Genomic DNA, 121,896 nt, shown 5'->3' with positions numbered 1-121,896 from the left:
GATAAAAGGGTCACATTTCCAGACATTTTTTGAAAAACCTTAGTGTGAAATATAACTTATTGTGTCAGATTCTCTGCTATGATAAAGTTTAATAAACTAATTATTGAAGAAGAATTTATTGAACATTCTGTAGTTGAATGTACACAATATTACAGTAAGTTAAAAAGTGTATAAAAGTCATACATCTGGAAGAGGGGACATTTAATCAGCACCAGCTATAACAATGTTCAATAAAAAATTATATATAAACAAAAATAATGTTCAAACTGAAGAATATAAATTACAAATGAGCGAGAGAGTGAGTATATTGGTAGAAGGGTGCTGAGGATGGAGCTGCCAGGCAAAAAAGCGAGAGGAAGACCAAAGAAAAGGTTGATGGATGTTGTGAGGGAGGACATGAGAACAGTGGGTGTTAGAGAGGAGGATGCATGAGATGGCCTCAGAGGGAAATAGATGATACGCCGTGGCTACCCCTAACGGGACAAGCTGAAAGACAAATAAAAGATTAAATAAAATCATCATCACCAGACACAAAGGAATGCAGAAATATGCTACGTTCTTTTGTCTTTCGCTCGGCTTGTAAAAAAAAAAAAGGAGACCAAAGCAGAAGCTAATGTTTGTCCATCAAATAATACATGACCTATGTAAAACCTTCACAGACAAAGTACTACAGGGTAAAAACTGTAATTCTGTATGTTGCACAGCAACATTGGAACGACATCTGAATAGGAACACAAGCACGATTAGATATGCTTATTTAAAAAGTGAGATGGGAAGCACAAACGTGAGTCACACTTGATCAAGTGAGAAAGTCTTGTTAAACATTCAGTCACTGTCACTGCAAATTTGCTCCTTTCACTTCGTGAGAAAGTGTTGTTAAACATTGAGTCACTATCACTGCAAATTTGCTCGTTTCACTTCATGCTGCTCATTGAAATGCAAACACAATATTTCACACGGAAGGCCATCTATGTGTTGGACAATTCAATCACCAGCTCATCAGTCTGTTGGACATCATGACCCAGTAATTCTGTTTCCGGCACTGGCAAGTTCTCATTTTGTTCTAGCTCGATTTGGGATGCCGTGTCAACCAAGTCCTCATGGTTGGTCTTGGAGTCTTCACTGAGTAAGGCTCCTTGCTCTGCCATAGAATTGTTGGAAGGAACGGTGGTGACATAGCCTGTTGATGTGGACCCACTGCCACTGTGGTGAGAATTAGCTTTTGCAGTCATCTGTGTTGTGTGGTGGACTTGCTGGTGGGGCATTGGCATTGGTATTTGCATGGGGTAAAAATTCTGCATGTACTGGTAGGCTGGCATAGGGTGATAGCCATTTACAGGAATGTAGAGCTGTGGGGGGACTATTGGCCGATGGATTTGACTCTTCATTGGCATCAACTGGGGTGGATGAAAGGGTGAGGGCTTTTTGGGGCTAGTGTAGCGTGATACATTCACTGTGTTCATGCTAATATTACTAACAGGGCTGGTACTGAGAGAACTTGTCTGGGTAGTGTTGCTGGTGCCAGACGTTTGACCAGAGTTATTATAATTTGAAAGAGTTTCCCAAGAGCGCAGACGTGTGTGGATGTCCTTGAAGCGTGGCCGTCTTGCTTGGAATTCATTCCAACACTCCAGCATAAGGGTGTATATCCAAACAGGGCAGTCATCAGGACACTGCAATACCTGGCGGCTGCGCACCATCTCGATCACGTCATGGTTGGAGTAGCCACAATAAGGCTGTAAACCATAACTAAAGGTCTCCCAAAGCAAAACTCCGTATGACCAGATGTCAGAATCTGTGGAGAACTTCCCATACATTAGAGCCTCGGGGGACATCCATCTAATAGGGAAAGGGCTTGTTCCCATCAAATTGTAGTAATCAGATGAGTAGACATCTCTGAAGAGGCCAAGATCCATGATCTTGATGCTTAGCTTGTCGAAAACCAGAATGTTCCGGGCTGCAAGATCTTTATGGACAACCTGGTGACTAGAAAGGTACTCCATTCCGGCAGCAATTTGGGTAATGAGATGCAGGAATTCAACCTGTTCCAATGTGGATTTTACTGTCCTGTCATCATCTGAGCTGCCAACATCTGAGTTGGGAGAGTGCATCACAAGGTATTCATGCAGATCGCCAATGCTTGAATAAATGAATATAAGGCTTTGTGGCTGCTCTTTGGTTATGGCGCCCAGAAGACAGACAACATTTTGATGCTGAAGGTTAGAGCGGAGCATGGCTTCATGGCGAAATTCCTCAGTGAGTTTGGGATCAACCTTGTCCTTCAGTGTCTTGATGGCCACCACATAGGTCTGATCACCAGATGCAGTGCCATAAAGATGCCCTTTGTAAACCTTGCCGAACCGATCCTCACCAAGCTCCTCCATAAACCTCACAGCTGATAGATTAATCTCCCTCAATTTTGCCTGTAACCACAAAAAAAAAACAAAAAAAAAAATCAAATGGAAGTCTTCATAAATTATGCTCAACAATAAAATAATCAGTCCGTACCTATGCAATTGTGAAAACCCATTTTTCTGTGTTATTGCAATTTAAAGTAACTCAATTATTGCTTATACTTTATAATATCAATAATGTGTTTTTGTTTTTGTACTCGGACGAGCAATGACTGTGCTGATGTCACAGTGGCTATAATGCATGCATTTTGCCTTTATACTCGAGTGCAACGAATGCTCAGTGTTTCCAAAAATGTGCTGCAGTTCTCCTCCAAGTCAGGGCTGCTATTGCACAACATGAGGACTAGGACGCCACATGATCTAGTTTCCTCTGTATTTATGGCCATTTTCATGTTAACTTTCCAAAGCAACAAGAATAGCGACCGTGGAACTGTGTGTGCTAGAACAAATGGACCTTGGTGATGAGACGATATGTTTGAAAATCAATCAAGAAGATGCCTGTGACTGTGGTATGTGGAGCCAAGGGGAAAGCAGAGTACGTCATCGCAGCATGTGACTACCTGAGAGATGATCTTCACAGAATTCTGTGCGTAGCAACAATTTGTGCTGTGTGAATGTCAAGTGGTGCGTAGGGGGTGCACGGCCGAGTGGATCGCTGCTGTGAGCCAATGTGGGCACATGAAGAAGCCTTTATAGTTAAGTTGTTTTAAGGTTTTGCAAATTTGAATTTGCTGCAAATTCTGAAGAAAGAATATCCTTGAGTTTGAACTACAACTTTATTCTTTTCAACATTTCCAGTACACTAATCTCAAAAAGTGGTGTGAACAGAAGAAGAAGAAAAGAACCATTTTGTGACATATCCCTGACTTTTCTAAACAAAAACTTATTTTTTACATATTCATAACTAATGCAGAAAGGAGTTTGAGCCACCATATGTGAAGGAATGCATGACAAAAAACTCCCAACCTCACACATGCTTATTGCAGTGATCATCCAGGGCCCCTGGCATGGCCTACAAAATCAGGCATGGCATAAAAAAATTCCCTCCAAATGGTAAACCTTTGGAAGAAACGCTTCATCACCAATGCAGGGAGTTCCATTTGTCAATTAGTGCAGCAAATCCGGCCATGTGGCACATGCACAACCCAAACACAACCACAACCCGACCCATGTCAACTTGACCAATATTCTTGTCTATGGTGTGTATCAGAAGCGAACACTAATATCGCTGTTAAGTAATGCTAATCTGTGCTAACACTGCAACTCAGACCATCTTTTGGTGTTTGGTCTCTATGCATGAAAGCTTGTGCCATGGGATTTTGGCAAGTCTTGGTATGTTTTTTAGATTCCATTTTGGGCCATCGTCCAGCGTCTCGGGGGTGGGGGGAGGGGGGGAGCAGTGCAGCATCAACATTATGTATAGTGGAGATGGGGCACTGGTTATGTTGTGTTGGTGGAGAGAATACTGAGAAAACATCTTCAATTCCACCTACATCACTTCCCATTGGGAAGCATTCTGGGGTCTTTGAGGTGGGCTTTCCTCCTGGGGTTAAGGTCACTGAGATAGTTAAAAAGGAAACCAGTGGCTCGGTCTCTGTGGTGGATGAGATGCACCCGCAGTTTCTTCTGGTTCTCGATGCTGTAGGGCTGTTCTGGTTGACATGACTCTGCAAGATCGCGTGGACATTGGGGACAGTGCCGCTGTATTGGCAGACTGGGGTGATGGACCCCCATGTTTAGAAGAGGGACCGGACGGTGTGTTTCAATTACAGGGGAATTACACTCCTCAATATCCCTGGTAATGTCTATTCAGGAGTGCTGGAGTGGAGGGTCTGCCAAGAAGTTGAATCTCATATTCAAGAAGCGCAGTGTGGTTTTTGTCCTGACTGTGAAACAGTGGACCAGCTCTACACCCTCTGCAGGGTCCTCTAGGGTAGTGGTTCCCAACCACCGGTCCACGGACCTGTACCGGGCCGTGAGACATTTGTTACTGGGCTACAGAGAAAGAATGACCAATTTATATCCATTTTCTCAGGCGCTTATCCTCACAAGGGTCACGGGAGTGCTGGACCCTATCCCAGCTGTCAATGGCCAGGAGGCAGGGTACACCCTGAATTGGTTGCCAGCCAATCGCAGGGCACACATAGAGACAAACAACTCACAATCACACCTAGCGGCAATTTAGAGTGTCCAATTAATGTTGCATGTTTTTGGGATGTGAGAGGAAACCAAAGTGCCTGGAGAAAACCCACAAAGGCACGGGGAGAACATGCAAATTTCACACAGGAAGGGCTCAGATTGAACCCGGGTTGTTAGAACTGTGAGGCCTACGCTTTCCAGCTGCGCCAGTGTACCGCCCCAATTTATATAATTTGTGTTGTATTGATATTTGTGCGTCAAAATCTTTTCTTTTGAAAATTGACTGGATTTTCTCCATCACAACAGCTGCGTGTCGCACCTCAAGACTGCACTGAATGCCTCCAATCCCAGCGGGCTGGCTAATGGCGGCAAAGCTAAAAGAATCAATCATATCGAAAATGAATTCACTTCATTTAATTTACTGAAAAGATTTGTTCTTTTGAACAAAATGTTCACGAATGAAACAACACAGTATTAGCAGTCCTTCTTAAATTTTTGGTTTATTGCAACAGTTAACTCTCATGCACCAAGTCTGCTCTGATACTGATACAATTGTAAGTTTCTCGACAAAGGTAGAAATACATTTACGGAGTTAAAAGTTTACTTTCATTGAGGACTGCAGTCTAGGCTGGCTGCCTACAACAAGTTCGATAGATATATATATATATATATATATATATATATATATATATATATATATACACACACACACACACACACACAAACACACACACGCGCACACGAATCAGGTTCGTAAAAAAATGTGTACTCTTTTGTCTACATGTGTTTTGTGGGCTTGGGGAAGGTGTTTGACTGAGTCCTTCGCGGAGTACTGTGGTGGGTGATTTTGAAGTATAGGATACTGAACCCACTGAAACAGAATGTTTGGTCCCTGTGTGACCATTGTCAGAGTTTGGTCTCCTTTGCTGCGTTGCAGTAAGTCAGACTTGTTTCCAGTGAGGGTTGAACTCTGCCAAGGCTCCCTTTTATCATCAATTCCGTTATAACTTTCACGGAGAGAATTAGTTGAATTTATAGAATCTAGAATTTTGCAGCTGAGGTAGAGTGGGTGGACTCAGTTTTGCATCTCTGCTTTTTGCTGAGGATGTGGTTCTGTTGGCTTCATCAACTCATGATCTCCAATTAACACTAAAGTGGTTCACAGCAGAGTGTGAAGTGGCTGGGATAAAAAGCAGCACCTCTGACAGTTTAGCATAGACTCTTTCCTTTGATTGGTTGGCACTTTATAGTTGACCCATTTGTAAGAGTGGCTGTGTATTTTTTGCTGACATCACCAGCTCAGGAGAGATTCGGTAGTGATGAACTGTAGATAGCTTGAAATATTGAAATGACTTGATTTCAGACATTTTCGAAGGAAAAAATGTCTGGAACTTAGGGAAATGTGCATTACTTTAATATTTCACATTTACTGAGGCATGATAAGTCAAATGTTTACTTTCCAAATACTGGAGAAAGTTGGTTTAGTAAAATATGGCTCCTTTAAACATGGCCTGCCTTTTCAAGTTATCGACAATGACAATCAAAAAGGCAAAAAGACTAAGACACCGGACCATGATTTGCAAGTGAACTGAATATTATTTCAGCATCAGAAATTGTGCTCTCATCTATTTCTATTTTGAGCAATATTTCCAGAACCAAAACAATGATCACAATAAAGCCAATCTCACATGTTATGTGGCCAGAAAGGATTAATTGCATTTCCATTCATTTTAATGGGAAACATTAGCTCGGTTAGCAAAAGTTTCATCTTGAGAATGGTGTCATGGAACAAAGTAAATCTGTAACCCAAGATTCCACTGTACTGTACTTTGTGGCAATTTTTGTTTTGACAGTTTAGACTATTGTTACAGTATTTTCCTGGTTGTCAAGCAGCAGTTGGACAGGATTGGCAAACATGATTACCATGGATGTTTGGAGTGATTTTTAAACCGTCAACTGAAATAGAGGCTGTCATGACTGCTGGGAACCGAGTGTAAATATAGTCTGACAAAATGTTCACAAATCAGAGATTGAACAGTAATCTTAAAAAGACGTGGGATTTTGAAATTTTTACTGGATTAAAACCTATTCCTCTGTACAATGGATGTCCCACCTGGTATTTGTGCTGGTTTAGAAGAGACATCTCCATATCTTGGTTGGATGAGGTGCTGAGCTGGCAGTGAGAAGATGGGTCGGTTTGTGTTTTATACTTATTTCGACACATGCAAACCAAAAAGAAGAGGCAAGCAATGACCAAAGGGATGGCAATTGCAATGATGAGAATGAACAGAATCTCCTTTCTGATGTTCTCTGGAGGCTCTGTGAATAGAAAGTTTTGTGGTCATTTCACATCAAAACCTCTTAAACACCATTTACATATATTACATTAACATGAACATTCCAAAATACACGAGGGTATTTTGTAAGTTTCATAAGAACTAAGTAATCCACATTTGCATAAATTATAGAAATGAGTCCATTCAGTCTGCAGTCTTGGAAGGTTTTGAAAAATTGTGTGTCACTAATTTTACACTTTGTTTATAGTTTTAAAGAATAGTTTTCCTTATTACTGTTTTTCAGTAATAAAAATCCACAAAAAATGCACAGGTTTGTGCATAAATTCTGTGTGAGGAATGCACACTTGATGCACAAATCTGTGATTCATCAATATGTTCTGACTTGAATGTGTGTGTACTCTGCAAACAAATCCAGAACTTGCTGGTACCATTTGTACACACAAATAGTGAAGGATCATCTTTCGAAAAAACAGTGAAGAAAATAAGTATTTGAACATCCTGCTATATTGCAAGTTCTCCCACTTAGAAATCATGGAGGGGTCTGAAATTTTCCTCGTAGGTGCATGTCCACTGTGAGAGAGTCTAATCTAAAAAGAAAAATCCAGAAATCACAATGCCCAATTTTTTTTAACGATTTATTTGTGTGATACAGCTGCAAATAAGTATTTGAACACCTGTATATCAGCTAGAATTCTGACCCTCGAAGACCTGTTAATCCGCCTTTAAAAGTCCAGCTCCACTCCATGTATTATCCTGAATCAGATGCACCTGTGGGAGGTCATTAGCTGCATAAAGAAACGTGTCCACCCCATACAATCAGCAAGACTCAAACTTGTAACATGGCCAAGACCAAAGAGCTGTCCAAAGACACCAAATTGTACAACTCCACACGGCTGGAAAGGGCTACGGAAAAATTGCCAAGCAGCTTGGTGAAAAAAGGTCCACTGTTGGAGCAATCATTAGAAAATGGAAGAAGCTAAACATGACGGTCAATCTCAATCGGAGTGGAGCCCCATGCAAGATATCATCTCGTGGGGTCTCAATGATCCTTATAAAGGTGAGGAATCAGCCCAGGACTACACGACAGGAGTTGGTCAATGACCTGAAAAGAGGTGGACCCACCGTCTCCAAGGTCACTTTTGGTAATACACGAAGACATCACGGTTTGAAATCATGCATGGCACGGAAGGTTCCCCTGCTTAAACAAACACGTCAAAGTCCGTCTTAAGTTTGCCAATGACCATATGGATGATACAGAAGAGTCATGGGAGAAGGTTTTGTGGACAGATGACACCAAAATTGAACTTTTTGGTCATAATTCCACTACCCGTGTTTGGAAGAAGATGAATGATGAGTTCCATCCCAAGAACATATTTTGGGGGTGTTTTTCTGCACATGAGACAGGATGACTGCACTGTATTAAGGAGAGGATGACCGCGATCATGTATTGTGAGATTTTGGGGAACAACCTCTTTCCCTCAGTCAGAGCATTGGAGATGGGTCATGGCTGGGCCTTTCAACATGACAATGACCAGAAGGCCACAAACAGGAAAACCAAGGAGTGGTTCCGTAAGAAGCATATTAAGGTTCTGGCGTGGCCTATCCAGTCTCCAGCCCTAAAACCAATCGAAAATCTTTGGAGGGAGCTGAAACTCCATGTTTCTCAGCGACAGCCCAGAAACCTGTCTGATTTAGAGAAGATCTGTGTGGAGGAATAGGCCAAAATCCGACCTGCAGTGTGTGCAAACTGGGTGAAAAACTACAGGAAACGTTCAACCTCTGTAATTGCTAACAAAGGCGACTTTACCAAATATTAACATTGGTTTTCTCAGGTGTTCAAATGCTGATTTGCAACTGTATCACACAAATAAATCATTAAAAAAAATCATACATTGTGATTTCTGGATTTTTGTTTTTAGATTATATCTCTCACAGTGGACATGCACCTCCGATGAAAATTTCAGACCCCTCCATGATTTCTAAGTGTGAGAACTTCCAATATAGCAGGGTGTTCAAATATTTATTTTCTTCACTGTTTTTTCGAAAGATGATCCTTCACTATTTGTGTGTACAAATGGTACCAGCAAGTTCTGGATTTGTTTGCAGAGTACACACACATTCAAGTCAGAACATATTGATGAATCACAGATTTGTGCATCAAGTGTGCATTCCTCACACAGAATTTATGCACAAACCATACATAAACTGTATTTTAATGAAGATGCAAAACATATGGAAACACTTATAACAATTGTTATGATAATAACTGAAATCAAAAATGTTCTCAAAATGAATACTGAAGTCACTGATGGTGTAGTGCAGGGGTTGGGAACATTTTCGAGAGAAAGAGAACCATAAATGCCAAATATTTTAACATGTAATTTCAAAATTCAGTATTTGAAAAATTAAATATAGTGTCTTTGCGCATTTACGTAAGACCAAAACAAAAGTACAATAAGTGTCTGATTTCTTTTAAATAACATTGTTACGTTGTTACTAACCAACGATGACAAAAGTATTTCTTAACATTAATGCGACTTCTGGTGCTGCACGGATTTGCTGATGGCTTTATAGTCTGTATCGCAAGTCATTACATTGCGCTTCCTGCAGGTGTTGAGACTTTCATCTGTTAATCATGAACGTAATTCAATTTGATATGCCATCACGATGGTACAATGGTGAACAACTCTTTCTGACAAATGCATGTCTTCATGAGAAGTTGTCAAAATGTTTATTGGCAGCATCAAGTACAAATGCTTTGGCATACTCCCCATCAGTGAAATTAGACACACGCAACAGAACCCTTCGTCTCCACAAAGGCTGTCCATTCTTGTTGAAAACTTCGTTCAGCTGGGATAGGCTCCATCGCCCAATGACCCTAACCAGAATAAATGGTCTGAGAGTGGATGGATGTACTTCACCAAATCTTATAAATTAACAGATTGACACTTATCACCACTTTCACCCTCATTCCATTATGGGCTCTATGTGTGCAGTGGTCACTCAGTGAATAGGTTGCGTGAGTACAGCCTTGATTGTGCAACCCAAACAGCTATTGAACAGCATGCATCACAGTTTATCCGAGGCTTCAAATATTACGTATTGACCACACTTGACTCAACACTTACAGTTGACAAACAACTGTCAGAAACATCAACAAATTACTTGGGTGATTTTGTTTTAAATCCCTGGGATAATGTGAATTATGTAGTTTTGTCTGTGATTCTCGAAAATGTTGATGGATTCACATTAATTTTGGACTTCTGCTGGCATGAGTGATTGTGACATAACTGTTGGCATACAGCTTCACTCCAAATGCTAAATAATTAATTCTTTCAACTAAAACTTGCCATGGTCTGTATTGATTTGTTTGGTTTGATTTCAGGTTTTCCTGTGTTCCATATTTATCTCGTCTTTACTTCTCATTATATTCTGTCTACGTGTTCGCATTTAACCACTTTACCTTGTGTTGACCAATCAAGTCCCTCAAGTCACTTGTGTATTGTCCAGGCGTTCCTCGTTGTCTTGTCAATTTGTGTGTATTTAACTCCCTGGGTTCTTTCAGTTCTTGCCAGTCCATTGTTGATGTCATTGTTTCTTCCTATCATTTTCTTTGTCAGCGCCCATATCATTGTTCCTGCCTCATTGAAGTTGTCAGTTATCTTTCGTTTTAAGTGTTAGGTCTAATTGAAGTTTTCTTTGTTACTTTTGTTTTTGGTTTTTGGACTTTGTGTAATTTGGCTTATTTTGGACATAAACATCATTTTCTTGAGACCCCCTCCTTGAGCAGTCACCTAATCATGGTGGAGGGCTTTGTGTGTTCCGATGATCCTAGGAGCTAAGGTTTCTAGGGGCTTCATGCCCCTGTTTGGGTCACTTATGGCAAAAAGGTCCTATAAGGGGCCAAACAATGTACAACTCCAAAAATACAAATACAGGATCTCTGTTTCCCTTGGCCGGATGCGCAGGCCTGGAGGTGGGGCTCGAACCCAAGCACCTGGTGGATGGCCCTGCACCCATGGAGCTCGGCCGGGCACAGCCAGAAAGGGTAACATGGGTCCCCCTTCCCATGGGCTCACCATCTGTGAGAGGGGCCGTATGGATCGGGTGCAATGTGAGCTGGGCGGTGGCTAAAGGCGTGGACCTCTGATCCACGGCTATATAAACTAGCTCTAAGGACATGGAATGTTACCTCTTTAGCAGGGAAGGAGCCCGAGTTAGTGCTTGAGGTTGAGAAGTTCCGATTAGATATAGTTGGACTCGCCTCTACGCACCACTTGGGCTCTGGTACCAGTCTGATGGAGAGGTCTTGGACTCTGTTTCACTCTGGAGTTGTCCACCGTGAGAGGCACCGAGCAGGTGTGGGTATATTTATTGCCCTCCGGCCTGTACGTTGGGGTTAACCCCGGTGGATGACAGGGTAGACTCCCTCTGCCTTCAGGTAGGGGGACAGGTCCTGACTGTGCCTATGCACCAAACAACAGTTCAGCGTACCCACCCTTATTGTAGTCTTTGGAGGCAGTGCTGGAGAGCGCTCCCTCTAGGGACTCCATCATTCTGCTGGGGGACTTCAATGCTCATGTGAGCAATGACAATGAAACCTGGAAGAGGGTGAGTGGGAAGAACGGACATTACTGACAAGAACTATCTATTACTGGACTTCTGTGCTCATCATGAATTGTCCATAACAAACACCATGTTCAGGCACAAGGGTGTCCACATGTGCACTTGGCACCAGGACACCCTAGGTCGCAGTTCGATGATCGACTTTGTGGTCATGTCATCTGACTTGAGGGAACAATGGAGCGCGAGATCGACAGGCGGATTGGTCCAGTGTCTGCAGTGATGCGGACTTTGTACTGATCCGTTGTGGTAAAGAGGGACCTAAGTCGGAAGGGAAAGACCTCAATTTACCAGTCGATCTATGTTCCTACCCTCACCAATGGCCACAAGATTTGGGTCATGACCGAAAGAACAAGATCCGGGATACAAGCGGCCGAAATGAGTATCCTCCGGAGGGTGTCCAGGCTCTCCCTTACAGATTGGGTGAGAAGCTCAGTCATCCAGCAGAGGCTCAGTGTCAAGCCGCTGCTCCTCCACATTCAGAGGAGCCAGATGAGGTGGCTGGGGCATCTGATCCAGATGCCTCCCGGACGCCTCCCTGGTGAGGTGTTCCGGGGATGTCCCACCTGAAAAAGACAAGCCAGGATAAACTGGAGTGATTATGTCTCTCGCCTGGCCTGGGAACGCCTCGGGATCCCTCCAGAAGAACTGAAGGAAATGGCTGGGCAAAGGGAGCTCTGGGTATCCCCTGAAGCTACTTCCCCCACGAACCGACACGGAGAAGTGGTAGAAAATGGATGGAAGGATGGATGGATAGATGGATTTTGTTGAGACACCTGCCCTGCATCCACTTCTCTTGGATCCTCCAAATCTTTGCCTTGCCTTCCTCATCTCTAAAACCCTAACCGTGACAGATATGCCTTTTGCTCATATATACTTTTTTTCTCACTTTGTATTTGAACAACTTATACAGTGCTTGTTCATTCTCGGCTGTTATTTTTTTGTATGCATGCTTTTAATGTCACATTCTGTAATTTAACTTCGCAATTAATAAAAAAATTGCCAATATTATTATTACGCTATATGTGTAATATAGAGGTTATATATAGGTTAACGGGATCACGAACAGCTGGCATCCAGACAACGCGTGAACCGGTAAGTTAAGGCTACTACGCCAGAAGGAGGTTGAAGGCTACTCTGCCAGAAGGAGGTATAAGGCTACTCCGCCAGAAGGAGGTTGAAGGCTACTCCGCCAGAAGGAGGTTGAAGGCTACTCCGCCAGAAGGAGGTTGAAGGCTACTCTGCCAGAAGGAGGTTGAAGGCTACTCCGCCAGAAGGACGTTTTAAGGGTACTCCACCTTTAAAGAGGTTATTTATTAGGATACATAAATGTGTGAGTGAGTGAATGCCATTACTTGTGGAATCATAGGTCACGGATGGAAACCTAACGGTGCTAACAGAAGTCCGTGCTCCGGTGAAGTACACAAGGTAGTGGATTAGGACTTGGGTCCCAAATTGGACAAGTAGTCTGTACGGGACAAATGTAGAAAAACATAATGGTGAGCGGGAATAATAAGTCTCCCCTAGTGGGGATGTAAACTTTATGAAATAATGTTTACCGGGCAGCATGATGTTTCTTAAAGAAATGGGAAGAAAAAAAAAAGAAAAATAGCATGGCTTAAATGGGAAGTTAACAGTTGAAGGATGCAGCAGGTTGGTAGAAAGATTGATGGCAAGTGTTACAGGGAAGTAAGGCAAAGCCAAGATTAAAACTTACATCTTACGATGGCGAGAGGTTTGTTAGCTTAGGCAAGAAAGAGAAAGGCAGGAGAGTCAGCTGAAGTAATGCAACAAGTGGCTATATTAAAACCAGCTACAACAGTTTAAAACAGGCTAAAGAAAGTGAGGCAGAAAGAGAGCTGTAAGAAAATCCTGGAAAAAAAAGAAAAATAAAAAAAATGCTGTCTCCCTGGGAAATACATTCGCTGATAAAAGCGCCAAGGAGGCAGCAACAGGAAAATATGGCACAAACATAGTGACACAATCACAAGCCCCCATCCCTCCTATTGATTTAACAGTTCTAAAAGATGTGCAAAACATGCTCCTCAAAGTGAAACTCAGTGGTGGCTTACAGAAAAAACTGAATTAGAAGATAACATACATTAGTGGTCTCAAACTGGTGGTCTGCGGGCCATTATGGCCCCCAAGATGATGTTTTGCGGCCCCCACCTTACTTACTATGAAAGTCAAATGATGGTGTGGCCCTGAAGTTTTATATGAATGGCACTTTGCAGTGTTGTGCGCAGAGCAGGTGAACCTACCAATCACGGTGGGGTTGTGGTTTCGGGGTGTGACAGTGACAAGTCCTGATGCAAGCTGAGAAACATTTTTCATTGAGTGAAAGTTAGTGATTTTGCCATGGAGGGTTTTATTATTTTTGCGCACAACCTGTTTACACCAGCTTTCTTGCTTATCTTAATTTGTGTTTAAAAATAAAGAAAACAAAGACTTTTAAATTGTGTGCAACTAGAATCACTGAGGGGGTAGTGGTACACACGTCTGCCTTTGGTGTGGGCAGTGTGGGATCGATTCCCGCTCAGTGATGGCGTCAATAACTGCCCTGTGACTAACTGCCGACAAATTTAGAGTGTAGTCTGCCTTTCGCCTGAAGTTAGCTGGTATAGGCCCCAGCTTTCCTGCAACTCTTGTGAGGATAAGCGGCTTGAATAATGACATGTTATGACAAATTGTGTGCATGTGCGCTGAGGCTGCGTCCCAGCCTCAGCCAGAATGTGCCTTCAGCGGCCCTGATGTGAATGGACTTTTGAGACCACTGATATACATAATCGGGGGAAAACCTGTATTATCCAAAAAAAAAAAAAATCTGTTTAAAACACTGACAATTTTGAGTCATGGGCCTTGCCATGTCTCAACAGGAGGGATGGTAATGATAGGTATTAAACAGACATTTTCGCACCTTTGGATTCAAGTCTTACTCAAAAAAATGTTGTTGATCATGTCTTAATGGCTACAAACACAATACTCAAGGGAACTGCAGACCTAATAGAGGGCAGTTTCCCCAAGGTAGTCAGCCTTTCCAGTTTTTACACATTAATTTTACTTGAGTTAAACAGCATTACAAATGTAGTTTAGTATTGATCTGCCCCTTATCTAAATGGGTGGAGATTTTTCCATGTACAAGTGCTGATGCTATTACTGTGGCAAAGTTCTTGTGTAAATACATTATTCCTTCTCATGGCATCCCAGAAAAATTGTATGGCAACAATGTGCCACATTTTGTTAATGAAAAAAAAAAATAGTCAAGTATCTGCAAATGTAGAAATAACTTTAAAAAAAAAATCATTGTGCAGAATTAGTGGAACGAAGCAATAGGACAGTGAAGTCTTGATTAAGGAAAACTACATTTAGTAAAACTGTATATGAAAATAACCCCAACAGATAAAGGATTGTTCCCATTTGAAATAGTATCTAGTAGATTAGATTAGATTAGATTAGACTGCCCATGGTAGATCGGCCAGTGCAGCAGTCAGAAGAAAATACTTGAAGTGATTGGGTGAAAGAGATGCTGCTAAAAAAAAAACTCTAAAAGAAGCAAATGATCTGCTGCCTACTGTGCCTTCTTCACAGGTGCTGTTGGTGTCCATTGGTGATTGGGTCCTAAGAAAAATCATCAAGAGGAAGTGTTGGTCCTCACCTCGCTGGGATGGTCCACTCCCATGATGATAAAGATAGCAGAACGTCCCACATGGATACACTTGTCCCACTGCAAGCCTGTGGCTCCCTTTTCATTCAATGACGAGTAGCGGTGGAAGTCCGGCTCAAACGTCCTGGTCTCAAACCGGTGAAGAATTCAGATGATCCGCGCTTGAGCATGTTAGGTAAAGGAGAGCCACTATTGGGACTGCTGGCCTTCATGCTGTTTGGACCATGGCTCCTCTGCACTGGTCAGTCTGGGACTGTACGTGTTTATCACTGGATCTATGGACATGAATCACCATGGAGCAAGGACAATCCCACTTCTCCAATGGACGCCAACGCCTGGTACTCTTATGTGAATATGGCGTCCCTCCGTGGACAACCAATGACAGATCAACAAGTGTGGTGAAGCTGGAACTACTCAGATGCCCCGCCATGAAAAGAAGTCTGCAGCAGCGACGAGTCCGACAATGCCAGCAATTCCACCTACTGGTCCCAGACTTCATGCCAGGCCAGGAGAGGATGCAGAGAGAAACCATCTGAGGTCTTCAGGACGGACCTGATCACCACCATGAAGGTGCATGACTCGTACCAGCTCAATACAGAGGATTACTACTTCCTGGCCGATTCATAGAAGCAGAAGCGAGAAAAAAGGTATCCACGTGCCCATTAGCCCGCAGTCCATCCCGGAGCCCGAGGTGCTAACTGACAAAAGCAAGGATGTCATGTTCATCCGGGCCAAGAAGCTGATCCGCACATCTGCCACCCTGGTCCTCAGTTATGTGGACATCAGGACTTTGGCGGAGGGCGTGTGTCACTACGACCTCAACGAGGAAGATTTTACCTGGCTGCAGGTCATCGACGAGGAGTTTGCAAGGTTTCCCTTCTTCCACGGGATGAATTCGCCATAGAGTGCAGAGCACCGTTGTCACAACAACATGACACACACTACCGAGACACAGTAGGGCCTTGGTATCGAGTACAACGAGAACGTGGTGTGCGACGTGCCAGTTCCCCATCGGAGAGGACAACAACAAGATGGTGTTCTGCAACAAGTGCAATATCTGCGTCCACCAGGTATCCTGCCAAAGTGCCAGTTGTGCCCGAAAACGGGCGATGCTATGAAGCCCACCTGCAATGGAACCAAGTGGGTCCATGTCAGCTGTGCCTTGTGGATCCCAAAGATGAGCAATGGGAACCTAGAGAAGATGGAGCATGTCACCAACGTGTCGCACACTCCGAGTAACAGCCTCCACTCCGGCCTGGAGAGATAATCATCACTCAGAACGACAAAGTCAAGGTCAAGTACTACTGGCCCAAGCACTCGGGCCTTAAAGGCAGTGACTCTGTGGAGTGGGACTCCACCACTGAAGTTGAAAATGAGGAAAGCGTCGGGACCAAGACGGGCAAATTGAGAGGAAAGGTTGGAAGGGACAATAAAGAGGACATGGCCACCCTCTGCCTCATCCCTTTCGCCTCGTCGTCCTAGTGTATTGTTTGTAAATGTGACCCGCAGGAAAAGTGTGTCAATGTCAGCAAGATGAAATTGCAAGAGATGGAGGAGGTCTTCAGTTTGTGGACACTGAGGAAGTGGGCTGTCACCTCAAGATGACACCCAAGACAGTTGACTTCCTGTACTAGTACTAGAAGCTGAAGCACGAAGCTAACTTCAACCAGCTGCTGCTCATGCCTAAGAAGGACGAGGAGGACACCCTGGCCAGACGTGAACACGAGGTGTTGCTGAGATGACTGCAACTATTCAAGCAACTCAGCCAAGACCTGGAGAGGGTGTGCAACCTGACTTGTATAGTGATGAAGATGTAAAGACTGTTGTTTGGAAAAATACAAGCGATGGAGTGCAGGACAAGGGCCTGACTTTAAATGGAAAAGGACTCTGCAGTGTCACCAGCAGAGCTGAAGAATCTCTTCTGTGTTTGCCCTTATATGCCATGGGGTGCAAAAGGCTGCATGAATCACCAGCGAGGGTTACATCTCTAATCACGGCTTCCACTGTCAGTGGAGGCTGTGTGTTTATCTCGACATCAACCATTGCGTTTCTCCTTACATGTTTCGCGACTCCAGTACCATATCTACAGTAGACTTGGTTGGGCTGGTGTGTACCCACACATGATGGGTTCAGAAATGAGCAACGATGTTCACCAACTATTTATTTATGATGATGATGATGATTATTATTTATTACTATTGGTCCTGGTTCACCTCCGGACCTTGGTATTTTGTTATGATGAATTTCCTTATCTGTAATTACTGTTCTGGGTTTGTTCTGCCTTTTCATGATGTGTATAATCGCACGTTTGAAATCTATGACGGTTCGAGCAAGGTCAAATGTTTTTGTGAACTATGCCCTTCTACAACAAGTAGACCCTGATAATATCCAGCTCCACCCAAAAGGAAACTTTTGATGCTTTATACGCTCGAGTGTAAATGATGAACTTTCTGAAAATGCAACAGCATTCTGATGTCCCCACTCGTATTTCCAAAATGATAAACAGGAGGGAAATGTTAAAATAATCATCCATATGTTCTCATTTTGTTCAAACTGTAGTTGGTTACACATCACCACCAAGCTTGTACCTTTGAACTCATTGTGTTGATGTAATCAATCTAACTTGATGCAATCAATCTAACAGATGTAAAGAATCAAACAGTCAGACACACTCACACACACTCATCATGTGATTCACTGAATAAAAGGAAGCTGCAAGGAGACACAAGTTGGAGTTGGTTGGAAGCAGGGAAGTCCTGTCGCTCCCCTTGCAGCAAGAAAAACTTGAAGTCTTGTCTGTTCGCCTTCTTTTAATAGAGTCAGGCTTTTTAACCTGACAGTATCTGCCACTGGGATATGAATTAAAAATGCCACTTAAAATTGTATGTTTTATTTTTGAATACATATTTTGACTACATTTTAAAATTCACATTATTTCAAAGTGATCACGTTTTCAGTAGCTGTATTTCAGTTTAACTTTTCAATGTTAACAAATTCAGCACTTAAAAAATAAAAAAAAAAAATCAACCTTTCAAAATTCAAACGCAGTATATTCAGTCTCCTGAGATTCAACTGGCTAAAATTCGCCGTCTGAAATTCAGCTGGCTAAAATTTGCTGTCTGAATTTCAATGTCTAAATTCAGTGTAAAACAGGCAGGGTTACTTCCGTTCACAGACATTAGCAAAGGATGTCAGAAGCCGACACCCAGCCAATCCAGTTACGCTTTCCTAGTCACGTGATGTCACATACTAAGAAATCGTAAGTGGATTGGCTGGGCATTTCAGGAGACTGAAAATATTGCGTTAGAATTTTGAAAGGTTAATTTTTGTTTTAATATGCCGAATTTGTTAATATTGAAAAGTTAAACTGAAATACACCTATTGAAAATTTTCTCACTTTGAAATAACAATGTGAATTTTAAAAAGTAGTCAAAATATGGATACAAAAAGTAGAACATGAAATTTTCAGTGTTGTTTTTAATTCAAATCCTAGTGACACATATTTACTTCCATACGCCAAGACTTCAAGGAATGTATGCAGTTTAAAGTGACCACTCTTGTAATAATCTGGGACAATGTTAGTTTGCAAATCTTGAAGATATTTCTCAATTGATTATGCAATTGGTGGAGATCCTACTAAGGTATGAGAGGCAAGTATTGGTCAACAACAGCAGATCGTGCAGCATGGTGAGACTACTACAGCTAGTGCATGAGTAATGTATAAGATATAATAATAATTGGCACGGCAGAATGTGACAACAAACTCAAAACAAACAAAAAAAATAGCAGCATTTTTGTAGTTGAATTTTAAGTTTGCTCTTTTATAAGTTAATTATGAGGGAGGAGAAACTGTTGGAATGGGTGCTAGATTTGTTTTGTCTTTCTTGGTAGCGCCTACCCAAGGGAAGAAGTTGGAAGAGTTGGTGGCCAGGATGTGGAGGGTCTGAGAAGATTTTGTCTGCTCTTGTCCGAGTTTGGGTAGTGTGCAAGTCCCCAAGGAGGGAAGTGGGGTACTGACAATCTTTACAGCAGTTTTGATTGTCCAACTAAAATGATTACTATTATCATTTGTTTTGTTTTAGGAAGAGTACACCAAGATAAAATAATCATTCATTTTCTGAGCCACTCATCCTCAATAGGGTCACACGAGCTACATCCTGAACTGCTTGCCAGCCAATCGCAGGGCACATACAAACAAACAACCATCTGCACTCACAGTCACACCTAAGGACAATTTAAAGTCTCCAATTAACCAATCAATGGATGTTTTTGAGATGTGGGAGGAAACCAGAGCGCCCAAAGAAAACCCACGCAGACACGGGGAGAACATGCAAACTCCACACAGGGGGGGACGGGATTTGAACAACGGTCCTCATCAGAACTGTGAGGCAGATGTGTTAACCAGTTGTTCCACCGTGCCACCATAAAGTAATCATGAATATCATACAGTATTGCTTTTGTGCTCGACATACATTCCACCTCGCTTAATCCTGATGCTGAATAGACATCTTAGCTTCCTCTGATTTAAAAATCTGTTCAAATTGTAATTCTTTAGATGAAATTCTGACAGCATGGTACTTACTGCAGGGTTGAATATCACACAGGTCCATCCTGACCCGAGGATCCAAGGTGAAGCACCAGGGAGCCTGCAACTGGCCTCCTGGGTTCCGACAGTAGTTGTGGCTCCCCCATAGTTCAGGGAAGTCTTGAGACAGATGGTGACTATGAGGGTACTGAGTGCTCCATGGCTGGCAGTGGTGACCAGATTTCGTAATGCTGACAGTCCCCCTGTAGTCAGCCCCACTTCCATTGTAGCACTTCTGGTCTGTTGGGGAATCTAAAACACATAGTTATTCATGATGGTTATGACACCATTTCGTTACCATGTCTATCTCTGGCTTTCCCGGGTTGTCTGCTTACATGGTCCTAGTTTTTCGGGGGGCACTCCTATCCTCATACATGAAGCAGCATCGTGCGTTCCTGGACGCGGTAGCAGGTGACAGCTTGGTAGTTGTAGTTGCATGAGGATCATGGGATTGGATCGGGCAATAGTGTACTCGGCATGGCACAGGTCATTCTCCAGGGCTTCACACTCATCTTGACAGAGTTGACGTTGCCGAGGACCTCGGGCGCTCTCGTCACACAGAGGGAAGACGTAGTAACAGAAGGAAGGGATGGCAAATCTGGAGCACTGATCTGACAGATGAGTGGAAGTGCCAATCATTGTGAAGGCAGCTTAAAAGAAAAACACAAAGGTATGGTTATAGTCTTGTACTGTACAGTTGAAAATTGAGGTGGATGGCTGCTTAGAACTAATAATGAAAAGTCATTTTCCTACCAGTGATGCGATTTTCACTCTCTCCCTGCATCTGAAGAGACTCCACATAAATGCTCTGGTTCCCAATGAAGCGAGCACAGGCAATGCCACGGTATGGTTGGCAAAAACCTTTTTCATGCAACCTTAGAATAAATTAAAAAAAAAAAAAATTTTTAGCACAAAACACAAGTTATTTATTAGACCACTCTTAGAGGAAGGTGACCCCCCCCCAAAAAAAATATTGAAATGGAAATACTTCATTTTTTCCTCTGCTTTCATTTGGTTGTTGACATGAAGGGAACTTTTTAATGTATTGTGTTGTATTGTTTGCTAATATCTAATAATAATAATAATATATCTTTTATATATATATATATATATATATATATATATATATATATACATAAAATAATTGCTAATACTGTAATACTGTGCAACAACGTCAATCAAGTCAAGCGCAACTGTATCCCAGGATGCACTTGTGATTGAAACGTAGAAACCCAGTCCTGGAACATTGAGTCCCTGCAATTTATAATCACAGAATACAGATGCAGTAATCCTCTGCTATGTACATTGTGGTTCTTGCTTCACTGTTCCACTATAGGTACTGCAGATTTGTATTATAGTTCTTACTTTTTCATCTTTTATCCAGTTTGTCCAGTATTTTGTGGAATCTATTGTTCTTACAAATTCTGCCCTGGTAAGCAAACATATGAGCACAATTACATAATGCTCTCCATCCATCCATCCATCCATCCATCCATCCATCCATCCATCCATCCATCCATCCATCCATCCATCCATCCATCCATCCATCATCCATCCATCCATCATCCATCCATCCATCCATCCATCCGTGGTCCAATAGGATCTTGCCAGCTCTCGTCCTAGTTCAGGTTGCGTACAAGTCCTCAAGGGTGAGTAGTGTGGTTCCGGCAATCCTTTCAACAGGTTTGAGTGTGTGTTGCAGTCAGAATTTGTTCTTTTTGACTGACCCTATGACCACTCTTTAGAACTGTCTCAGCAGCTCTTGTGGCAGGCCATGCTTCCTCAGAAGCCATAAGAAGTACATTCTTTGCTGGGGTTTTTGAGGACGGAGTGGATGTTTGTCTTACTTCAGGTCCTGTGAGACTTTAATTCCCAAAAACTTTCAGGTCTCGATGGTTGACACAAGACAGTTGGACAGCATGAGGGGCAGTTGCAGGATATCTCCCGAAGTCCACAATCATTTCTATAATCTTTAGTGTACTCAGCTCCAACCTGTTTTGGCAACACCAAAGTTTCAGCTTTTCCACTTTCTGTCGATATGTAGACTCTGTCTTTGATTAACTCAATGACAGTGGTGTCATCGGTGAACTTCAAGAATTTTGACACAAGGGTGCATTGAGGTGCAGTTGTTTGTGTAGCTCAAGAAGAGCAGCGGAAGAGAGGACACAACCTTGGGGTGCCTCGGTCTTGATAGTTCTTCTGGATGGGGTGGTTTCCCCTTCTCCTATCTGCTGTGTCCTGTCATTAGGAAGATGTAGATCCACTAGCAGAGGGCAGTTGAGATGCTGAGCTGGAGAAAGTTGGAGGAGAGGAGTTTGGGGATGATGTTGTTGAACGCAGAGCTGAAGTCGATGAACAGTATCCCCGCATAGGTTCCCATGCTGTTGAGCTGTTCAAGGATGAAGTGCAGTCCCATGTTGACTGCATCATATGCAGACCTGTTAGTTCGGTAGGCAAACTGCAGTGGGTCCAGCTGGGGACCTGCAATGCTCTTGAGGTGGTCCAGCATTGGGCGTTGAAGGGACTTCATGACCACAAATGTCAAAACAACACGCCTATAGTCATTCAGACACGAAATTACAGGTTTCTTGGGGACTGGGATAGTGGCACATTTGTAACAGGTTGGTACTTCACACAGTTCTAGGGAATTATGAATATCTTTGTGAAGAGGGTTAGGGTTACCCTAACTTTGACGCAGAATGGGAACACAAGGTCTGGGCCTGCTGCTTTGTTAACCTTTTTTTGTTGTTTGAAGATGTGTCTCACGTCCTTTTCGTAGATGGTCAACGGAAGAGATAAGATGTCAAAGTGGTTTGTGGTGGAACTTGGTGGGTATGTGGAGCGAAAGTGTCCTTTTCAAATCTGCAATAAAAGCTATTCAGGTCGTTGGCTCACCCACTATTGTTGTCTATTGGGGCGGGGGTGGGGGTTTGTTGCTTGTAATTAGTTACCGATTGTCAAGTAGTGCTCAAAATAATAGTAGTTGAATGTGACTAACCAGATTAATTCACGTTTTCAGTAGATTTTTTTCATGGCAATATGTCAAATAAGTTACCAGTAGGTGCAGTAGATTCTCAGAAAACTAACAAGCCTTAACATTCATGATATACACACTCTTGAGGCTGTGAAAATGGGCAATTTGTTGAAAAGGGTGTGATAAAAAGCACTGTGGCATTTAATCAGGGAGGTCATCAATTTTGAGAATAACAGGTATGAATGATGTGGCCCCTATTTGAGAATGAACACAGCACCTGTTGAACATGCATTACTCCTTCAAAGCCTGAGCAAAATGGGTCGTTCAACATATTATTCAGAAGAACAGTGTTTGATGGGAAAGGGGAAACCTTAGAAAGATGTAGAGAGAGACACATAGCAGAAAATGGAAGACAACCATCATCACAAAGGATCTGCGTCATAATGACTTAAAAGTATGAAAGGAAACAGCGTCACAAAGACTCGCGTCGTGACCACTTAAAAGCATAAAAGGAAAATAAAGAGAATAAAGAATACAAAAACACACACACAAAACACTATCAGACTTTCTCAAACTCATACACGAGCTCGGGCTCCTTCCCTGCGAGAAAGGTAACATTTAATGTCCCTAGAGCCATCTTCTCGAGCCAGGGATCAGATCTCCAAGGTCCCTGCCTCCGGCCACTACCTAGCTTGCACTGGACCCAACACTTAGAGCCCATCTCACAAGTGGCTATCCCATGTGAAGGGGGACCCATGTTACCCTTTTGGGCTGTGCCCTGCCGACCCCCATGGTTGCAGCCTTGCCTTCGAGCCCCACCTACAGGCCTGGCTCCAGAGGGGGTCCTGATGACCTGCATCCGGGCAAGGGAAACTTAATCCATTACTTTTACACATCATAGGGGTTCACGGAGCCATGCTTGTCTGGTCCCTCACCTAGAACCTTTTTACCATGGGACATGGTATATTGGCGGCACAGTGGCGCAGCTGGTAAATGGTTGGCCTCACAGTTCTGAGGTCCCGGGTTCAATCCCAGACCCGCTTGTGTGGAGTTTGCATGTTCTGCCCGTGCCTGTGTGGGGTTCCTCCCACATTCCATGCAACATTAACTGGACACTCTAAACTACCCCTAGGTGTGATTGTGAGTGCGGCTGTTTGTCTCAACATGCAATTGTCTGGCAACCAGTACCCAGTGTACCCCGCCTCCTGCCCGTTGACAGCTGGGATAGGCTCCAGCACTCCTTGTGACCCTCGTGAGGATAAGCGGTGAAGAAAATGTATGGATCGACATGGTATACTGTTTGAAACTCCAGACAACTTATCTCTTAGGACAGAGGTTGGGAGCCTTTTCAACTGAAAGAGCCATAAATGGCAAATATTTTAAGATATAATTTAAAAAGAGCCATACAGTATTTTAAGAACTAAATCCAGGTGTATTTGTGCATTTATGTAGGACCAACACTTTTAGAGTACAATAAGTTGAGGAATTATTTTAAATAACATTGTTATGCTGTTGCTAACCAATGATGACCAAAGTACTTCTTCTTCTGACCATTAATGCGACTTCTGGTGCTGCATGGTTTTGCTGATGGCTATATTGTCTGTTTCATACGTCGTTAGATTAAGCTTCATGCACGCGCTGAGACTTCCATCCGTTTATCGTGAACGTAATTTAATTTGATTTTGCCATCATGATGGTACGATGGTGAACAGTTCATGCCTACAAAAGCATATCTTTTATTCGTTTGATTTTCTTGTCTTTATGCGAAGTTGTCAAAATGTTCATTGGCAACATCAAGTACAAATGCTTTGACATACTCCCCATCTGTAAATTTAGACACACAGCAGAACCCTCTCTCTCCACAAAGGCTGTCCGTTAAAAACTTTGGGAGTCATCTTTTTTACTTTGAGCGACCTCTGTCACAAGCGTTTCCATACTTATTTGTTCCGACTCGATCTGCGGTCGACCATTCTGCGACTGCACACAGCGACAGCCACAGCAAACTACGGCAATCCCACAAGGACAAACTGTTTCTGCGCTATTTGCATTCCCTGCATGACTGAAATCACATGTACAGTGTGTCGGCATGAGGGCTCTACAAGCCATATGCAACCATCAAAAGAGCCAGGTGGTTTGTGAGCCATAGGTTCCCAACCCCTGTCTTGGGATCATTGGGACACACAAACTGCTCCACCACGATAAGGTAACAACTCAAGGAGGGCTAACATAAATTTGAGGCGTTCAGGATTAGGCAAACAAGAATTTCACATTTCTACCATGCATATCTTTGAAAAGGGCATATTGTGTGTGTGACTTTTCCTACAATAAAAATATAACTGGCGGCACGGTGGAAGACTGGTTAGAGTGTCAACCAGAACTCTGAGGACCGTGGTTAAAACCCCAGCCCCACCTGTGTGGAGTTTGGATGGTCTCTCCATGCCTGCGTGGGTTATCTCTCAGCAATCCGCTTTCCTCCCACATAAAAAAAATCATGCATTAATTGGAGACTCTAAATTGTCCCTTGCTGCGACTGTTATCTGTCTCTATGTGCCCTGTGATTGGCTGGCAACCAGTTCAGGGTGTACCCTGTCTCGTGCCTGTTGACAGCTGGGATAGGCTCTAGCACTCCCACGACCCTTGTGAAGATAAGCGGCTAAGAAAAGGGATATATGGATGGATGGAAGGAAGGGTGGATGGATGGATGGTAACTATTGTAACTTTTATGAAATCTGTACCATATGATCCACCCTTATCGCAACAAAACAGTGGAAGTAATTGTTGACAACCTGATTCAGAAATAAGAAGTGTTTCACTTACGTTTGATCTGGCCCATGCGTAGGCATTTGTCCTGTTGATTAACATGAGAAAACACAAGTTAAAAAATACATACATTATTTTTAAACAATATTTATTATCGTAAGCCACTTAAAAAGTTGTCACCATGATGAATGAATGTACTGATTTAATGTGTAAAACAGACTTTACCTAGTTTGACATAAAGGACCCCTGTGGCATAGATCACTTTATATACGTTGGAGGCAACACACTGATAATAGCCTGTGTCTGTCGTGTCAAGGTCTGTGATCCGAAGCTTTGATCCGGCCTCAGTTTTGCGGACAGTGACCCGTCCCTGCTCCTGGACAACGGGGGCATCATTTTTTAGCCAGCGAATTGTCGGTCGTGGGTTACCTGCCACTTTGCAGTGCAGTGTAGCTGTCTGGCCCTGGAAGTGTGTGATATTGTTGACTGGCTCCAGGAACTCAAGGAAGTAACCTTGGTAAAGTGAAATGCAACAGAACATATGTTAAAGTAATGCCGAAAGTTTTTTTAAATCCTTAAAAGATTTTTCCTGACACAGTTGTAGATAGTTCACAGGAAAATGTTACCTCACCATGAAGTGGAAAAGCAGCAGAGATAGAAAGGTAGATAAAATGGTGAAAAAAAAAGGGAGGGGTTGAACAACTCCCCACCCCAACCACATTGTGGTGAGCGGCTGTTTCTGCAATCAGCAAGAATGAGGGCAAAGATGGGAAACGAACAGCCGTGAAGCTACACACTCAGGATCTACTGTACTGTATGTAGTGGTCCCAGGTAGTAACTCCTGGATCAACGGGATATGAAAATAAAAATGCAACATATAGCAATATAAAAAGCCCAACTAATTACTTTGCGCCCTTGTCCTTTCGCATTTCACGGTTCATGGCCCCGCATATTTGCGGATTTTGCTCTAAAAGTTTTGTAGTTTTCATAATGTACTGTGGCGACCCCTAACGGGACAAGCCAAAAGGAAAAGAAGAACAAGTACCATATTTTCACAACCATAAATTGCAGTTTGAAAATGCAGCCCTATGGGGGCACAAACCAGTGCAATCTGTAGGCCGGTCCCAAGCCCGGATAAATGCAGAGGGTTGCGTCAGGAAGGGCATCCGGCGTAAAAACTGTGCCAAACAAATATGAGCGTTCATCTAAAGAATCCCATACCGGATCGGTCGTGGCCCGGGTTAACAACGCCCGCCCCCGGCACTGCTAACCTGCAGGGCGTCGGTGGAAATTCAGCTACTGTGGGTCGAAGACAAAGAAGAGGAGGAAACCGGATCCAGCGTCAGAAGAAAAAGAGGAATGCACAGAGCCTACAACTGAGTGTAGGGACTTTGAATGTTGGGACTATGACAGGAAAAGCACAGGAGTTGGTTGACATGATGATTAGGAGAAAGGTTGATATTCTGTGCATCCAAGAGAGCAGGTGGAAAGGTAGTAAGGCTAGAAGTTTGGGAGCAGGGTTTAAATTATTCTACCATGGAGTAGATGGGAAGAGAAATGGAGTAGGGGTTATTTTAAAGGAAGAGCTGGCTAAGAATGTCTTGGAGGTGAAAAGAGTATCAGATCGAGTGATGAGACTAAAATTTGAAATTGAGGGTGTTATGTATAATGTGGTTAGCGGCTATGCACCACAGGTAGGATGTGACCTAGAGTTGAAAGAGAAATTCTGGAAGGAACTAGATGAAGTAGTTCTGAGCATCCCAGACAACGAGAGAGTTGTGATTGGTGCAGATTGTAATGGACATATTGGTAAAGGAAACAGGGGCGATGAAGAAGTGATGGGTAAGTACGGCATCCAGGAAAGGAACTTTGAAGGGCAGATGGTGGTGGACTTTGCAAAAAGGATGGAGATGGCTGTAGTGAACACTTATTTCCAGAAGAGGGAGGAACATATAGTGACCTACAAGAGCGGAGGTAGAACCACGCAGGTAGATTATATTTTGTGCAGACGATGTAATCTGAAGGAGGTTACTGACTGTAAAGTAGTGGTAGGGGAGAGTGTAGCTCGACAGCATAGGATGGTAGTATGTAGGATGATTCTGGTGGTGGGTAGGAAGATTAAGAAGACAAAGGTAGAGCAGAGAACCATGTGGTGGAAGCTGAGAAAGGAAGAATGTTGTGCGGCCTTCCGGAAAGAGGTGAGACAGGCTCTCGATGGACAACCGAAGCTCCCGGAAGACTGGACGACGACAGCCAAGGTGATCAGAGAGACAGGCAGGCGAGTACTTGGTGTGTCATCTGGTAGGAAAGGGGAGGAGACTTGGTGGTGGAACCCCAAAATACAGGGAGTCATACAAGGAAAGAGATTAGCGAAGAAGAAGTGGGATACTGAGAGGACTGAGGAGAGGCGAAAGGAGTACATCGAGATGCGACGTAGGGCAAAGGTAGAGGTGGCAAAGGCTAAACAAGAGGCATATGAAGACATGTACACCAGGTTGGACACGAAAGAAGGAGAAAAGGATCTCTACAGGTTGGCCAGACAGAGGGATAGAGATGGGAAGGATGTGCAGCAGGTCAGGGTGATTAAGGATAGAGATGGAAATGTGTTGACTGGTGCCGGTAGTGTACTAAATAGATGGAAAGAATACTTTGAGAAGTTGCTGAATGAAGAAAATGAGAGAGAAGGAAGAGTTGAAGAGGCAAGAGTGAAGGACCAGGAAGTGGAAATGATTACTAAGGGGGAAGTCAGAAAGGCACTACAAAGGAGGAAAAATGGAAAGGCAGTTGGTCCTGATGACATACCGGTAGAGGTATGGAAGCAATTTGGAGAGATGGCTGTGGAGTTTTTGACCAACTTATTCAACAGAATACTAGCGGGCGAAAAGATGCCTGAAGAATGGAGGAAAAGTGTTCTAGTTCCCATTTTTAAGAACAAAGGGGATGTTCAGAGCTGTGGGAACTATAGAGGAATAAAGTTGATGAGCCACACAGTGAAGTTATGGGAAAGAGTAGTGGAGGCTAGACTCAGGACAGAAGTAAGTATCTGCGAGCAACAGTATGGTTTCATGCCTAGAAAGAGTACCACAGATGCATTATTTGCCTTGAGGATGCTCGTGGAAAAGTACAGAGAAGGTCAGAAGGAGCTACATTGTGTCTTTGTGGATCTAGAGAAAGCCTATGACAGAGTACCAAGAGAGGAACTGTGGTACTGCATGCGTAAGTCTGGTGTGGCAGAGAAGTATGTTAAAATAGTACAGGACATGTATGATGGCAGCAGAACAATGGTGAGGTGTGCCTTAGGTGTGACAGAGGAATTTAAGGTGGAGGTGGGACTGCATCAGGGATCAGCTCTGAGCCCCTTCCTGTTTGCAGTGGTAATGGATAGGCTGACAGATGAGGTTAGACTGGAATCCCCTTGGACCATGATGTTTGCAGATGATATTGTCATATGCAGTGAAAGCAGGGAGCATGCAGAGGAACAATTGGAAAGATGGAGACATGCACTGGAAAGGAGAGGAATGAAGATTAGCTGAAGTAAAACAGAATATATGTGCGTGAATGAGAAAAGTAGAGGGGGAAGAGTGAGGCTACAGGGAGAAGAGATAGCGAGGGTGGATGACTTCAAATACTTGGGGTCAACAATACAGAGCAATGGAGAGTGTGGTCAGGAAGTGAAGAAACGGGTCCAAGCACGTTGGAACAGCTGGCGAAAGGTGTCTGGTGTGTTATGTGACAGAAGAGTGTCTGCTACGATGAAGGGCAAAGTTTACAAAACAGTGGTGAGGCCGGCCATGATGTACGGATTAGAGATGGTGGCACTGAAGAAACAACAGGAAGCTGAACTGGAGGTGGCAGAAATGAAGATGTTGAGGTTCTCGCTCGGAGTGACCAGGTTGGATAGGATTAGAAATGAGCTCATTAGAGGGACAGCCAAAGCTGGATGTTTTGGAGACAAGATTCGAGAGAGCAGACTTCGATGGTTTGGACATGTTCAGAGGCGAGAGAGTGAGTATATTGGTAGAAGGATGCTGAGGATGGAGCTCCCAGGCAAAAGAGCGAGAGGAAGACCAAAGAGAAGGTTTATGGATGTGGTGAGGGAAGACATGAGGGCAGTTGGGGTTAGAGAGGAAGATGCAGGAGATAGGCTAAGATGGCAAAAGATGACACGCTGTGGCGACCCCTAACGGGACAAGCCGAAAGCAAAAGAAGAAGAAGAAATTGCAGTTTGAAGTCTTAAGTTCTCTTCTAAATAGACACGGCGCCTTACGTGCAGGCTGAGTTCCAAAATTTTAAATTTTTTTGTGACTAGTCCAATAAAGTACACATTGGTTACATTGCTTATGTTTCAGCAAGTATGCAGGCTGTCATATGATGGGATTCATAGGAACAATTGTAATTTTACATTTATACGCAGAAGAAGCAGACTTTTCCCCACACATTGACAGCGTAATAGGAAAGTCATAACTTAAGATGTTGTTCACACTCACGGTGTCACATCGAAACTAAAATTATCACACTACAGCAAACAGAATAACACAACTAGGAAATAATACAGTAAACAAATACAATGGCGACTAAAGAAATAATTGACACAAAACAAGCACTTTAAAGGTCAAGGATCATCAAACGGATGATTTTTGGTATATTAATGAAAAACCTACAGCCAATATGGTCCCATGTGTTTTTTCACCACAAAACATGATTTTGACGTATACAGCTTTTTGTAACTCCCGCCATGAAAATCCTCTCAGGGATTTGTTTTCGAGAAGAAGCGGGAAGGGACGTAAAAGACAGTGGCGCCCCCTCGTGGACTCGTTTGTTTCCATTATTTTTACCTCCGGGAACGTAGCTTGCTGTTCCTTCGTGTTAACCAAAATGCCGGCTCATTGCATTGCTGGACATTGCTTGAACACTTGGGAGAATGGAATTACCCTTTGAAAGAGACCCTGTTCGTTGTGAAAAATGGATTGCACGCGTGCAGTAGACGAGAGCTTCGTGGGTTCCAAATAACAGGTAGGTGTGTATACAGCTACTAAAAAAAAAATAATAGTTTGGGGCAGACCACGTAATCGGTCTCTCTCATAACGTAGCAAAAGATCTGCGTACGAAATGTGCTCATGGAGCTACTAAAAAAATAAAGAGTTTGGGGCGGACCACGTAATCGATCTCTCTCATAACGTAACAAAAGATCCGCGTATGAAATGTGTCGATGTGCGCATCGCCCAGACAACAAATCTCACTCAGCCTTGTCTCGATAGTGTTCATCGCGTACTGCGGCGACTTTGAACTAAAAGCAGCATAGCTCGGCTCAATCTCCTCCTTATATGCCGCGTTCAGGGGCCACAGCTTCTGCGAAGGCTGCGCGTCGGGCTTTGCGACAGGGGCGGGTCTGAAGAACCCAGCTGAGAATGCGTTACTCAGTCGCGTGCGCGCATAAAGCACCCCAGCTCGAACGGGATGCGGTTTGGCCGTGATCGGATATCATCTGAATATGGCTCGAAACAAGAGTGTAATATTGCCCTGAGGGCTCGAAACAATAGTGTAATATTGCCCCGGTAACTTAACTCGGTGGTGAGTGTGTGGTGGTGTCCTTTTCAAAAAGAGCTTCGGTGTCAGAAGGGGTGTCGGAAAAATCCGAATATCTCTGTTGTTCGGCTTCCATATTAGCAGGCACTGCACGTTTTCAACGGCAGAAGTGACGATGACATCAAGGACAGATGACGCGACTAATATGGCGACCACTTGGATGTCGAGGGACACTCAATTGCGCAACTTTGTGCATGGATGATGCGTTCTCCGCTCACTTTTTTTTTCGTATAGACATTGAAGTGAATACTGTTATATGTATTTTTCATTACAATATCTATTTTAGAATGTTTATAGGGATGACAGTCACACTTTAAACACTATTTACATCTTCCCAGCATGTTTTGTGGCACTAAGGAGATTTGTAGTCCCATGGTAGCTTGCATACATGCTAAAACACATGTGAGCATGTAGGCTAACAATGTAACTGGTGTCTTCTGGTGTATTTACAGAACTCGTATTTACGGAACTCGTGCACTTAAAGCCAAGTGTCATCCCTATAAACATTCTAAAATGGATATTGTAATCAAAAATAACACTACATTACTTCAATGTCTATACGAAAAAATAAATATGAGCGGAGAGCGCATCATCCATGTGCAAAGTTGCGGAGGTCTCATTCAACATCCAAATGGTTGCCATAATGGCTGCATCCTCTGTCCGTGACGTCACACTGGGACATTCATCATTGAAAACACGCTGCCCCCCCTCCTATGGAAGACAAACATGCCACTTCTGACACGGAAGCTCTTTTCGAAGAAGAACATCTCACAACTGAGTAAAGTGACCGGGGCAATATTACCCTATTGTTTCGAGACATACTTAGATGATATAAGGATCACGGCCAAACCGCATGTGGCCAAACCGCCGCCCCGCCCGATCCACCTCTGCACGGTGGTGATAAAAACAACGGCACCTGCGAGCGATGACGATGCCGCGGCCAAACCGCATCCCCATCCGATCCACCTCCGCGAGGCGGTGATAAAAACAATGCCGCCTGCGAGCGTGATGACGCCACGGCCAAACTGCCTCCCCGTCCGATCCACCTGCGTGCGGTGGTGATAAAAACAACGACGCCTGCAAGCGACGACGCCGTGGCCGAACCGCCTCCCTGTCTGATTCACCTCCGTGCAGCGGTAATAAAAACAACGCCGCCTACAAGCGACGACAACGCAGCGGCCAAACCACCTCTGCATCGGGACTGACGCAGAAGCCTTTGCCCGGGAGCCCGACGCGGAAGCCGTCCGATGCGCACATCGACACATTTAGCACCCCTCTCATACGTACCAGGATCTTTTGTTACGTTATGGGAGACGGATTACGTGGTCCCCCCAAACTTTTTTTTTTTTTTTTTTAGTAGCTGTATACACACCTACCTGTTATTTGGAACCCACGAAGCTCTCGTCCACTGCACGCGTGCAATCCATTTTTCACAACGAACCGGGTCTTTTTGAAAAGTATAAAGAATTAATCCACCCTCCCAAGTATTCGGCAATATCCAGCAATACAACGAGCTGGCATTTTGGCTAACACGAAGGAACAACGAGATACCTTCCAGCAGGTAAAACTAGTATAAACAGACGAGACCGCTGGAGTAAGCTACTGCCCTGTACGTCACTTCCTGCTTCTTCTCGAAAACAAATTTTCATGGCGGGAGTTACAAAAAGCCATATACGTAAAAATCATGTTTTGTGCTGAAAAAACAGATGGGTCCATTCTGGCTGCCTTTTTTTCATTAATAAAATCATGCATTTCATGACAGAGGCACTTTAAGGTGTGCTGTCAATTTTGGAGAAAATTTACAACTGTTAAGTGTGCCTTATTGTCTCAAAAATGTATGTCGTAAATAGGTATTTTAATTCTGCATCCATTATTTGTGGATTTTCATTATTCATGGGGGTGGCGGGATATGGAATGTAACCCCCATGAAAATTAGGGATATCATATAGGAACACAAATCTTAAGTAACGTGGCACAAGAAAGGTGACACTATTTTTTAATCTCTGCGCGGGAAGCTTCCATTTCTTATTAAAGGTTGATAAATAGTGATTTTTTTTTCCTTTTCCCTGTTTAAATTGTATCTTATTCAGCTACATACAGGTAGACAAAAAACAGACAACAGTGAGGCCAATGCTTTACAGCTGCGCCACCATGGTGCTATATATAACATCCATCCATCCATTTTCTTCACCGCTTTTCCTCATGAGGGTCACGGGGAGTGCTGGAGCTTATCCCAGCTGTCAACGGGCAGGAGGCGGGGTACACCCTGAACTGTTTGCCAGCCAATCGCAGGTCACATGGAGACAAACAGCCGATCACGATCACACCTCGGGGCAATTTAAAGTGTCCAATTAATGTTGCGTGTTTTGGAATGTGGGATTAAACCAGAGTGCCCGGAGGAAACCCACGCAGGCACGGGGAGAACATGCAAACTCCACACAGGCGGGTCCGGGATTGAACCCGGGACCTCAGAACTGTGAGGCCAACGCTTTACAAGCTGATCCACCGTGCCACCAAGGACATGATGTTCAGAGGGTTTTATTATAAACAAAAGTTGTGCACGACAACACAGTCCAAGAAGGCAGAACACAAGAAACAATGTCCGATAACTATCAGTAGACTAAAGAGCATAACCAAAAGCGCGACTTGACTATAATGGCGCAGTGGTGGAGTAACCCTGGATGCGGGAAAGCATACTCAACGAACTGGCAAAAACCAGTGACAGAACTCCAACTTAAATACATTGTCTAAGTGCGTCATGTGACATAGCTGTGGCCGTCGACAGGTGGAAACCGCTCGGATGGGTGGCCGTGGTCCAGCCTTGCTCGTGAAAGTTACTTCCAAAGATCTCGACAATGATGAAGTCATTTTAACATTGATTTCAAATTATATGAATGAATGGCAACATAATCGCAGACTGCACATTTTACCTTCAACTGTCGGAGGAGCTCCACCCTGAGTTTCAGCCAGAACCTCTGCATCCACTGAGAGCCCAAGGTCACCTGTACAAATAGTCATAGACACAAGTATAGACACAAGTTAGACTTACTGTTTTAAATCAATCAATATCTATCCCAGTGCTTTGATTGATTGTTGGTTATTAACATGTTTTTGGTAACGTGTGTGAATTACATTTCACTGCAGATCTAAACATCGGCCGTACCTACGTAGACACCAATAAATTATATTTTATATTACTAAGTAATTTTTTTATTGTGCTTACAATTATTTTTACATTAGTGAATTCAGGGTGAAGCCCCCAAAAACTGTGGTTTCCAACAAATGTAGGCCTGTTTTTTTTTTTTTAAAAAAAAAAAACAAGTGCTTAAAGCCCCACTGACATCCCTATATAAATTGTAAAAGAGATATTGTAATGAAAAATACACATAACATTATTCACTTCAATGTCTATACGAAAAAATAAATATGAGCAGAGAGCGTGTCATCCATGCAAAGTCATCAGCAGATGTTACACCGGGACGTTTGCCATTGAAAACACGGGGTGGCACCTGCTATGGGACACGGAAGCTCTTTTAGAAGAAGAGAACATCTCAAAATCAAGTGAAGTGACCAGACCAATATTACTCTATCGTTTTGAGCCTTATTTTGATGCTTTTCAGATCCCTTCTAACTAACAACAGACACCCCAACAGTATGTGTGAGCCACCCTGGCCGAAGCCGTCCGCGGCACCAACGGGCACATCGAGACATTAAGCACCCCTAACTTACATACGCGGATCTTTTGTTATGTTCTGAGAAGATTACGCCACCCCCCCAACTATTGTTTTTTTTTCGTAGCTCTATACACACCTGTCATTTAGAACCCACAAAGCTCTCCCTTTGCACCTGTGCAATCCATTTTTCACGACAAACCAGGTCTTTTTGAAAAGTATGAAGAGTAAATCCATCCTCCCGACTGTTCCAATAATATCCGGCAATAGAGCGAGCCGACATTTTTGCTAACACGAAAGAACAAAGAACTACCTTCCAGTTCCTGCTGACGTTACGTCCTGCTTCTTCTCCAAAACAAATCCCTCGAGAGGATTTTCATGGTGGGAGTTACAAAAAGCCATATACGTCAAAATCATGGTGTGGTGAAAAAATGTTCCTTGCACCGATTTCGCCAAGCCAGATGCCTGCCCTTGTCACCACCAGCCACGCAGACCTTGGCTCAACAACCCACCAATGCACGTCAAAGACCATCAACATTTCCCTTTTCTCAATAAACTGTTCATCATAACCTCTCAGCCTCTGCCTGCTCTTGGGTCCAATCTCCATCCAAATGTGAGAATTTCATTAGTATTTTTATCTTTGTCTTTTCCTTTTGTCTTATCCTGTTAAGTATTGCCACAGCACAATATCTTTTTCCATCTAAGCCTATCTCCTGCATCTTCCTCTCTGACACTAATTGCCCTCATGTAATCCCTCACAACATCCACCAACATTCTCTTTGGTCTTCCTCTCGCTCTTTTGCTAGGCAGCTCCATCCTCAGCACACTTCGACCATACTCACTCTCTTGCCTCTGGACAGGTTCAAACATTGAAAACTTCTCTCTTGAACCTCTAACATCTAACTTTGGCTGTCTCTCTAATAAGCGAATTTCTGATCCTGTCCAACCTGCTCACTCCAAGAGAGAACCTCAACATGTTAATTTCTGCTACCCCCAGCTCTGCTTCATGTTGGCTTTTCAGTGCCACCATGTCAAATGCGTACATCATGGCTGGCCTCACCACTGTTTTATAAACTTTGCCCTTCATTGTAGCCAAGACTCTTCTGTCACAGAGCACACCAGACACCTTCCACTAGCTATTTCAACTGGCTTGAACCCATTTCTTCACTTCCTTACCACATTCTGCATTGCTCTGGATTGTTGACCTCAAGTATTTGAAGTCGTCCACCCTCGCTATCTCTTCTCCCTGTAGCCTCACTCTCCCCCCTCCACCCCTCTCATTCACGCACATATATTCTGTTTTACTTCAGCTAATCTTCATTCCTCTTCTTTCCAGTGCATGCCTCCATCTTTCTAATTGTACCTCCAACTGCTCCCTGCTTTCACTGCACACCACAATGTAATCTTTGAACATCATGGTCCAAGGGGATTCCAGTTTAACCTCAACTATTGGCCTATCCATTTCCATAGCAAACAGGATGGGACTCAGAGCTGATCCCTGATGCAGTCCCACCTCAACCTTAAATTCCTCTGTCACACCTATAGCACACCTCACCACTGTTCTCCTGCCCTCATACATGTTCTGTACTATTTTAACATATTTCTCCACCACACCAGACTTACCCAGTCAGTACAACAGTTTCTCTCTTGATACTCTGTCATCAGCTTTTTCTAGATCCACAAAGACACAATGTAGCTCCTTCTGACCTTCTCTGTACTTTTCTACTAACATCCTCAAGGCAAATAATGCATCTATTCCCACAGTTCTGCAAATCGCCTTTGTTCTTAAAAATGGGAACTACCACACTTTTCCTCTCTTCTTCAAGCATCTTCTCGCCTCGCGGTTGAATAACTTGGTGAAAAACTCCACAGCCACCTCTCCAAATTGCTTCCAAACTTCAACAAGTATGTTCTCAGGACTAACTGCCTTTCCATTTTTCATCATCTTGATTGCCTTTCTAACTTCTCCCTTACTAATCATTTCCACTTCCTATTCCTTCACACTTGTCTCTTCTCCTCTTCCTTCTTTCTCATTTTCTTACTTCATCAACTTCTCAAAGTATTCTTCCATCAGGCACACTACTGCCACCAGTCAACATATTCCTTCTCTATCTTTAATCACCCTTACCTGCTGCACATCTTTAACACTTCTTGGTCCTTCACACTTGCCTCTTCTACTCTTCCTTCTTTTTCATTTTCTTCATTAATCAACTTCTCTAGTATTCTTTCCATTTATTTAGAACACGACAGGCACTCGTGAACATATTTCCATCTCTATCCTGAATCACCCTGACCTGTTGTGCATCCTTCCCATCTCTATCTCTCTGTATGGCCAACGTGGAGAAATCCTTTTCTCCTTCTTTCGTGTCCAAACTGGTGTACATGTTGTCATATACCTCTTGCTTAGACTTTGCCACCACTACCTTTGCCCTACATTACATCTCAATGTATTCCTTTTGCCAATCTTGAGTCCTCTCACTGTCACACTCCTTATCTCTTTACTTGAATGACTTCCTGTATTTTGGGGTTCGACCGCCAAGTCTCCTCGCCTTTCCTACTAGAAGCACCCTATGTACTCTCCTGCCTGTCTCTCTGATCATCTTGGCTGTCGTAGTCAAGTCTTCTGGGAGCTCCTCCTCGATCGAGATCTTGTCTCACATCTTTCTGAAAGGCCCCACAACATTCTTCCTTTCTCTGTATCCACCACATGGTTCTCTTCTCGACCTTTGTCTTCATAATCTTCCTACCCATCACCAGAGTTATCCTACACACCACCAACCTATGCTGTCGAGCTACACTCTCCTCTACCACTACCTTACAATATGTAACCACCTTCAGATTACATAGTCTGCACAAAATATAATCCACCTGCGTGCTTTTACATCCGCTCTTGTGGGTCACATTATGTTTCTGCCTCTTCTGGGAAAAAAAGTGTTCACTACTACCATTTCCATCCTTTTTGCAAAGTCCACCACCATCTGTCCCTCAAACTTCCTTTCCTGGATGGTGTACTTACCCATCACTTCTTCATCGTCCCTGCTTCCTTCACAAACATGTCCATTATAATATGCAACAATCACGTGGGATTCTCAGAACTACTTAACCTACTTCCTTCCAGAATTTCTCTTTCAAGTCTAGGTTATATCCTACCTGTGGGGCATAGCTGTTAATCACATTATACATAACACTCTCAATTTCAAATTTCACCCCCATTACTCGATCTAATACTCTATTCATCTCCAAGATATTCTTAGCCAACTCTTCCTTTAAAATAACCACTACTCCATTTGTTTTACCATCTACTCCATGGTAAAATAATTTAAACCCTGCCACTAAACTTCTAGCCTTACTACCCTTTCCACCTGCTCTCTTGGATGCACAACAAATCAACTTTTCTCCAAGTCATCATGTCAACCAACTCCGGAGCTTTTCCTGTCATAGTCCCTCCACTCAGTTGTAGCCTTTGTGCATTCCTCGTCTTCTGTCGACGAATTCACTTTCCTCCTCTTCTTTGTCTTCGACCAACAGTAGCTGAATTTCTACCAACGCCCTACAGGTTAACAGTGCCGGGGGGCATTGTTTCCTTGGGCCACGTCTGATCTGGTATGGTATTCTTTTGATGAACGCCCATGTTTGTTTGGCACACTTTTACACCAGAATGACTTTCCTGACGCAACCCTCCGCATTTATCCAGCCTTGGGCCTCCAGATTGCATTGGCTCGCGCCCCCATAAGGATGCATTTTGTATATGTATATCTCCATTCATCCATTTTCTTACCCGCTTATCCTCACAAAGGTTGCGGGGAGTGCTGGAGCCTATCCAATTACACCTAGGGGCAATTTAGAGAGTCAGGCTTGGGCCCTATACGTTGGGGTTCACCCCGGTGAATGAGAGGGTAGTGAAGTGTGTGTTCTGCTCAGATTTAGTCATGACTATAACTCATGTTTGAAGCATGCCAACTCATCAGTTAACCTGAAGTGAACCTTGCTGAAATGTTTACTAGAGACCAGGACGTAGGAATGTGCCAGTTATTACCAGATAGAATTGGTTTAGTCATTATGATGCAGATATTTTGTGATACTCTTTATTTTATGATGCAATTCTCTTGTGATGTTCTTTATTTTCCTTTCATACTTTTGTGATGTGGACCCTTTTGATAGTATAAGAATGCTGCAAGTCCTCTGTATTTTTGCAGTTGTCATCTGCTGCAGCCATTGTCTGTAACTCATTTGTGCCCAGAATATTCTGTAAGTAAAAGTTTCGAAGAAACTGTTCATCATCTCCAGCCTGTATTTGGATAACCAACATACTCACTACCCGAAATTAAACGAACACGTGGAGGAAATAGCGTCCTCCAACAGTAGCCTCCTTCTGCGTTCAGGTCGGGCATGGGTCCTGACTGTTATTTGGGTCTATGCACCAAACAACAGCCTTTTTGGAGTACTGAGAGAGGGTGATGGAGAGCGCTCCCTCTGGGGACCCCATCATTCTGCTGGCGGGCTTCAATGCCCACGTGGGCAATGACAGTGAGACCTGGAAGGGCGTGATTGGGATCAGAACCTGAGTGGTGTTCTGTTACTGGACTTCTGTCCTCATCACAGATTTTCCATAACGAACACCATGTTCAAGGATAGGAGTATTGCTGAGCCGGCCAACCGGAGCTGTGGCCATAAGGTGGTCACTGCCTGTTGTCGCGGCAACCCCCGAACACGTTGGTGGACACCAACGGTGAGGGATGCTGTCAAGCTGAAGAAAGAGTCCTGTCGGCCATTTTTTGCCTGTAGGACTCCAGAGGAAGCTAATAGTTACCGGCTGGCCAAGCGGAATGCAGCTTCAGTGGTCACTGAGGCAAAAACCCAGGCATGGGAGGAGTTTTATGAGGCCATGGAAAATGCCTTCAAGACAGCTTTAAGAAAATTCTGGTCCAAGCAGTGCACCGTCAATACAGTGTATAGTGGGGATGGGGCACTGCTGACCTCAACTCGGGATGTTGTGAGTCAGTGGGGAGAATATTTCGAAGACCTCCTCATTTCCACCACAATGCCTTGCCATGAGGAAGCTGGTTCTGGGTGCTCTGAGGCGGGCTGTTTTTATCTCTGGGATTGAAGTCACCGAGGTGATTAAAAAGTTCCTTGGTGGCAGGGCCCCGGGGGTGGATGAGATCTGCCCGGAGATCCTTAAGTCTCTGAATGTTGTGGGGATGTTCTGGTTGACACGCCTCTGCAACATCACGTGGACATCGGGGACAGTGCCTCTGAATTGGCAGACTGGGATGGTGGTTACACTCTTTTAAGAAGGGGGACCGGAGGGTGTGTTCCAACTATAGGGGGATCACACTCCTCAGCCTCCCTGGTAAGGTCTATACAGAGGTGCTAGAGAGGAGGGTCTATCGGGGAGTCCAGTCTCAGATTCAGGAGGCGCAATGTGGTTTTTGTCCTGGCCGTGGAACAGTGGACCAGGTCTACACTCTCAGGATCCTCGAGGGTGCGTGGGAGTTCGCCCAACCACTCTACATGTGCTTTATGGACTTGGAGAATTGTTCGACCGTGTCCCTCGGGGAGTCCTGTGGGGAGTTTTTCGGGAGTATGGGGAAACGAACCACCCCATACGGGCTGTTCGCCCCCCGTATGACCGGTGTCAGAGTCTGGTCCACATTGTCGGCAATAAGTCGGACTCATTTCCGGGGAGAGTTGGACTCTGCCAAGGCTGCCCTTTGTCACCGATTTTGTTCAGAACTTTTATGGACAGACAAAGACAAAATCTCTTGGCGCAACTGAGGCATAGAGGGTGTCCGGTTGGGTGGCCTCAGCATGGCATCTCTGCTCTTTCCAAATGATGTGGTTGACGTCATCAAGCAGTGATTTCCAACATTCACTGGAGCGGCTCAAGGCAGTGTGAAGCGACTGGGACGAGAATCAGTATCTCCAAATCTAAGACCATGCTCCATCGTTGGAAAAGGGTGGCAAGCCCTCTCTGGGTCGGGGATGAGATCCTGCCCCAAGTAGAGGAGTTCAAGTGTCTTGGGGTCTTGTTCACGAGTGAAGGAAGAATGGAGCGGGAGATCGACAGGCGGTTCGGTGCAGTGTCTGCAGTGATGCAGACTTTGTATTGATCTGCTGTGGTAAAGAGGGAGATAAGTCGAAAGGCGAAGCTCTCAATTTACTAGTCAATCTACGTGTGTGTGCTGTGTGTGTGGAGCAATGTCGCTCAGCCTGGCACAGCCAAAAAAGTAATGTTCATTCCCCTGCCATGAGCTCACCAGCTGTGTTAGGAGCTACAGGGGTCGGTGCCGTGTGAGTTGGGTGGTGGCCGAAGGCAGGGACCTTGGCGATCCGATCCCCTACTACAGAAGCTGGCTCTAGGGATGGGGGATGTCACCTCTGTGGCAGAGTAGGAGCATGGGCTGGTGTGTGAGGTCGAAAAGTTCTGACTAGAGATAGTCATGCTCTGCTCCACACATGCCTTGGGCTCTAGTAGCAGTCCACTTGAGAGGGGTTGGACTCTCTTCCACTCTGGAGTTGCCCATGGTGAGAGAGTTTGAGCAGTTGGTGAGAAGCGTCAATCAGGTGTAGGTATACTTATCATCCCCTGGCTAGGCGCCTGTACATTGGGGTTCATCCGCTTTTGTCTTCGGGGATGGGTCCTGACTGTTAATTGAGCCTGCGCTCCATAAAACAGTTCAGTGTACCCACACTTTTTGGAGTCCTTGGGGAAGTGCTGGAGAGCGATCCCCCGGGGTACTCCATTGTCCTGGTGGGGAATTCAGTGCTCATATTGCCAATGACAGGGTGTGATTGGGAAGAACGGCCCCCCTGATCAGGAAACAATCTTTTACTGGACTTCTATGCTCATCATGGAATGTCCATAATAAACACCACATTCAAGCTTAAGGATGTCCACATGTAGACTTGGCACCAAGACACCCTAGGTCGCAGTATGATGATCAACTTTGTGGTTGTGTGATCGGAATTGTGACCGTATGTCTTGGATACTCAGATGAACAGAGGTGAGGAACTGTCAACTTATCACCACCTGGTAGTGTGTTGGCTCCGATAGTGGAGGAAGATGCCAGTCCAATATGGTAGCTCCAAGCGTATTGTGAGGGTCTGCTGGTAATATCTCTCAGAATCTCCTCTTAGAAGGGGTTTCAACTCCTACCTCTGAAAGAACTTTGCTCATCTTCTCGTCCGAGTGAACCATGTTCTGCGCCTCTATTCCCGAGGCAGCAGACCGAAGCTGTGCCCATAAGGTGGTCAGTGCCTGTCGTAGTGCCAACCTCCAAACTCATTGGTGGACACCACTAGTGAGGGAGGCCGTCAAGTTGAAGGAGTACTATCGAGCTTTTTTGGCCTGTGTGACCCCTGAGGGAGCTGATGAATACCAGCTAGCCAAATGGAATGCAGATTTGGTGTTCACTGAATCAAAAAATTTGGGCATGTGAGGAATTCAGTGAGGCCATACAGAAAGACTTCCAGATGGCTTAGAGGAAATTCTGGTCCACCATTCGGATTCTCAGGAGGGGGAATAAATGCATAAGCAACAGTATGTATAGTGAGGATGGGGCGCTGGTGACCTTGATTCAGGACCTTGTGAGTTGGTGGGTACAATACTTCCAAGACTTCAGAACGTGTAGAAGGACCGTAGAACATGTAGAATGACCTAAACCGTGAGTAAACCCTGTTGTGGTACTCCCAAATAAATGTGAGAAACACGTTAGAATGTGTGCTCAAATAAAACAATGGGTTCTCAGACTACAACTGTATGACTTTAAAGTGGTACACATGGCTGGAAATCAAAACATTGCTGGTTCATTGTCAAGAATGGTGTCACACAGCGCACCAAAACAGAGACACAAACATGAACCAGAAGAGTATGTGGGATTCACTGCCGTTATTGCAACTCCAAAAACACTTACCACAAGAGAGGTTGAAGAAATTTATGCCACAGATTCAGAGCTAACAGAGGTGCAAAAATCACTTGAAAACAGATATTTTGAAAAATGCAGACCTTACACACCCATTGCAAATGAACTTTAAGAGGTAATCGAGTAGTATAGCCATAAAAACTCAAGAACTAAAGCACTTTCACTAGCGCATGAAGGACATTTAGAAATTGTAGGAACCAAGCAACGTCTCAGAACAAAAGTATGGTTGCCTGGCATGGACAAAGCTTCAGAAAAATACTGCAAAGCGTGTCATGGATGTCAAATAGTGGCCAAACCTAGTCCACCTCAACTACTAAGAGTTCCACCCTTACCAGAGCGACCATGTCAAGATGTCACTGTAGACATACTTGGACCGCTACCATCAAAGTACTTAATACTAGTACTAGTAGATAACTGCAGTTGCTACGATGAGTATGATGTGATGACATCTAAAACAACTGAAATAGTGATTGACTTGACTGACTGTATGTTCAGTTGACATGGGTGTTCAGTTACAATTAAGTCGGAAATGATCCGGTGTTCAAATCTGAATTGTTCAGAGAATATTGTGAAGACAATGGAATCAAACATGAGAAAACAACAACAAAATGGGCTCAAGTCAATGGAGAAGTCAAATGCCAAAACGCATCACAGATGAAAAGGATCAGGATTGCACAAGCTGAGGGATTTAAGTGGAAAAGTGAACTCAGAAAATACAGTCCTGCTTATCATAGCATTGAACATCCAACAACAGGAAAGAGTCCAGGAGAACTCCTATTTAACTGGAAAATGAGAGGAAAACTGTCAAAAACTACTGTTTTGGATGTATGCGACGGAGACGTTGAATAGAAAGGATAAGCAAAGACGTATGCAGATGAGCAAAGAAGAGCTCAGTACTCAAATGTGGACACAGGGGAGACAGTACTGGTTCTACAAGACAAAATGGACAAGTTAACAGCACTATTTAATGGAACACCACACAAGGTTGTGAGCAAAACTGGAAAACAGATTGTCACCAACTGTGGGCCGTTATCACCAGAACACAACACACGTAAAGAAATATGTGATCAATGACCACGTTGCGCCCACAGCTCCAGTCGGCCGCCTCAGCAATGGAGGCGCATAACATCATCCACTTGGACTCAATGTACCCCGCCTCCCACGGAACATAAGTAAAGTTCTTTCGGAGGTGGGAGTTGAAATTCCTTCTGAAAGGGGAATCTGCCAGCTGTTCCAGAAGACCCTCACAATATGTCTAGGCCTGCCACGTCAGACCGGCATCTTCCCCCGCAACCGGAGCCAACTCACCACCAGGTGGTGATCAATGACAACTCTGCCCCTCTCTTCACCTTAGTGTCCAAGACATGTGGTCGCAAGTCCGATGACACTATCATAGTCAATCATCAAACTGCGACCTATGGTGTCCTGGTGCCAAGTGCACGTGGACACCCTTTTTCCTGAACATGGTGCTCGTTATGGACAATCGGTAATGAGCCAAGAAGTCCAATAACAGAACACAACTTGGGTTCTGATTGGGGTGTTCACTCTTCCGAATCACGTCCCTCCAGGTCTCACTGTCATTGACAATGTGGTCATTCAAGCTGAATGATGGAGACCTCAGATGGAGAGGGAGCGCTCTCCAGCACTCCCCCTCTAAGGACTCCAAAATGTTGGGTACTCTGAATTGCTGTTTGGTGCAAAGGCGCAAACAACAGTTAGAACCTCTCCTTCCACCTTCGGTACGTTGGGTGGAGTCCTTGGACCCCAACGTACAGGTGCCAATCCGGGGGGCAATAAGTATATCCACACTTGCTTGGTGCCTCTCACCGTCGGCAACTCATGAGTGGAACAGAGTCCAACCCCTCTCAACAGGACAGGTACCAGAGCCCAAGCGGTGCATAGAGTATATATCTAGTCTATCTATATCTAGTCAAAACGTCTTGACCTAACGCACCAGCTCGGGCTCCTTCCCTGCCAGAGAGGTGACATTCCATGTCCCTAGAAGTAGTTTCTGTCGCCAAGGATTGGATCGCTAAGGTCCCCACCTTCGGTTACCACCCAGTTCGCATTGCAAATGACCCCTATGGTCCCTCTCACACGTGGTGAGTCCATGGGAAGGGGAACCCCTATTACCCTTTTGGGCTGTGCCCGACCGAGCCCCATGGGTGCAGGCCCGGCCACCAGGTGCTTGTCTTCGAGGCCCACCTCCAGGCCTGGCTCCAGAGGGGGCCCCCAGAAACCAAGATCCAATATTTGTTTTTGTCATAGGGATTATGAAGTCGTACTTTTGGAAAATGATGGAAGAAACAAATGTATATACATGTATGTGAAGAAAAAACTTTTAATTGCAAGGAAAAGGGGATGTCATTTACTGATAAACGGGTTACGTGATGATGCAGAGAGTGATGAAAACAGATGTGAAAATGGTGCGTATGGTGTGTTGTTGGCCACATGTGTTCAATAACGTTACCAAAAAGACAGTGCTTCATGTCTTGATGTCTCATCTAATTGAGTACTTGGGCAAATGGTACACACTACAACCAACAAACCTGACTTTTACACGAGTTGTGTTAGGAGGAATGGGCCAGGATTCCAGCAGAGTACTGTCAAACGCTTGTGGAAGGTAACCCAAAACGTTCGACCCAAATCATGCAGTTCAAAGGATATGCTACTCAATACTAAGGAATTGTACGTAAACCTCCATCCACCCATCCATCCATCCATCCATCCATCCATCCATCCATCCATCCATATTCTTAACCGCTTGTTCTCACAAGGGTCACACTCACAATCACACCTAGAGGCAATTTAGAGTGTCCAATTAATTTTTCATGTTTTGGTATGTGGGAGGAAACCGGAGTGCCCAAAGAAAACCCACTCAGACACGGGGAGAACATGCAAACTCCATACAGGCGGGATTGGAATTGAACCAGGGACCTCAGAACTGTGAGACCAATGCTTTCTAGCAGAGCCACCATCATGGCAAATTTTGATCTTGCAAAAAAAAAAAAAATTATATATATATATATATATATATATATAAAATAAATAAATAAAAAAATAGAAATTCTCTCCTCTCTTCAACTGTATCTACTGAATATATATCTCCATCCATCCATTAATTTTCTGAGCCAATCACAGGGCACATGGAGACATAACAGTCGCACTCACAATCACACTTACTGGCAATTTAGATTCTCCAAATAACATATGTTTTTGGGGTGTGGGAGGAAACCAGAGTGCCCGGAGAAAACCCACGCAGGCACAGGGAGAATATGCATATTCCACATAGGCGGGGCTGGGATTTGAACCACGGTCCTCAGAACTGTGAGGCTAACCAATTGCTGTGCCGTGGTACTACTTAAATTGTAAACTAATATTTTTCAAACTTTAATGCTACAATGTCTTTACCAATTCAGTTTCATAATTTGCAATGTATTTTCTGAAGATGCTTAATCGGCTATTGACTGGATGATTGCAATCGACACATTGAGCACCCCTGGTATAGATGCAAGAGTGTAAGTGGTTTAATGAGTACTTGGGATTATTTATGCACTTGGATTTATGCCTTTACCGTTATGCACTTGTGTCTTTACCACTATCAAAAGAAGTGTACAGTGGAATCTCAGAGTTCGAGCGACTTGGGGGTCGTAGAAATCAGACTTCGACCCAAAAAAATCAGTGTAAAAAATGGGTTGTTGCTTGACCCAAATCTCTAAGTCCAAACATCCAAGCAAAGTTGAACTCATGTTCAACGTGTCGCAGAGTCAAGCCAATTAAATAATGAGTGGGCCAGATCTGGCCCAAGGGCCTTGAGTTTGAGAGCAGTGGTCTAAATTATCCAACTTTGAATCAACAGTTACTGCATCAGAAATGTTGAACATCTGAACATAAAGGTCAGCTACAAATTCTGTCCTCACACTTGAGTCTACAAAACTGAGGTCCATTAAGATACAAAGAAGAAGAAAGAAAATGTATTGCATTCCCACATTACTGGTTACCTTTATTGCTCAGCGTCTTTTTTTATGTTTGTCAAGTGACTGTCTGTCATCGTACCAGAGTGGCTCCAACTACCGGAGACAAATTCCGTGTGTGTTTTTGACACACTTGGCCATTGAAGATGATTCTGATTCTCAATACTTATGAAGTCTCTCTTTTAGATAAAATGTGTCCAGATGGGACACTTTTCCTTCACAAGCTAAATTGCATCTTTTTATCCAGACACAAACACTTATGTGAAAAAGGTCTTTCTAGCATACAGTGTGTAATGGCACTCTCTAGCTTATCAGACGGTTTCACTGGCAAGCAGTGGAATTTCCCCTTAACTGCTCTGATGGTATCTTCCCGCTATGTGAGTTTTAATCTACGGGGTTCTTACACAAGGGTAACTCATCCCCATGACTGAGTTAAAACAACAATAGCCATCTCTTAAAAAGCAGCCACTTCCTTTTAAACATTTGGCCATTTGGAAGCCCAAAAACAACACAATAAATGAGGCTGGGAGGAATGTGATGAGTATTTGAATTTTATTGGCTCCCTGACAAGGCTGTACACTAGGTGAGTTGTGAAGAAAGCATTTAGTCTTGTGGCACTTTTATTTATCCCAACTCTGTTTTGGTCCTGCTCTCAGTGTACAGTTTTGCTCAAAGCTACAAAGTGCACTCGCAAAATAATAACCACATTTTATTTAACCTGGTAATCATCATTTTTTTTTCAGAAATGTTAGCATTTTTTAGTTTTTAACTTTTTCGTAGGTTTCCATCAGAAACAGAGAGCTGTAATTACATTTCTGGATTTGTAAGGGTAACCACCATGAAACACTTTCAAAAGGCTGCAAAATGTGCATGGGGAAACTGAAAAAAATTTCAACACTTTCAAAGAGTGTGTGTCTTGGAAGGCAAAAAAACAAAAGCATTATTTGAGTGACCTCTGTGACATGCAAAGGAGCTTGTAGAGTCCTTTGGCTGGATAGCCACCCCCTGTGCTCATTCTATTTGGTACCATCAGATTATTACCTTTATGAACCTTTAAAAGATGGGTTAGTGGGTTAGCACTACTTTGATGAAAAAATAAGGCAATCTTTTCAAAAAAAAAAAAAAAAAAAAAAAACACAGTTTACTGAATTTTACAAGGTGGCCAAACATGCCCTTGTTCATTCCTTGCTCAGTCGATGCTAAGCAAAAGGTAGATTATATTGAAAAGTAGCAGTAAAATACACACCTTTGGGTTTTATTTCTATGTGTGCATTGCCTTTCTATTGCAGTAAATAAAGCTAGCAGAAAGTTGAGCTCATTACGTTTTCACTTCCCCTCGTACTATACAACAACCAGCTCACATAGTAAGATGTGGCTCAGCAAAAAAAAGAAGCCTGTTTTACTCCCAACATTTCTCTTCTCCCTCTCCTCTAATAGAGCTGTGATTTACTCAGAAACTGCCAGTGTACAATCGACAGCATATTAATTTGACAAGCCCGTTGTTAGCATATTTTCTTTTCATAGACTTATGACCTGCACTCAGTAACGGCTTTCTAACCAACATTACTGTGACACAAATCACTTTTTCTATGCTTTCCAGCACCTTTTTTCTCCTTCAGACTTAAGAAAGCAATTTAGTAACTCGAGCTGATAATCAAATGGTTTGGCTGACTTTGTTTGACACTGGTTCACAAGACATTTAGCTCAAACAAATATTACCCTTTGTGGTTTTGTTGACACCATTAATTTGGTTAAATTCCAGACAGTGGTTCAGGGAGGCACGGTGGTGCAACTGTAATCTGCTGGCTTCAGGGTTCTGAGGGCTGGGGTTCAATCCTGGACCTGCCTCTGTGGAGTTTGCATGTTCTCCCCATGCCTGGGTTGGTTTTCTCCAAGCACTCCGGTTTCCTCCCACATCCCAAAAACACGCAACATTAATTGGACACTCTAAATTCCCCCTGGGTGTGATTGTGAGTGCGACTGTTGTCTATCTCCATGTGCCCTGCGATTGGCTGGCAACCAGTTCAGGGTGTACCCTGCCTCCTGCCCATTGATGGCTGGGATTGGCTCCAGCACTACCGCAACTCTTGTAAGGATAAGCGGCTCAGAAAATTGATGGATAGGTGGTTCAGGATCTTGACTTTCATGTTGAACTCCAACAAACCAATGCTACAAGCTTCTGATTTTTTTATGTGCTTTGTTATTCTACATTGGTCTCTTTATGTGGTATTTATTACTTAGTTATTCATGTTACCCTTGGAACAGCTACATAGAGGATACATGTGTGCATGTTTGTATGAAATAAAATAATAAATAAAAAAATAATGATTAAAAAAATAAAATATGGAGTAACTTCTTACCAGTCTTATTCAGGATGTAAATATTGACAATAGAGGTGTGTTGAGCCAGCAAGGCCTTCTTTACTGCCCTGAACACATTCAGAAGCACTGACTTCCATATACAACCTGTATTTAATTTTTGTGTGTGTGTGTATGTGTGTGTGTGCGTGTGTCCTGTTTGACTGCTAGATCTAGGTAAATGGACAACCTGCATCCCGTTTAAGTTGGAATAGTTTTACTGTGTCACAGTGGAGTTTTTATTTGGTTTGCTCTGTGATCTTTTCGTATTTTAATTCAAGTTTTATTGAGGATCAGAGTCAATCTGTCGAACAAAAAAGAATATCAAGGAGGGGTGAGAGTAGACAAAGACAAAGCCCCAAACTGTAAACAGAATGACAAAAAAACATTCCATATCAACAACAAAGAAACAAATATGAAACTTCTGTGCAACTGTCCAAGATTGGACAGGACAAGGACAGGAGAAGAAGCATGCAAGGCAAGGATCATGAACCTGGCTGGCTATACAACTGGAATGTGGTAGGACTGACAAGTGAATTAAAGAGGTCTAGAGAACAAGAATATAAGTGGGGTGATACATATGCTCTTCCTGTATACATTAAATTGTTTATTGCAATAAGTAAGCCTAGTGAAAGAATCCCAGGGGTATGTGCCTACGGAACATCCAAGTGAATTCACACGATTGTGCATGCAAGAAGACTGAGACAAATATCCTATAATTGCTGTGTCCGCAACGTGAAGGCTTTGGACCTCCCCGAATCAATCGAGGGCAGAAGCCAGGACCAGAGGTCCACCCAGGACCAACCCTGTGGACAGGACACCTCCCACAGTGAAGGACTCACGGCGGTCCCCCCCAGAGGTGCCGGTCAACTGGCCACCCGGCAGTGGCTGTAGGGACCCAGTGCCACCCCCCACTACCACTTCATACCCCCCCCCGCCCCCATCCCAGGGGGAACCGGAAGCTCCCCACAACCCGGAGGACCCGAGATGTGGCCAGTACAAGCCCAGCCTGAGGATGGGTGAAGTCCTTTATTTGATGGAAAGTGGGTGGGGGGGGGGGGTACAAGACAATGTTGAGGTCGGGAACCCAGGGAGCAACCACAGGCCATGAGAGGGGAGCCCTCATCCCAAGCCAAAATCAAACCTGGGGGGCCTGGCCTCAGGTACTCCACCATGTAGCTAAGTGTAAAACCCACCTACGCCCTGTAACCATGACTGGCAGGTCCCCAACTAGCAGTCATTGGCCATACCCAACCTAAATTCTCAGAGTAGAGCTTAGAGTAGAACCATTGTTGCTCCACATTGAGAGGAGCCAGATACGGTGCCTGGGGCATCTGATTCGGATGCCTCCCGGACACCTCCCTGGTGAGGTGTTCTGGGCACATCCCACTGGAAAGAAACCCTGGGGATGACCCAGAATGCGCTGGAGGGACTACGGCTCTTGGACGGCCTGGGAATGCTTTGGGATCCCCCCGAACTGCTGGATGAAGTGGCTGGGGAAAGGAAAGTATGCGCATCCCTGCTAAAGCTACTGCCCAAGCGACCGGACCCCGATAAGTGGTACAAAATGAAAAATCTACTTCAATTTGCCGTACAAGAAGAGGGCGCCCTGTAAAGAGGATGCTGCATGACACTCACAAATGCAAAATATACATTTTTATTTTAATCGTTCAGAAAAAAAGAGCCCCATGGGAAGCTCTTATGGTGGATTTTAAACACATGGAGCATGTAGTGTGAAACAATCTACTGTCACTAAGGGATTAAAAGTTTGGACTTCTCCATGAGGTGAACAGCACAACTTCAGCGGTAACTCGACTGAGAGACTGAAATAATACGTGAGATATTCTGAGGCCGTTCAACCCCGATTCTTTAGTGCTCTCAGTGAACAGGAGGAGGATGGATAAAAACAATTACTTCTCCGTTATGTTTGAGCTGTTTTACTGCTGTGTTACAGTTACTATTTGAAGAGTTTGTTTTCAAAACGAGACATAGGCATTTTTTTCAGATTTACGAAACTCGCGCCAAAATTATCCAGCTCCGAATGGATAATTTTGGCGCCAAAATTATCCAGCTCCGAATGGATAATTTTGGCGCCAAAATTATCCAGCTCCGAATGGATAATTTTGGCGCCAAAATTATCCAGCTCCGAATGGATAATTTTGGCGCGAGTTTCGTAAATCTGAAAAAAATGCCTATGTCTCGTTTTGAAAACAAACTCTTCATTTGGAAACAAGGTATGTAAATAAACATTTACAAAGTTTTTCTGTGTCAATATCTAATGTCTACAACGTACTAGTGTATGGAAAGTATGTATTCCATACTCGTGTATGTGTGGGTAGGTGTAGAAAAATGAAAAACAGTACAATGAGTGGGCACGGCCTATTATCAAGTGGACATTGTCTTCCGGAAAATATCTAATATATATTCCCAACAGTTGATTCAGAAGTGTATTTGCAGATTTTGATGGGATAAAATATCCATCGTTTTTCATGGAAACCACTGGTTATTTGAATTTTTTTCTACCCAATGCTCCTCTTATTGGTGTTTTTTTTCCCATTTTTTTCATTTTTATGAGCAAGAATAAATCAGCACCAAGTATATGTATTTGCAGATCCACTTTAAACTGAGTTACAAACGTGGTCAATGGACAAATTCTAATTGTATGTCAATGTACCACTGCATTCACTCCAGTCTTGCTGACTGATTTGTATGAATACTTAAAATTGGCAGCAACGAATATGTAACCATTATACTCCTTCATTCAAACAAATACTTTTTACTGAGAGGCAGGGCAGATTTGTCCAGATTGAGCAGAAGTACAAAGTTTGCGGCTCAACAACTTTCCACTGTGTGGTATTGATATTTCAGCATTAAAAATGTTAGGTCATTATTTTTCCTACTCTTGTACAGAAATGATGGAGCCTGTTGGATGAGTGGTTTGGTCAACAATTTGAAGTATGTGTTTGTCCTTTAGTTAGGAATATGCTTTTAACTATGATCTTAAGTAAACAAAAGTAGAAAAGTGTTTACAGATAGAGTATGCTGGTTTAAAAGGAGATGGGTGTCCATTACTTGAATAGTACAGTAAGAGGTTTCCTTTTATGGTAAATTCCATGCCTTCACACCAATTGTGTACTCAGAAGCCCCAAAAAAGAAAACTACATGTTAAAGAACAATAATTGTTTTCATTTGGGACTCTCACAACCAAGCAATGCAGGATCAAAAGATGAACTGCCCCAAGCTGCACATTTTACAAATTATCCAACCCTCCCCCACTTCCCATCCCTACCCACACCCCAACCCAGTCCGTCCAGGGTCCCCCAAAGCCCATTTTCTATTAATTAAGTTAAAGAGGAATGTGTGAGGGTTCCACGAAATACAAAAAAAATATACAAAAGTACTTCAGAGGTCGATTACAAAGGTAGGTAAGTATGCACCGTAAAACTTGAGCACACATCCTGGAACACTTAAATAGGATTATTATGAACAGACATAATAACACTGCCTGTGGGTCCAAATGTGTTCTGATGCAAATGCCTCACCCAAATGAAAAAGTGTCTCTTCTTCATCTGCGAAACAACATTCAAATGACGTTTATCAATAACTATAGTGACATTTATGCATAAACTGTTGTTATTTTTGCGATACACCGATCTGATTGCCTTAAGGATTGTAGGCCGGTCAGCGAATCGCCTTACGTGCCATTATTTGCAAGTCCAATCAATGACATCATCAGTTGGCTGCACAAGACATTTTACTCCATCTCACTGTCACGTATGAATCCAAAAGCCATTTTATTTCTAGCCTTATTGCGTGTCTTATAGGGTGGTACTGTAACTATCTAAAGGCCAAGCCATGATTCCATTTTCTGAGCCGCTTATTCTCACACGGGTCACAGGAGTGCTGGAGCCTATAACGGCTATCATTGGGCAGGATGCAGGGTACACCCTGAACTGGTTGCCACCGGATCACAGGTCACTGAGGGACAATAATTTTGTCGTTGAAAAAACACGTAGCAGATGTGGGACTATTTTGCTATCTTATACAACAAGTCACTTATTTGCAGTCTGTGCACAATTGAAGTATGTCGTGGGGAAGGTAAATGTGAATCTAAACTCTTTCACACAAAAAAATTTAATTGGGCATCTAAAGAATATACACAAGGAGCAGCGTGCCAGGTTGTTGCAACATAGCGTGGAGAAAAAATATATAAATGAATAAAGGAAAACCCAAACAGGCAGGTCCAGGATTTAACCCGGGACCTCAGAACTGTGAGGCCAACGCTTTCCAGCTGAGTCACACTGCCGCCTCATGAACAGGATATATAGTCCTTCAACTGTGGTAAGTTAGCATCAATTATGTCATGTTGTAATATTGATTTGACATTAAACTCATGTTAGTGGCCAATACTTGAATACCCCCTCAAGGTCATTGATGTTTTATCTTTTGTCTAAAATGAGAATGCTTTATGGGAGTGAATTTAAGATGAACTAGATAAAGTACAAAAAGTATATAAGATGAATAAACATGTCATGTAAGTAAACACATCGCTCCATCTTGTGATTGGTTATTGGTTTTATAAACATGCTGAGCGGGGATTGCCCCCAAAAAATCCTAATTGTGTAGATGATTAATATCAGGTCACTGTGTAATAAATCAATGTTGATGAATGACACAATTATGACCGATGATTTATATTTTTTGTTATTAAATGAAACGTGTTTAACAGAAAGTAGCTGAATTACCATTTTAAATGAGGCAACGCCAGCAAATTTTAATTTTATGTACAAGTGTTGAACAGGGAAAAAAAGGTGGTGGTATTGCTGTTATTTTTAAATCATTATTGCAATTAAAAAAATTATACTGAGTGATTTTAGCTCTTTTGAATATCTGTGTTTTTTAGTTAAGGGTGACCCAAAGGTTATCATTTTAATAATTTATAGCCCTCCGAGATACAATGGAAACTTTATGGAGGATTTTTCAGAACTGCTGTCAGTTATTTGTACTGAGTACAACTATTTTGTCACAACAGGGGACATTAACATTCATGTTACCAATAACATGAAAAATGAATCCAAAGAACATTCTGCAATACTAAACACGTTTGACTTGGTGGAATGCAGCTTCGCTGGTCGCTGAGGCAAAAACCCGAGCATGAGAGGAGTTCAGTGAGGCCATGGAGAATGACTGCAAGCCAGCTTTGAGGAAATTCTGGTCTACCAACCGGCATCTCAGGAGGGGGAAGCAGTGCATTGTTAACACTGTATATATTGAAGAAGGGTCACTGCTGACCATGACTTGGGATGCTGTGAGTCTAGATTCTCTGAGGTGAGCTCTCCGATCTTTGGGGTTGAGGTCACTGAGGTGGTTAAAAAACGTCTTGGTGGTGTATGGGGTATTAAACTCCTTGATATTGGCTGTTCACCTCCCTGGGGAGGTGTTCTAGGCACCTCGCACTGAAAAGAAACCCTGGGGATAACAAAAGACACGGTGTAGAGACTACGTCTTTTGCCTGGGCTGGGAATGCCTTGGGAACCTCCCGGAAGAGCTTGATGAAGTGGGTGGGGAAAGGTAAGTCTGGGAATCCCTGCTTAGCTACTACCCCCATGACCTGACCTGGAAAAGCGATTGAAGATGGATGGATGGTATCGCTTAGTGTATTTGTTTATTTCTTTTTAAGGTCTTTACAAATACTGTAGTTGTATCGGATGTCCAAAGTTTGAGCAATGCCCGCTGAATGATTTCCATCTTCTTTCAGTTAATAGGTCCAAAACCACCAAAATATTTTTTCTGCAGTTTTATGCACAACTTTAAGTGTGAGATCGAGCTGTTTATTGCTGTTGATTGTATGCAACTGCCAATAAATGCAAAACTACCGGATCCAATTCCAGTATCTTTGTGACAGATAGTTGTTGATTATTCTGCCGCCTGCCCAGTTCGTGGTTGGTACCGATCCAATCCACTCAGCTGAATGGCAGCACAGCATTTATGTGTTTTCAGCCAGCCAGTCGCAGCCAACACCAAGCCATACAAATTCAGTCTAAAAAGCATACATATTTTCTGTTTTTCACCATTACTCTGTTGTATTCAAATTTATAATATAACTGTGGATGCAACAGCAAGTCTTGTGGTCACAGTTTCCAAAATGAGCACAAGCGACAAATGTCAGATACCAGTTATGGTCAAGTGAATGGGAGCCACGCGACACTGTGATATCACAGCTGACCAATCAGACCAACACTCTTTTGCATATTAGCATTATAATTAAGTTCCCATCCCATCAAGATTATTTACAAATCAAATATTCATGAGAAATACGCCCATCTCAATTGCCAGCTGTAAAAGACCAAGTAGAAGCTTGAAAAAGTTCACCCTGGGAACTTCTCCCCCAAATTATCTTGACAGTCTGATCAAATCCCAAACATTATTAAAAAAAATCACGTTTAAAAAATGAATCACTTGGGCAAGTTAACAATTGCTTATTTTTCATCTATAGACAAGTCTCCAATGTTCATACCGATTACTTCTACAACTATTATCAATATAGTCATGCAAAACCCAAATCTGAAACTGAGCAATATACTGAACCAGAAGACTGGATAGACATCTAAAATGAAATATATCATGCATGCTTTCCCTTCTTCACTGAGCTCGTGCATACCATTTAGCGACATATGTTAACATAATGCCACCACAATTTATTTTCTATGAAATCAAGAGAATTCCTACCAACAAGTGGTAAAGCCTGATTGTTTCTATACTATTACCGATATACGATGCGATTGGTACCATATCAAAACTTAAAAGGCGACTTTGCATTAAATGCAAAACTCATCCTCAACACAGGTTTTGATGTGTTGGTATGCTCGCACAGGCTATTCTGTCTCTCAGTTAATTCACACTGAGTCTTGTCCATGGGAATGGCATGCTTCGCTCTAATAAGTCCCAGAACCAGGGCTGTAATGAGTACCAGACCCAAGACAAGTTCACGTGCAATAGTGTTATGTGTCACTATACTGGCTTCTTCTTCTTCTTTTCCTTTCGGCTTGTCCCGTTAGGGGTCGCCACAGCGTGTCATCTTTTGCCATCTTAGCCTATCTCCTGCCTCTTCCTCTCTAACCCCAACTGCCCTCATGTCTTCCCTCACCACATCCATAAACCTTCTCTTTGGTCTTCCTCTCGCTCTTTTGCCTGGCAGCTCCATCCTCAGCATCCTTCTACCAATATACTCACTCTCTCGCCTCTGAACATGTCCAAACCATCGAAGTCTGCTCTCTCGAATCTTGTCTCCAAAACATCCAGCTTTGGCTGTCCCTCTAATGAGCTCATTTCTAATCCTATCCAACCTGGTCACTCCGAGCGAGAACCTCAACATCTTCATTTCTGCCACCTCCAGTTCTGCTTCCTGTTGTTTCTTCAGTGCAACCGTCTCTAATCCGTACATCATGGCCGGCCTCACCACTGTTTTGTAAACTTTGCCCTTCATCCTAGCAGACACTCTTCTGTCACATAACACACCAGACACCTTTCGCCAGCTGTTCCAACCTGCTTGGACCCGTTTCTTCACTTCCTGACCACACTCTCCATTGCTCTGTATTGTTGACCCCAAGTATTTGAAGTCGTCCACCCTCGCTATCTCTTCTCCCTGTAGCCTCACTCTTCCCCCTCTACTTTTCTCATTCACGCACATATATTCTGTTTTACTTCGGCTAATCTTCATTCCTCTCCTTTCCAGTGCATGTCTCCATCTTTCCAATTGTTCCTCTGCGTGCTCCCTGCTTTCACTGCATATGACAATATCATCTGCGAACATCATGGTCCAAGGGGATTCCAGTCTAACCTCATCTGTCAGCCTATCCATTACCACTGCAAACAGGAAGGGGCTCAGAGCTGATCCCTGATGCAGTCCCACCTCCACCTTAAATTCCTCTGTCACACCTAAGGCACACCTCACCATTGTTCTGCTGCCATCATACATGTCCTGTACTATTTTAACATACTTCTCTGCCACACCAGACTTACGCATGCAGTACCACAGTTCCTCTCTTGGTACTCTGTCATAGGCTTTCTCTAGATCCACAAAGACACAATGTAGCTCCTTCTGACCTTCTCTGTACTTTTCCACGAGCATCCTCAAGGCAAATAATGCATCTGTGGTACTCTTTCTAGGCATGAAACCATACTGTTGCTCGCAGATACTTACTTCTGTCCTGAGTCTAGCCTCCACTACTCTTTCCCATAACTTCATTGTGTGGCTCATCAACTTTATTCCTCTATAGTTCCCACAGCTCTGAACATCCCCTTTGTTCTTAAAAATGGGAACTAGAACACTTTTCCTCCATTCTTCAGGCATCTTTTCGCCCGCTAGTATTCTGTTGAATAAGTTGGTCAAAAACTCCACAGCCATCTCTCCAAATTGCTTCCATACCTCTACCGGTATGTCATCAGGACCAACTGCCTTCCCATTTTTCATCCTTTGTAATGCCTTTCTGACTTCCCCCTTAGTAATCATTTCCACTTCCTGGTCCTTCACTCTTGCCTCTTCAACTCTTCCTTCTCTCTCATTTTCTTCATTCATCAACTTCTCAAAGTATTCTTTCCATCTATTTAGCACACTACCGGCACCAGTCAACACATTTCCATCTCTATCCTTAATCACCCTAACCTTCTGCACATCCTTCCCATCTCTATCCCTCTGTCTGGCCAACCTGTAGAGATCCTTTTCTCCTTCTTTCGTGTCCAACCTGGTGTACATGTCTTCATATGCCTCTTGTTTAGCCTTTGCCACCTCTACCTTTGCCCTACGTCGCATCTCGATGTACTCCTTTCGCCTCTCCTCAGTCCTCTCAGTATCCCACTTCTTCTTCGCTAATCTCTTTCCTTGTATGACTCCCTGTATTATGGGGTTCCACCACCAAGTCTCCTTCTCCCCTTTCCTACCAGATGACACACCAAGTACTCGCCTGCCTGTCTCTCTGATCACCTTGGCTGTCGTCGTCCAGTCTTCCGGGAGATTCGGTTGTCCATCGAGAGCCTGTCTCACCTCTTTCCGGAAGGCCGCACAACATTCTTCCTTTCTCAGCTTCCACCACCTGGTTCTCTGCTCTACCTTTGTCTTCTTAATCTTCCTACCCACCACCAGAATCATCCTACATACTACCATCCTATGCTGTCGAGCTACACTCTCCCCTACCACTACTTTACAGTCAGTAACCTCCTTCAGATTACATCGTCTGCACAAAATATAATCTACCTGCGTGGTTCTACCGCCGCTCTTGTAGGTCACTATATGTTCCTCCCTCTTTTGGAAATAAGTGTTCACTACAGCCATCTCCATCCTTTTTGCAAAGTCCACCACCATCTGCCCTTCAAAGTTCCTTTCCTGGATGCTTACCCATCACTTCTTCATCGCCCCTGTTTCCTTTACCAATATGTCCATTACAATCTGCACCAATCACAACTCTCTCGCTGTCTGGGATGCTCAGAACTACTTCATCTAGTTCCTTCCAGAATTTCTCTTTCAACTCTAGGTCACATCCTACCTGTGGTGCATAGCCGCTAACCACATTATACATAACACCCTCAATTTCAAATTTTAGTCTCATCACTCGATCTGATACTCTTTTCACCTCCAAGACATTCTTAGCCAGCTCTTCCTTTAAAATAACCCCTACTCCATTTCTCTTCCCATCTACTCCGTGGTAGAATAATTTAAACCCTGCTCCCAAACTTCTAGCCTTACTACCTTTCCACCTGCTCTCTTGGATGCACAGAATATCAACCTTTCTCCTAATCATCATGTCAACCAACTCCTGAGCTTTTCCTGTCATAGTCCCAACATTCAAAGTCCCTACACTCAGTTGTAGGCTCTGTGCATTCCTCTTTTTCTTCTGACGCTGGATCCGGTTTCCTCCTCTTCTTTGTCTTCGACCCACAGTAGCTGAATTTCCACTGACGCCCTGCAGGTTAGCAGTGCCGGGGGCGGGCGTTGTTAACCCGGGCCACGACCGATCCGGTATGGGATTCTTTAGATGAACGCTCATATTTGTTTGGCACAGTTTTTACGCCGGATGCCCTTCCTGACGACCCTCTGCATTTATCCGGGCTTGGGACCGGCCTACAGATTGCACTGGTTTGTGCCCCCATAGGGCTACTCGTATGAAAAAGAAATCCTAATCAGTAATGTGGATTTTGAGTCATGACCGCAATCGTCATAGTACATCTACTTTTTCAGTGTCTCTCACGAAGCACTGATTTGTGGCTGTGAGTGACTCAAAATGTATTTTCCTTTGTAAAAATTGTATTTGATTGTTGTTACATTTTATTTACACATTCAGAATACACTTTTGCTGTCGCGTTAAACCTAATGCAGGTGAATAAGTTGCAGGTTAATGCTAACACAGAAGGCACGTCTCAGAAAACCGGAGAAAACATTTGAGAAGGCTCAAACTATGGTGGCATTTGACTGGAACTGGCTAATGCCAGTTGGTTAATCAAATCAAAAGATTAGCATAGATGCTTCCAAAGTAGTATTTTCATAACTGGACGATATACTATACGGTCTTTATTAAAACACTGCACAGAATGTATTTTATGCAAAAGGCTAGCAAGGGACATTGTCTGCTTAGAAGTGTTTGTCTTCATATTTTGCAGGAATTGCCATGTGGTTTCATTAGATTTTCATTAAATGAATGTGCTGGAAAGAATGTTTATACAATCACCCTCCAAATTTAGTATGGAAACCACTGACCCAATTACTATCGTTCCCGCATGAATTTGTGACGGAATGACATTGTGCAGTTAAATCTATGATGCGTTGTCAGAGCTCAGCAGTTACCTTTTGAAATCCATTCATCCATTTTCTTGCGCTCTTTCAAGGTCCGGTCACGGTCGCAGCAACCTCATCAGAGAATCCCGGATTACCCCTTCCCCAGGGACGATGACCAGTTTTTCCACTGGGATCCTGAAACATTCCCAGGCCATACAGTAGTTTCTCTAGCATGTCCTGGTGGTACATGTCTGCGTGCGACATTCCCAGAACACCTCACAAGGGAGATACATCATTTCGAAGGGCCTGCTCCTCTGCATCGAGAGGAACCAGATGAGGTGTCTTCGGGGTCTCGTTATGGTGGATTCTGGTTTCCTTTTGACATTTTTAAACCTTGTAGTGATATATCATCAGTTTGTATAATGTGGCAACTGAATTCTATCCATCCATTTTCTGTTCCACTTTTCCTCTCTAGGAAACCAGGTGTGTTGGAGCCTATCCGACCTGTCACAGGGCACACTCTTACTTGACTGCCAACCAATCGTAGTGAAAAATGAATGGCCAAACTATAAGTAAGGCTGAGTACTCTGCCTCTATGGAGCTATGATAAGCACTCCTCATTCAGATGTAATAATTACATTGCATGCTTGAATATGCTTTATAAATGCCTCTGACAACTGAGAAAGGGCAGGTGATTAACATTCTAGCTTTTATATCCATCAAGGTCCAATCATACTACCCAGATGTTGATGGTGATGATGCTCTGGCAACACCCAAACTCATCTTCATGGCAGTCATGTCCAGCATTCAATTCTACACCTTAAGCTGTGTTCTCTAGCTTCGCAGTAGATGTTGATTGTATATTGGTAAATTAAAGATTGGACCACAATATCTGATCAGTGAAAATTACTTTGCAGCAAAAACTGGAAATAGATGTTTAAAAACGTGCCCTTCTACAAATGCATTATTTGCCTTGAGGATGCTTGTGGAAAAGTACAGAGAAGGTCAGAAGGAGCTACATTGTGTCTTTGTAGACCGAGAGAAAGCCTATGACGGAGTACCAAGAGAGGAACTGTGGTACAGAGGACAGCAGAGCAGCGGTGAGATGTGCCGTAGGTGTGTCAGAAGAATTTAAGGTGGAGTTGGGACTGCATTAGGGATCCATCTTGAGCCCCTTCCTTTTTGCAGTAGTAATGGATAGGCTGACAGATGAGGTTAAACTGTATTCCCCTTGGACCATGATGTTCTCAGATGATATTGTGATCTGCAGTGAAAGCAGGGAGCAGGCGGAGGAACAATTAGAAAGATGGAGACATGCACTGGAAAGGAGAGGAATGAAGATTAGCCAAAGTAAAGGAGTATATGTGCGTGAATGAGAGGGGTGGCGGGGGAAGAGTGAGGCGACAGGGACAAGAGATAGCACGGGTGGACAACTTCAAACAATCCAGTCAAGAATCCAGAGCAATGGTGAGTGTGGTAAGGAAGTGAAGAAACGTGTTCAAGCAGGTTGGAACAGCTGGCGGAAAGTGGCTGGTGTGTTATGTGACAGAAGAGTCTCTGCTTGGATGAAGGGCAAAGTTTAGAAAACAGTGGTGAGGCCGGCCATGATGTACGGATTAGAGACGGTGGCACTGAAGAAACAACAGGAAGCAGAACTGGAGGTAGTAGAAATGAAGATGTTGAGGTTCTCTGTAGTGAGTAGGTTGGCTAGGATTAGAAATGAGCTCATTAGAGGGACCGCCAAAGTTGGATGTTTTGAGGAAAAGGTTCGAGGGAGCAGACTTCGATGGTTTGGACATGTCCAGAGGTGAGAGAGTGAGTATATTGGTAGAAGGGTGCTGAGGATGGAGCTGCCAGGCAAAAGAGTGAGAGGAAGACCAAAGAAAAGATTGATGGATGAGGTGAGGGACGACATGAAGACTGTGGGTGTTAGTGAGGAAGATGCACAAGATAGGCTTAGATGGAAAAAGATGACACGCTGTGGCGACCCCAAATCGGGACAAGCCGAAAGGAAAAGAAGAAGTTTTACTTTTACTCTCGAAGACACATACTCTGGTAGTTTCACTTAAAACATTTTTCTAAATGCATATGAGGACATGATATGAAAAAGACAGAAAGAGAAGTTAAATCAGAGACCTATACAGTACAGAGACCTCGCCCTGACCAGATTAGTCCAATTCTGCGACAAATCAAGTTCCCATGATATTTGTGTGGCAGATCTACCTGTGATCTTCCATCCATCCATTTGTTGAGCTGCTTATCCTCACGAGGGCCGCGGGAGTGCTGGAGCGTATCTCAGATGTCTTTGGGCAGGAAGAGGGGTACACCCTGAACTGGTTGCCAGCCAATCACAGGGCACATGGAGACAAACAACAGCCGCACTCACAATCGCACCTTGGGGCAATTTAGGAAACCAGAATGCCCGGAGAAAACCCACGCAGGCCACCCGGAACATGCAAACGCCACACAGGCGGAGCTGGAATTTGAACCCCAGTCCTCAGAACTGTGAGGCCAATGCTTTGCAGCAGCAGTACCGTCCCGCCCTGCCTGTGACCTAATGCGATTAAATGGACTGAACGTCATACAGTGACAACCTACAAAATGCACAAAGTTAATGCCTTTCACTTGGCCGTTAATGGGTTAATACATGTGATATATAAGCCTTTTTTCAGACCAAAAAGGTCAAAACAAACATTTCTCACTTTGAAAGTACCGTATTTTCCGCACTATAAGGCGCACCTAAAATTCTTTAATTTTCTCAAAAGCCGATGGTGCGCGTTATAATGCGGTGCGACTTATATATGGATCAATATTGAGCCTTTAGTGCAGCTCCATCTAATGGATGCATAACATAACCCCAGTCTTTATTGTAGCGTCTATTCAATGTGCCTTATAATGCGGTGCACCTTCTATATGAAAAAAGTTTTTAAATAAGCCATTCATTGAATGTGCGCCTTATAATGCGGAAATACTGTAATCAAAGGGAACCTCACATGTAATAAAACCCAAATTCAATTGCAAAACCTTGCTAATTAACAGAGAGAGAGAGAGAGAGAGAGAGAGAGAGAGAGAGAGGAGAGAGAGAGAGAGAAAGAGGAGGGGGGGCTCCCTTTCATTTGGCACCATCACCAGTATGGTGTTCAAGGGCCACTCCACCGATGCCGCCTATCATGGGAGCTGGTGTATGTTTTCCAATCAACCCTAATCGCCAAATATGAGAAGTACATAAACCTTCACTACACACAGTTTTGTGTGCAAAGTCAATCAATCATGGTGGGGTATATGGCTCTCGGGCACGTGCAAGCAAAGAAATACTCTTATGAGTGAAAATTACAGCAGCGTTGCTATGTAGCTTTTTACTAGTTTTGTACACAATTTATTGACAGAAGCATCTTTAACTTTTTTCATTCATTCATTTTCCGAGCCACTCATCCTCACCAGGGTCGGGGTGGTGCTGGCTCCAATCACAGGTATCATCGGGCAAGATGTGGGGTACACTCTAAACTGGTTGCTAATCAACCACAGGGCATATAGAGACAGACAAAAGTCACACAATCACAGTAAAGTCCAATGTAGAGTCCCTAATTAATGCATGTTTTTGGGTGTGTGGGAGGAAACTGGAATGCCCGGAGAAAACCCACATAGTCACAGGGAGAACATGCAAACTCCACACAGGCAGGGCCAGGATTTGAATCCTGGACCTCAGAACTGTGTGGCCAATGGTCTAAACAGTTGCACCACTGTCTCCTATTTTCTCTTAATGTGTTTAACTTTTTTTTTTTTTTTTTAAAGAACATGTTTGAGAAGGCGGCACGGTGGGGGTGCCAGGAAGCATTGGCCTCATACTTCTGAGGACCTGGGTTCGTTCCCGGTTCCGTCTGTGTGGATTTTGCATGTTCTCCCCCTGGCTGCGTGGGTTTTCTACGGGCACTCCGATTTCCTCCCACATCCCCAAAACATGGAAAATTAATTGGACACTGTAATCTGCCCCTAGGTATGATTTGTCTGTCTTCATGTGCCCTGCAATTGGCTGCCAACCAGCTCAGGGTGTACACCGCCTCCTGCCCGTTGACACCTGGGATAGGCTCCAGCACTCCTGCGACCCTTGTGAGGGTAAGCGGGTAAGAAAATGGATGGATGGATGTTTGAGAAGATTGAATTTTCTTTTAAATTTCTAATTGAAATTGGCTGTGAGTGCATGTGCGCCAAGGCTGCGACCCACCCTCAGCCGGATGCTGCCTGCAGCGGCCCAGAGGTAAATTGAGTTTGAAACCCCTGCTCTGGAGTTATAAAGAATTAGAGATGAAAGTGGACTTTGGTGAAAATTCCTGAAAATACAAATGCGAGAACTTGAGGGGTCCGGGGGCTACACCAAGAACAGGTTACCTGCCAATCGGGGCAGTAAATACATATCGGCATTAAAAGTTTGAAAAATATTACTTTCAGATATTTTTTTCTTAGAAACAATGAAGAACTTTTGAGGGATAAATACTGCCATTAAGTAAAATACTTATATCTGTAAAAAGGAAATTCAGTAGGTCATATCTTTACTGTTATTGATCCAACTATATGAAAAAAACCCAAATAATTCCATAAAGTTTATCATGTACATAAATGAGGATAGGTTGCAAAGATCATCTGGTAAGCGGAGCAGCAATGTGGGGGCACTTGAAGTAGGCCTGTGGTCATGATTTATAATTTGTTTACATTTTCAGAGAACATTGGATCAAGGAAATAGCCTTGGGTGAGAGGCCACATGCTCCTTGACCAACTCAAAAGACTAACATTTTTCACACTCCTTCGTAGGTTTGTCATCAACAAGGCAATTAGAGTAACAGAACAAAGCTTTCGCTGTTGCAACAAAAAAAGCGAGGCTCTAGCAGTAATGATAATGAATGAACCCTTGTAAGGAACGCAGCCTGCGGCTCAAAAGGTCTGATCAGAGGTACCCCTACACACACAGGCACATACACACTCATTCATTCAGTTTCCGAGCCACTTATCCTCATGAGGGTCACGGAAGTGCTGGAGCCTATCCCAGCAGTCATCGGGCAGGACGCAGGGCAAACCCTGAACTGGTTGCCAGCCAATCGCAGGGCACACAGAGACAGACAACAGTCGCACTCACAAATATCACCTGAGGGAAATTTAGAGTCTCCAATGAATGGATGTTTTTGTGATGTGGGAGGAAAGCAGAGTGCCCGGAGAAAATCCACGCAGGCACAGGGAGAACATGGAAACTCCACACAGGTGGGGCCGGGATTTTAACCCCATCCTCAGAACTCTGGGGCCACGCTTCACCTATTGCGGCTTCAGTGCATGATGTTTTTTTTTCACCACCACACCCCCGCAAATGCACATAAACATACTACAACTTCGCGGTTTTTCACTTTTCGTGGGTGGTTCTGGTCCCAGTTAACCGTGAAAAATGAGGGATTACTGTATTACATGAGTGAGTGGCAATAATGAAGGTTAATTATACACAATTAATTCAGCTCATGTGGAAGTTGGAACCATGGTGGAGTGGATGCCATAATAGTGGTCCTGGTGGCAGATTTCATCCACCATTTGATCAAGTTTAAAAAAAAAAAAAAAGGGGGGGGGCAAATCGAGTTATGTTGAGCCGGTGTCACACTGCTGGAAATACCAGAAATATTATAGTCGCAGAGATGCTTTGCCATATTGCGCTTAGAATGATACAATTAGATTGCCTTGTCCAAAGAGGTTACGTGTTCAGCCATGACTTGATTTATTTGTCTGTCTGGAAGTCAATTGGCCAACAGATCCATACATCACACTGAAAATGACCAGAAGCATTTGCTCTTCCAACTTGTAGCGTGAAGAAAACACTTATCATGTCTGTTGGGAAAAAACAAATGGAAAAAAGGGGAATCACTGAAGGCTTGACTATATAAAGGAGTATCACATTTGCTACTACTATTGTTACTATATGTTTACTTTTTAACATTGCAAACGCTAATGGCTTTTGGTGAGAGGATGGAAAAACTTCAAATAATATCTTGTCCTGTCTAAATGGAAAAAAAAACTCCTGGAATTGCAGATACTGAAGTTCATTCTACATCGAGTTGATTTAAACCAGGTGATTTATTGTCCCATTTGTGTTTTTCAAGAACAGCTTAGTCCTGAACGCATGATCCCAAATGCCCTTTTTTTTTTTTGCTCAGTTTTCATTTTTAAAATCGTGCACAGATGATTCTTAAAACTTTCTCAGTGAGATGCTCAATAGAAATGACATTAAATTTCCTTGCGCATTCAACTTGGGGATTCATGCAAACAAGTTAAGAAAACCAAGTATTTACCTTGTTTTATCTATGACCTACGATCTTTCGATCTACGTTTCTACACTCACGAGCTGTGGGTCATGACCAAAAGAAAAAAATCCTGGATACAAGTGGCTGAATTGAGATTCCTCTCCAGGGTAGCCGGTCTCTCCCTTCGAGATAGGGTGGAGCTCTGTTATCTGGGAGGGTCTCAGAGTCAAGCTGCTGTTCTTCTGCATTGGCAGGAGCCAGATGAGGTGGCTGGGCCATATGGTTCGGATGCCTCCAAATGCTTCCCTGGCGAGGTGTTCCCTGCATGTCCCACTGGAAGAGACCCTGGGGACAACCCAAGACATGCCTCAGGATCCACCTGGAAGAGGTGGATGAAAGGAAAGGGCCCTCTGGCCATCCCTGTTAAAGCTACTGCCCCCACGACCCAATCCTTGGATAAGCAGTTGAAGATGAATAATTGAATGAAAGGTTTCTGCAAGCTTTTCCTTGGTGATCTAAAACACTCTTAAAGCGCTTTTATTTTTACAATGTAGTTATTTTATTTAGAACGTAATTATTAAATGCCTTCTATAAATGTCTTTTAATATGTGCTCAAGGTTGAGTTTTATGCTTTTTCAAACCCTTGCAGTAAACTATTACCTCTTCCAATGGTGAGGACAGATTTACTGTAATACCAGATGTGCCAACTAGTTTTAGCATGTAACTACAGAGCATTTTTGAATTTCCAAGTGTTTATAGGCATGATAATTGTCAAAAGACAATCCTCGTTTAAAGAATGCATGTTACATCACTTGGTTTATCAAGAGAGTTAAACAAAAGGCCAGTGACTTGGTTTTTAACCGGCAGAATATGTCTATGGCTATGCATAAACGTCTGTCTCAAGATATGCTGCATTTTCTTAATTTGTATAAACTGTTACTAGTGTGCCTGGAGACTGATTTAAAGTACCTCTGTAGACTTGGGTTCCATATGATTACAGGGATAGTAGACACCCTTCCAGGCAGTAAACACCCCCCAGAGTAAAGGAAGGGCCTCCAGACTCATTTCGGCCGCCACCAGCAGCTCTGAAACTCAACTGGGTGACTCATACTGTCGTGACTACTTATTAATTACTTTCCACATTTTTTCCACAGCTGCTGCTTTGACTTTGAACTAACTTCCAACTTCTCCATTTTATACTTGCATATTTAGTCAATACATTTGATGTTGAAATAATTCTCGCAACTTTTTTGCCATGAGTATAGGTACAACTACAATGTAAATGCAAATGTCAATAATATGAAACTTTTGAAAAACACCTCACAGTGCCCCAATTTAGCTTACGAGAGATGAGTTCTGCCAAAATCAGAATCATTAATCATAATTAGCATTTTAGCTCACTTGAAAAAGGATGTTAAGAGATGAACATCTATTCATTTTGAGCCATGGGTGTGCTTAAGCCTATCCCAGGTGTGCAGGGCACACAAAGGATTCACACTCACAGCTACAAAGAATCTAAGTTTTCAGTCAACCCACTGTGCTTGTTTTTGGGACATGGGAGGAAACCGAAGAAACATGCACACTCCACACTGGCGCCGCAAGTGGAAGAGAGACCAGAATGACATGAAGTGAGCAACGGCAATGACGAGCCCGTCGTCCTGTGGATGACTGGCCATTGTGAAATTGTAGAATATTCAGAAGACTCCAATAAGTCATGGTAGCCACCCATTGACTACAGTCGGACTCTCATGCATCATCATCACTTATTGCATATAGACATTTTATTGTTTTAAAATTAGGCCAATTTGAACTAAATATGTACTGAAATATATACTAATAAATGATTTCTTTCCATAATCACCCATAACCATCCAGTCGAAAAGTGGGTGTCCAGAATCAAAGGCAAGAAAAAGAGTCTGCTTTGAGGGATATTCGTGACGACCAAAGACGCGTCAGACTATCTTTCGCATTTCATCTTTTGAAAAGTGGTAGGGTCAAGGCTCTGATCTGAGAAGATCATAGAGTCACCATGTTGACGTCGCTATCATTGTGTCATCATTGATGACATAACCCTGAGCCCAAACACACTTTTGTCAACCTTTTGAAAACGTTTAGTGGTGGTTCCCCTTCCAAAGCAATAGATTCAACCTCAGCTGTTTGCTTCTGATAGGCATCCAAAACAATGATGTTATTTTCAAAAAGTGGCTAAAAGCATGAGGACATTGTCAAACAACCTTAAATAAAAAAATAAAAAAAAAATCAAACAAGTATTAAACCAAGAATTTTTTAATTCAGTTGCTGGTAGATTAATTCAAATTGCCACGACTGTTTTTGACTGCTCATTGTACATTATATAAGTACTTAACTTTCTGAGTTTTGCGTTCATGAAAAATATTTGGGATTTTGATTTCTCATAATTCATCCTTGGAGAGTGTATTTTCATAGTATTTCATTGTAATTTAACATTTTTATGTTACTTTTTTCAAGCTTGTTTTGCACTTGTAACAGTTGAGAATGTTAACGGATTGTTTAAACCATTACCTGTACAATTCATAATGGTGGTGGCACGGTGGATCAGCTGGAAAGCGTTGGTCTCACAGTTCTGAGGTCCCAGGTTCAATCCCGGACCCGCCTCTGTAGAGTGTGCATATTCTCCCCCTGGCTGCGTGGCTTTTCTCCGGGCACTCCGGTTTCCTCCCACATCCCAACAACATGCAACATTAATTGGACACTCTAAATTGCCCCTAGGTTGTGGCTGTTTGTCTCTATGTGCTGCGTGATTGCTAGCAACCAGTTCAGGGTGTACCCTGCCTCCTGCCCATTGAAAGCTGGGATAGGCTTCAGCACTCCCGAAGACCCTTGTGAGGATAAGGGGTTAAGAAAATGGATGGATGGATTAATAATGGTTTTAAGATATAAATTTAATTAAATTTTCAGTATTTCCTTTGTGCAAACCTAAAACCCAAAATCCAAACCAATTGAGGCACAACCACCCCTGTAGAAAAGATTGCTTTCGTCTGAAACTTGAAACAAAGAAACTACTACTTACTGTAATACTACAAAGTCGTGACTTGGATGGTCTAAGATGACTGTGAACAACAAGTCAATAATACGGTAATGGTCTGCTCTTAATTTGTGCATCTGGATTCCCTTCCTTGTGGTATGTAAACCTCAAAGCATTGAGATAAACAGTAATTAAAAGAGCTGCACTGCTTCTTGCACAACTCAGCACAAAGGGGGGAGGGGTGCTAAAAGTGTAAGACCTCCAAGCTGACATGCTTCATACCAAATGGGGAATCCGCAAAGCCTGACCTTAAAACAGGAACTCTCCGCAGAACCCCCCCACCCTAAGAAGATAAATGAATTAACATGAGAAGAGTGATCACCTGGAGCACTGCGTGCAATTAACATGACAAAGACACATCACTCTTCACATCGACACAAGAGATTACAAGCATCGCCTGAAAGGGCTTCGACAAACTCTTATAACAAGAAGCTTTTGCGTGGAAAAGAAACCCTGGGGGGAACACACCCCACCTCATTTTGGAATTCATGTGACCATAGCAGAAACATTTTCAGCTGCACTTCATCTCCATTCCATTCCAACATCTTTAGAAGAAGAAGAAGACAAAAAAAAAAAAAAAACCCAAAACATTTATGTAACTTTCGGTTATCTGGCATAAAACTGAATAATGAGAAGTGATTCGAGGAATAATGATTCAAAGTTTGCAGCTGCAAATACACTTCCATTCTTGTGGTATTAAACGGAGTATGAATTTTCTTCCAAGAAACTGTGTGAATGTGGGCTTACCGGAGCATCTCGGGTTTGGAGCCCAAAAAAACAGCCAGAGACATTTCCTCATGAAGTTCGTCATAGCGTCGGAAGCTTCTTAGGTAAAATTGGGAAAATAAGTAAGTGGAAAATTATCCGGTTTGATTAGCCTTGTGGTTCCCTTGTTCGTTCCTCGCTTCCGTTTTCCGAATGACCTACTGAGGGGACAGAGAGGAGAATCTCCGGATGCAAAGGTAGAACGCTCCACGGGAGTGGATGCGGCTTTACAAGAGCGGACAAAGCCGCGTTTTGGGCTGATCAGGCTCCTTGCGTGGACGAAGAGGCTGCAGCAAATCAAGCGCTTGTCCTTGAATGCAACGTGTCTGCGCGTGCGTTTGCGCGTTGAAGGGAGGCGCTGAATGTTGCTGCAGCAGGAGCGCTACAACTCCAACCAAGCAGGATTGCAACGGAAACTGCAAACACGGAAACTATATGTGTATATATAGTGGACAACTGACTTAATTACTTAAAAAAAATTATCAGGGTGGATCAAGACTCTGAAAATTGCACGACTCTACCAAACTCTGATAAAGGTATATAATCTAATAAAGGTGTGGCGGACCTATAAAGCTTCTTTTGATGCTCCTTTTCGCAAATCTCCGTAGATGTAAATCGACGACTGCCACCTTCTGGTACCAAATGCCACGATGTTAGTAATATCCATCCATACATACATACATTTTCTTCGCCGGTTATCCTCACGAGGGTCGTGGGAGTGCTGGAGCCTATCCCAGCTGTCAACAGGCATGTTCTCCCCGTGACAGCGTGGGTTTTCACCGGGCACTCCGGTTTCCTCCCACATTCCAAAAACACGCATTCATTGGATAATTTAAATTGCCCCTAGAGGTGGTATTGAGTGTGGCTGTTTGTGTCGATGTGCCCTGTGATTACTTGGCAACCAGTTCAGGATTTAGCCCGCCTCCTGCCCGTTGACAGCTGGGATAGGCTCCAGCACTCACACGACCCTCGTGAGGATAACCGGCTAAGAAAATGTATTTTAAAGTTCTAAAGTTTTGGATGAATTTGCGGTAGAAGTTGGCGAACCTGATAAACCTCTTGCCGGTAATCGGAGTGGGGCAATGAAGAACGGCTTCGACCTTGCTGGAATCCATGCGTATCTCTTCCTCCGCTAAGGGTTGGTGGAACTCAGACTTTTCAGCCTTGACATATTGGTCGTGCCACAATAAATATTGTAGCACTGTACGAACGTGCCTGACATGGGAAAAATCAGGATGTCTACTAGGTACAATAAAACATATATGTTAAGCATTTCACGTAAAACATCATTTGCAAAATTCTGAAACACGGAAATGCGTTTTTAAGTCCAAACGGTATCATCAAATATTCATAATGCCCCATGGGTGTTTTGAAAGCCGTTTTACATTCACTCACCTCTCTGATCAGCACTAGGTGGTACGCATTTCTCAAATCCAGCTTGGTGAAAACCTTAGCCCCCTTCAGAAGTTCGAAAGCTGTAGCAATGAGGGGGAGAGGTTACCTGTTCTTTATTGTGATGTTGTTCGGTCCTTGGTAATTGATGCAAGGCCGCAGGGTCTTGTCCTTCTTTTCTACGAAAAATAAGTCTACCCCAGCCAGTGACGACGAGGGCCGGATCAGTCCTGCTTTCATGGCTTGATGCTCCCGACCTGAAAGAGAATATAGTCTCCTGCGAGGGGGTGAGGAGCCGGGCACCAGGTCAATGGCACTGTGGTATGGCCTCTGAGGAGGAAGCGACTTGGCCTTACACTTGGAAAATACTTCCCTCAGGTCATGGTAACAGGAGGGAACTGAAGATAGGTCCGGCTCATCTCGCAGGGTTTGAGTGGCCTCTTCCCTCGCTGCTTCCTGGGACGAGAGGCAGGTACATGCACACTTGGCTCTCCAAGACCTGATTTTTCCGGTCGACAAGTCAATATGGGGGTTATGTATTCTCAGCCAGGGAACCCCCCCCCTCAAGATTATGTTATGGGCCATCGTGTCAAAAATGTGGGAGCTCATATGTTCCGAATGTGTATTCTGAAATATTAGGGTGAGTGTCTGGGTGGGGTGGGTTATTTTGCTGAGGAAACTGCCATTTATTGCATGAGCATTATGGGGGTGGTGTACTGCGAAGGTCCTTAAACCCATGTTTTTGACCACCTGAGAATTTAAAAGATTGGCGTCTGAAACCGAGTCTATGAATGCAGTTGTCCCGAGTGGCTGTCCTCCCGAACACAGGGTGACAAATGGAAGTACTATATCCGGACTGTCCCGAATGAGGTTGAGAAGCACCCTAGTCAACGTTTGAGGTGAGGTACCAGCTGGTTTGGCAGAGCAGTGGGTCACTGTGTGCCCAGACTGCCCGCTGTAGAACCAGAGTCCCTCCCTCTGCCGGGGTAGGCTTCCTCTGGTGACAGGCGGGGGCGGCCCAGCTGCGTGGGCTTCCCGCCTCATCAGACGTACCCTGAGGAGTGTCTACGTCCCTGATACACGCAGGTGTGTCCCTCCACCAGGCACTGTCCTGCTCCCGATCCATGAGTCTCTTGTGTATTTTCAAAGTGAGAGCGATGAGTGCGTCAGAGTCTGTCGGCAAGTCCAGCGGGATCAGCTGGTCCTTTACCGCAGGGTACAGCCCTTGAAAGAATGCATCTAGAAGCGCCCTGTTGTTCTACTGGCTTTCAGCTGCAAGAATGCAGAAGTCAATGGCGTAGTCAGAGATCCGGCACTTGCTTTGCCGCAGCATGATCAGGGAGTTTGCCGCTTCGCGTTCAGGGGATGCATACTGGAACACTTACGAAATGGACTTCACAAAGGGCGCCCACGTGTCCGTGTCGCGGCTCCATTCATTGGTCGCCCATTCTTCTGCATGTCCTGTCAGGTGGGAAATAATGAACACGATCCTAGCTCTGTCAAAGGGAAAGGCAGCTGCCTGCAGCTTGATGTGGAGCTCGCACTGTGTGATGAATGGCTGGACATTACCAGAGTCCCCTGATAAATGCTCCGGACGGGAGAGTGGAGAGCAGACACCCGAATGTGCGCCGGGGACCGGCGAGAGGACTGGCTCGTGGATATGGGAGGATCCTGTGGCAGCTACTGGGGCGGGCTGGCGTCAGCTCTGCTGGCAAAGGATGCGGACAGGGAAATAAGCCGGGTAAATACCTCTCGAAACTGGTTGCTCAGCTGCTCCAACTGGCGAGCAACCATCTGGAGATGTTCGACGTGTTCAGCGAGATGCCGTCCTTGAGCCTGAAGGGCGTTGCACACCCGATCAGCTGGGTCCATGTGCTGGCCAGATCGTTCTGTCATGACCAGAACATGAAGCTGAACCCAAAATGCATGACTCACAAGACCAGGTACAGTTTGGCAAATGTCTTTATTCAGTTCAAGTTTGAAACACAGGCAGGCAGTCCAAAGAAGCAGCAGTACCAAAATCAGCAGGTGTGAAGGCAGGGTCGTTAACACAGCCACTGGAGCAGAGCAAGAGGCACCTGCTGGTAAAATACAGACTACTGGAGTAGGAGTGAGAGGGGGCTGCTGTTCAAGCCCCACCACTGGAGCTGGAGAGAGAGGCATCCACTAGTCAAGCACTGGTGAACCAGGAATGAGAGGCAGTGGCTGTTGGTCGAGCCTAGATCGGGACTGTGAGGTAGCTGCTGGTCAAGTAGTGCTTAGACAGGAATGAGAAGAGGCAGCTCCTGTTGAAGCCCCACCACTGGAGTAGGAGTGAAGGGCGGCTGCTGATCAAGCACCGTAGAGATGGGAACGAGAAGAAGCGACTATAGGTCAAGCACCACCAATTAAACATGGGCGAGAGGCGGTGGCTACTCCTGGTCGACCACTGCCGAGGCATGGGTGATAGGCGACGGCTGATGTTTGGAAAACACCGAGGGATGGGTGAGAGGCGGAGGCGAAAGCTCGGCCACCGCTGAGGGATGGGCGAGAGGTGGCTGGGGTCAGGCACCCCCGCTGTATGAGCGAACGGTGGCTGTGGGTCAGGCATCACTAAGGCAGGAGCAAGAGGTAGCTGCGGTTCAGGCACTGCGAGGCAGGAGCAAGAGACTGCTATGATTCAGGTACCACTGAGGCAGGAGCAAGATGTGGCTGCAGGTCAGGAACCCTTAGTAGAACTGGAGCGAGAGGCGGCTGCTGGTCAAACACCACTACTAGAGCAGGAGTGAGAAGTGACTGCTGATCAAGCACCACCACTAAAGCATGGTCAAAAGCAGTGGCTGGTCCTGGTTGAGTACAACGGAGGCAAGAGCAAGAGGTGGCAGCTCCAGCTTGGGCAGCACGAAGGAATGGACGAGAGGCGGCACCTGCTGCTTAGGCACCACCGAGGCATGGGTGAGAAGTGGATGGGCATCAGGTACCACCAAGACATGGGCGAGAGGCGGCTGGGAGTCAGGCATCACTGCGGCATGAATGAGAGGTCGCTGGGGGTTAGGTACCAGTGAGGCAAGAGCAAGAGGTGGCTGGGGGTCAGGCACCACCAAGGCAGGAGCAAGAGCGGCTGTGCTTCAGGTACCGCCAAGGCAGGAGCAAGATACGGCTGCGGGTCAGGCACCATTGAGACATTAGTGAGAGGCAGCTTATGGTCAGTCACCACCGAGACATGAGCAAGAAGAGGCTGCTGGTCAGACGCCGCCGAGGAATGAGCGACAGGTTGTTCGGGATCAGGCACTGCCGAGGCATAAGCAAGAGGCTGATAGGGGTCAGGCACCACCGAGACATGAGCTTGAGATGACTTGGGGTTTGCAGATGCCTTCTCAGACCGCGGCCTTCGAAGCTTGGTAGGAGAATGCACAGGGTCACGGGAAGGTGAATTAGAAACATGGGGGGATAGAACGAGTTGACTCGGGGGCGGATTTTGAGGAGGGAGGCATAAAGATGAGCTCTACTTGGATGCCTCCGCTGGCCACCACGCGTGAGTCCCGGATGAATGGCCAAATGGGTGCTCCAGAAAAGGTTGGCGGAAGAGTGCTTGGACTTAGACACGTGGCTCCTAGAGACGGGGAGAGATGACACAAATTTGCTTGGACAAAAAATAAAGAGGGAAAAAACTAAACCTATATCAGAGTCAGAATTGAACAGACAGTCAAGGTCCTCTTCAAAATCTGAAAAATACGAGTCTAATAAAACGTGGCAGTGAGTGGGTCAGGCATGGAGGATGATCATAATACATGGGGGGCACGGGTTGGCAGGTGAAAATGAAGGAGAGGACAAAAAGACAGATCCCAGTTGGAGAGGGGACATTTGGTCGGCAGGCTGAGTGCGCTGGGAGGCGGACCGGTGCCGTGACCGGCGACGCCGTGTTTTTCCCGCTGGGTCCTGTACTGGCCATTTCGTTCTGTCATGAACATGGGACAAGGGCTAGGAACAAAATGCAGGACTCCGAGGCAGTGACATAATTTTGAGGGTGGTTTTATTCCAGAGGGCATACACAGGTAAGCAGTCCAACACAGACAAAAGCACAAAAACACTTTGACAACAGGCAAGGTCCGAAAACATGAAAATGAGGTTGGATAACTACTTAGGAAAAGGAAGTCTCAAGTACACTTGGCTGTGGTGGCACAGGAATGCTTAGCTGTGACAACGAGGCAAATACTCTATAAGTAGCTTGTATACTCACACAGACTCATGCAGTCTCATATAATGAATGAACTACTAGGAACACAACACATGAGACTTAAATACATGGATAATTCGAAGCAATGAGGCGGAGGTAAGGAGTTGCAGCTGCGCACAGGACAGTGGCCGGGCCACACCCCTGACAGTATTACTGTTGTTATTATTATTTTACTATGAAGCCAAACTGTTATAAGATGTGCGGATTGTGCCTTGGCATTTTCTTGCTGAAAATTAGCAGAGATATCCCTGAAAAATACATTGCTTAGAGGGCACCGTGTGTCACTCCAAAACCTGTATGCAACCTTCAGCATTAATGGTGGCCTCACAAACGTGCAAGGTACAGATGACGTGAAGACTAGCCTGGCTAGCTTCAGGCCCTCCGGTTTGCTCCCACATCCCAAAAACACGCAATATTAATTGGACACTCTAAGGTGTCTAAGGTGTGACTGTGAGTGTTTATCTTTATGTGCCCTGCGATTGGCTGGCAAGCAGTTCAGGGTGTCCCTGCCTCCTGCCCTTTGACAGCTGGGATATGCTCCAGCACTCCCGTTACCCTTGTGAGGATAAGCGGCTAAGAAAATGGATGGATGGAATTTTTAAGGCAGTGGTGCCTGAGGGATGGAAGGTCACCGCCATTTAGCTGTTTTTTAGGCCTTGCCACATACATGCAAAGATTTCTCAGAATCTTTCGATGATAATATGGACTGGAGATGATGAAACATCAATTCCTTGCAATTGTGCATTGATAAAGGTTGTTAAATTCCAATATTAAATTAGAATTCTTAAATTCAAAATGTTGCTTGTGAACAACTGATTCTTTCAGGGATTGTCCTTTTGTCTCTCACCTGTTTCCATACCTGTCAACTCGTATGGTTTAGCCGTACTTCATACGAATTTTGAGGTAAATCTTACGCAAATCATACAGATTCTAAAATTGCAGACCAAATACTGTTCTCTCCAAAAAGTTGTTGTGGTTTCGCAAAAGGTTTTCGTCGTGGTCGGTCGAGCTCACTAGCGGAGCGTTTGCGGTCGACTTGCTGGTGTTCTAGCTCACACATTGGCAGGGTTCCTCCTCCAAAGTGCTTCCTCAAAATAGCCGATGACACATTTTCACCGGGAGTCTGCCGTGAGTTTGGGTACGTTAGAGCGACACCTTGAGTTGTGTTACCTCTCTTACAGGCAAACCAATGTTCCATCATCTCAGCAAAGTGATGGAAGCAGTGGTTTGCTTACCTCACAGCAATGCAGACTTTGAAAGGATCCTCAATGTAGTGAGAAAAGTTCACACAGAGTTCAGAAAATTGCTTGTACCAAGACACTGACAGCATTATTGCGATGCAAAGTCAATATGGATGGATGCTGTAATTTCGAGCCGAAGGTTCAGCATTTAGAGTTGGTGAAGAAAGTTACACATGAATACAATTCTGAACACAGTAATGCCACCAAATAGACTTTTATAATTAGAGATTAACTTCAAATATTATCATTATGGAGATCTACATTAAAAATCTTTGAAAATTTTGACATATAATTTGCTTCGGTATGTCATAAGGATTTTTTGCTCTCTATAAGGATTTTTTTTGGTAGTTTATACAGGTTGGCACCGAAAAGTTGACAGGTATGTGTTTCCAATTAACCTGTTCACCCGTAGAATGTCCCAAGCATTTGGAGAGCATTTCTTAACTTTCCCAGTACTATATTTTGTTACCCCTGTCAAAAGCTTTTCAGGAATATGTTTCAAGTATCAAATTCAAACAGAGAATATTTTCCACAACAAAAAAAACAACATTATCTTATCAGTTGGAATTTTCTAGTGTGTTTAATTCTGTTTAGTGAAGAAAACAAGTATTTGTACACCCTGCTATATTGCAAATTCTCCCACTTGGGAATCATGGAGGAGTCTTTCATTGTAGGTGCATGTCCACTGTGAGAGAGATAATCTAAAAAGAAAATCCAGAAATCAGAATGTATGATTTTTTTAACGATTTATACAGCTGGACATGTTCAGAGACGAGTGAGTGAGTATATTGGTAGAAGGGTACTGAGGATGGAGCTGCCAGGCAAAAGAGCGAGAGGAAGACCAAAGAAAAGGTTGATGGATGTTGTGACGGAGGACATGAGGACAGTGGGTGTTAGAGAAGAAGATGCACGAGATAGGCTTAGATGGAAAAAGATGCCACGCTGTGGCGACCCATAACAGGACAAGCCGAAAAGAAAAGAAGAAGATTTGTGTGATAAGAATAAGTAAGTTCAAATAAGTATTTGTACACCTGAGAAAACCAATGTTAATATTTAATTAATAGCCTTTGTTTGCTTTTACTGAGTACAAACGTTTCCTGCAGCTGTTCACCAGGATTGCACACACTGCAGGATGGATTTTGGCCCACTCCTGCACACAGATCTTCTCTAGATCAGACAAGTTTCTGGGCTGTCACTGAGAAATGCGGAGTTTCAGCTCCCTCCAAAGATTTTCTATTGGGTTTAGGTCTGGAGACTGGCTAAGCCACACCAGAACCTTGATACGCTTCTTGCGGAGGCACTACTTTCCTCGCTGTGTGCTTTGGGTCATTGCCATGTTGAAAGACCCAGCCATGACTCATCTTCAATGCTCTGACTGAGGGAAAGAGATTGTTCCCCAAAATATCACAATATATGGCCGGGGTCATCCTCTCCTTAATACAGTGCAGTCGTCCTGTCCGTGTGCAAAAAAACACCCCCAAAGCATGATGCTACCACCCCCATGCTTCACAGTAGGGATGGTGTTCTTGGGATGGAACTCTCATTCGTCTTCCTCCAAACACACGGTTAGTGGATTTATGACCAAAAAGTTCCATTTTGGTCTCATCTGACCACAAAACCTTCTCCCATGACTCCTCTGTATCATCCAAATGGTCATTGGCAAACTTAAGACGGGGTTGACATGCTGGTTTAAGCAAGGGAACATTCCGTGCCAGGCATGATTTCAAACCATGACGTCTTAGTGCATTACCAACAGTCACCTTGGAAACGGTGGTCCCTGCTCTTTTGCGGTCATTGAGCAAGTCCTGTCATGTAGTCCTGAAAAATAACTGAAAAATGTTATGTTATTAATGGACATTCACTAATAATTTAAGAAGGATAAATTTTCAATTTCTCATACAAAAAAAGACAATTTCACATATTTGAGTTTAATTATGCAATAATTGGCTTAGTAGAAAACATTTGTTGAATGTACAATAATATAATGTACAATGTCAAGATTACACAAGAAAGAACAAAACATGCTTGGATGTTGAAGAGGCCAGTGAATGTGTTTAACACTAACTAATCTTAATGTTTCAATACCAAATGTTTGATCATGTTTGCATGCAGCAAATGATGTACAAGGAGCTGTCAAACACTCAGAACAGTAATATTAGCACAGCAGTTTCAGGAGTCTTTTTGTCTATCAGTGACGGCTGTCAAGTTAACATTCGTGGTAAGGATACACAAGACGGGAGCTGGGAGGCTGTCAGATAAAAAGCAGTGTAAGTGTGCTGAGTGAAGGACTCTATTTCAAGGTTATTACTCAGTCCAGAAAATAAAGAGATCAAGTGACATTGGTGAAAAGAAAAAAAATCCCAAATTCATTTAAGCAGTGTTAAAGCGGCTTCCCGTATACAGAATTTGGCCTTCAGTATTTCTTCCTCTGTCTGTTCAATGGTCACCACCACCCGGATGCTGAAGACATGGAATAATAGAGGTTTGACAATTAAGCCCCACCAAACCTATAGGTTGCTGGCAATGGTGGTAAAAAGACCGACTTTACCTGGGAGGAGAGGGATATCGCTCCTCTTTTTCAAGGTATCGGGCGAGGGTCAGAGCCACTTCTCTCTCCATACACTAACAGCAAAAATGTGGAAACATTGTTAGAAAATTAAATGCATCAGGTGCTAATGCATGTTTTTGGGTTATGGGAGGAGGTATCTGGAGAAAACCCATGCAAACATGGCGAGAACATGTAAACTCCACACAGCCGAAGCTGGATTTGAACCCTGGTCCTCAGAACTGTGAGGCAGCTGTATTAACCAGTTCTTCACCCCGCTACAGTGAGTATTTATGGATGTTTTACTTATTAGTATTAAAGTTAACTTTTGATTAGTAGGAAAATTAACATGTTACTTATCATTGTATTGTTTCTAGGATTAAATGATTGCAAAAGTTTGTTCTGAAAGTAATATTGTATTTTTATAATTTGGAGCTGCTGCCCCTGCGAACTGCCCTTGGATAAGCGGAAGAAGATGAATGAATGAATGATGCCAACTGGAAGTCAAAGTGGCAGAGTGAAAGACTGGTTAGCACATTTGCCTCAGAGTTCTTCAGTTTAGGGTTTAGATCTAGGCAAACAGCTACTACGCTATTTTATTTGTGCAGGAAAATGTTTCAAAGATAAGATGCATTGTCTTTTTTGTTTTTCTTGAATCATGAGAGAATATCTATAGGTTTCTTTAACATTTGCCAGTGCCTAATATTCATTGAGTTGCATTGAACCTCTTAGACATACAGTATCTAAAAATATGCCTAGGATTGAAGGGATAAAAGAGTATCATCCGGTTGAGGTTGATTATGCATTTAGTGTAGAATAAAATGGGACTCACATAATCTACAATGGAGCGCAGCAACTGCACATCAGTCATTCTTGAGCCTGAACTTTTCTCCAGCTGCAAGTGAAGAGCTGGGGCAAACTGTACTCCCACTAACTTCAGCCCTGGAATTCTGCAATATACAGTCGTGTTCAAAATAATAGCAGTCCAATGTGACTAACCACATTAATACACATTTTCAGAACATTTTTATTGCTACATTTCAAACAAGTTACCAGTTGGTACAGAAGATTCTCAACACCAACAAGACCCAGCATTCATGATATACACACTCTTAACACTGTACAATTGGGCAATTTGTTGAAAGAGAGGTGCTCAAAAATAGCAGTGTGGCATTCAATCAGTGAGGTCATCAATTTTGTGAAAATCAGATGTGAATACTTAAGGATGAAGCTTGCACTTGTTGAACATGCATTTCTCTTTGAAAGCCTGTGGAAAATAGGTTGTTCAAGACATTGTTCAGAAGAACAGCGTACTTTGATTAAAAGTTTGATTGGAGAGGGGAAACCTTATAAACAGTGAAAACAATTATAGGCTGTTCAGCTAAAATTATCTCTAATGCCATAAAATGGAGAGCAAAACCAAAGATACGTGGCAGAAAACAGAAGAAAAGCATCAAAATGGATCACAGAATAACCAGACTGCCAAGGGATGATTTTGTAAAGTATAAAACGATGGCATGGACATGGACACAAAAAGAGCTGCAATTTTTCAATAAAAGCAACTGCTGTTGTGATTGTATCCACTGGACAGCGAATGAGCTGGAAGGTGAATGAACTGTTGGCAGGTCTGAAGAAACAGCAGTTTGTGTTTATTCACAGAAAAGACATCAGTAATGTTGCGATGAAGGCTAGCTACCTTACTGCTAATGAAAAAGCAGTGGCTTCAAAACCATTTAATGAGGGAGAATTTCTATAAACATGAATAATGAAGGTAGTGGAGATTGTGTGCCCTGAAAAGCGCCAGGCTTTTAAAAATATGAGCTTGATGAAAAATACGTTTGCAGATGGCATTTCCGATTTTTCAGTGGATTTGGACAGCTGTTACAGCACAAAGTAAAGCCATTTATTGCCTTTTAGTTGCAAATGATGAAAGCATGGATATTACACACATTAGACAACTGGCCATTTTAATCTGCAGAGTTGATGACACATTGACCATCACCAGAGCATTCGCGGAGCGGGTGCTAATGAAAGCTACGACGACAGCATCTGATAATTTCACTACACTTGTCATAGCAGTGGTCCACGCGTTGTCAGCATGGCTACAGATGGTGCCCCCTCAATGATCAGAGAAAAAAAAAAACATTCTGACAAAGTTCAGTAAGAGAGAGTGCAATCTGCAAATGGAGGACATGATTTATGAACTGTTGCTCATAAACAAAAAAACTGTTGCTGTATGCTGTATATTGCACCAGGAGGCTTCGTGTTGCAGGTCATGACAGATGGATAACATCATGAAGGTGGTCATCAAAACTCTTATTTTCATCCGATGCAGAAGTCTGAATCACCATCAGTTTGACAGCCTTCTCAGAGAGAAAGACCACATCTATGGCCTGTCCTACCACACTGAGGCAAGGCGGTTAAGCCAAGGTGCTGCACTAAGGCTTTTTCTTCTTTTTTTAATATATTGGACAGTTCATGGAAGAAAAGGGCAAATCAGTGTTAAGATTACATTCCGGAGAATGGATTACATTATTTTTATATTTCTTTCTGCCTGAGAAATGACACCCTAATGTAGTGTCTGTGTATACTTCTGTGAATAACTGAGGCATTGTGCGTTTGTTGTTCTTTTTCCTCAGAATTGATAAAAGGTTTTATGATCAATACTAATGTTGGGCTTGTACTATTTGAGATGTTATTAAACAAAGAAAACAATCATGAAGTTTTTCTTTTTAAGTTAGAAAGCATAAAACTTAGTATAGGTGCCACGGTGGCATATGACAAAGGTTCAAATCCCACCCCCGCCTGTGTGGAGTTTGCATGTTCCCCCCGTGCCTGAGTGTGTCACTCTGGTTTCCTCTCACATCCCAAAAATATGCATTAATTGGAGACTCTAAATTGCCCCTAGGTGTGATTGTGAGTGCAACTGTTGTCTGTCTCCATGTGGCCTGCGATTGGCTGGAAACTTGTTCAGGGTGTACCCAGCCTCCAACTCCATGACAGCTGGGATAGGCTCCAGCACTCCCGTGACCCTTGTGAGAATAAATGGCTCAGAAAATAAGTATATGAACAGTTAAGTTAAGATCAGACAGGTTTCTGGGCTGTCTACGGGAAACACTGAGTTTCAGCTCCCTCCAAAGATCTTCTATTGGGTTTAGGTCTGGAGACTGGCTAGGCCACGCCAGAACCTTGATATGCTTCTTACGGAGCCACTCCTTGGTTTTCCTGGCTGTGTGCTTCAGGTCATTGTCATGTTGAAAGACCCAGCTACGACCAATCTTCAATGCTCTGACTGAGGGAAAGAGGTTGTCCCCAAAATCTCACAATACATGGCCGTGGTCATCCTCTTCTTAATACAGTGCAGTCGTCCTGTCCCATGTGCAGAAAACACCCCCAAAGCACGATGCTACCACCCCCATGCTTCACAGTAGGGATGGTGTCCTTGGGATGGAACTCATCATTTGTATTCCTCCAAACACACAGTCAGTGGAATTATGACCAAAAAGTTAATTTTTAGCCTCATCTGACCACAAAACATTCTCCCATGACTCCTCTGTATCATCTAAATGGTCATTGCCAAACTTAAGACGGGCCTTGACATGTGCTGGTTTAAGCAGGTGAACCTTCCGTGCCATGCCTGATTTCAAACCATGACGTCTTAGTGTATTACCAACAGTCATCTTGGAAACGGTGGTCCCAGCTCTTTTCAGGTCATTGAGCAAGTTCTGTCGTGTAGTCCTGGGCTGCATCCTCACCTTTCTAAGGATCATTGAGACCCCACGAGGTGATATCTTGCCAGGGGCTCCACTCCGATTGACATTGACTGTCATGTTTAAGGTTCTTCCATTTTCTCATGATTGCTCCAACAGTGGACCTTTTTTCACCAAACTGCTTGGCAATTTGTCCGCAGCCCTTTCCAGCCAAGTGGAGTTGTACAATTTTGTATCTGGTGTCTTTGGACAGGTCTTTGTCTTGGCCATGTTACAAGTTTGAGACTTACTGATTGTATGGGGTGGACAGGTGTCTTTATGCAGCCTACAACCCCACACAGGTGCATGTGTCTTTTTTCGTTTCTTTAGGAGTAACGGCTTTATATCTTAAGAGGTTGTGGGTATAGGGCCCTGTACAATTGCACTAGAAGCCAGCTAACGAAATCAATTAAAATTGCAAATAGGGATTATGCAGTAGCTTGGCGCTAATGACTCCAAATCAGTCTGGCATTCGCTACAATCAATAACCAAACACCATTTAGCCATTAACTGATAAATAGTAATGGCTTCGATATCCTGAATGTCTATACAAAGTTTTTGGTCTTGTTTTGAAATTATGCAAACGACATCTATTTAGTGAATTGGTATCCAACATCTGCGACAACCATTTTGCGTGTACAACGCAATTATAGTGTAAAAAAAAAAAAAAAACTGAAGCTGATAACGTAGTCCAGAGTAAGTTGGTATAATTTCACAAATAAGGATTTTAATGAACGACATCCATTTAAAATGTTGCCACGTTAATTTGAGAGCAAACTACCCAGTAGACAGTATGAAGACCTGTCAAAGCCCCATTTTAGCCAAAGGTTTCCCAAGATATCATGAGCAAAACTTTATAGTGAAAGCTGTAAACCAGTATCTTGTGGTTTTGCTTTGCACTAAATGCTTAAAATATAACTGTAAGTGGGGTGGATGGTTTTGTGATTTATTGCCAGCTGTCTGAATGCTTCTGTACTGGAGGTTGCCTTTTTACAATTGAGGCAACAGTATCGTCAGCGACTGGATTTTCCACAACACGAGCGAGATCTATTTTAAAAACTATTATTTCTCCTAATCAGCCCAGCTTTTTGACATTTACATTCAGCCATCCATCCATTTTCTTCATCGCTTATCCTCACAAGGGTCGTGGGACTGCTCAGCCTATCCCAGTTGTCATCAAGTTGAAGGAACTGGACCTCTTGGGGAAAATGAAAGAAGGCACGGGGAGAACATGCAAACTCCGTGCTGCCCCATTTACATTAGGATTTTTCAAAGTAAAGAATTATTCATATCATTATTGTGCCTGCTAAAAGCAGCATTGTTCAATCAATGCCTGTTCAAACAAAGTCCCATTCTGGGAAATTGTCATATTTTCAGGTTAATGCAACATACTGCTTATAGGCAGCTTGTGAGATGGAGTTGGGGAATTGTGGGCAGAAATAACCGCGTGCCACATCCATCCTGCTGTGTCAAAGATTTGTGACATCTTTCCTAATCCAGAGGGCCCAGAGTACACAGGATTTAAATGGTCTACATCCTGACTTTTTTTTCTGTGTGGAAATGCTGATGTATATGTTTGTATTTGAAGTAAACATATACTACAGAACAAGATTCATAGCATTTTTACTGTACTGTATGCTTGTATTTTGTATAAATGTCATATGTTACGCAACATTGAAGATGCTTCCTGCAACATCTGTAATTTATATACAAAAATAAGGTTCAAAGCTTATAAAATAAGAAAAAATAGATAAAGCACAGGTTCATTTCAATCTATTCAGTGGTGCACAAATTATTTTTGATAAATTGCAAACAGGTCTCCTATTCTGTGAGTGACTAATATGTAATACTGCTTGTTTTAATACTATCTTCTTTTCCTTTCGACTTGTCCCGTTAGGGGTCGCCACAGTGTGTCATCTTTTTCCATCTTAGCCTATCTTTTGGATCTTCCTCTCTAACCCCAACTGCCCGCATGTCTTCCCTCACCACATCCATAAATCTTCTCTTTGGTCTTCCTCTCGCTCTTTTGCCTGGCAGTTCCATCCTCAGCACACTTCCACCAATATTCTCACCTATGAACAAGTCCAAACCATCGAAGTCTGCTCTCTCGAATCTTGTCTCCAAAACATCCAACTTAGGCTGTCCCTCTCATGAGCTCATTTCTAATCCTATCCAACCTGCTCACTCCGAGTTCTGCTTCCTGTGGTTTCTTCAGTGCCACCATCTCTAATCCGTACATCATGGCTGGCCTCACCACTGTTTTATAAACTTTGCCCTTGATCCAAGCAGAGACTCTTCTGTCACATAACACACCAGACACCTTCCGCCAGCCTTTCCAACCTGCTTGGACCAGTTTCTTCACTTCTTTACCACACTCACCATTGCTCTGGATTGTTGACCCTAAATATTTGAAGTCCTCCACCCTCACTATCTCTTCTCCCTGTAGCCTCACTCTTCCCCCTCCACCTTTCTCATTCACACACATATTCTGTTTTACTTACTATGGAGTATTTTATTAAAACTAAAAACCCTGCACAAATAAATAAAAAGAAGGTTTGTATACATCCATCCATTTTCTTAGCCGCTTATCTTCACAAGGGTCGCGAAAGTTCTGGAGCCTATCCCAGCTCTCAACGGGCAGGAGGCAGGGTACACCCTGAACTGGTTGCCAGGCAATCAAAGGGCACATCGAGACAGACAAATCGCACTCACAATCACATCCAGTGGCATTTAGAGTGTCCAATTAATGTTGTATGTTTTTGTGATGTGGGAGAAAACCCACGCAGGTAAAGGGAGAACATGCAAACTGCACACAGGGAGGCCTGGGATTGAACACGGGTCTTCAGCACTGTGACGCCAACGCTTTCCAGCTGCTCCACCGTGCCACCATTTGTACACATTATTATCCTGTTTTTTGTGGCAATAAAATATTTTTCACTAAGAACTATCATTTACCCATATAAACAGTGTTAAAGTTTTCAAGGAAAAAAAATACATACCTTCGCAACTTGTCTTTTAACATAAGCTCTTCGCAGTTTTGGTACTTTCTTTGGGGATTGAGCATGTCAAAGCGTGTACGGGATCAGCGGCCACTCCAAGTTCGCGTTTTGTGCCTTTAGAAACATCTGTTCAGGTGTTGGAACTGGCTGTATGGTAGGCACTGATCCAGGTTTTAACAGTTTTTTTACATTCAAAACCCATCTCAGACATGAGTCCACCAGTAAAAGAGTCCGGGTGAAAATTTCACTGCATATGACAGACTGTTGACTGTGGAATTCTCAAAACTAATGGAAATCCTCCAGGCTAATGTTAGTCCCGCAGCAGAATGTTTAAATGTAGTGACGTCAGAGGTCAGCCAGGTCGGGCCCTTGGAGGTTGAGTTTGACTTTGGTTTAGATCAATGCGTCGATCGCAGTCAGTCTTGGTCAATCGCAGGACGGCGAGCCCCCCCCAAAAAGATAATGTTCCCTCTAAACTGCGCGAGTGCGCAATTGTGCACCGCTGATGCACTCTCTTCGCAGATTTTCTGCGTTGCATGCGAAAAAAAAAAATCCAATGCAAGTTTTAAGTATAACATACAGCTATTCAGTTTGTGGCATTTTGCAATGTGATTCAATGAGTGAGGGATGACTGGATGTTACATGGCACAATTCACATACGGACTGTAAAAAATGAAAAAGAACAAGCCACTGGTTTCTTTTAGGCAGCATACGGAACTTTCTCTAACAACGACCGCTGCTCCGCCACGCTCTTTTTCCTAGGGTACCTTGCCCCCCGCTCTTAAAGACGTACACACATAATTACAGATGTTACAGTACTTAAGCATCCCATCAATGTGTTTTATAATGACAGTGTCCACCACCGCTGCTTTAGTTAGCAACAAAGTCTGGGCAGCATAGAGCAAAGACGAGCTACACATGCTGCTTATGTTTACTTTCGATATTAATAGAGAAAGTTAAAAAAAATGCTGTTGGCTTAAGATGCAATGACTGTCGGAGTATGTTAACCACAGGACTCCCATAAATAGAGGCCGGCTTGCTAGAACGCGCCTTTATGTGCATGCGCTCGACGTATTGGCCAGACCTGAATCAAGCGACGAGGTGGATGATAGTCTAATATATATATATATATATATATATTTTTTTTTTTTACGCCGTCACACTGCCTCGTGATCGACGCAATGAGCACCCTTGGTGTAACTGAATTTCCTTTGACATGCCTCATGATGTTGATGATTTCGACGTAAATGCGCTCGCTTAAAGTGAAGCACTTCTGAACATGCGCTTTCGTACACGCTCCGTACGGTTAACTTACATTTCCTGTTTTGGAACAGGGTCGTTTAGTTAACAATATTTATGAAATAAACATAAATTAATGTCAAGACCACACAAAATAAGTGACGTCTTGAGAGAATGCGAGGGGAGGGGTGTTACTATTACCAGTGTTCATGCCTCAACATGGCTACCCTCGTGAAACCAAAACAACAAACTCAAACACATGTTCGTTCAATGTTGTCAACTCATACTCAACTCAACTCAACTGGATTAGTTTTAGGCAATTTTCCGGAGCAATTTTCATGAAAATTAAAAAATCCGGAATTCCGGGAAAATCCGGAGGACTTTCATCACTGCCTGACGTAGTCTCACCTCCACCTTAAATTCTTCTGTCACACCTACGGGACACCTCACCATTGTTATACTGCCCTCATACATATCCTGTACTATTCTAACATATTTCTCCGCTACACCTGACTTACGCATGCAGTCCCACAGTTCCTCTTTGGTACTCTGTCATAGGCATTCTGTAGATCCACAAAGACACAATGTACCTCCTTCTGACCTTATCTGTACTTTTCCACCAGCATCCTCAAAGCAAAAGAGCAAGACCAAAGAAAAGGTTGATGGATGTTGTGAGGGAGGACATGAGGACAGTGGGTGTTGGAGAGGAAGATGCATGAAATAGGCTTAGATGGAAAAAGATGACACACTGTGGCGACCCCGAACGGGACAAGCCGAAAGAAAAATAAGGAGATCTTCAAGGCAAATAATGCATCTGTGGTACTCTTTTTAGACATGAAACCTTACTGTTGCTCACAGATACTTCTGTCCTGAGTTTAGCCTCCACTACTTTTTCACATTACTTCATTCATTCATTCATACTTCCCTCTTCTACTCTACCTTCTCTCCCATTTTCTTCATTAATTAACTTCTCAAAGTACTCTTTCCATCTACTTACCACACTACTGGCACCGGTTAACATATTTCCATAGCTATCCTTAATAACCTTTACTTGCTGTACATCCTTCCCATCTCTATCCTTCTGTCTGGCCAACCTGTAGAGCTCCTTTTCTCCTTCTTTCGTATCCAACCTGGAGTACATGTCGTCTTATGCCTCTTGTTTAGCCTTCGCCACCTCTACCTTTTCCCTACGACGCATCTCAATGTATTCTTTACACCTCTCCTCAGTCCTCTCCGTGTCCCACTTCGTCTTCGCTAATCTCTTACCTTGGATGACGTCTTGTATTTTGGGGTTCCACCACCAAGTCTCCTTCACCCCTTTCCTACCAGAAGACACCCCAAGTACTCTCCTGCCTGTCTCTCTGATCACCTTGGCTGTTGTAGTCCAGTCTTCCGGGGGCTGCAGTAGTCCAGTCTTCTGGGAAATCCTCCTATCCATCTAGAGCCTGTCTCACCTCTTTCCGGAAGCCCACGCAACATTCTTCCTTTCTCAACTTCCACCACCTGATTTTCACCTCCAAGACATTCTTAGCCATTATTAATTACAATACAAATTAATCCCTACTCCATTTATCTTCCCATCTACTCCATGATAAAATAATTTAAACCCTGCACCTAAACTTCTAGCTTTACTTCCTTTCCACTTGCTCTCTTGGATGCACAATATATCAACCTTTCTCCTAATCATCATGCCAACTAACCCCTGAGCTTTTCCTGTCATAGTCCCAACATTCAAAGTCCCTACACATAGCTCTAGGGTTCATGCCTTCCTCTTCTTCTTCCGACTAAGCTGCTTTCCTACTCTTTATGGTCTTTGACCTACATTATCTGAATTTCTACCTACGCCTTGTAGATTAACATTTCCGGGTGGAGGTGTAGGAAGCCACGACCTAACTATTGTAGAATTCGTATGATGGATGCTCGTATATGTTTGGCACAGTTTTATGCTGGATGCCCTTCCTGATGTAACCCTCTGCATTTATCCGGGCTTGGGACCGGTCGACAAGACGCACAATAATGTGCTGCCCAACGGGCTGCAGATAATCAAAAAGAAGCAATCAAATCAAGTCAGCACAAAAGATACACAATTTACATACTACCTAATCTATGTTAATGTTAAGGTAAAATGAAAGCAATGACAATAAACACAGTCAGCACATAAAGTACACAAATCGCATACTACCTGTGTTAATAATATAAAGGATTGGGCGATTTAAAGGATACGTGGATGGAGGGGATTCAAACCACAATGCCCCTCAATAGTAGTTCAAGGTTGAGTTGACGATTGATGTTTGGTCCTCGTTGTATACCCTACGGCACCAATTTGGGAACTCAGATAAGACTAGTTAAATTTCCTAAGGCCTCACGGCCCTCGTCATACAAGTTATGAAGTTAATCACGTTCGATGTTTCTTCAACATCCACGAATTGATCACAAATGCATCTCGTTGTTAGCAAGCTAGGATAAGAAACACCAGGTAGATAAGCAAGTTTAAGTTGGTGTTTCCACTCGCCCAACTTCTTATTGTCACTATCCTTGTTGTATACGATACGTAGGTTGTGCAGGATGTGTAGATACTAGCGTTTGATGTTTTCCTCAGTAAATATTGGAAAACAGATGCTTTTGTTGTTAGCGGTCCCAGCTGCTTCGACATGAACGATACAACTCCAATTTTGGAACCAAGGTTTCACAGATGGTGGTTTTAGTCCACTGAAGTAGTCGCCAGGAGCGTCCCACGTCGAGTATTCACAACATTCGGTCCAAAATCAGCAGAATTCATTGAATTACAAATGGGCTGGTCAGAGCCTTCTGTTTAAGCTGCTACCAGCTTGAAGACGGGAACAGACCATCAACTCCTTGAACTCAAACCACTGAAATAACTGGCCTGTAATGGAGTATTATGCAATGGCACTTTTGTTGCATTTAGTTATTTATTTTAGTAATAACTGTGCTTGATGTTTTACCAATTGTTTTAATCTAAGATGTACTTTGATTTTGATTGTTTTACTGCACCTTGCGGAGAAGCACTCATCATTTCATTATATGCACAGCATATAATGACATTCAAGGCTTTTGATTGATTGAAAAAAAAATCTCCGCAGTCCATATAATGGGGCTGTTATTGTTCGTCGTCAGCACCACGCCCCTCTCAAACAAGTCAAGTTCTGCCTGTGTGTATTCTGGCTCAAACGCTTGAACTTTGTACATTATTTTCGTTTTGTTTGCTCAATGGCGGGAGTAGCAATAACACGGAGCATTGACTTGCTGTTATTCTTGCTTTATTGGCTCTTAGTGCACAACACTTACAGTTACTATGTACGATGATGCTTACGTGCAACACCTCCCCCCACCACCACCACCACCATCCTGCCGACAGTCGATCGCGAGAGGCTGGCTACTTGAAAAGTAAAACTTGGGGAAAGAAGAAATAAAATAAAATGAAAATTAAAAAAAAGTCTGGGCGCGGCCGCTGTATATTCTCTACATCTAAACCAACTCAGAAAAGTATCAAAAAAATCTCCGCGGTCCATATAATGGGACTATTGTTCGTCGTCAGTGCCACGCCCCACCTCCAACACGTCAAGTTCCGCCTGTGTGTATTTGGGTTCAAGCGCACAGGCTTGCACATTGTACATCATGCTATTTTTGTTTTGTTCGTTTGTAATTTATTTTTTACAAAAATTGGCCACAAAATGCCAGATAGTGGATGTTTTCTGTTCAGTGAGCTGTATCCACGAACAGTGGGGTGTCACAACTGCAAGCACTTCAGGTGTGGCAAACGCTGATTGGCTATCAGTTTTCCAGTTGGAATGTCTGAGCAAGAGAGGAATTTCGATAATACTTTTCCAATTTAGAGATGTTTCTTGGTGAAATCTGTGGATAACTCTGGCATTAAAAGAAACACTCAACCCTCATCTACGAACTTTTAATGTGTGCACCATTCCTATAATTTTGGAGAGAGTCTTCCTTTAAGCCCTGCCTCTGCAAAAATGTATAGATCAATTCTGGCCATGTTTTCAAGCGGTCTGATATACGTGAATGTCAGCACCCTAATGTATTTATTTAAAATTGAAAAAATAGGCAAAAAATGTACAGCCTCTTGCATAACAGGCAGATTTCTATTGCTGTCATGCAGTTTCATCGCTATCGAATTGAATTGAAATTGAAAATATATAACTTACCCTTTTAATGCTCTGTAAACATATGCAGATTTTTCCCTCAGAATGGTGAATATGTCTACAAAGACAGCACAATCACTTTTTAGTAAAATATAAAATGGGAATTAAAAGAGGATTAAAAATGCCCAAGGCTATGCATGTCTTAAGTAACAACATGATAAACTACATCATTCAGGTATTTGAACTAGGGCTGCAACTATTGATTTTTTTAAATATTTTTCCCCTTTGTTCAGACAAAAGGCTTTATTCACAATAAGGACATTGTTTAAATGAAGTGATGCTCATTCAGTTACTGGTTTGGCACATACAGTGAGGAAAATAAGTATTTAAACACCCTGCGATTTTGCAAGTTCTCCCAGTTTGAAAACATGGAGGGGTGTGAAATTTTCAACTTCGGTGGATCTCCATTGTGAGAGGCATAATCTAAAAAAAAACAAAAACAAAAAAAAAAACCCTCAGAAATCTCCGGGTCAGGGATGAAATATGAGAGATGAGGAACAATTAGAAAGATGGAGGCATGCACTGGAAAGGAGAGGAATGAAGATTAGCCCACAGGTATAACAGAATATATGTGCATGAATGTGAGGGGTGGAGGAGGAAGAGTGAAGCTCCAGGGACAATAGATAGTGAGGGTGGGCGCCTTCAAATACTTGGGGTCAACAATACAGAGCAATGGTGAGTGTGGTAAAGAAGTGAAGAAATGGGTCCAAGCGGGGTGGAACAGTTGGCGGAAGGTGTCTGGTGTGTTTTTTGACAGAAGAGTCTCTGCTAGGATGAAGGACAAAGTTTATAAAACAGTGGTGAGTGAGTATATTGGTGGAAGGGTGGTGAGCATGGAGCTGCCAGGCAAAAGAGCGAGAGGAAGACCAAAGAAAAGGTTGATTGATGATGTGAGGGAGGACATGAGGACAGTGGGTGTTAGAGAGGAAGATGCACGAGATCAAATCAAAGTAAATAATCTCATACTTATTATAGTTAGACACTGAAACATTACCTGTGTTATATTCCAGAAATATTTTCAGTGTAACTGAATTTCCTTTGACAAGGGTCATGATGTTGATGACTTTCAACGTAAATGCGCTCGCAGTACATGTAGAAGCTCGGAACATGTGCTTTTGGCATAACCTCTGAACAAGCTCAGTATGATTAACTTGCATTTCCTGTTTCGAGGTGAATACTGATTAGGATCAGGCTGGTTTTCTTACCAATTTATGAAATAAACATGGAAATGAATGTTAAGACTACACAAAATAAGCAATGTCTTTCAATATCTATGTATTTCTACTCGCAACAAATTTTACGCGTGTGATTTTTCGTGCTCAAATGTGCAGATTTGCAAGTGCGATGGTGCGTGGGTGGATACGCGCCCATCACATCAGAGTGACTGCAAATCACAAATCTGTCTGTGTCTGGGATGCTCAAAACTACTTCATTTGGTTCCTTCCAGAAGTTTTCTTTCAACTCTAGGTCACATCCTACCTCTGGGGCATAGCCACTTTTCACATTATATATAACACCCTAAATTAAGACATTCTTAATCAGCTCTTCCTTTAACGCTAGAGAACCCAAAACATCCAATTCCTCTTTTAAAATTGTGACCCTGTGGGTTCTCTAGGGTTAAAATAACTCCTACTCATTTCTCTACTGAGGTACTCGATGGTAAAAGAATTTAAACCCTGCCAGTGAACTTCTAACCTTACTACCTTTCCACTTGCTCTCTTGGATCCACAATGTATCAATCTTTCTCCTAATCTTCATGTCAACGGACTCCTGAGCATTTCCTTTCATCGTACCAACATTCAAAATCCCTACACTCAGTTGTAGGCGAGGTGTGTTACTTTTCTTCTGCTAACGAATTCGCTTTCCTCCTCTACTTTCTCTTTGACCCACAATTTCCACCGACGCGGACGTTGTTAACCTTGGCCACGACATATCCGGTATAGGATTTGTTAGATGAACGCTCATATTTCTTTGGCAAAGTTTTAAGCAGGATGGCCTTCTTGACGCAACCCACTGCATTTATCTAGGCTTGGGACCGGCCTACAGATTGCACTGGCACTTGCCCCGTAGGGCAGCTTTATTGTACGTTTCATATCTTAGCTTCATTTCAGTGTGACTGGTGTTTGACTCAGGACAAAATTGTATACATGCACAAGGAAAAAAAACGATTAAAGGGCAATTTTTATTGTCTGCCTCGTTGCTTTAATGTCATAATTGGTTATATGGTTATAGATTTGAGTCCCAAACTACATTTGTTGCAGTTTCAGGCTGATTTACATAAATGTTCCAGGAATCTCGGATGCTGTGTGAATGCACAAAAAATGGGCTATTGGAAATTTTGCCTCAGAAACTAATGTCATTTTGTTATGGAAGGGACCAATGTAAACAGAAAGAGCTCAAGAACTTGTACCTGGATTCTCTTGCATAATGCTGAGGGCCTCGATGGCTGCAGCAGCTAACATTGGAGGTAGGGACGCAGAGAAACAGTAACCTTGGCCTGAGAGGCGCTGAAAAATAATTTGAGATGGATTTTTTATCAAACACAACATTTCAGCGGAGACCTTGACAAAGTCCAATATTTTTTTTTAATACACCCGTGAATGAATAAACGAATAAATGAATGTGTGGCCAAAATACACATGTAAAGTGCATAATGCAGCAGGTACATTCAAATGAATGGGTGCAAAAAGTGTGGATATTTAAAGAGGCTCGCTCTTTAAATATCCACACTTGTAATTATTTCACGACCTTTCTGTAGCAAGATGCTTCTTTCTTTCCTATTATCTATCTTTTATTAGTTTAATACATCTGACCAAGTACAGTTCAGTGGGGCAAAATGTAGTTTTCCATCAGTTGTGCAAATTCTCTGACTTAGAAATATGAGAGGCCTGTAATTTTCATCGTAGGTTGGCCTCTCCTATGAGATAAAATGAGAGAAAAAAAAACTTCATTTTTTTCAAAATAATTTAGTAGGAAATTATTATTATTATGCAATGTATTTTTTTATCAATAAAACAAATTCATAATACTGTATAAACAGTGAAGAAAATAAGTATTTGAATGTCCTGCTACATTGCAAGTTCTCACACTTAGAAATCATGGAGGGGTCTGACATTTTAATCGTAGGTGCATGTCTACTGTGAGATAATCAAAACAGAAGAATCCAGAAATCACAATCCATGACTTTTTAATGATTTATTTGTGTGATACAGCTGCAAATAAGTATTTTAACACCTGTCTATCAGCTAGAATTCTGACCCTCAATGACCTGTTAGTCCTCCTTTAAAAGGCCACCTCCACTCCATGTATTATCCTGAATCAGATGCACCTTTGTGAGGTTGTTAACTGCATAAAGACACATGTCCACCCCATACAATCAGTAAGACTCGAACTTGGAACATGGCCAAGACCAAAGAGCTGTCCAAAGATACCAGAGACAAAATTGTACAACTCTACACGTCTGGAAAGAGCTACGGAGAAATTGCCAAGCAGCTTGGTAACAAGAGGTCCACTGTTGGAGCAATCATTAGAAAATGGAAGAAGCTAAACATGATGGTCAATCTAAATCGGAGTGGAGACCCAGGCAAGATATCACCTCGTGGGGTTGCAATGATCCTTAGAAAGGTGAGGAATCAGCCCTGGACTACGCAACAGGACTTGGTCAATGATCTGAAAAGACCTGGGACCAGTGTTTCCAAGGTGACTGTTGGTAATACACTAAGATTTCATGGTTTGAAATCATGCATGGCACGGAAGGTTCCCCTGCTTAAACCAGCACATGTCAAGGCCCGTCTTAAGTTTGCCAATGACCATTTGGATGATACAGAGGAGACATGGGAGAAAGTTTTGTGGTCAGATGAGACCAAGATTGAACTTTTTTTGTCATAATTCCACTCACCGTGTTTGGAGGAAGACGAATGTTGAGCATCATCCCAAGAACACCATCCCTACTGTGAAGCATGGGGTTGGAAGCATCATGCTTTGGGCGTGTTTTTCTGAACATAGGACAGGACGACTGCACTGTATTAAGGAGAGGATGACCGTGGCCATGTATTGTGAGATTTTGGGGAACAAGCTCTTTCCCTCAGTCATAGCATTGAAGATGGGTTGTGGCTGGATCTTTCAACATGACAATGACCCGAAGCACATAGCCAGGGAAACCAAGGAGTGCCTCCTTAAGAAGCATATCAAGGTTCTGGTGTGGCCTAGCCAGTCTCCAGACCTAAACCCAGTAGAGATTCTTTGGAGGGATCTGAAACTAGATCTAGAGATTATCTGTGTGGAGGAGTGGGCCAAAATCCCTCCTGCAGTGTGTGCAAATCTGGTGAACAACTACAAGAAACGTTTGACCTTTGTAATTGCAAACAAAGGCTACTGTACCAAATATTAACATTGGTTTTCTCAGGTGTTCAAATACTTATTTGCTGCTGTATCACACAAATAAATCAAGGTCAAAACATCTTCACAAGGTTTTCAAACAATGTTGCTGGTATTTTACCCCTCAATGCAGATCTCCTTGAGAGCAGTGATGTTTTGGGGCATGAGCTTTCACAGGATGAAGCGGAGCCTTGATGTGAATTTAAAAATACTGCAAGATCTCTATGAGTGTACCACTTTAAGAGTGCGGAGGGGAGTAAGGTAGATGAGGGGAAGTGTGAGTGTAACCGAGCAACTTATTGTTGTTGGAGAGTTTGGTGTGCTGCTGGAGTGTTAATTAATGAGTGAGGGGTGACTGTCTACTACAAGGTAAGAACAGGAAGTGACATCAGAGGCTGTCAAAGTCGCGAAGACACTGCATGAGTTCGGATGATAATGTTTACTGTTTTTCCTCCTCTACTTAGATCTCTTATCTTCGATTTACATTTTGAGTTTATTTAGAATTTTTAAGAGGGGTGTACCTTTGTTTTGAGGTTTCGTGGGGGTCCTTGAAGGTACCCGGCGTTTTATGCGCAAAATAGCATTTATCTTCTGACATATGAATGTTTATGTATTCTCGTGCGCTTTTTGGACTGTTAGTTAAAGGTCAAGTGTCATGAAATGGATGATTTTTAGTATGTTATTAATCAAAAAATGGCAGCCGGTATGGACCCATCCGTTTTTTCACCCAAAAACATGATTTTTACATATATGGCTTTTTGTAACTCCCGTCATGAAAATCCTCTCGAGGAATTTGTTTTTGAGAAGAACCAGGAAGTGATGTTGGAGGCAGTTGTGTGCTCAAGCGGACTTGTTTCTTTCTATTAGTTTTACCTGCAGGAAGATAGGTCATTGTTCCTTTGTGATAGCCAAAATGTCGAATCGTTGCATTGCTGGATATTGCTTGAACACTCGGGAGGATGGATTTGCTCTTCATGCTTTTCCAAAAGATCCAGTTCGTCGTGAAAAATGGATTGCACAGGTACAAAGGATGAGAGCTTCGTGGGTTCCAAATGACACGTAGGTGTATATACAGCTACTAAAAAAAAACAATAGTTGGGGGGGCGTAATCCATACGTCAGGGCTGCTAAATGTGTCGATGAGCACATCGGAAGCCTTCCGTGCAGCAGCTGCTGAAGGATGGCCTCCGCAGGCCTTGTGAATTGCCACATTGTCCTTCCCAGCCTTGTCGACAATGCCAAGCCGGCTGCCGGCTTTATCGGCTGGGGTGGCTTGTTGTGGTGCCGGGGCCGCGGTGGCTCATCTCCGCCAGAAGTGGATCGGACAGGGGAGGCGGTTTGGCTGCCGCGTCGTCGTCGCTCGCGGGTGGCATCGTTTTTAGCACCGCCGCGCAGTGGTGGATCGGGCGGGGAGGTGGTTTGGGTGTGATCAGCATATCATCTAAATATGGCTCGAAACAATAGGGTAATATTGCCCTTCACTCGATTGTGAGATGTTGTCTTCTTCGAAAAGAGCTTCCGTGTCAGGAGGGGCGTGTCCCATCGTAGGGGCCACAGCGTGTTTCCAATGACGAATGTCTGGGGTGACGTCACGTCAGTTAATACAGCCAGTATGGCGACCACTTGGATGCCGAATGGCACTTCCGCAACTTTGCGCATGGTTGACGCGCTCTCCGCTCATATTTATTTTTTCATATAGACATTGAAGTGAGTAATGTTATATGTTTATAGGGATGACACTTGACCTTGAAGTGTATGTAACGTAAATTTTCAAGCGCAAGTTATCTTATCTAGATGAAAATATATGTTCAACTGTACCATAAAATGCATATCTTGTTTGACGTTTTTCTTCAAAAATATAAGTATTTATGAATTAAAGTCTGTAAACTTTGATCTAGTTTACCACCGTATCTGACAAACTTTTATGTGGCTTACCTCTGATGTCACAACGAGGACTTGCGTCTGTGTAATGGCTTTATCGCTCCTAACATTGCTTGTTGACACCAAAGAAAAAAAACACTTGTTTCGAGATTTTCTCAGTGATTGTGAACTAAAATCAATCCGTAATGATGGTGAAGAAGTGTGTGGTTCAGTTTTGTCGCAATTCGAATTATTCTGGTCACAGTTTACATTATTTCCCCAAAGACCTCAGCCTCAGAAGACTGTCAGATTTGTGCAAACAAGAGGAAATTTTTCCAAACCAAGTCAGCAGTCGTCATATGTAGTGAACATTTCCCGCCGGACTCTTTTACTGGTGGACTCATGTCTGAGATGGGTTTTAAATGTTAAAACTTAGATCAGTTCCTATCATACAGTGAATTCTCACACCTGAACAGATAGGTGTTGCTAAACCAAACGCCAACTTGGATCAGCCACTGACCCTGGACACGGTCTGACAAGCTAGAGGTTCCCCCACAGAAAGTACCAAAACTGCGAAGAGCTTTTGTTAAAAGACAAGGTGCAGAAGTATGTTGATCATCTTTTTTTTTCCTGAAAACTTCAAACACTCTTGATATGGTTTAGTGAAACCAGGATATTTCGTTCTTGGCAAAAAATGGTACACCGGGCGGCACGGTGGATCAGCTGGTAAAGCGTTGGCCTCACAGTTCTGAGGTTCAATCCCAGACCCGCCTGCGTGGAGTTTGCATGTTCTCCCCGTGCCTGCGTGGGTTTCCTCTTGGCACTCCGGTTTACTCCCACATTCCAAAAACATGCAACATTAATTGGACACTCTAAATTGCCCCTAGGTGTGATTGCGAGTGTGGCTGTTTGTTTCAATGTGCCCTACGATTGGCTGGCAACCAGTTCATGATGTACCACGCCTCCTGCCAGTTGACAGCTGGGATAGGCTGCAGCACTCCCCGTGATCATCGTGAGGATAAGCGGCAAAGAAAATGGATGGATGGACTTGGTACGCCTTTGCTGCCGAATTAACTCACGAGCCTAGGTTGTTCCCATATTGCAATATTTTTTGATATCCTCTACTATGTGAGAGATTCATGCTAATTAACACAACTAGTCTGGTGTTAGCAACAGGATTAGCAGTCAAGATGCCTCCCTTTTCAATTGAGTACTATTCTGGAGGGTGTCAATACTAAAAATGAAGATCCATCGTCTTGAAGTGTATTTGATGTGAATGGACAATTGGGAAATTAAAACCACTCTACCAATATCTCAAAATGGTGAACAGAGGTGTGCTAACACACAGCCAGTTAGGTTAACAACGGTGATAAATGGGGACTTGAGAATTAAAAACAGATTATCCAACAATTCTCCCTGGAATTCATTGAGAGCAAAACCCAAAGATATGGGACTTCTAAAAGGGAGGTCACAACAGGTGCGGATTACCCAGGAATGGAATGTTAGGTCTGACAGATAGAGTAAAGACTATTGTCAATGTTGGGCTCTGGGCCACACCACGCAAAGATCCCGCTCCCAATCCCCTGTCGCCTGAAACCACCGCTCATGAGATGCAACAGGCCCCTTCTCCACCCATAAAGAATATTGTCTGTGAATATGACTGACATATGCAGGGTCTTTTCCAGAATAACTCAGACCCTTATGGAGATCAGGCATTTTTCATACCTGTAATTACAAGGGACAGAAAGTTAATTAAAGAGATATGGCATGAAAAGAACTTTGAAGGTGATGGTATTGCTGTTATTTTTAAGTCATTACAGGGTTCCCTCGCTACTTCGCAGATTACTTTTGCGACTTCAATACTTTGCGGGTTTTAATAAATAAAAAAACAAAACGTAAAAAATAGCCAGATCAGCATATTGCAGATACAAGGCGCGTGACTGCTTCCCAGCATGACATCGAGTAATGAGATCACGGGTGGCTTTTACTCGTGACCTGATTGGTTGCGCATCATCAAAGCCTCAGCCTGCAACTTCCCTTTTCCCACCCATTTCCTTGTTTTGCTTGTCTCGTACACGCTGTTGATTGTCTTAGTGTATCTAAATACAGTAATCCCTCATTTTTTGCAGTTAATTGGTACCAGAACCACCCACAAAAAGTAAAGAACTGCGAAGTAGGGGGATGTATGTTTATGTAGGTAGCAGAATGTTCAAAATATTTAAACAATTTTTGTACTTTGCATATTTGAGACAAAAAGAGGTATTTAGTTAAATCTTTAATTATAAAACCTTATAAATATGTACAGTAGAATAAATGTATAATATAATATACATTATAGCAGGAGCAGCCAGGTGGGTACCACCCTTTGCGGGCAGGGGTTGCAAATTTGAAGAAAATATTAATATAATTGAAAATTTTAAGTCCAGTGTATCATTTTATGAAAGAACCAGATTTTTCTCTCTCCAAAATTTTATTTGGCCCAGAGACGGTTAATCAACAGTACAGCATTTATACTTTGCCCACTTAAGACAAAAATGACACTACAAGTGTCACAATCCTGCCGCTCCAGCCCGGGCTGTGCGGGTGCCCGCGCGCTCGCGCTAATTGGGAGGCACACACCTGCGCCTCATGCGGGCTGATTATCCCGTGTATATATAGGACCCCGATGATGACTGTTGCTCCGCCAGATCGTTGAGGATCATGTTCCGTTCCAGCACTCTCATACCCCTGATCAGTCAACCAGTGTGTACCGACCTTTGCCTGTTCTCCGAACGACCCCGTAAGCCTGACTCCTTTGAGACTTCTGCCTGCCTTGATCGATCTCCCATGTACCGACTCCTGCCTGCCCGGTCACCTGCTCTCTTTGCCCGACGTCCCAACTACCGCTGCTGCACCTGACTGCCTGCTCGATCCCCGACCTTCTAATAATAAACGTTTTTCCCCGAACTACCTTGCTTCTTCCGTGTCCTCCTGCATTTGGGTCCGACCTCCGTTCCGATGGGTCGTGACAACAAGTGTCTAGTTAACCAATAACAATAAAATAATTTTTATACAGAAAGTCACAAAGCAATTGCGTGGTCTTCTCGTGTAGTACCGAATGCCTGCGACGCCTTGTTTGGGCCTCACTTCCGTTCTGCTGGGGCTGCCGTATGGGTACAAGAATGTTTAATCAACAGTACAGCTTTTATACATTGCCCACTTGAGACAATAATTATAACACTACAGGTGTCGAGTTAAACAATAATTAAAAAACATTTTTATTGCAGTACAGAAAGTCAGAAAGTCTAGCGCGTTGTTCTGAATCACTTCCATTTCGCCGAAGTGGGGCCCCCTCCTGACAAGAGGAACTTTTGCTTGTGAGGAGAACGCGGGATGTCTTTCTATCACCATCTTCAGCCAGTTTTGGCCAAATCTCCACGAATACTCTTTTTTTATTTCCTTAGGGCGGTCCAAAATGTAAGAAACACAAACACGTTCTAAATAAAGCAACCGTGAGTCGGTAAACAAACAACCGTAAGCAAACAAAGCCAACGCGAGTCAATAGAAGCATATTAACCATTGCAAAAGAGCATTCAAAGCAAAACAGGTATGGGCACTGTGGTAACTACTAGGATGTCCTCCAGGGCTCTGGACAGGGCCTTTTTCTCCTTGTTGGACACCGCATTGTGATTCGCCCCCTTGAGGACAAGGCTTTTTGGCCAGCAAAGGCCAGCTCGAAACATTTAAAAAAGATACGGCCTCAGAAATGTGCCTCTGTATGGCGCGTGGAGAAAAGAGTTTCCTAACCTCATCAGTGAGGGATGGCGGCAGCAAGTTTTTAAACATGGGAGAAACAGGCCTTTTTTGGAAGAGGATACCTATGCGTACTTCTTCAAGGACTGTGTTTACAATCATCATGTGGCAATGCTGCAGGTGAGTGAAAGAAAGACAGTTCTACACAGCGGTCATCCTTTTAGCACTGCCACAAAAAAGTTATGTGTGAATTTAGACTAAAATCCCCTTGCTCAAACCAGCAAAATATGACAAAGCAGTTGTGTAGCGTTTAAGACAATTTAATCACACACACAACCAATGTTCCCTCTAATTTTTCATCTGTCGGCATACAGACAAGATCCCTGAGCACACTGAGGACACTGTATCAGAAGTGCTCACTGTGGCCACACACCAGTATCAACCATCATCATAGAAAGTTTCATGGTTTATTCAAAGAATCAAATTGCAACAGCAATTTTCATTAGTTTACTTTTAATACAACTCATCTGGCCACTTTTAATACAACTCATCTGGCCAACTTACACAGTTTTATAGCTGACATCAGTTTCCTCCATGAATTGACCCCTCCGTAGAAATTGCGTCATCCGCGTCGCTGACCAGAGGCCAGAGATCTCCATAAACCACGCCCCCTTTTTTGCACCCGCCGTTCCCTCAAACAACGTTGAATGGTCCAGTATAGCTTTTGTTAGCGTTTTATCGTGTATTTGGGTTCTTTAAAAATAGATAAGGTTAAGAGGTGTATTCACGGACTTTGTAATAGTGACGAAAGGTATCCTGAAAGGCTGGTTGGTGGAGTTCAATTCGTACCCTTTCCAAAACAAAAGACCCAGTACGAAAAATGTCTTCGATGGATCAAACTTTGTGGAAGATCGCATCATCCACTGAATCCATCTAATATCAACCGGAACAGAAGACCGAGTACAAAAAATGTCTTCGATGGATCAAACTTTGTGGAAGATCGTATGATCAACTGAATCCATCTAAAAATCAACTGGAACAGATATGTTTGCACGAAGGTAAGCCCTATATTTGATTTTCAATACATGTCTCATATAAATGAATTAGCAGTTCTTCGCGTGCATAACATAGCTACGTGTGAATGATTGACACACTTGATCTGTGTTGAGCGATATTTTGAGATGATCTGACTGCACAAATGTGTCTCTGTTCGGCGGCTCCCGAGCTAAGCTAAACCGGACTAGCGAGTCCTAAAAGCCTTCGACGTGGACCGATACACCAAGGCTGAAGGAAGGATGTTTGAGGAGACTATAAAGTAGTGATTGTCATACTCGGTCGGGACTTACGTAGGTTCGGCACTAATTCAAGAATAATTATTGAGGGGAGCGCGTGACGTTACACAAAGAAAACGAGAGAAACAACTCGTAAATCAAGCCTCGCCTTCTTTTCCTTCATACGGCAGTTGACAAATGGCTATACAGATACACATACAGATTCTGCACAAAAGTGTGATATGTAACACGAAAATAGGAAACTGTCAATGACGAATTCGTCTTTAGGTTATAATATATTATATTATGTTGCTTCTCGGTCTTCCTCAGACTCCGGAAAGAGCTCGCGCTAATATCAATGGTTTCTCCGTCGATATGCATGTAAATACCATTGAAATACCCCTCGCTGAAATACTTGAAGCCCTGCTGTCTGCTTTTCAACGATATTTCACTGTTAGCTAAGAATGCGAGTGAGAAATCAGCTGGTAAATCGGACAATTTCGCTCTAGTCTTTTCTTCCTGCGCCGCCATTTTTGCTAATTGTCTGAGGTTAGCACACGTAGGGTGACGTAACTTCAGGAGGCGTGGTTAAGTGCCCTGTACGGAGGGGTCAATTTGATATATATGACTAGCATTTTGTGTCCTGTTACGTCTGTGCTCCTGTCTACTATTAGGGTCTGCCAGGGTGCATTTTTAAACTTACACAGAGACTCATTCTGCTCTCATTGATTGAATTCACAAATTCAAAGGGATAGTTTTTGGTTTGCCAGCTTTCTGGTATACTGTCATACTTCATACATACTTCTTTTCCTTATGGCTGTCCCGTTAGGGGTCACCACAGCATGTCATCTTAGATGAACGCATATTTGTTTGGCACAGTTTTATGCCGGATGCCCTTCTTGATGCAACCCCTCTGGATTTAGCCAGGGAGAGAAGCTTCACCACATGATATTCCCAGGCGGTCTCCCATCCAAGTACTAACCAGGGCCAAACGCGCTTAGCTTCCGAGATCTCAAGTATCAAACATCAAAGACAATTTCACAATCCGGAAAGTGCATCAGCACAAATGTTGTCTCGACCTTTAATGTGCTTGATCACAAGACTGAATCCTTGCAAACTCAAACTCCACCTTATAAGTGTCTGATTTTTGTTCTTCATTTTGTGAAGAAAAGTTAAGGGATTCTAATCAGTAAAGACATCAATTGGAAATGTGATAGTACCCAAGTACACATGAAAATGCTGGAAAGCCAGTAAGAGAGTCTCGTTTTCGATGGTTGAATAATTTACTTTGATGTTTATCATAGTTTTTGGAAAAGTAGCATACCGGAAGATCAAGACCTGAGTCATCTTTTTGCATCAGACACTACCTGCACCTACATAGCTTGCATCACTTTGCAATTTAAATGCTTTCTCAAAGTTTGGTGCCTGTAACACTGGAGAATTCATGAATATGGCTTTGACCCTTTCAAATGCAGCTTGACAACTGCCATCCCAACTAAATCTAACCCTTTCCCCCAAAAGGTTAGTAAGTGGAAACACAACATCTGAGAAATGTTGGCAAAATTTCCTGTTATAGCCCACTGTGCCCAGGAATCTCATAAGCTCCTTCTGACACTGTGGAACTGTAAAAAGTGCAATAGTCTCCACCTTAGCACCAACTGGTTGTACCAGGCCATGGCCTACAACATGCCCCAAGAATTCAAATAGGGCCTTTCCAAACTCGCACTTCGCAAGATTGACAGTCTGTTTCCCTGCCATCAGTCTCTCGAAGAACTCTTCAGGTCAGGACAATGTAGTCTGTGTCGCTAACCTTTTTGTTTATTAGATACAAACCAAGATATGTAGCTCTGAGTAGTTGACCAGGAATGGGAAGTAGGACCAAAACTTTTTCACCAGGAATGAAACTTCTTGCAATTTGACTTTTGTCATAAATTTGTTTCATTTTGGCTTGAGAAGTTTTTAGGTTTTGTTGGGCCAGCTCACAAGCTTTTGAAAGCCTGTTTTGAAAGGTAGAAACACAGTCTAAAAGTTTTATCTTAGGATTGCGACTGAGCCATTGTTCTTTCAGATGCTTTAGTAGCCCACGTATATTGTGACCAAAAATAAGCTCAAAGGGACTGAACCCTAAACTTTCCTGAACTGATTCCCAGACAGCAAACAACAAGAAATGCACACCCTGATCCCAATCTTTCTCTGTCTCAAAAGAGTAAGTCTTGATCATATTCTTCAAAGTTTGATGAAACCTCTCTAATGCTCCTTGCGACGCTGGATGATAAGCACTGGACTTAACCTGTTGTATGCCCAACTGATACATAGCTAGCTGAAACACCTTGGACATAAAATGTGAGCCTTGATCAAACTGGACAAAAGAACCGCATCATAATAACGTAAAAGTATGAAAGGAAAATAAAGAATAAAAATAAACACACACACACACACACGAACACACATAACAAAGGACAAACTGCAATGGGCAATCAAAACCGCTAAACAGATTTTTGGCAGCACTCAACCCACCCTTGAAGACATACATGCAAGCCATTCAAATTAGGACCAAAGCAGGTATGATCCTTTTGGACCATACACATCCTGGCCACCAGCTCTTCCAGCTCCTTCCATCTGATTGGCTACCGATCAATGCAAATAAAAACTAGCAGGCATTAAATTTTATTCCCCCTCTTGCAATTAAGTCATTAAATTCTTGATCGTGCCGAAAGAATATAATAAAGACTTCCAAGCGGCAAACCAGTGCTTTGTACCATGATTGTTCCCACCACCAAGGGGTCTCCTCTGCATTTTAGGACCACAGACAGGCGACTGTTCCAGGAAAGGTTAACAAAGGTTTTATAATAAAAGATTTAAGTAAATACGTGTACTGTTGTAATCTTAGTCTCACATATGTAAAGTATAAATACTATTTACATATTTTCATCATTCTGGTACCCAGGTACACACACATGAAAATTCCTGGGGTGTGTGTATGTGAGTGGAGGGAGGAGTCCTACTTCGCAGTTTTTCCACATTCCGCAAAGGGATCTGGTCCACATTAACTGCGAAAAACAAAGTATTATAAATATAAAAAGTGAAAGTATAAAAAGTGAAAAAATACAATTGCGGAATACGGAAGTATTTCAGTGTAAAAAAAAAGTGTGATTTTAGCTATTTTGAATATTGGTGTTTTTTTTTTTAGTTAAAAGTGACCTGAAGTTTATTGTTGCTATAATTTATAGACCTCCAAGATATAATAGAAAATGTATGTAAGATTTTTCATGACTGCTGTCAATTATTTGTACCAATTACAGCTATTTTTTCAGAACAGAAGACTTTAACTTTCATGTTGACAACAACATGTAAATAAATTCCAAAGAACTCTTTGCCATACTAGACACATTTGACCTCGATCAACATAAGAGTCCAACTCACACTCAAGGTCAGATCTTAGACCAGGTCATCTCTAAGGATTGACATTAAGCATATGGCTATTTATGACCATTTTTATGTATTTTTGGAACTATAGATTCTTCCAAAAGTTCAGACAAATTAAATGTCTACTAAAAAAAGGTACATAAATGAGAGTACTGCCACTAAACTTATGGAGACGATAGCTGTGCCACAAACTGTGAATGCTGAGAGAATTGATGAATTGGACTATTTCGCCTCAAAAATCTCAAATTCCACGAATGCTCTCACTCCTGTTAAAACCAAGATCATCTTGAGGCAACCGAAAACATCATGGAGGAGCACAATGATGGTTAATATCTTTAAATCAAAATGTAGGAAAGCAGAACACAAGTGTGGAAAAACTAAACTCCAAATCGACTATGACCTCTTAAGAGAGTGTCTTTGTAATTTTAATCATTAGCTGATAAGGGCTAGTCACCAACACTTTTCTGAAATCATAAGAACCTCAACAATACTCATCCTCTGCTTGCTGTGGTTGACAAGGTCACCCCCCCCCCCCGATCAGATACCTCCAGAACTTGAAACACCTTGTAAATGCAATGAGTTTGCCTGTTATTTTTGTGAAAAAATACAATCAGGTTAAATATCAGCACAAATCAGCAAAACGATACGATACTTTATTTGAAGCCAAATACGGAAAGCTTTATTACTATGTCACAATTTGATACAGTCGGCCAAAAAACTATGGAGAAAATTTTTCACCAGCTGAAACCATCAATAAGATGTCTTGACTCAATACCTTCTGACTTTTTCAAAACTATTGTGAAATTAGTGCTAGTTGATTTGCAACACTCAATTGCTCACTTCAGTCTAGCGAGTTTCCTAAAGCTCTTAAAGTAGCTGCTGTTAAGCCTTTTCTAAAAACAAAACAAAACAGAGCACCGCTCAGGGACTTATTGTGTCAGTGTGTCTGAGACAAAAAATTAGAGGGAATATTGGTGCTAATGTTGACAATTTAAAAGGCTCTGGGGGGTGCTGGAACAATCCACGCACCACAGTTTGAAAATCTTTACAAAATTAAGAACACGAGGAGGAGTGTGACAGGGACAATTTCCTCACTATTTGTGAAAACAAATGTTGATTGAACAGTTGTTTAAGAGCCTGAATGAAAAGTGATTGCATGGAAATTAAAAAACTTTTCATATCAAAAGCTAAAACTCCACTCTTTCTTATAGTGCCAAGAAAAAAGGAAATTACCTGTTATACCACTGGGGTACACGAACAAATACTAACTTGTTGGCATAAGCATAATGGACCTTTCCGACACTCGTACAATAATAGCCAATCAGATAGACACATTGTCTTAACCCCAGCTTGACATGCCTCTGCCGCCATGTTGTCCCACAAGCAATACTGGTTGTCAGTAGTGTGCGCTTGGAAAAGTTAATGTTACAAAGAAAATGGTCCTCAGATGTGCTTGGGGAATGTGAAATTCATATGAAAGATATCCTGTTAGGTTACAAGGGGCCCGGTTGGTTAATTTTCCAGAGCCTAAAACACAGTTGACGATATGTCTCGATGGATTAAGGCTTGCGGAAGAGCGCACGTACACCTAAATGTTAACAATATCAACGAACACAAGGCTGTATGTTCGAAGGTAAGTGAGGGAGAAGTATATTCTCTGAGTTTGATTTAATTATTATCAGTGCTTTATACATTGCAGGAGAACAACTTTCACTTTGTTAGTGTATCATTGACCTGCTGAATGAAGTGTGTCATGTTATATGCCGAAGAGTCGGGTTAGTGATACGTAAATGCGCGATGTCATGCAAGAGAAATGTTTATTTGCCCATTAGTATGGCATCAGATTTTTAAGACAGAGCACTGGGTTTGATTACAAGCCAAGTCAATTTTTTTTCATCTGGTGACTACGGTACTGACTGAATTAATCACCATTGTTTAAATGCATTTGTAGAAAATCAAACCTAACTCACTTATAAAGACTACAATCATATTACTCATGATCTTTCCAAGTAAAAAGTACTCACCTTGCTTTCAATGTGCAGTATGATTCCACTATTTTATCCTGTTGGACTTCAATATGAAGTTTGTGAGGCAGCAAATTTTTTTGCATCAATCACCAACATTTCGCTGTAACTCTGACTTTGTGTCCTGCTCCGTCCAAAATCATAATTCCGTGTACATATCCTTAGTAAATAGTTGAGACCTCTCTGTAGAACTCTCTTGGACAAGTCTTCTGCATTTGGCAAAAAACATCCCGCAAAATTATCTGGAATACGCAATAGAGAATCGACTTCAAACCTGCTCTGTTCAGTCGCGATTTTTTGAAGCTTGTGGGACATGGCAACTGAAGATAAGGGGGCGGGGCTTAAGATCGCCAGTCGGAAAGGTTCATTGTCATAGACAATGTATTTATTGTATTTATTTACCTGGTGGTCTATTACAAAAGAGCGTCCGCAGCAAAAACCTCCAATGGAGGCCAGAGAATTCTCCATGTTAGCACTGATCAGGTCAATATCTTCTATCTGCACAAACAAATACTTTATCAGTCCAAACAATAAAAATCAAATAAATGCCAAAAATAACAAAAAAAAGTGTAGTCTGGAATGCAACACAAAACTCTTAACCGACTCATTACTCAGAGCAATGCTTAAACAGCTGGCCAATTGTTGCATTAATCCTTTACAAAATTCTAAGTACTTACATTGACTCCAAAGTGTTCTGTGACCCCTCGGCCATGCTCTCCCAAGACACCAAAAGACATGCTCTCCTCCAGGAAAATCCGGACCTTGTACATGTATTTTAGTTTTACCTGGATAATAAATGACAGTGTTAACCCAACATGAAAGGAATATTATAATTATGAGTCATGAATACATTTTGTTAAAACAGCAACATGATTTCAAGTGGAAAGGGAAAGCAAATAACTAATTTCTCGTATATAATGTGCAATTTTTTCCCAAAATATTTTCAAAAATCCAATAGAGCACATTATAATCAGGTATGGATGAGAAATAAAAAATAAAATCACATTGTATAGTCATATACAGGTACATAGTGGTAAAAACACGGTATACATATTGATATGATATTCATTTATGTTTTATGTTACACATTTATATATATTACGGTAATGAAAACTGAGCTCTCTGACATCCTCCCCGGGAGTTTGGCATTTTACGATTGTTAGTGTAGCATATTTGTTGCTACTGCACCAAACATCAGAAAAGGCTGCCCGTGAGTTTCATTTAACTTCAACTAAGATAAAAAATGTCGACGACAAGGATTAGTTATGCAGCCGCTTTGAAAAGAAAAGTGTCTGCCTGTCTCTCTGATCACCTTGGCTGTAGTACTCAAGTCTTCCGGGAGCTCCTCCTGTCAATAGAGTCTGTCTCACCTCGTTCCGAAAGACCGCACGACATTCTTCCTTTCTCAGCTTCCACCACATGGTTCTCTGGCTCTACCTTTGTCTTCTTAATCTTCCTACCCCACCACCAGTCATCCAATACATCACCATCCTATGTTGTCAAGCGACACTCTCACCTACCACGACGTTACACTCAGGAACCTCCTTCAGATTACATCGTCTGCACAAAATATCGTCCACCTGCGGGCTTCTACCTCCTCTCTTGTAGGTCACTCTATGTTCCTGCCTCTCCCGGAAAAAAGTGTTCATTACTGCCATTTCCACCTCAAAGTTCCTTTCCTGGATGCCGTACTTACCCATCACTTCTTTACTTTTCCTTGACCAACAAGTCCATTACAATCTGCACCAATCACAACTCTATCTGGGATGCTCAGAACTACTTAATCTACAATAGTTCCTCCCAAAATTTCTCTTCCAACTCGAGGTCATATCCTACCTGTGGGGCATAGCATATGAATGTGCTGGAGCCTATCACAGCAATCTCCAGGGAGGAGGCCCGGGTACACCCTGAAATGGTTGCCAGACAATCATAGGGCAAACAACCATTCACACTCACATTCAAAAGGGAAATTTAGAGTATTCAATTAACTTACCATGCATGTTTAGAGGATGTGGGAGGAGTGCAAAGCGAAAACCCACATAGGGAGAACATGCAAACTCTAGACAGGCAAGGAAAAGATTTGAAACTTGGTCCTTAGAACTTTGAGGCAGACCCTCTCACCACTTGTGCACAGTGCCAACCATACCTAGGTTTTTGAACATTTTCCTTTAAGTCACAGCAATTTGGTAAAAGCAAGAAACTGTCAGTGAGTCAACAAGAGAGCAGCATAACTTTGGTGCAAGATTTTGAGGCCCCCCCCCCCCCCAGTTGCTTCTAATGATATCATTTGGCAGTAAATAAGGAAAACGCTAAAAGGTACATAAGTGTCATGCATGTGAAAGCCCATTTATCATTTTAAATCAAAATGCACTAAAGACCTTATAAAGCGCTCATATGAACGGTCAGGTATTTTTTTACGTGGTGATAATTTTCTTTTTTTTTTCATTACCAGTTCAGGAAGAGGACAGATGTCAGCAGTGTTGATGTACAGTCCCTCCACTACAATGAACTTACGAGTGACTCGAGCCTTACGAGGGTTCTGGAAAAAAAATGTGGCAATGTTAATCTGAGCTACATTATGACAACTGAAATAGAACTGATTTAACTGGAGTTAGGTGCTTCTGCAGCTCTTCTCACAAACTTTCCTGCATTACCTGCAGCATTGTGCAACAGACCACCCCACCTAAAAACTACTTACAGCAGGGCAACTTTGTGAAGACTTACAGAAAACATTTGACCCTTGGCAGGAATAACTGAAATCAAGCATTTGTGATAATTGGTGAGGAGTCTTTCACATTGCTCTGGAGGAATTTTTTCCCATTCCTATTTGCAGAATTGTTTTAACTTCGTCATAATGGAGCATTTTGTAGCACGAACTGCCCATTTAGGGTGACCCAACAACATCTCAATTGGAGTTAAATCTGGATTTTGATTTAGCAAATCCAAAATCTTAATTACATGTACATATTTTTTGATTCATTCAGAGGTGGAGTTGCTGGTGTGTTTCGGATCATTGTCCTGCTGCATGATCCCAGAGTGCTTGAGTTTGAGAGCACGAAATGATGGCAGGACGTTCTTCAGGATATTTTGGTACACTGCAGAACTCATTGTTCCATCAATCACAGCAAGATGTCCTGATCTTGAGGCAGCAAAGCAGCCCCAGACCATCACACTGACTCCACCATGCTTCACTGTTGGCATAATGTTCTTCCCCCCCCCATCAAAAACTGTGCCACTTTTACACCAGATGTAACAGGAGCACACCTTTTAAAAAATTTACTTTACTTACGTTTTACAGCAATGTTTATGTGTGCAATACACCACAAATACCCAGACACCTATTTCCATGCTAATATGGGAATGCATACCAATTCAAGGCTTTTGGTCTTTGATTGTACACAAACTCATATTTTGATTTTAGGATTCCACTTTCCCCTCGAATGCGCATACTTAGCAACTTAACCATAATCGACCTTCTGGATAAATCTACAGAGTCATTACTCATCATGTTAACTACTGCTAAGAAAAACGTTCTGTGCTTTCTGACTTCTGTATTTTTTTGTTGTTAGGGTTGTTGCTGTTGTCAGATTATTTATATTACTTTAGTTATTTATTGTTATTATTAACTTGAGAAATTGTTCTTTTCCCTACACATTTTAGATTGGTTTGCATGGTAAGAGGATAAGCATCCAGTGGGAATTTTCTTCCCTTCACATGTTTTCGGATCCGGCTTCTGTGGCGGCGGGACTTTTTTCACTAATTCCCGATCATGGAGATGGAGGGGTGGGGTGAGTATTATTTCTGTGATGTGACTTGTCCACGTCCCGTTGTTGCTGGAGTGGTATCAGCTGGCACGCTCCTGGGTCATCTGCTTTGGTTGCTGGCCCCACTTTGTTGCTCCTTGGACCGGCTTCCTCCTCTTTTCACTGTTCCCTGCGTTTGCCTCTTCCTCTTCCTGTGGGAAGGCTGCATGGTCCGCAGCAGGCTATTGGGCCTCTTTATCACCCAGCACACACACACGACTCACTGTACATACTTTCTAACTTATCAAATTTGGGCATATATCCACATCGAAGGGTTTCTGGGGCTCTGGCATTGGGTTGGGGGCACTGGATTATGGGGGTCCCGGTGCCAGACCAGGTTTTAGCACATTGATGCTGTTTCCTGGTCCGTACAGCCTGTCCCTTCGCTCACCTTGCCCCCTTGGATTTTAAATCCACTACACTTACTCACCCACTCAGCCCCCTCCCTTTATTTTTAATGCAGCCATACACCCATCTCTGGGGATTGTGAGTTGGTGTGGTGGGGGTGGGTGCTGCCTGCCTGTTAAGCAGGAGTTAAGCAGTATTCCCTAGCAACATTGCCTTGAGATTTAAAATGTATTACACCACTTGGGTTCACAGGTTAACAGGCTTGAGCCTGCCATCCCCCCAGTGACTAGTAATGGGAGGAGGTGGATTTTTTTCCACTATGTTTTATGGGGATGCTCGAGAAGCTGTTGGCCCCAGGCTAGATGGCTACTGGGCATGAGGGCTCCCCTCTCGTGGGCCATGCCGTCCCTTATCAACCTCTTTTCGGGTCTCCCGATACAGTGAAGAAAATAAGTATTTGAATACTCGGCTATATTGCAACTTCTCCCAGTTAGAAATCATGGAGGGGTCTGAAATTTTAATCGTAGGTGCATGTCCACTGTGAGAGAACTAATCTAAAAAGAAAAAATCCAGAAAACACAATGTATGATTTGTTAATTTATGTGGGTGACACAGGTGCAAATAAGTATTTGAACACCTGAGAAAACCAATGTTAATATTTGGTACAGTAGCTCTTGTTTGCTTTTACTTAGGTCAAACGTTTCCTGTCGTTGTTCACCAGGATTGCACACACTGCAGGACAGATTTTGGCCCACTCCTCCACACAGATAATCTCTATATCTAGTTTCAGCTCCCTCGAAAGATTTTCTACTGGGTTTAGCTCTGGAGACTGGCTAGGCCACGCCAGAACCTTGATATTCTTCTTACGGAGCCACTCCTTGGTTTCCCTGGTATATGTGCTTCGGGTCATTGTCGTGTTGAAAGATCCAGCCACAACCCATCTTCAATGCTCTGACTGAGGGAAAGAGCTTGTTCCCCAAAATCTCACAATACATGGCCGCGGTCATCCTGTCCTTAATACAGTGCAGTGGTCCTTTCCCATGTTCAGAAAAAACACCCCCAAACAGGGAAGAGAATGATTGAGGATTGAGTTTCCTCCTGGATATTTTTTGCTCCTATCGGAACACAGCGTGCACAGCACTTTGCCGGGAATGTCCACTTTTTGTATGTGTTCGGTTAGACATGATACCATTTTCGGTCCTATCTGCACGGTTACACTTTTTTCAAGCCATGCCCATCTGAAACAGTTTTTGATTCCAGCATCCTTGTCAATTGCCCTTGCTCAATCTTCTTCCTTTTTTTCTAACACTTTCGCCATCGTAAAACTTTGAACACACCCTCGCTCAGTTCGCGCCATCTAAGTCCAATCTGCCATTACTTGGCTAACAAGTTACACTGCGATTTCTGAGAACCGAGAACACATGTATATGGCAATGGTGAAACTTAACCACTAACACGATTGGATCGTTATACTGTATAACTCTGTTGTCCAATCGCGTAATCTGCCACAAACAAGTTTTAATGTTTATGTTGCAAAATGCAAATAATTACACTACCGAGCAAGTTAGAACGGCATATGATAGTCGTGCTTGTGCTAGCACTAAGCTGAACTTGCAGCGGAAAATTCTCATCCCTGCCCAAAGCATGATGCTTCCAACCCCATGATTCACAGTAGGGATGGTGTTCTTGGGATGGAACTCATCATTCGTCTTCCTCCAAACACGGTTAGTGGAATTACGAAAAAAAAGTTCAATTTTGGTCTCATCTGACCACAAAAAAAATTCTCCCATGACTCCTCTGGATCATCCAAATAGTCATTGGCAAACTTAAGGCAGGCCTTGACATGCGCTGGTTTAAGCAGGGGAAACTTCCGTGCCATGCATGATTTCAAACCATGACGTCTTAGTGTATTACCAACAGTCATCTTGGAAGCGGTGGTCCCAGCTCTTTTCAGGTCATTGACCAAGTCCTGTCATGTAATCCTGGGCTGATTCCTCACTTTTCTAAGGATCTTTGAGACGCCACGAGATGATATCTTGCATGGGGCTCCACTTTGATTGAGATATATCGTCATGTTTAGCTTCCTCCATTTTCTAATGATTGCTCCAACAGTGGACCTTTTTTCACCAAACTGCTTGGTAATTTCTCCGTAGCCCTTTCTAGACGTGTGGAGTTGTACAATTTTGTCTCTGGTGTCTTTGGACAGCTCTTTGGTCTTGGCCATGTTACAAGTTTGAGTCTTAATGATTGTACGGGGTGGACATGTGTCTTTATGCAGCTAACAACCTCACATAGGTGCATCTGATTCAGGATAATACATGGAGTGGAGGTGGACTTTTAAAAGCGGACTAAGAGGTTTTTGAGGGTCAGAATTCTAGCTGAGAGACAGGTGTTCAAATACTTATGTGCAGCTGTATCACACAAATCGTTAAAAAAAAAAATCATGCATTGTGATTTCTGGATTTTTCTTTTTAGATTATCTCTCTCACAGTAGACATGCACCTACGATGAAAATTTCAGACCCCTCCATGTTTTCTAAGTGGGAGAACTTGCAATGTAGCAGGGTGCTCAAATACTTTTCTTCACTGTACACCCAACTTTTCTGACAAATAAGGGACATTCTCCTGTCCTGGAGCTGGGCTGGGACTATCTTTATAACGGGCCTTGTGGGTTGTGGAGGGGGGCTTCTTTTTTCCCTTGGGCTGGGGGCCGGATAGTGGTTGTGGGGAGAGACTGGAGGTGGTGGTGCCATTGGGGCACTGCGGCCAACGACAAGTGGCCAGTTGTCAGGGCGCTTCAGATGGGCCGGTGGAACGCCCTGGGTCCCTCAGGTTTGGATGTGTCCTGTCCACCGGGTTGCTCTCAGCTGGACCCCCGGTCCTTCTAGATTGATTAGGTGCTGTACTTAGCTTCCGTGTTGTAGGCACAGCAATTATAGAAATTTTGTGTCAGCCTTTTTGCATGCACATCAGTGAGAATTCACTTGCACCTCTGGGATACTTTCACTGGGTGTGGCGCAGCTCACTTATTTTGACAAATAACTCATGTATGGGCAAATTACTTAAGTATCCCCCGCATTAAAATTCTTGCTCTGTAGACTTCTTTAATTCGCTTAGTCAGTCCCACCACATTTCAGTTGTATAGCTACGTTCACAACCCTTGTCCTACATGGTTCTTCTCTTGTCCTTGTCCTGTCCCATCTTGTGCCCTCCTTCCTTCAAAGGGTGTGGCGTTAGTGTCATGCAAAAAACAAATTTCTTTCCTGTTATAGATATCTAATAATTTACTTTTCTCATTCAGTTTACAATTAGCGCTTTGACTTTGTACTGCTTGTCTGTTTAAAGATTCTCTTCTGTTTGATTGATTCTCAACAAACTTCAATTAAAAATACTGAGAAATCTCAAAAACTCAAGTGTGACACAGTAAAACTGTTCCGGCATAAAATGGGATGCAGATTCTCCATTCTGCTTGATCTAACAGCCAAACAGAACACGGACAGGGGGGGGGGGGGGGGGGGGGGGGACACACACACAGACACACACACACACACACACACACACAGACACACACACACACACACACACACACACACACACAACACACACACACACACACACACAAAAAAGTGTCCCATTGACTAGCTCATGAACGGATTTAACGTAACTTGGTTTGCATCTAATCTATCATTACAAATAGTTTAATGAACGACACTTATTGAACACTTATAGAACAAATAAAGTCAGTCTTCTTTCGATAATTATTCAATTGGATTCAAGTCAGGTGATTGGCTGGGCCATAAGTGCAACTTTGCTTTTTCTTTGAAATAAATTGAGAGTTTGCTTGGCAGTATGTTTTGGGTTTTTACCCTGCTGGAAAGGCTACCCTTGTTTAATATTCATCCTCGTAGATGGCAGCATACTTTTGTCTAGAACAGCTGTGGCCAGACTTTTTTACCCCAAGAGCTAGTTTTCAACAGCCAGCCTCTCGCGATCTACCGACAGGGGGTCAAGGGTTACCCACTTTTTGTTCTATTATTCACATACGCTGACATTCAATGCATCTTAAAGCAACAGCATTTCTATTTTTACTTTTGCCATTATTATTGAGAGTAAACATAAGGAGCATGTCTTTGGTCTGCGTTGCCCAGACCGTGTTCCTAACTAAAGCACCAGTGCTGGACGCTGTCATTTTCAACCACAATGATGGGCTGCGTAAGTACTGTAACATTTGTACATATGTGAATTTTGCCATTGGATGTAGCAACCAGACATCCCTCACTCATTGAATCACATTGCAAAATGTCACAAACTGAATAGTTGTAATATTATACTTTCAATTTGAGTTGGATTTTTTTTGTGTGCAACGCAGAATATCTCTGCGCAGAGACCACATCAGCAGTGCCCAATTATGTACGCGTGCAGTTTAGAGGGCACATTGGCTGACGTCTTTTTTTTTTTGGGCACGCCATCACGCGATCGACACATTGAGTAGCCCTGGTCTAGAATGTCTGGGTAGATTTGGCCAGTCAGCCTTCCTTCCATAATCTGAAGTTTATCAATACCATTTGCTGAAAAGTAGACCAACGCAGTCATGTTCCCACCTTCGAACTTCACTGTTGGTATGGTGTTTTTAGGGTCATGTGCAGTACCACTTTTCCTTTAAAGTGGTGTCCACTATGGCAGTTAAATTTGCTTAATGGTTAAAATTGCTGTCATTTGATAAGACTATATTCTCTCGGTATTTAACTGTCTCGTCCAAATGTTCAGCAAACCTTAAACAAGTTTTGACGATTTTGTTCTCCCCAGTACACTACTCACGGTTTCTCTTGTATGAGTGGCTTTCCACTTACGTATTATGGCCCCAATCACGCTTACAAGAATATTCAAGAGCATAGATATGCATTTTTTTTCTTTTTTTTTTTTTTTTTTTTAAATCAATGCCATTGTTACGTTTTCCAACAAATTGGTTGCGATGGTCTTGAGAAAGCGGTCTGCTCGTACCCATCATGAGATCTATCTCGACTCAAACCTCAGCAAGGACAGGTTTTTGTATGCCCTCCTTTAGGAATGAAGCAAGTGATTAGGGTTAGCGTCACATTAATTAGCACTGACAAGGGGCTGGATTGATGTTTGATGATTGAGAAGTTTTTCTTTCCATCCCTTTTAAAACCTCCCTTTCCTTTATTTGTTCAATACGTTTTCTCTGTCATTTAACATTTTTACACATAACTTAATTTCTGATCTTATTTGTCATTCTTTGAATGTATGGATTCCTAGGGTTGTTCTCAATGTCTGCTGAAATTTTCAGGTCACTATCACCTCTGGAAGTACATTTAGTTAGAAAAGCGGTGATGTGTTGAATGGTTATTTCAGCCGAACCAAACCAAACCAAAACAAACCTGCTCTAAAAATGTATTCATATAAATTAATTTGAAGAAAAACCTTCAAAACCAAATAAAGACTCACTATAATGGAAAGTACCAGAGTATTATAACTGGGTTGTAAATTGCTATTTTGTAGACTATTCACTACAATGACTATAGAGCTTCTGCACCTATACGTCATAAAATCATGTGCTTTTTGTTTATGTCGCCATATTATGAAGCAAACAAAGTATTGTTGCATGTTAATTCCATTGAGACGAAATGAAAATATGTCTTATCGCATGACACCCAGAGTTTTGTCCAATAGCGTTAAACATTAAGAAGCTGATAATAAGCGACGGTACGTGGACAAATTTAAAATTTGAAACAGTTGGGATAGAGGATCTACATTTAAAGCCGAAGTCCATATTTTCGCCGATAAGAAATTTGATTGTCAATTCACTTCCACTTGTCTTGGACAATCGGATATACACGTGTATCTGGTGAATAGGTCGAGATTTACACAGAAGAGTTTGAAATTGTATAAAAGTCATAAAATGGTGCTCCCAAACATTTTTAAGGTTAATGTTATGTTATTGATGGCACTTAGGGGTGAACCCGGGACACTGGGATTCACTGGTGAACCCTCTCAAGAGTGTCGTGGGCCTATCAGCGAAACACTTGATGACGGAAGGAAGCCCACTTGATAGGGTGCCATCACTTATTTGAACATCTCACAGAGCCTCATCGGAGCTGAAATATGCATAAATAGAGGGATATTAACATCTATTCCTACAAAATACATCCCAAACAGTTTTAAGATTCATGTTATGTTGCTTCTTATATTTAAAATACAGAATTAGCTTAGGTGCACTGTATTGTCTGTGCTTTCATCCTCGATCAGGCCATGCCAATGTGGAATTTTAACATTATACACAATCTCATCCTGTATTTTCTACTTAGGCTTCAGACCAGACATTTTTAACTCAAAAAAAGAGAAAATCTCATCAATTTTCACCACTTTTTCTTCTATTGTTTACATACCCCAACATTCATTAAAGCAGCAGCACTTTTTTTTGTTTTTTACTTTTACCATTATTATCGAGAGTTAACATAAGCAGAATGTCTCTCTCTCTTTGCACTACGTTGCCCAGACTGTGTTGCCAACTAAACCACTGGTGGTGGACGGTGTTTGTAATTATGAGTTTAAGAGCCGGAGGGGGGGCGGTGTCAGGTAAACTAGGAAGTAGAAGTATTAGGCTGAGCAGCAGACCGTGTGCTTCCATGTTAAAAAAAAAAAGACGTCAAGCTGTGGTTCACTGCGCTGGATCAGTTTTCATGAGCGCTGAAGTGCGCAATTGCATTGGTCAAGAATACACAAAATTAGCGATGTCTTTCAATATCTATGTATTTCTTCCCGTAACAAATTTTACACGTGTGATTTTTCGTTCTGGATAGTGCAGATTGGCGAGAGCGATGGTCCGCAAGCGCGCCCGTCAAATCACAGTGACTGCAAATGGCCTATTAAACTACCTCATATACAACAAATGTTTTCATTTCATCAATCAACAGACACGTATCAGATTTTCCGCCTTGCTTGCAAAAGTCGGACCGGAAAAATGAACGGGTGCGGATTCTGGCAAGGGTTGGGTCGGAATATTGTGGAAAAATGGAAATATATATTTTTTTTAATCCATGCAATTTAAAAAGATGAAATTCTCCCTATGAATGGAAAAATCACATCTGTATTTCATAGAATGATCTAATGGAAGAACTGTCACGTCTATTGTTACAACCATCAGCACAATAGGTCTCGGACATTGTAAAAAATCTGCTCCGGTTCAATGACTCTCGTACTGACGAGAAGCTATGTTTGACCGGCATCAATCTTTTCTCATCTTTTCAGCAGGTATTCTATAGAATGATATCTTTGAAGAACTGTCTCGTCTATTGTGACAACCAACAGCACAACAGTTTCTCGGGCATTTTGAAAAATCTGCTCCGGTTCAATGACTCACGCACTACCGAGCAGCTACGTTTGACTGACAATATGGCGCCGTGCAAACTGTGACGTCACGTGCAAGAGCTCTATAGAGGTTTGGAATTTGGGTAGGTGATGTACTATAAGATAATAATAATATCCCTCGCTGCCAAATATGGAGAATTCCTATTGCCTCTTCTTTGATGGCAGACAGTTGTACAGGTTACATTTTTGTGATGTGATGGCATTATTAAGAGGTGCATTACGTCACTGAAGGCCCAAGTCACCGCCCACCATTGAGATGGACTTTTTCTTTTTTTTCCCCACCTCAAACTAACAAATAAAGACCTACTAAACTCTTAGTGTACATTGTATTTACCCACCTGCTGGTCCTCCAACTCTTGTTCCCTGAGAAGCCTCTCCAAATCACCCATGTCATTGTGCTTGAAGTATTTAATAAAGCTGCGGGATGCTTGTAGGCCTTTCTGGATGGAGAAGCAGGCTGCTTCATCCCTGAATACAAATCCAAAATCCATATCGTGATGACATCAAAGCAAAAAGAGACTTAAATTACAATGCTTTGTCCCTCTGCAACAAATTCAACCAATCCATATCTCAAAGTAGGAGTTAAATGTAAAAAGTGTGTCAGAAAAGGAACTGTAATGATGGAGGGCATTGCCAAAGACACATTATGGATCATTTGTACACAAAATCACTATGTCAAATGATTCCGCACCATTTAAAATTAGTAATAGAATTTTTTTTTCCAGGTATAGTCTACAGAATTGGTACTTACACAAAGATGATGTCACCCCTCTTAGCGTAAGCAGGGATCGCACTTGCAATCGTAGCAAAGCCATATGAGTAGATGATGGCTTCTTCTGTTTTCATGAATTTGGCTAGCCGACTCTCCAATTCCAGGTGAACATCTAAACAAAATAACCCCAAAAAAGTTATTTACATTGTTTTAAATTATTAGAGGTATTAAAGTGAAGGGCGGAACGAGACTGGTTAGAGCGTTAGTTTCACAGCTCTAAGGTCTGCAGCTCAAATCCTAGCCCGACCTGTGTGGAGTTTGGATTTTGTCCATGTGCCTGCCTGGGTTTTCTCCAGGCACATCCCAAAATCATGTGTTAATTGGAGACTCTAAATTGCCTTTAGAAGTGATTGTGACTGTTGTTTGTCTCTAGGTGCCCTGTGAGTGGCTGGAAACCACTTCAGGGTGTACCCTGCCTCCCGCCCAAAGTTAGCTGGGATAGGCTCCGGCACTCCCATGACCCTTATGAGGATAATGGATGGATGGATTAAATTGAAGATATTTGAGTTTTACAGTACACCAAAGACATAGATTGCGTTAAACCACAGAAAATCGAGAAACTATCCACAAAGACAGAAATCTCATGACCAAACATGATTAAAAATGAAGAAGAAACAACATGGAAATATAAGCTTTATGGTGGTCTTAACCGGGAGGGAAAACAAAAATGGAAACTATTCTGCACACACCAAATAATTCTTGGGGGCTGAGACATTAAATAAGCATTCTCTGGTTTCTCCATAGCTCCACTAGCTGGTCCTCCATTTATGAGGTCCACTGGACATTATGGCATTATGCTTTATTAGCCTACAACTGCTTCTTTGTACCTCAGTCAGGTGACTTGTTGATTGATTCACGCCACAATTCATGGAGTCATGACTTGGGAGTCATTACCTTTCTCCACACATTAAGATTTTGGATCATAAATATTGAACATGTTTAGTATGCAAGAAATTCAGCTCCAAACCGTTTTGGACCACATTATCAGGATAATTCTTTAAACCTCAGACCACAGAATAATATCACAGGATTATTTTATTTGACATTAAACAATCCTTTGTCATCCTTGGTCAGTCATAGCATATAAGGGCAAAATCAAGATCTTTATGTGTGTACCACGCTTGAAAGGAGAGGCTTAACTCACGCCTATCAAAAATAGGTGACAGATTGCTGTTTTGGGATGGAATAATGGAAAGTAAGACGATAAAAACCTTTCGGGTTCCTGTAGGTGTCAAAATTCTCTTTGGACAATATGTAAACGGACAATTTCCTGCCATGTTATCCAGTCATGGCCAAAAAACAGCCCTGTGCTTCTCTCGGGTATTACATTGAAAATATAGTAGTTACATATGTCAGTCTTTACATGCTGATTCGTTTTGTTTGCATTTAATTTGAAACAATATATAAAGTTTCTTTCAGCTTGTCCCTTTCGGGGTCGCCACAGCGTGTCATCTCAGATGAACGCACATATGTTTGGCACAATTTTTACACCGGACGCC

The 121,896-nt window shown here is 43.0% G+C and overlaps 2 protein-coding genes across 13 annotated transcripts in view; both read right to left on the bottom strand.

The window, feature by feature from the left end:
• Window positions 1–343: 343 nt before the first annotated feature.
• ror2 (receptor tyrosine kinase-like orphan receptor 2) lies at window positions 344–70,502 on the bottom strand. 9 transcript variants are annotated; one of them, XM_061801901.1, is made up of 11 exons: window positions 70,404–70,502; window positions 69,821–70,254; window positions 68,551–68,703; window positions 33,973–34,044; window positions 25,682–25,969; window positions 25,514–25,544; window positions 20,476–20,597; window positions 20,058–20,372; window positions 19,720–19,974; window positions 6,667–6,872; window positions 344–2,423 (listed from the first exon to the last, which is right to left on the bottom strand). In XM_061801901.1, the coding sequence occupies exons 2-11, from the start codon at window positions 69,882–69,884 to the stop codon at window positions 969–971; spliced, it is 2,961 nt and encodes a 986-aa protein (XP_061657885.1). In that variant the 5' UTR covers window positions 69,885–70,254; window positions 70,404–70,502; the 3' UTR covers window positions 344–968. The 9 variants fall into 9 exon arrangements, with proteins under 9 accessions (XP_061657885.1, XP_061657883.1, XP_061657891.1 ...); XM_061801899.1 differs by lacking the exon at window positions 70,404–70,502 and having other exon boundaries at window positions 69,821–70,352; XM_061801907.1 differs by lacking the exons at window positions 68,551–68,703; window positions 70,404–70,502 and having other exon boundaries at window positions 25,682–25,832; window positions 25,886–25,969; window positions 69,821–70,351.
• A 6,476-nt stretch (window positions 70,503–76,978) lies between these two features.
• The window catches only part of sptlc1 (serine palmitoyltransferase, long chain base subunit 1), a 94,082-nt gene continuing 49,164 nt past the window's right edge, over window positions 76,979–121,896 (bottom strand). For 2 of the 4 annotated variants that reach the window (XM_061800834.1, XM_061800831.1), the window contains exons 7-16: window positions 120,377–120,509; window positions 119,964–120,093; window positions 110,536–110,625; window positions 108,764–108,871; window positions 108,489–108,584; window positions 93,808–93,904; window positions 91,401–91,455; window positions 80,065–80,182; window positions 79,236–79,309; window positions 76,980–79,147 (exon numbers count right to left, since the gene is read on the bottom strand). In XM_061800834.1, coding sequence (XP_061656818.1) covers window positions 79,054–79,147; window positions 79,236–79,309; window positions 80,065–80,182; window positions 91,401–91,455; window positions 93,808–93,904; window positions 108,489–108,584; window positions 108,764–108,871; window positions 110,536–110,625; window positions 119,964–120,093; window positions 120,377–120,471 — 957 coding nt within the window. In that variant the 5' untranslated portion in view covers window positions 120,472–120,509 and the 3' untranslated portion in view covers window positions 76,980–79,053. Of the gene's footprint in view, window positions 79,148–79,235; window positions 79,310–80,064; window positions 80,183–91,400; window positions 91,456–93,807; window positions 93,905–108,488; window positions 108,585–108,763; window positions 108,872–110,535; window positions 110,626–119,963; window positions 120,094–120,376; window positions 120,510–121,896 lie in introns of all 4 variants that reach the window. The other 2 variants (XM_061800833.1, XM_061800832.1) reach the window with 2 other exon arrangements.

Source organism: Syngnathoides biaculeatus, chromosome 17 (genome assembly GCF_019802595.1).
Source record: "Syngnathoides biaculeatus isolate LvHL_M chromosome 17, ASM1980259v1, whole genome shotgun sequence".
In the NCBI taxonomy this organism is placed as follows: Eukaryota; Metazoa; Chordata; class Actinopteri; order Syngnathiformes; family Syngnathidae; genus Syngnathoides; species Syngnathoides biaculeatus.
This window is presented reverse-complemented; position numbering and strand designations above follow the sequence as displayed.

Excerpts from the sequence above, each read along its gene's own strand:
- ror2 (XM_061801901.1), bottom strand. The coding sequence starts at position 69,884 with ATGACGAACTTCATGAGGAAATGTCTCTGGCTGTTTTTTTGGGCTCCA. Across the intron at positions 20,598-25,513 it reads ACGCATGGGCCAGATCAAAC|GTTGCATGAAAAAGGTTTTT; the intron begins GTAAGTGAAACA and ends ATTTATTCTAAG. Across the intron at positions 20,373-20,475 it reads GAGTGAAAATCGCATCACTG|CTGCCTTCACAATGATTGGC; the intron begins GTAGGAAAATGA and ends TTTTCTTTTAAG.